At 40.9% G+C, this 144,179-nt stretch overlaps 3 protein-coding genes, 1 long non-coding RNA gene and 2 pseudogenes across 8 annotated transcripts; 2 read left to right on the top strand and 4 right to left on the bottom strand.

The window, feature by feature from the left end:
- Positions 1-1,398: 1,398 nt before the first annotated feature.
- On the bottom strand, positions 1,399-2,903 carry LOC123456681 (ribosome biogenesis protein WDR12-like). The gene has a single exon (XM_045140654.1). The coding sequence runs from the start codon at positions 2,883-2,885 to the stop codon at positions 1,617-1,619; it is 1,269 nt and encodes a 422-aa protein (XP_044996589.1). The 5' UTR covers positions 2,886-2,903; the 3' UTR covers positions 1,399-1,616.
- A 22,391-nt stretch (positions 2,904-25,294) lies between these two features.
- Positions 25,295-71,435, bottom strand: Cltrn (collectrin, amino acid transport regulator). Of its 2 annotated transcripts, XM_004671467.2 has the most exons (6): positions 71,301-71,435; positions 70,911-70,969; positions 64,231-64,316; positions 47,769-47,882; positions 38,743-38,937; positions 25,295-26,050 (listed from the first exon to the last, which is right to left on the bottom strand). In XM_004671467.2, exons 1-6 carry the CDS (start codon positions 71,356-71,358, stop codon positions 25,894-25,896), a joined length of 669 nt encoding a protein of 222 aa, XP_004671524.2. In that variant the 5' UTR covers positions 71,359-71,435; the 3' UTR covers positions 25,295-25,893. The 2 variants fall into 2 exon arrangements, with proteins under 2 accessions (XP_004671524.2, XP_044996808.1); XM_045140873.1 differs by lacking the exon at positions 47,769-47,882.
- A 4,597-nt stretch (positions 71,436-76,032) lies between these two features.
- On the bottom strand, positions 76,033-76,617 carry LOC101598057 (annotated as a pseudogene).
- Positions 76,618-82,480: 5,863 nt separating this feature from the next.
- LOC123456684 lies at positions 82,481-119,222 on the top strand. 4 transcript variants are annotated; one of them, XR_006634618.1, is made up of 8 exons: positions 82,481-82,597; positions 83,319-83,465; positions 85,766-85,938; positions 88,045-88,236; positions 95,899-95,943; positions 96,525-96,721; positions 100,117-100,264; positions 117,290-119,222. It is a non-coding gene; the product is annotated as an uncharacterized LOC123456684 (long non-coding RNA). The 4 variants fall into 4 exon arrangements; XR_006634619.1 differs by having other exon boundaries at positions 82,507-82,593; XR_006634617.1 differs by having other exon boundaries at positions 82,513-82,657; positions 88,082-88,236.
- Positions 101,249-101,390, bottom strand: LOC123456998 (annotated as a pseudogene).
- An 18,298-nt stretch (positions 119,223-137,520) lies between the features above and the next one.
- LOC123456674 (cyclin-H-like) lies at positions 137,521-139,254 on the top strand. The gene is made up of 2 exons (XM_045140614.1): positions 137,521-137,674; positions 137,805-139,254. The coding sequence occupies exons 1-2, from the start codon at positions 137,558-137,560 to the stop codon at positions 138,657-138,659; spliced, it is 972 nt and encodes a 323-aa protein (XP_044996549.1). The 5' UTR covers positions 137,521-137,557; the 3' UTR covers positions 138,660-139,254.
- The last annotated feature ends 4,925 nt before the right edge of the window (positions 139,255-144,179 follow it).

The following is a 144,179-nucleotide window of genomic DNA, read 5'->3' as shown; positions in this document are numbered from 1 at the left end:
AAATAAGATAGCTTGGTTTTCTACTTTGTTTGTGGAATAATTCATTTTTAATGCAGTGTTTTTGTCTGTGGTCCTATCACAGAGTATGATAGATTAGTATCAACTGAAAAAGAGGGAAATGTTTTTACTGTGTAAGATGAGATTTGGGGCTATGATTTGAATAAATATTGAGAAAAACATGAGAGAAAAATAGCATGAATACTCTAAGCCAGACATTGGCTAGATGCTTTATACATGTTAAGTCACTGAATCTACCAAATGATCCTATAAAAAGATATTGTTACCACATTTTGTAGAAGAATAAAAGGAATCTTACCTTCATCAAGCTACTTCTTCCAAGATCAGGCTATTAAGTAAATAATAGCTATACAAGATTTGAATACTGGTCAGTCTTTCTCCTGATTCACATATCTCAGCCTACAATCAATGTATTAGGCAGCAAGAAAAGTGAGGACACTGTAACATTTTATGAGATGAGCCACCTTTGTCATAGTTACCATCATGACAAAGCTCACTGGCAACTTTGAAAGAAATGATATGACAGCAATGGAAATCTATAGTTCATTTCACTAATAAATTTGATTTTTGACACTTATTACATTTATTTATCTATGATCTTAAAATTCTAGAATATAAATATAGAATATTCTATAAAATAAATATTCTAAGTAGAGTCAGGAGTTATACACACTGTTTAAATTGAGTCATCAAAACATAAGGTTGACAATTATAGTTAAGTCTTTCCATAATCTGGGAGAGGATCTGAACTCAATAGGTTAGAATTCTATCAAGAGTTCATACCATGGGGGTCATTATATTAAGTGACATAAGCCAGACACAGAAAGACAAAAGCCACATACACTCCATCATTTGTCGTATGATGTCATTTGTAGGATTGACTAACAAGTCAATCATATAGATGTGTAGTATGAACTTACAGTCACTAGAGGTTAGGAAGAGCAGGGACGCCAAGGTCAAAAAGTTCAATGGGGATGCCAAAACACAGAATGGAGGAACTACTTCAAGTTTTTCTTTAGCATAGTAGGGTAGTTATTAGTTAAAGCAATCTATGATATATTTTTGAATGACCAGAAGAGTAAAAAAATTACAGCATATAAAAAGTATTAGGTAATATGATGGAGAATGGAATTTCAAAGGGGGAAAGTGTGGGGGTGGGGAGGGAGGGAATTACCATGGGATATATTTTATAATCATGAAAAATGTCAATAAAAATTAAAAAAAAAAAAAGAAATCCAGCTCTTGGGGGGAAGGAGGGTATTACCATGGGATGTTTTTTTTTTTTTAATTTTAAACCAGTTTAATTTTAAGTGTCTACATAAGGTAGAGAATACATGCCACATACTATAATTTCATAAACACAAAAGAAAGACACAATAATAGTAAAATGTTCCCTATTATGAAGGGTGAACCATTATGCAAACTTTAAAAGGGCGTTTTCCGCCTCTGTGTTAATGATGTAATCTGATGATTCTCTACCAGTTTAATTTATAAAGTGTCTATGGCATTACAGTGAGACTCTACCAATCTCAAAAACAAACAAAACAAAACAAAATCCCAACAAGAAAAAGCATCCGTGATGAAATTATCCGTGGTCATCACGCGCCCACGTGGGAAGTGGTAGGAGAGTATCTGTAGGAGGACAGCCTGTTGTCCGCTCCTCCACTCAGAAGCAGCCCCGTGTCTGTCCAGTCCACACTTAGGACTTTATCTTCATGAGCAGTCAAATCATAGAGAGGAGCCTTGCAACTTCTTGTGTCCCACAGCTTGACAATATTATCTAAAGAGCCTGAGATCAGCTGCTGTTCATGGGTAGGAGACCACTTCACCGATGTGACCCAGCCTGTATGTGAGGTCAGGGACAGTGACACCAAGGAACCATCTTTAGTTCGAGGGTCCCACAGTCTGATATGTCTATCTGCGCTTCCAGATGCCAGACGTTTACAAAGTGGAGAATAGGAAATACAATTAAACACTTTGTTTCCTGACAAAGTTGACTTAAGACCACCAGACTCAACATCCCACACTCTAATTGTGTGGTCCCAAGATGCACTGCAGATTTCTTCAGCATCTGACCACAGTACTGAGGAAATTGCTTCTGTGTGGCCAGAGAGGGTCAGTATGGGAGTCCTTGTCAGCCCCAACTGCTCTGTTTTTTGTTTTTTTCTTGGACGATCTGTAGACTCCTCCATTTCATCTTCTTCATCTGTCGGGACTGTAGACCAGATCTTTAGCATCTTATCCCAGGAACCACTGCAAAATTTAGTCCTGGAGCTATCGACAGCTATGGAGTCCACACTTCGGGCATGACCCCTGCGGCAGTGCAGGGCTTTCACCTTGTTCCTCTCCACATTCCACTCCCACAGGAGGATCGTCTGATCCATGCAGGCACTCAGGAGCCAGCAAGACAAACTATCTTTTTTTACCCAAGCCACATCTTTCACAACATCTGTATGTCCCGCAATTGTCATTATTGACTTTCCTTCCAAGGACCAGATTCGAGAAGTCTTATCATAAGAACCAGTTAAGATCCATTCCTCTGCCCCTTCAATTGAACTGATCCAGTCCTCATGGAACATGCACTGCTCTGGCTGGGGTGCGGTGTATTTCTCCACATATTCTAACTCCACAACCTCTTCCGATGAAATGTTCTCTAGTTCCATGTGCTTGACCAAGGGCATTCGCAGAAACTGGCCCTTGATAAGGAAATCAAACTCCACATGCTTGTGCAACTCATTTTTGGCCTGAAGTAGTTTATTAATGCTACTGAGGTCAGCAATTTCCGAAGTGGCAGGAATTGAGAAGGGGACATCATCGACTGTGTATTTCTTGTTTTCAGTGTAAAAGCGTGCCTGGAGCTGAGCCATGGCGATCAGGACACACGAGATTTATCCTCAAAAATGCACGGGTTGGTAGCTCAAAAATTACACGGCGGCCCGGGGAGAGCGAGCCCCGAGGACGACGCGTGCCGACAGCTTTCTTCCTCAGGGTTTTTTACCATGGGATGTTTTTTATAATCATGGAAGTTGTTAATAATAAAAAAAAAAATTGAAGAAAAAAAAGTCAGAAAAATAAAGAAATCCAGTTTTGACTCAAAAAAAAAAAAAAGTATTAATGAGGGCTGGAGAGATGGCTTAGCAATTAAGGCACTTGCCTACAAATCCAAAGGACCCAGGTTCAACTCCCCAGGACCAATATAAGCCAAATGCACAAAGTGGCACATGCATCTGGAGTTAATTTGCAGTGGCTAGGTGGCTAGAGGCTCTGGCATGCACATTTTCTCTCTCTCTTAAATAAATGAATAAATAATGATAATTATTTTTAATTAATTATTAATGTTTGAGGAGATGGAAAGGTTAATTGCTGATTTTTTTTTTTTTTTTTTTTTTGGTTTTTCGAGGTAGGGTCTCACTCTGGTCCAGGCTGACCTAGAATTAACTCTGTAGTCTCAGGGTGGCCTTGAACTCACGGTGATCCTCCTACCTCTGCCTCCCGAGTGTTGGGATTAAAGGCGTGTGCCACCACGCCCGGCTCTAATTGCTATGATTTTATCCATGAACATTATATACATGTATTGAATTGCCACTAATATATCCAATAAAGATCTTAAAATATTATATCTAAATAAAATGAATTGTCCAGGGTTATGTGTATACACACACACACACACACACACACACACACACACACACACATATTTCAAATAAAACATTTTTTTTTTAAAAAAATGAAGAGTCCAGCTGGGCATGGTGGCACTCGCCTTTAATCCCAACACTCGGGAGGCAGAGGTAGGAGGATCGCCATGAGTTCAAGGCCACACTGAGACTCCATAGTGAATTCCAGGTCAGCCTAGGCTAGAGCTAGACCCTACCTCAAAAAAAAAAAAAAAAAAAAAAGAAGAAGAAGAAGAAGAAGAAGAGTCCACTGGGCATGGTGGCCCATGCTTTTAATCTCAGCACTTGGGAGGCAGAGGTAGGAGGATTGCTATGAGTTCAAGGCCACCCTGAGACTACATAGCTAATTCCAGGTCAGCCTGGGCCACAGTGAGACGTGAGACCCTACCTCAAAAAAAAAAAAAAAAAAAAACAACAACAAAAATAAAACCATGAAGAGTCCATGCCACTGTTATGGGAGTTCTGTTCCTTAAATATTGTCCTCATAGACAGCTGATAACTTCCACAAAGATGAGATAGTCAAATGACTACAGACATGCACAAAGAGGTGAGAATACCAGCTAAATGAAAAGCTGCTCTGGCAGCCATTTTAGATGCATTTGTTCCTACAGTGACAATATATTGAGAGAACAAGGATAAGATAATCATGATCTGCAGCTGTCAGGTATGCCACACCTGTTAACAATAATTCTAGTACTGGAATGGGTGTATTTACTTCACAATAAATTAGCAAACATCAATTATCGAATCATAGATAACCCAATGAATCGCAAAAATCTTTGGGATTCTCTGATATGTATAACCTAGAATTCTGCACATTCTTTGAAGTTACATTTTTATATTCTATGCGATAATTATGTCACTCCAGCTTTTTATATATCCCATGAGTGAGTAATCATTTCAAAGTAAAATATATGATTAATATGGTGAAAACTGAAAAATAAAGTCATGATACAATTTAGTATAACACAAAAATAATATTTCTAAAATTCTAAGACAGAAAAAAAATGATTATTGCAAAGTTAGAATGGCATATCAAGAGTATGTGATAATGGCTACGATGTATAGAATTATATTTTAAATTCATCCCCCTCTCACACACACAATGTACTAGAAAAGATAATGTATTGACACCAGTAGTTCTATAAGATTATAGGCTTCAAGGCTGAGGGTGTCTTCTTCCTTGGACACATCATATCTCTGGAAAGCTAGAAGAACCAGGGCGAGGTTCAGAGTAAAACTTGATGGTCTGGTCTGTAGTACCAGAGAAGGAAGCTTATTTGGAGTTCAATTTTTTTTTTCTTTTGGATGATCCTGCAAAACTGGTCCTGTGCCCAAAGATGCCAATGTTGATTAATTATAGATTTCTTTTGTTCTCTTTCTGGAACCTAAGGATGTAGGAGAGATGTGAGGTAAAAGTTGAGAGGTTATGGATTGATCTCCTTTCCCAAAATTATAGAAATGAGGAATGGAAAGAAATCACTTTGTAATTCTTCAGAATCTTAACATCATAAGTTCAAGGAATCTAGTCTGAAGGTCAAAAGTTGGCTTCAATCTCATGCCCACATGAATATGTGAACTTGGACTTATAAAAAGTTTCTGAGGGCTGGAGAGATGGCTTAATGGTTAAGCACTTGCCTGTGAAGCTTAAGGACCCTGGTTGGAGGCTCGATTCCCTAGGACCCACGTTAGCTAGGTGCGCAAGGGAGTGCGTTTGCAGTGGCTAGAGATCCTAGCGCACCCATTCTCTCTGTCTCTCTGTCTCTCTCTCTCTCTCTCTCTCTCCCTCCCTCCCTCCCTCCCTCTTTCTCTCTCTGTCTGTCGCTCTCAAATAAATAAATAATTTTTTAAAAAAAAATTAAAAAGTTTCTGAGGCCTCAGTGTCTAGTATATTTTAAATAAAAAATCTCTTGGCTTTTACAATGGAGGAGGAGATAGGATGTCACTATGAATATACACAAACTAGAAGTAAGTTTGGTAAAATCATTACTATTTATTGTTTTAAACTAAATACCCTCTAGTTATTAGATATTCCAGCTGTTTTTCCTCTCACCAGGAATTTGACTAAGAAATACAGTCAATGCTTAGAAATTACACAACATAAATTCCAAGACTGCAGTCTATGTTTTCTGGACACAGTCAAAATATGATAGGTCTTAATAATATTAATTTGGATCCTATTCAGAAAGGAATCAGCCCTATTGTCTGGAATTTAGAAAATCATTCTACATTTCCACATTCCTTGAAAAGCAAACAAGGTGCCTGTAGCCTTTACAAAGATGAAGTAAGTAAGCAATTGTGAAAATTCAAACTTTTAGAACACAGTTAAAAGAACCATTATACTGAGTATCTTTCTCTGCTCAACCTTTTCACTGGATTTGGAAGTTGGTATTATCTGAAGCTTTCTTGTCTCTTTTAGATCAACCCTGGAATCTCCTTAAAAATTAGTGGATGTAACTGGAGAGATGGCTCCTAGGTTAAAGGCATTTCTTAGAAAAGCCTGACAGCCAAGGTTTGATTTCCAAGTACCCATGTAAAGGAAGGTGCACAAAGAGGCACATGCGTCTGGAGTTCACTTGTTGTGGCAGAAAGACCTGGCTCATTCTCTCTGTGTCTTCCTGTTTCTTTCTAGCTCACTCCTCTCGCTCTCTCTCACTCTCTTGCTCTCTCTCTCTCTCTCTCTCTCTCTCTCTCAAATAAATAAATTAAAATAACATAGCTTAGGAATGGGAATAATTGGACAGTTTCATCACCATTGGAAAATGACTCACAATCCTATCTGATTATTTGCTCAAGGTGTATATGTCCAAATTCCATACAAATTTATTATCAACCTAAAATTCACTGATTATCTCCATGTTTCTGAGTAGTCCATGATGTTTGAAAACATAAGGTCATCTAGACATATTATAGATACCTAAGAGAAACATACTTGCAGAATTGTAGAAACAGGGAGGTAGGTAAAATGATCTATTAGCCATTTGAGATTTCAACCATGGGAGTCTTCTGAAGAGAAAGTTGCTGGTGATCAAAAACAGAGGTAGGCCCATCATGGTGGCATATACCTACAATCTCAGCACTCAGAAGGCTGAGGCAGGAAGATTATTAATTACAGTCAAGCCTGGCCTCCATAGAAATAAAATGTACCAAAACAATTCAGGTGGCTTAGTACACGGTTAAATGAATAAAGTACTTTCCACTCAAGTCTGAGGGCCTGAATTCAGTCCCACTCAGTACCCATGTAAAATGTCTAGCATGGTGGTGAGTGTCTGTAATCTCAGGACTGTGGACTTTCTGTGGCTTTCTGGATAGCTCTAATTAGCTGTAGGTTTGACTAAAGAAGACACGTGATATCAACCTCTGGCCTCTACACATGCACTCACACATATGCATACACCCCCATGTGCATGAACACCCACACACCCACAAACCCACAAACACATATGTAAGTACACACACACACAAAAGTAAAAGAATAAAGGCATGGTAACAAGGCTCAGGACAAGGCCCCATCCCTGGAAACGCATCGGAGAACGCTAAAACATTGGCAAACCAGCACCCTGGAGAGCTCCACTGGGGGTCACAGGACCTCTGACAGGTAGGGCATTCTGCACAAGCTGTACACTAATGTAGAAGAGAGGTGGGAAGGGGAATTTGTTGCAGAATGGATAAGAAGTCACATAGATTTTATTTAATAAAGGGGACGTGAATGAGTAGGCAAGAGAGTAAAGAGAGAAAATTAACTAGAATACCAGCCTGTCTCTGTAAGTTATAAATAATGGTGAGCATTTAGAAGTTAGACTCCATATGAAGCATTTTACAATTATTATTCATTTTGAATCCTCACAATCAATTTATGAGTTAGAACCTATTATTGTTTCCATTTAGTTGGTGTATAAATGAAAGCTTAAATAGCTTAAAGAGCCCAAGTCCAATTAACAAATAGAAGTACACAGATTTTTAGCCTGTGTATTTATCATTATGTTCGCCTGATGAGGGAGAGGGCTTCACAAGTATTCACTATGAAGTATCTGCATCACATTATGAAACTTTCTTTATTACTGCCTGTATTCACATCCTCTGTCTGCAGCATGACTTTGTAGTCTCTCCCATCAACAAGGTACAGTCTCTTCCCCCTTCTTGAATCTTCTTTGGCCAACAGAATGTGGCAAAAGTGCTGGTTTGTCAGTCTTTCCCTTAAGAAGTACCTCTCTCTCTCTCTCCCATACACACACTTTCTCACCCTTCTCTCTTTCCTTCTTCCTACCACTCCCTCTCTGTTTCACATGTCTAGCTAGCTAGCTTCTGCCTACCTGCCTAGTCACCAAGACAGAACTGAACTCCAGAAGGGTCATAGTCTATTGAAGCATAGAAGAGGCAGTCAAACTGAGTTCATCCTGGACCAGCCACCCCCTTACTCTTCTTCTACAGATGCCTGAAATAAACCAGCTGAGACCAAAAGAACTTCTCAGTTAATTTCTGACCAAATTGTCAATGCATAGAATTATGAACTAAATAAATGACTGTCTGTTGTTTCAAGAGTTTGGGGATGGCTTGCTATTAAAAAAAGTTAACTGGTAATATGTGAATAACTTCACCATGTTCTTTCCAATTTATTGAGCTAGCATGTTTTTGAGATGCAAGTAAGGAAACATTCTTACTCAACTGAATTAAACTATAAAACATACCTATCTGGGCTGGAGAGATGGCTCAGCAATTAAGGCACTTATCTGCAAAGCCTAATGACCCATGTTCTATTCCCCAGTACCCACATGAAGCCAGATTCACAAAGTGTCACATGCATTTAGAATTTGTCTGTAGTGGCTAGAGGCCCTAGAGAACCCATTCTCTTTCTCTCCATCAGGTATGATGGATCACACCTTTAATCCCAACACTCAGGAGGCTGAGGTAGGAGGATTGCTGTGAGTTTTAGGCTAGCCTGAGACTACATAGTGAATTCCAATTCAGCCTGGGCTACAGGGAGACCCTACCTTGAAAAGCACCCCCCAAGATACCTATCAGTTCTTATAAATAAAAGGACATGGTAAATGAAATCAAAAGCTAGTTAATTTGTGGCTGTGTGATATCCAGTTTTCTCCCATTTTTCTACTATGCCACCTTTAGCATGTTGACTTCTGTCTGCTGAAAGTTCCTTTCATTGTCACAAAATGGCTGCATTGAGGTATCACATCCACCAATGATAATTTCAAAAGAACAGAAATCAGCCCGGTGTGGTGGCACACGCCTTTAATCCCAGCACTCGGGAGGCAGAGGTAGGAGGATCACTATGAGTTCGAAGCCAGCCCGATACTACATAACGAATTCCAGGTCAACCTGGACTAGAGTGAGACCTTACCTCAAAAAAAAAAAAAAGAAGAAGAAGAAGAAGAAGAAGAAGAAGAAGAAGAAGAAGAAGAAGAAGAAGAAGAAGAAGAAGAAGAAGAAGGAGAAGAAGAAGGAGAAGAAGAAGGAGAAGAAGGAGAAGAAGGAGAAGAAGGAGAAGAAGGAGAAGAAGGAGAAGAAGAAGAATCATTCCGCCCCATGAATCTTCCTCTTTTTTAATGAATTTTTACGAGCAGGGGATGCATTTTCAGGGGACCAAAATAATCGACTTAAACTAACTAGCATTTATATCTGATTCATGATGGAGTATGGTAGACATCCAACCCAAGTTACTTCTGCCTTAAGGAAGTAGGAAAAGATGTTTTTTTCATATAGACACTAGGTAATCTACTTGTTGCACCCAACAGACAAAATGAATACTTTGAATAATTTCTATAGAGACTTCATCCCAACTTTGAGGGTTGCATCCTTAAGAACTTCAGACACAGAAGACAACTTTGCAAGATCAGCTTTGTGATTTGTGCTTCAGCCTGGGAGATCTTTCTTCCTAATATCAATAACAGGTTAAGGTGTCCACACTAATTCTAGGTGATATAACAAGAGAAGAATGGATAAAAAAAAAAAAGCTGAAAGCTCTGATTAGAAAAGAGAGACATGCTTGGGAGATAGCTCTGTTGGTAAAGCATTTGTTTCAAAGGCATGAGAACCTAAATTCAAGCCCCAGAATCCACTTTAAAATAAAAAAAAGGACTGGCCATGGCCTCAGGTGCTTGTACTCTTAGTATTAGGGTGTGTGCAAATAGGTGGATGCCTGGCGCTTTCTGCCCAGCAAGTATAGCCAAATTTGTGAGCTCCAAGCCAATGAGAGACCATGTCCCAAAAACAGAAGAACAATGTCCCTCAGGAATGACACCCAAGGTTGTCCTCTAGCCTACACACACACCACACAAACACACACGTGCATGTCCACTTGCATAGACATGAGCATGCACATACAACGTACACATACCCTCAAAAGAAAAACAAAAAGAACAGTTTCTCAAACCACTATAAAATTGTTTTCCAGGTGTAAAACACCACAATGGTGCTAACAAATGCTAATACATGGAGTAGGTGAGAGAATGGAAAATGCATAACACACAGGTTTGCCCCAATGCACCCTATGTTGTTGTGTTGGGAAATCTGACTCAGATAGCACAGATAAAATATGATGTGGATGAGTTCAGTGCTGTGAGATGATGAACTGTGTCATGATTTCAGAGAAATAAGATGTCACAGTGAAACCAAGTAGTCAGGCAGGTTTAGTGAAGGAGACAAGAGTTGAATGACACAGACTAGTAATGCTGCTGACAATAGCAATATCCAAACGTGTTGGGTGCTGGCTGTGTGCCCAACATTTAAATATGCTCCTCATCTATTCCTGCTCCCTGCTTTCTTTTTCTTTTTTTAAATTTTTTTGTGTGTGTAGGCATGTATGCACTTGTCATAGTGTGTGTGTGTGTGTGTGTGTGTGTGTGTGTGTGTGTGTGTGTAAATTATGCAGGTCTTGTTTAGGTAGTGTTAGCCACCATGAGATCATAAATGCCATGGCCACTTTGTGTCTGGTGAACAGTATTCAAAAGCACTCCCCCCCCCCACTTCCTTTGGCTCTTAAAATTCTGTCAACTTCCTCTTATGCAATGGTCCTTGAGCCTTGGTGGGTATGAAGGAGATGTCTCACTTAATGCTCAACACTCCACTGTCACTTCTCAGCACTACTCCACTGTCACTTCTCAGCACTGAGTTTTGAGTTTCCCCAGTGAAGAGACACTTCTCAGAATAAACATAAATGTTCAGAAGGAAATTTAGTAGAAATAATGTATTCATTTAGATAAACAATAGTGGTAGCTTTCCTCCTACCCACTGCTTTTTTTGGGGGGTTTTTTGAGGTAGGGTCTCACTCTGGTCCAGGCTGACCTGGAATTAACTCTGTCATCTCAGGGTGGCCTTGAACTCATGGCAATCCTCCTACCTCTGCCTCCTGAGTGCTGGGATTAAAGGCGTGTGCTACCACTCCCGGCTAAAAAAGTTTTATTTTTATATATTTATTTATTTGAGAGAGAGAAAGAGTGAGAGAGAGAATGGGTACCCTAGGGCCCCTAGCCACTGAAAAAGAACTCCATGCACCTGCTGCTTTTGAGACAAGGTTTCCCTCAATCCTGATCTGCTCTTGCTCTTAGCTGAATTTGCCTTGAACTGCCAGGAAATGTCTCCGCCTCCCATCTCATTGTCACAGTGCTTGGGTTAAAGAAAACCACTAAAGCATCTGACAATTTTACATGTGGTCTGAGGCTCAAACTTAGATACATGCTTAAGCAGCAAATATTTTATCCACTGAAGCCATCATCCCCCAGCCCCTCCTTCCCATTTTCCACATAGGGATAATAAAGCACAGATTCAAGATCACAACTCTAGAAAGTAATAAAACTGGGGTTTGGCCCCACCTTGTTGAGATATATGGGTCATGCATTGTGGCCAATGCCAAAAAAAAAAAAAAAAAGAAAGAAAGAAACTGGGGTTTGAACCTCAGCCATCTTGCTTGAAGTCTAGACTTTGTATTTAGGGGGGAATAGGGAGATGGTTCAATGGATAAGAATGCCTGCTACATCAGCATGAGAAACCGAGTTCAATCCCCAGCACCCACACAAAATGTCAGGCATGTGAGAACCTCCTCTGCGAGATGGCAGCAGAAGCTGAGGAGACTCAAAACTCATCAAAGCAGAAAATCAAGGAGGCTTATAACATGCCCCCAAGGCTCATGAAACATTGCAGATAGGGTCGGTAGAAAGAATGTAAGAGCTACAGGATGGGAAGGTATATTCTGAGACACTGTCCCCCACAATGCCCCACCCCACAGAGACTGATAGTACTTTCATGACTCCACGGTGAATGCGAATAACCACGCAGAGGGCCCTTAGTGGAATAGAGGATGAGAGAGAGTGGACAAATGATGGGAATATGACCAAAATGCAGTATGTTCACACAGTCAAGTATTCAGTTAATAAAAATAATTTTAAGGGCTGGAGGGATGGCTTAGTGGTTAATTCACTTGCCTGCAAAGCCAAAGGACCCAGGTTCAATTCCTCAGGAGGGGGGCATACATGTCTGGAGTTCATTTGCAGTGGCTTAATGCCTTGACATGCGCTCACGCTCACTCCCTCTCTCTCTCTCTCTCTCTCTCTCTCTCCCTCTAATAAATAAATAAATAATTTAAAAAATTAAAAAGCTAGGTATGATCCCACATGCTTGTAACCCTATAGAAGAGCACATAGGTATCTTCCTTTCTCCTGAATGTACAGAAGCTATGCACATCAACACACACACACACACACACACACACACACACACACCAAAAATGTCTTTTTGAGAGTATTATCACTAGGATATTTCAGTCTTTATGAAGAACCAGAAAAATAATAGTCTACAGTGACATCAAACTTACATGAGTTATAAAAATAATTTCCCCCTAGGGCTGGAGAGATGGCTTAGCAGTTAAGGCATTTGCCTGCAAGGACAAAAGATTCTGCTTTGATTCTCCAGGACCCATGTAAGCCAGATGCACAAGGGCACAAGGGGGCACATGCATCTGAAATTCGTTTGCAGTGGCTGGAGGCCCTGGCAGTCCCATTCTCTCTCTCTCTCTCTTTCTCTCTCTCTCTCATAAATAAATAAATAAAATATATTTTTTCAAATTTAAAAATAATAATAATTTCCCCTGTACTTCTTTTTAAAAATCTTTTATTATTTTTATTTATTTTTAATTAGCATACAAAGTAATGATTTAATGTCATTTCTATACATAGTTTTTGTTGATCCTCCTCTTTCCCATCTCTCTGGACCCCTGCTGGTAGCATTCCTCCTCTCAGTAGTCCCCTTTCCACTTTCATATCCCACGTATTCTATTGCATTGTTTTTTATCCGCCCCCCACTTCCTTAAGACCTCTTTACCCCATGTCATGGTCCCCTTCTAATCTAACAACATTTACATACATGCACACATACATAAAAATTAAAATTCCCAGGCATAGTAGCCCACCCCTTTAATCCCAGGCCTCAGGAGGTAGAGGTAGATAGATCACTGAGTTGAAGGCCAGCCTGGGACTGTAGAGTGAGTTCCAGGTCAGCATGGGCTAAAGTGAGACTCTACCTTGAAAAAACAGGAAGAAAAAGAAAATCTATGATCCATATATAAGACAATATACAACATTTGTCTTTCTGAATCTGAGTTACTCACTTTTCTTCATTTGTCTTCATGATTTTCATCTAAGGATATTCAGGAATAAAGAGTAACTGGATGTCACAGGTTCACTGATCTTTACAAGTGTGACATGGCAGCAATTTGGTTCCCTTTAACTAGTGTTTATATGAGTGATATTTTATTAGTTACTTTTCTCATTACTATGACTAAATACTGACACAATCAACTTAAAGAAAGGACTTATTTTGGCTCACAGTTTTGGGAAATATCAGTCTATGAAGACAGGAGCAGCTCATCACAGTCTGACCAGGCAGCAGAGAGCTTCACTTGAACCAGAGACTGGTCTAACCTTTAAGGCCTCCCCCAAGTGTCCTACAGCTACTATGTATGCCCCAAGCTGCAATGGTTCTATAATTTTCCAGAATAATGCTACTACCTGGCAGCCAAATGTTCAAACAGATATAAAGCAACTGGGGATATAGCCAAGTGGTAGGGCATTGATATAGAGGTGTGGTTCTCAACTAGAGCAGTTTTGCATCCTAGGAGACATGTTTGGTTATCACACTGAAGGGGAGAATATTACTACATGTGGTTGTACTACATGTGGTTGGAAGAGACCATGGATACTTGTAAATATTGTATCATACACATGACAACCCCTACACCCAAGAATTTTTTGGCCCGAAATGTTGAATACCATTGTCATGGAACTCTAATGTACATAATGCTATGAAGATATCACTCTCAAGAACTGACATGTGTGTGATTCCACCTCCTCAGAGCTTGACCAAATGCAGAAAATGAGTAACCCAGGCCTATGTACCCATGTTCAACTCCCCAGATCCCACGTAAGCCAGACACACAAGATGACGCATGCACAAGGTGGCACATACACACAAGGTGGAGTTTGATTACAGTGGCTGGAGGCCCTGGCATGCCAGTTCTCTTTCTCTCTTGTGTGCGCTTTCTCATTTAAAACAAAACAAAACAAAAAGCCAGGCTATTGGGCTTACCTCAAAAAAGGGAGGGGGAGCATGAGATGGGGAAAAGAGGGTTTTTGGGGGTTTTTTGGTTTTTGTTTTTTTTGGGTTTTTTTGTTTTTTTTTAAAGAGCAGTTTTAACTCCTGCTTGCTTTGTCTCATTATTTCAAATATTTTTTGTTTGGTTGGTTTTTCTTTTTTTGTTGTTGTTCATTATTTATTTATTTATTTGAGAGTGACAGAGAGAAAGAGACAGAGAGAGAGAAATTGAGAACTGGCGGCCAGGGCCTCCAGCCACTGCAAACGAACTCCAGATGCGTGTGCCCCCTTGTGCATCTGGCTAACGTGGGACCTGGGGAACCGAGCCTCGAACCGGGGTCCTTAGGCTTCACAGGCAAGCGCTTAACCGCTAAGCCATCTCTCCAGCCCTTTCTGAATCTCTTTGATATCTATTGTATTGGTGCATTTTTCTTTTTTTTTAAATTTATTTATTTGAGAGGGACAGACACAGAGAGAAAGACAGATAGAGGGAGGGAGAGAGAATGGGCGCGCCAGGGCTTCCAGCCTCTGCAAACGAACTCCAGACGCGTGCGCCCCCTTGTGCATCTGGCTAATGTGGGACCTGGGGAACCGAGCCTCCAACCCGGGTCCTTAGGCTTCACAGGCAAGGGCTTAACCGCTAAGCCATCTCTCCAGCCCAAAAAGAGGTTTTAAGGAAGTGGGTGAGGGTAACAGAATGCATGTGATATGAAAGTGGAAAGGAGACTCCTGGAAGAATGAAGGATACAAAGAGTGGGGACAAGCAGAACTATAAGTCAGCTTCTGTCAGTAGCAAAACACAAAGTGCTTAATCCTAATACGTACAGCATTTACTGTGTACAGGACACCAACGTATGTTACCTCCTGACTGCTCTAAACCACCCTTGTTAGATATTCATCTAGGTTAATATCTGGTCTGTGTCACCCAGTAAGAGAAGTGGACCCAGGAGAGTGTTTTCCAATGTAACCACTGCCTCTGTCCATGGGGCATGGTAAGAGGTTCAGGAGAACAAATATGAATGTTGAAGAAGAAAATAACCATGATTTTTAAAAATAGATAAAATTGACAGAGTACTTCTGCCTTGAAGTTTGTTGACATAAATACTTAAAAGACATTGCCCAGATAGCACTGCCTCTCCCAAAAAAGGAACAGGAGGAAATAACTAAGAGGACACTGCACAAGCTCATGTTTAGTCCTAAGGGAGAGTTGCTTTACAGCTGTGAACACTGACATAGATTGAAGGCTGTTGTGTAATCTGCATCTCTGAGAGGTTCCATAAAATGGCTCCTTGGCTGGGGAGGGTTTAAGTGAAGCCCTGACTGGAGGTGGGAGTCTTGGACACCCGGAGTTCTAGGTAAATGCTGCTCTGATAATGAACCCTGACTGCAGACCAGCTGTGGCCTCTTTCCTCCTCCACTCCTTTCCTACTGAAAGGACTTTGGTTCATGAGAGCAAGATTCTGATTCTGCTCTCTATTACTCCCCATAGTGCTGTGCTGTGGCTACAGTCAACCTGGAAACTGCCCTGCATATTATCCAGTCATGGAGTTTCAGACAGCACAGTCCCAGTTCCTACCCTCCCTGGAGTGCACACCTGGCATGGCAAAGATGATATGATCAAGTTATCCCCAGAAGAGGAGTTGATGACAAAATATTTCTTAGTGGGAAAAAGATAAAGGGAGAAGACAAGTAATTAAAATAGAGATGAGCCCAGGCATGGTAATACAAGGCTATAACCTCAGTATATGAAAGGTGGAGGCAAGAGAGTCAAGAGTTCCAGGCCATGGACTATGGCGATGGCTCAATGGATAAAGCACTTGCCACTTCAGCACCTGAGTTCAAATCCCCAGACCCCATGTAAAAGCTAGAAACTGTGGCAGGTTTCTGTAATCCAAGAATGACTACAACAATATGGAAGGTGGAGACAGGAGAATTTCCCAGAAGATTAAGGACCAGCCCATCAGGGAACAACAAGAAGAACAAGACATCTTGCCTCAAACAAGGAGGAAGGTGAGGGCTGACCCTGAGAAGTTGTCCATGGAACTCTAGATGGGCACCTAAGCACACAAACACCTGTACTCATGCTTGTGAACACACACACACCTTATACATGCACAATTATTTTCTTAATTTATAAAAAAGAATTCCAGGCTAGCCTCAGCTACAATGCAAGTTTGAGAATCTGTGTCAAATAAACCAAAACCTGAAACAGAAAGAATCAATCAGAGCTGGGGAGATGGCTCAGCAGTTAAAGGCACTTGTTTGCAAAACCTGCTAGCCTGGATTTGATTCCCCAGGAACCCACATAAGGTTAGATGCACAAAGTGGTGAATGTATCTGGAGTTTGCAGCAACATAGGCTCTGGCTCTTTATCTATCTATCTACTATCTATCTATGTATCTATCTATCTATGTGTCTGTCTCCCTCCCCCTCTTTCTCTCTCCTTGAACATAATAAATAAAAATATTTTCTTAAATCAGTCACTGTGAATTCAGCCTAGGAATATTTTTGAATGTTGTGTGATCTGGGGCAGGATACTTAAGTTGACCTCCATTTCTTCTGTTGCTAAGCCAAATTGGTAATACTTGCCTGTTCACTCAAAGGATTATTTTGTGAATTGAATGAAAGAAATGATAAACAAAGAAGTAATTAAAAATGGATGAATGAGGTCGGGTGTGGTGATGTACATCTTTAATCCCAGCACTCAAAGAGCAGAGGTAGAGGGATCACTGTGAGTTTGAGACCACCCTGAGACTACATAGTTTGAGAGTACATGAATTCCAGGTCAGTTTGGGCTAGAAGGAAACCCTATCTCAAAAAAAAAAGAAAAAGAAAAGAAAGAAAAAAGAAGACTTTGAATAAAATTTCCTAAATGGAAATTTATAAATTAAATTTTATACTACTTCTAAAAGTTACATTGAAACTGCTCAACTTGAATCCATAAAGTGAAGAAAATGAGATTTATTTATTATTATGTATATAAGTATTCATATCCACAAAAACTAAATCTTAGGAGTAGGAAAACTTCTCCATCTAGAAAGATGCCAAGATCTATCAGAGAGGAAAGAGAACTATGAGACGCTAAGAAAAACTGCCAAGTCCACTGATTTCTAGGCCTCATAACACCCTTAATCCTCCCCTACCCCACAAAGAAAGAACTCCGGTTGTTTGGCATATTATGGTCTTGTCTTGTTTTGAGTCTTTGTAATAGGTGAAGAAATAGGACATGTGACTCACCCCAACATGCCTAAAAGCCAAGTCAGAGGCTCCAGTACTCAATCTAAATGTCATATAGTTATATACCCTCTGAACAGATCATAATATAGCAAGAAAACATAATATGTGATAGGAATTATAAAAGTACCAATTACTCAAAATGATGTCAAAGATACTAACATTGGCAAACTTTTGCCACATTTGAACCAACAGACTACAGGTCCTCCATTCATTGGCTTAAACTTTCTTTGGCTCTTAAGAGAGCAAGTTAAGTTAGGTCATCTGGAATTGTCCCAAATGGAAGCCAAAAGGTTTATCACATGAATGAACTCCACTGTTGGCTTATGGCCCTGTCTAGTTTTGAGTCTTTGCTTTCAGGAAATGCAAACAATGAAGAAATAGGACAGGTGATTCATCCTGACATACCTGAAAGGCAAGTCAGAGTCTCCAATACTCAATGTAAGAGTCTAAGTGTCATGAGAATGTATACCATGTTGACTACTTAATTTAATGAAATAGTTTATCCATCCATCAGATAAAATTTTCAAACTGATTGGCTGGGAGGTCAACTTACTCAATAAATTTTAAATTGGAATGGTAGTTATTAGAAGCTAGCATTTTGAGGGCAGTGGAAAGGGAGAGAAGAAATTTTGGGAAGTAAATAAATAAATGCCAACTTAGCTAGGGGTGGTAGTGGAAGCCCGCAGTCTTAGCTACTTGGGAGACTGAGGCAAAAGAATTAAAGTTCCAGGTCAAAAGCCAGGCGTGGTGGTACATGTCTCTAATCCCATCACTTGGGAAGCAGAGGTAGGAGGATCACCATGAGTTCAAGGCTACTCTGAGACTACATAGTATATTCCAGGTCAGCCTGGGCTACAGTGAGACCTACCTCAAAAAAAAAAAAAAAGTACCAGGTCTTCCTGAGATACAGAGTAAGTTCAAGGAAAACCTGGGCAATTTATTATTTATTATTATACTTTTAAATATATTTTTTATCTCACAATAAAAAGTAAAAAGAGGGCTATGGACATAGCTCAAGGCTGGGGATGTAGCTCAGTGATAGAGAGCTTGCTTAGCACATGTGGGGTCCTGATTTCAATCCCCACTACCAAAAAAAAAAAAAAAAAGAAGAAGAAGAAGAAGAAAAATGCTGCTTTGTTCAGTTCAACAGTGGGATATGTTGGGGGAAAGAAGAAGTTCAGCAGGAGTGGTAAAGGGACAAGATATGTATATATGCATAAAATTGTCAAAAAACAAAAAAAAAACTAAATAAAAAAATGAACTAGTGGGCTGGAGGGATAGCTTAGCAGTTAAGGCACTTACCTGTAAAGCCAAAGGACGCAGGTTTGATTCCCCAGGACCCACATTAGCCAGATGCACAAGGGGACACACACATCTGGTGTTCATTTGCAGAGGAAAATAAAATATTTTAAAAAACGAACTAGTAATAATTTTCAAACATAATCATCATTTTCTGGTCCAGTGGGAGTTAATTCTGAAATAATTCCCATCTATCAGCTATATCTATCTATCTATCTATCTATCTATCTATCTATCTATTTATCTATCAAACTCTTTATCATTCCTCTAACACTATCTTTTTTAAATTTTTTTTGTTGACAACTTCCATAATTGTTGACAATATCACATGGTAATTCCCTCCCTCCCCCCCCACTTTTCCCTTTCCTCTCACACTTTCCTCTGCAACTATAATAGCAGAATTTTTATAAAGTTTTCTTTAATTTCCTGCTAATGAAAATTCAAGTAGATACTTTATTGTGTGTTCCCTACCAGTACCTCTCTACCAGTCTACCAGATCTGTGTATGATTATGTCTTTCCAAATGATGGGTTATCTTATTTCTGGAATTCAGCCATCATACATCTGAATATATAGATATAGATATAGATAATATAGATATAGATAAATATATATAGATATATTAATATAGCAAAACATTTCCTTTAAATAATCCCTTCTACTACTTCTGTATATCCTAAGTTGAAAATTTTCAATATCAATCTTAATAAATATAATTTTCATTTGCAGAGGTATGTCTTATTAACTGACTTTTCTATTTTCCATTACTTCCTTATATCCTTGCTATAATCCTTTGGGTATATAAAATAAATATTAGTACCTTCTCAAAGATAGTATGTTTAGGGATGAGGAGGTGGTTTTAGTAGTTAAAGGTGGCTGCTTGCAAAGGCTACTGGCCTAGGTTACCCTGCACCCACATAAAGCTGGATGCAAAGTGGCACATGCATCTGTGATGCCAATGTACCTATGACAATGGAAGGCAGAGCCAGGAGAATCCAAAGCTTGCAGTCTGGCAAGTCATTGGCAGTGGCAAGAGACCCTGTCTCAAAGAAGGTGGAGCATAGACACCTCAAAATTGTCCTCTGACCTGACCTCCACATGCGTGCTGCAGCATATACATACATACATATATACATACATACATACATACATACATACATACATACATACATACATACACACATACATTTTTAAAATAGATGAAATTTTCGAGTTTTTTTTTTCAATTATAGACTCTTGTCACTTCTTATGTAACCATTTACCTAGTGGGTTCCCATTAGAAAATGATTGTGTTAGAGATAGAATTGAAGCAAGTAAGACTGAATATATACTATAGATTCATTCACTCCCAAAAGGATCTGGGGCAACATCCAAACATTAGACATTCAAATATCTTTGCATTCAGTAAGATGATGATCTCATTAAGTAAAATGAATAAAAGTCAAAAAATATAATTAATGAAAACATGGCATTATATCCATTTTGGGCATGTGTCATTGCCAAATAGTTTTTTAAGGTGGTTTGATTTTTATGTTTTGGATAAGAAGTGAGAGGATGTGTTCCTGTGGCCCTGGTGCTATCCTCTACAAAGTAAACAATCATTTAATATGCAGTGACTAGTTTGCATTTTTTTTCTTACTCCAAGGCTTTTATGGGTAACAAATAAACTGTGGCCAGAAGACAGAACATTAACCTTAAAATTTTTTCTATTGCCTTCATTATACATACACGAGACACAATATTTTTTTTTTCCTTTCACTATAGAGCACTCAACTATACTTTCTACATGATCACTCAAATAATGTTCACCTGCTCTTTTCTTTCACTTTTTCTCTGGAAAAGAAGTGAAAATATGAGGCCATATCATAGACTCCAAGAGGGAGAAATGTGTCAAAGAGGGAGACAGGCTCAATGCTGTAAAATGCTTCACAATGATTCAGGAAGGTGAGGATGAAGAAGCCATGACCTTGATGACCAGAACTTCAGTGACCTTTGAGGGAGTAATTTCCTCACCATATGGAATGGAAGTCAACATGCAGAGTTGAGGAGCAAGTGGATGGTAATGAAAATAAATATAGACCTGATCTTTATATTAACAGTCTCACTATATTGCCTGATCTTGAACTCCTGAGTTCAAACAATTCTCCCATCTCAGCCTCCTGAGTGGCTGAGGCTATAGACACCTACCACTGACACTGGTTTATAGACCTACTTTGCATTTTTCCAGGGCCATTGTCTATTAAAGATCTTCATGCATTTCTCTGTTCACATTTTTTGAATTGACCAGAATATTGTGAATAGAGTGATAGGCAATCAATAAATTATTAAGGAAGGGAAGAAAGGATAAAGAAAAGAGAAATGAAAGAAAGAGGAAAACATCTATGTATGTGCTCATGTAAGCGAGGTAGACATAAAATTTTTAATAAAGAAATAAAATATTATGTTAAGGAGCCTTGTGAATTTTTAAAAAAAAATATTTTTATTTATTTGCAAGCAGAGAGAGATAGAGAGGAGAAACAGAGATAGAGAATAGGCTTACCATGGCCTTCAGCAGTTGAAAACAAACTCCAAATGTTTGTGCCACTGTGCATCTGATTTTACATGGTACTAGGGAATTGAATTCATGTCATTAGGCTTTGCAGGCAAGCACCTTAGCCACTGAGCCATGCCTCCAACCCAAGCCTTGTGAATTTTAAAGAAAGCCTGGTAATTTCTTCTGATTTAATTTTTATTCTTTTTGGTTCCAAACCTGTGTTTGCTCCTATTCCTTCTTCCTTACCCAGGAATGACAATAAATGTGAATATTTCAATTTACTCATCTCTGAAAAGTAATTATTATTATTCCAAATGCATGAATTAATTGCTTTCTTTTTATATATATAGTTTGTGGGGTATGAGAGTAGAACCCAAAGCCTCACACGTGGTAGATGAACACTGAGCTACACTATTTACTTTTTGGATGGCTTGCATTGGTTAGTATAAAACTGTGGTGTAGCCACTGGTAAGTTGTACATTTCACAATAAATAACCTTCCATCCATGATCATGCAAGCAACCCTAATTTAACTCAATGAATTTTTTTAAAGACATGAAAAGAAGACGGGGCTGGGCAGATTGCTCAGCAGTTAAAGGTACTTGCTTGCAAAGCCTGCCAGCCAGAATTTGAATCTCCAGTACCACATAAAGCCAGATGCATAATGTGGTGCATGCATTTAAAATTTGCTTGCAGCAGCAAGAGGCCCTGGAGTGCCCACTTTTTCTCCCTCTTTCTAATAAATAAAAATATTAAAAAGGGTGTTAATGGGAGGAGAGGGGATAAGAGAGAATAATTAAGGGAATAAGATCAAAATACATTACACAACCCGGTGTGGTGGTATACACCTTTAATCCCAGCACTTGGGAGACTAAGGTAGGAGGATTGCTATGAATTCAAGGCCATCTTGAGACTACATAGTGAATCCCAGGTCAGCCTGGGCTAGAGCAAGACACTACCTTGAAAGAAAAAGAGCAAAACACTACTTTGAAATAAAATAAACAAAGGAAGTATTTACATGTATGAATATGTCAAAATGGAAAATATCAAAATTTTTAACTATACCAAAAACAAGTTGTTGGTATTTATAGTTCTTCTTTGAGTCCAGTCTAGATATCACCATGATAGCTATGTTTTGTTGTGCTTTTTTTTTTTTTCTGTATTGGCTTGATTTTCAGAGTCTCTGCTTTTTCAGTTTCATTGAGGAGTTTTTGCTAAGGACTTAGAAAATGGAATGATAGCTGTATTTCCACTACCTTTACAACATTTTGTTTCCAGTACATATCACCTGACAATGTGTTCCCTCATGGCACATTACATGATCATTAAATTAAAAATGAGACGAGTAGTTGATGATTGACTGCTCTCTAATTACTCACAGTGTTTGTCAAAGGCAGGAGGCAGGAGATATACACTCAATTTTGCTGTAATAGTGATTGTCAAGGCTATAGCACATCTCTGCTAATGTGAAAAAAAAAAACTTCTCAAACAAGGATGTTTAATGGAACAGCACTCTCTTGGTGGAAAAAAATTCCTCCCTGTCAGAATAAACAGTGAAGAAAATGAGCTAATGACCAAAATAGATTCAACCCATGCCATGAAAATAAGAACCATAACTAGTACTGTTGTTGTTTAACCATCTCCGTAACTGAAGTATTTTAGACCTTTACCCTAGTAGTTCTCCCATAAACTTTTAATATTTGATATATAGTGTTTGGCTATTGATGTTCTATAATTCTTTGGATAGCCACAAACTATTGTAATATCTCAAATTTTGCATCCCTACTAAGGACAATATATATGCCTTGTTGAGAGTGGAGGTCTTAGATTCTGGGTACATTTAGTGCACATTGGGCAAGTTCAGATGACGTTTCACCAAAATACCTCATATTTACAGCCACTTCATTTTTCTAGACTATACAGGAGATGGTGTCAGTCAGAAAACTGTTCTTCAATAAGTCATACTTTGGTAACCAGAAGATCAAATTTTATTCCTCTCCTAAAATTAAAGAAGTCCTAGCAATATTAAAGAATTTATGGTTATTAAGACAAAAATAGTGTCCAAGTGGTCAGATTTTGCTTCCATAAAGGGGAATACTGTGAAATTTTGACAGCTCACTTCATTTTCTGATTTACTAGCACACATTTACTGAGTCCTGACAGTGTAGACTTTCACTTCTGTAATGGCAGAGACTGTCTTTGGTTTTTCTCACCACGGAAGAAAAGGAAAGAAATAAAAAGAACGCTAAAAGGAGGCAGGGCACTATACTAAATGGCACAAACATTGATTCTTATGTAGTGTGAAGAAACATACATACAACAAATAAATGAATAAAAGGAGTTATAAACATTATAAATAAAAACATATATTAGGTATGATGAGATTACACAGCAATGGTTAACTCTCTCTGGTTGCAGGTTAGGGAGAAGACAAAGTGAAATAGGTTACAAAAACGTTGATGGAGACAAGGGTGCTCAGATAGTTAATCTCTGATCATAAATTTGACAGGATTCAGAATCACCATGGTAACAAATCCCTTGGCATGTCTAACAGGGATTTTCTAGATGAGATTAATTGAACTGGGAAGACCCACCCTAACTGTTGATGGCACCATTCCAAGGCCGGAGGGTCCTGGAATGTATAAAAAGGAGAGAACTGGTTAAGCACCAGCATTCAGCACTCTGTGCTGCTTTAGCGTGGAGCTGCATCAGGCTCCTGCCACCATGCCCTCCCCACCATGATGAACTAACTGTAACCTAGAACTGTAAACTGAACTAAACCCTTCCTCTCCTAAACTAGTTTTTGTCAGGTATTTTGTCCCAGCAACAGATGTGGACTAATACATTTGCAATAAGACATTTTTTTCTTGTGTTCATTACAGCATTAATCACTATAGCCATGCTGTAGACACACCTAAGTCTTCATCGGCTGTTGAATAATAAATAAAATTAATATACAGACACAATGGAATAGTATTCAAGTACAGAATGTGAAATCTTGTCATTTGTGACAACATGGATGGAATGAAAGATTGTTAAATGAAATGAGCCGAACACAAGCAAGAATCATATGATATCATTCATAAGTAAGTTGATCTCATAGAAATTGTGAGTAGAGGTTGAGGATATAACTCAGTGGTATAATGCTTGACTGGCATATGCAAGAAGATGAGTTCAATTCCCAGCAACAAAGAGAGAGAGAGAGAGAGATTGTGTTGAGAGTAGAATAGTGAATAGTGGTTTTACAGAGTAGAAGAAAGAGGAAGGAAAAAGTTTAATACATGGGAAGTAATAGTTGGATAGGACCAAGAAGTTCTAGAGTGCTATTGTATAATAGAGTGACTATAGTGGTAATAGATAGTATATTTTTAAAAGCTACAAGATTTTGAATGTTTTTGCCATAAATAAAATTTTTTTTTGGCTTTTTGAGATAGGGTTTCACTGTAGTCCAGGCTGACCTGCAATTCACTATGTAGTCTCAGGGTGGCCTCAAGCTCACCGTTATCCTCCTACCTCTGCCTCCTGAGTGCTGGAATTAAAGGCATGTGCCACCATGCCCAGCAAATGATAAATATTTAAGGAGATAGATAAGTATAACCTGATTTCAACATTACATAGTAATACAAATATGAAAGCAACAAATACTATACGTAGTGCATTATTATGAATATATTATGTATACATGTTATACATATAATGTACATACAAAAATACATATAATTTTATGTTTCACATATCAGTCAGTTTAAAAGTTAGTTTAAATTAAAAAACAAGTCTGAAAACTACAAAGTATTTGCAAACAAGGATACATATGATTTTTTAAAAGCACATATTTCCAGAACTATAAATCAGATTAAACATAACTAGTAAAATTAGACTCATTATGTTTTCCTATGTAAACATAAATTTAAACCACAATCAGTCACACAATCAAAAGAAGGTGATCAACACTTTATTAAATTAGCATAGATAGGGCTTGTACAAATTGAAATTAGTCAACAAATAGATTTGTTCTCTTATTAGAGACTTAAATTCAAAAAATATACAAACAAGTGTTGATATAACAGAATAAAATTCCACCTTGTAATACACTTGTTGATACACACCCAGCTTTTTCATTCCAATCTTACTGTCTCTAACTTAGTCATATGCAGAGTAATATAAACAATATTCAAAAAACATACATTTTCAATGATTGCTATACATGTTATAGATATTATCCACTGGAAAATTTATTTTTCCTTAGGCCTTCAAAGTGTGAAATATATATATCTGACTTTCTCTCTAGTAAAGCTTAAATCAGTAACCACAAACATCACAATTATACTTATACATTCTGTTTCCTGAAAAATATTCTAAAATATTTTGAGTAATCTCACACCTTATGATTTTAGTGGTCTTTTGGGTATAATTCATTGCCTATCACTTTAAAGCACATTGAAAATATCTCACAAAAAAGCGTGGTGAAATAAAATATAGAATCTGCCCTTGGTATTTTAGGATGCTTAGTAGATGCATAGAAAGAACTGTTACCCTCAGAGAGGGGTGAGACGCTCTTCCTCTGTCAAGAAGACTTCGTTAATGTGCCCTCCCTTTGTATCCAGGGGATCACAGGGGATGCCATTTTCAACTGTAATTGTGTTTTCACACTTGTCTTCTGTATCATCCACTCCAGATGGTCCTTTGGTATTCCTAAAAGCATATAAAAAAGAGTGATAGGAATGAAGGAGGCAAAACCATGACTGAATATGGCCTTCTGTACAAAGAGAAAACAGAAAGAGTGCTTGGTGTGGTAGAACATGCCTTTAATCCCAGCACTCTGGAAAAAGAGGTAGGAGGAGCACTGAGTATTCAAGGCCAGTCTGGGACTACAGAGTGAGTTCCAGGTCACCTGACCTACTGTTAGACCCTATCTCAAGAAGAAAACAGACAAAAAGAAAAAAAAAACAGAAAGAGTAATAGAAACCTTAAAATGATGAAATAATTGAAATAATTGCTGATGTACATTTTCAAATTTCAGTAGGTGAAGTGAAATATGCTGTCAAAATAAGAATTCTGCATCAATGATACATATATATTGATGAAAACAAGTGATCTTATTTGAAAACTAACAGAAATATACATATTTATATGAATATATGTATATGCATATGTGTACATATATATATTCACACAAATAAATTGCATAAAGAATTTGAGGAAAATGTATGATACATTGGCAAGTTAAAAAATTAGCTCCACGTGAAATAACATTGAATTTAAAAAGCAATAAATTTCTCTCGGAATTTGACAAATTAGTGTTCCACAAATAATGAGTAAAAATTAAATTCAAATAACATTTCAGAAAGTAAATTCATGTATCTTTGTAGAAAGTAAGTAATTGTTATAAACTGCACATATCACTGACTGGCTCTACTCATTACAAACTAGTTGTGTTAATTTGTAAATCAGTATTTGTGAACATATAACACATTTCCTAATTCCATTACATCTCATGGCTGCAATTACAGTCATTCCAAAAAATAATCTAAGTGGATAATGAAGATGTGGCACATTTATACAATGGAGTTCTACTCAGCGGTAAAGAAAAATGAAATTATGAAATTTCCAAAAAAATAATCTATAAGTCAGAACAAGTTTTTGATGCTTTGATCCTCTGTAGACCCTGTTATCCTACCCAGATCCTTGATATTTCCTTGGGGTACAGAATGCTGTAACAAGGTTTTTCCAGTCTTTTATGAAAGACTGAAACTCATAGCCAATTCTGCTTGATATTTTGAAGTAAGGAAAAGAAGAGAAGTGCGTGCCTCTATGTAACAAGAAGGGAAAGAAATTTTCCTGATACTTCTCACATGTTGGACACTAAGACACCATTCTTGGTGGCACTGTGGAAGGATTATGTTAGGAATGATATGCCCAGAATTACCAAAAATTATTTTGTACCAGGAATCTGTGGGACTCAAAGAAGTAGATCTATAAGAATTGCCTGGCTATGATGTTGAAAATCGCAATGATTTTCATGGGAGCCTCCACACTACTGTGGAAGTAACTTAGATCCTTGGTGGGTCTCTGACAGATAAGGAAGTGGTAAAGATGTCCTGATGATGATCAAGATGGAATTTCCTCTAAGTCATATCTATGAGGCAACATTAACTTTAAGGAATCAGGTAGACAAAGTAGAGGTGAAGAGAAAACATTTTTTTTCTTTTTTTTTTACAGAAGAATTCCAACTAATAAAGAAAGGATAATAGAAAGGTACTGCTGCAGTAAGAATTTATTCTGATGAGGCTCATCACTGGCTACTAAAATTTGAGTAAGAAATGGTCAGGAAACACAGTATCACTCCCATAATTAATGTAGTAATTTAAAAAGACATTTGTATTTTTTCAAAGATGAACAGCCACCAGTAATTGGACAAATTGATAACTGTCTCCAGATAAATACCAAGAAGATCCCAGATATACATTTTTGGGTGTATTCTGGTCCCCTCAATTTTTTGAGCCAAACTTCATAATAATAAAGAGAGAAGAGATTTTATAAAACAACTATAATAAGACCTAATTCTTTGTATGCTAATATAATCTTATAAAAACTGACTTGGGGGCTGGAAGGATGACTTAGCAGTTAAGGTGTTTGCCTACAAAGTCAAAGGACCCAGGTTTGATTCCCCAGGACCCACATAAGCCAGATGTACAAGGGGGCCCATGCGTGTGGAGTTCATTTGCAATGGCTGGAGGCCCTGACATACCCATTCTCTCTCTCTCTCTCTCTCTCTCTCTCTCTCTCTCTCTCTCTCTCTCCTTCTTTCTCTGTCAAATAAATAAATAAAAATAAAATATTTTTTTTTAAATGGCAAGCGTCCTTAAAGAAAAACTGACTTGGGTTCATCCCACAGTAGGCATCCAACTAAGTGGATAGATGAATCAATGAATGCAAAATAATGGCTAGCTGGCTGGATAATGGATGGATGGATGGATGGATGGATGGATGGATGGATGGATGGATGGATTAATGTTGTAGGCAACATTACTCAACCAACGTAGACCTTGAATGAGACCCACCATAAGTTAAAGGAAGGAAGAGAAGGGGATGGGAAGAAGGAAAAAGGAAGAACATATGGGCATATACATTTATGAAACTTCTTGCATCTCTTTTTGTTCTTTTTTCCTCTTTTTCATTATTTTCATTTAGACAGAAATTGGTGGGCATAATATGTCCATTAAGACACACAACTTCCTGCCCCCACCTAGAGCATATGACCTTCTAAGCCATTTGAATCTCTTATATTTTTAATGGATAAAGGAAAATATTTATGTTCCTACTTTATGAATTAGAAATTAGTATTGATTTTACTAGGTGTGTTGAAAGTTTATTAAATAATTTTAAATAGTTTAAGTTCATAAAAATTAAAGCATCATTCCGATATTGTAGATCCCAATGTCATCATTTCAAAGTACTTTGTCATCATATATGCAATACAAATATTATATATGACACTAAGGCAAACATTAAATTGGGGTCATTGGATTTTAAATATTAATTCAAAAACCTTTTGGCTTAATGCTGAATTGGAAATGGAGGATTATATTCTCACATAGGTTGCTGTTTATTTTTCTCTCACTCTTAGGGTGAAGACACTTCACTAGATATTCCAAACATCAACAGTGATCAGTACATTACATTTTAATGTGATCAGAGGATCCTCCTACCAGGTTAATTCACCCACTAAAAGATTAGAACACTTAAGCCCTTCCTTCTATAGATAGGAATGCTATCACTTAGTGTGTCCTCCAGAAAGTGAAAGCAATTGACATTCTATAACCATCTATCACATCATTTCCTTTCAGAGTATCCAGCATTAGCAACTATGTCATGAGTGTGGAAGAAATAGTCCTTCACCTAAAGGAAAAAGGATTCCATAAAAGGCAACTTCCAGACTCATGCATCCTCCCTATCCTCATTTTAAAAAATATTTTGTTTTTATTTATTTATTTATTTGACAGAGAAAGAGGGAGAGAGAAAGAGAGAGAGAGAAAGGTCACGCCAGGGCCTCCAGCTACTGCAAATGAACTTCAGACGCATGCACCCTCTTGTGCATCTGGCTAACATTGGTCCTGGGGAATTGAACCTGGGTCCTTTGGCTTTGCAGGCAAACGCTTTAACTGCTAAGCCATCCCTCCAGGCCCCTGTCCTCATTTTTAATAATTTATAAAGGAAAAGAGTGGTTTGTCCTAGGGATGAAACTCTTTTAGGAAATGGAAATTCACATTTTTAGTAAATCATTAAAAACGATCTACTTTGGGGATGGGGAGATGGCTCAGCAGGTAATAGTGCTTGCTCTGCAAACATGAAGGTCTGAAAGGGCCTGAGTCCCATCTCCAGACTAACATAAAAAGCCTTGTATGGCCATACATGCCTGTAGCCCAAGTCCTACAGGAGGCAGAGACTAGAAAATAACTGGAACTCGCTGGTTAGACAGTCTGACTGAACACAGTAGCTCCAGGTTCAGTGAGAGTCTCCATGTCAAGGAAATCATGTGGAAGAGCCATAGAGGAAGACACCCTATGTTCTCCTCTGGCCTTCATCACACACACACACACACAAAACACAACACACATGCATGTACCAAAAGAAAGCTGTCTCATAAAAATTCCCCCCCCCAAATCATTTCACATTTGACTTGGAGTGAATAACAAATTTCTATAACACTTGATTTCAAATAGCCAAATCCTAGATTTCAAATAATCAAGTTTTACCCTGAATTTTATGTATGAAACTCACATTACAAAACTCTTGGAGGTAGTTTGAGAAGTTATGGATTAACAGTGTCTAGATCTTAGTTCTTCAATAAAAACAATGTTTTGTGGAGTAAGAGTAATAATGGTAGAGAACTGGACATGTGCAGATCAATGCTAGGATCTTACATTACCCTCTCTGGCCATAAAGAAAAAGTAACATATTAAGCATCATAATGAACCTTGAAAAATGAAAAAGAAGGTATGAACATATGAAGGCATGTTTTTCTTCTTTCAAAGGATAACTTTTGAACCAAATTTTCTACAAGAAATCAGTGGAAATGTATCACATTGAGCTGTGTCAGTGACAAATTTGGTACACTTTTTTTTCGACCTTAGATCCAGTTGTTCAAAGTCTTGGCACTGTAGGGCTTCTCAAACTGCAATGTCAGTATCTTAACTTGCTAACTGGTAGATATGATAAGCAGCTCAAAGGTTATCTAACAGTAATATAGCACTTGGTCACATGGCATGGTACGTGCTGTAATAAACTGGTTCACTGCCTGTGCATTGCTCCTTACTAAGGATAATAAAACTTAACTGTCTTTCTGGATCATTCTGATTTGATGTCCTGCTAAAAAGATGAGATTTTTTTCCAGAAAAATAAAATTGAGCACTAATGATGTCTACCATCCCTGCAGTGTCAGGTGGTTTGGGAAGGAGATGTGAAAAAACTGACTAAACTAGTTCCTGGGAGTCTTAAAAGTGGATATTTCCCATAATTTCAGAGAGAAGAGGAGCAAGAGGGGTCCTAAGAAATCTGAGGTGACCCTCAAGGCTGCAGCATTTACAGGACTTTCTCTGTTCTAAAATAAAGAAGTCATGACTAACGGCAGAAAGAGTATTTCAGGCTCTTTTCAAAGAAAATAGTTTTTAAAACAGAACATAGGGAAATATCCATGTTACTGGAATTATTAAGTGGGTATCACAGCCTTATGGAATGGGCAGGCTGTGAGATCAAGTCTACCTACTTTTAAATCTTGGCAACTTTCTAACCATGTGATAGTAGGTAAGTTGACTTATATCTGTAATATAATACGGCTAATATTGGTAATAAGTTGGGAAGACAGTTCAGTGACTGAGGTCACTTGCCTGCAAAGTTTGAAGGCCTGGTTTTAATTCCCTAGTGCCCATGTAAAGCCAGATGCAAAAGTGGAGCACACATCTGGAGTTTGTTTGCAAAAGTAAGAGGTCCTGGCACATGTGCATGCATGTGCATGCACACGAACATACGCATGAGCAAGCACATGCAAATAAAATTGAATTTTAAAAATTGAATAATATTGGTGATAAGTATCTCTTAAATGACAGGGAGCAGATTAGGTACTTGTTATTTATTATCTACAATATTCTATAGATTATATTATTATTCCTGTTTTTCAGATGGCCACTTTCAAATGTATAGCAACTTGTCTTTTGTGGTAGAATATGATTAGTGAAAGGAGTTGGCCTAGAACTCTTTTAGTCTCCTTTGGCTCCACTCAAAACATATACTGGTTTCCTATTGACGATGTTTATTTAAACACGGGGAAAAAAACAATTAGCATTCAAATTTCTGACTTCATTTACACTTACATTTTATACAACTTAGTCACTTAAGATTTCATAAGGATATGAAGTTGTTATATGTAAAAGAGTTGATTAAACCGCATCTCTTTATATGAAAAGCAAGATTTGTGGAAACCCAAACACATTGTATTTACTATTCACCTTACAAGAAAAAAGAATAACTAGAAACAGCCTAATCAAATTTACTAATAACTGCTCAGATATGAACTTTAGCTAGGGTTCTATGTCTGAAGTCCTTGACCTGGCTGTTACCAAGAACAAGATTATACTCTCCTTGTATGCAAGGCCATCCATGTTATCTGTTTGTCTTATAGGATCTATACTATAGCGCCTCTTGCAGATAGATGAATAATATAGAAATAAAGTATTTTTACCTCCCTGGGTTTCAGTTTCTGGGGAGTTGGATTCAGATAACTGGTAGCAAATCCTCTCCTAAGAGTTAGTTGCAACCTTAGATCTAATTAAAATGTAAAAATGCAATAGACTTTAAGTACTAGATTCATAAGTCCATCCCACTATTTATATGTAAATCTGAAAGTACTGTAAGTACTGTGTCTGTGACTCTCCTATGTACCACAAATTCCCAAGTTATATAAATGATCACTTTGTGCTTGATTTCATGGTTATGGAGATAAATTACATTGATATAGTACTTTCCAGTGTGTAAAGCACCACTGTATATTGTCTGATTTTTTAAATACATATAAGTATAACTATCCAAGAGTATATTATTGTCATTTTCTGAATATAATCTTCTCAAAGTCACTCAATTAATCAATGACAGCCTAATATTGGAATCTAAGGCCAAGTGTCTTGGACAACGGCTCTGTCTACTAAAACAATACATCACATCATTAACTTCACTACTACCACCATCTTAACAATCATCCCAAGATGTCTACTTCTGGGATGGGGCTAAACAAAGATCTTAGCACAGGCATTATTGTGATGTTTATGCAGTTAATCCTGGGGGAGTTCCCAGCTGTCAGCTCCCTACTTGTTGCCAAAGAGTAAAGAGGGAAAAAAAGCACTTTTTCAATTTGTTTTTCTCAAGACAAACATCTTCTTTCCACAAACTGCTATTCTCAACTACATAGTAATAGAGAAACAACCTCCTCACATTATTTTCAAAGGAGTTGTCAGATGTAATGGTGTGCTAGTGCTGACTTGTACAGGCTTCTAAGGACTGTCTGTCAAATATTTGAAATGTTTCAGGCTTGAAAGGAAATTAGCAAATGCTACAAATCAGAGAACATTTTAGAGAATGGGAATAAAGAGAGTTAAGAAATAATATGGGATGAGAGAAAATATCCACAAACCATACATCTGCTAGGGATTAATATCCAACAATGTCCAAAAATGAACTCATCAACTAAATAGCAAGAAAACCCAATTAAAAATGAAAAAAAAAAACAATAGGCAATTTTCTAAAGAAGACATACAAATGTCTTCTATGCATATGACAATGTTGAGCTTTTGATCAAAGAAACCTACAAGGTTTTCTAAAAGAATGACAGATTTCTGTCAGAGAACTTGATGACCCACCAAAGGTTAGTAGTAAGACCCTATTGCTGAAGACACCATATGCAGCTGATACGTAAAATGGAATGGCATGGCTGGAAGCCTGGAGAGAGTCAGTCCCCAGTCAGCACGTCTAGTGCCAGAAGGTGCTACATGGGCGACTGGGGGAAACGACCAATATCTGTCCAAGCAACTCATGGTCCAACCTACTTAGCAGCAAATAACCTGGTGTGATGCCCACACAAGTGCAATAGTGGCACACAGCCATGGTGGGGAACCAACTGCTCTTGATTCAGCTAACTGATCCCCTCAGTGGTAAGAGACTCATAACTGGAGCTGGGAAACAAGTCAGAACCATATCCAAACATAAGACCACCCTCCAATATCAAGCTACCATCAGTCATGGGCTACAAGAGGGCCTACACCTATTAAATTCTCTATAAAAAAAAAAGTAAGGGCTATCTCATTTGTCCTGGTGCTAACTTACTCTCCATTGGAGAATCTGCTTCTCTTTTTCAGATAGATGCTGATCCTAAGGAGAGAGCCACCCCATCATACCTCAAAAGGGCCCCAGCTGAAACTAAGGAAAATTGGTGAAACAAGCAAGGGTGCTGTTTTCCTGATGAACCGAATACCAGCACAAAGGGGAAGGAGACCAACACAGAAAAAAATCAACGCCTACCAAATCAGAGAGCCAGAGCCCCAGAGGCCCCCAACACCTCATCACTGAAGCAGACCAAAAATGAACCCAACATGGCTCAGGGAAATTTTGTGGAAGAGAGGGCGGAAAGAATGTCAGAGCCACATGTTGGGTCATGATATACAGAGACATTTATTGTACCAATAACTGTGGGCTAACTCCACAATGCACGACCCATATACCTCAACAAGGAGGGGCCAATGGGGAGGGGGTAGGTCACGGATGAGCCTAATAATGGTACCAAACTGCCTGTACTTGCAGAATAGAAAACTAATTTTATATATATATATATATATATATATATATATATATATATATATATTCATATTCACTAGGACTGGATAGATTGCTAAGCGGCTAAAGCATTTGCTTGTGACACTTGATGGCCTGGGTTTAATTTTGCAGTGCCCATGTAAAGGCAGACACACAAAGTGGCATATGTCCTCAATGGGGATGGAGTGTCTGACATGAATAAATGGACAAATACTAATACAAAAAAATATCTGATGTAAAACTTATACTACTACAATGCTTATTATCACTTGGACTATTTTTTGAGGCTTTAATAAACTGAATTTTTTCTATGTGCTGAAATTTGACAAGCAAAATAAAATTTATTTCATTCTTTAAAAAAAAATGTTCAGGGACTGGAGATATGGCTTAGGGGTTAAGCCCTTACCTATGAAGCCTAAGGACCCCGGTTCGAGGCTCGATTCCCCAGGACCCACGTTAGCCAGATGCAAAAGGGGGCGCACTCATCTGGAGTTCGTTTGCAGTGGCTGGAGGCCCTGGCGCGCCCATTCTCTCTCTCTCTCTCTCTCTCTCTCTCTCTCTCTCTCTCTCTGCCTCTTTCTCTCTCTGTCACTCTCAAATAAATAAAAACAAACAAAAATATTTAAAAAAAAATGTTCAGATATGTTATAGACTACAAATAAAACCCCAATGAGGAACCACTTGTATTAGAATGACTATTACCTGAAAGAAGAAAGATAGCAAGTTTTGGCCAGGATATAGAGAAAAGAAAATATTCATACATTGTTGATCAGGTTGTGAATTAGTATAGTCATTATGGAAAATATCATGAAAGTTCATCAAAAGATTAAAAAGAATACTATGATCCAGCAGCCCCACTTCTAGGCATATATAGGAATTAAGACCAGTATGCTGGTCAACACTCCTGATTCAATGCAGCATTGTTCACAAAGTATGCAATCAAACTAACTTTCAGTGTATGAGTAAAACAAGACTATAGCTAATAATGATGTGTACTTGAAATTTTTCTAAGACAGTACACCTAATGGTTTTCACCGCAGAAAGCAATATTTGAGATGTTATATATGTTCATTACCTTGATTTGACCACGTCAGAATGTGTACATATTAAAACATTATCTTGTATACCACAAATATGCATTATTTTATCTGTCAACTATACCATAAGAAAATAAAATAGATGCTTATTAACTAATAAAATCCTGAGCAATGAGGGCTGAAGTGATGGCTCCACAGTTAAGGCACTTGCCTGCAAAGCCAAAGGGCCCAGGTTTGATTTCCCAGGACCCACATAAGCCAGATGCACAAGGTGGTACATGATCTGGAATTTCTTTGCAGTGACTAGAGGTCCTGCCATTGCCCCATTCTCTCTTTCCTTTCTCTCTCTCTCTCTCTCTCTCTCTCTCTCTCTCTCTCTCTCTCTCTGTCTGTCTCTCTGTCTCTCTCTCTCAAATAAGTAATTAAAAATAATCCTGAGCAATGAGTCAGTGTACTGGAGATTTTCCCACAGAATGATGGTAGTAGTTAGATGGGGGAAAACATGTCCTTTTCTAGCGCCTTGTAGTCACAGCAATTAGTTAAGTTTATTTGAATAATAATAATAGCTACCTTACCATCTTAAGTACTGCATGTTCATTTTTGTCATGAAGACCCTGTACAATATTACTTCCTTACTGATGGGAATACTGAGAGCCATGGAAACCAGATGACTTAATGAAGTTCATGTATGTAAGTGGTACAGTTGGTATTTGAGCTTATCAAATTTGGACTCCAGTCTACCCCATCCAACTACTCTGAATAATTGGCATAATACTGCTATTGACAAAACTAAGAGAACTGTTAAGCTTTGCATTTCCTCAATAGTAAGTTTACTATGTACCCATTTAGATGACTCTAGCCCTCTTCTCCAAAGAAGAATAGTGACTTGATGAACAGATAGTCCCTCTAGGCCTAGTTATGTTCATTAATATCTATTTATAGATGGATTATTAAATATTTCTTCAACATGTATTCCTCAAAACTGAAGGTGATATAAAAACTAAAGTTTCTCTGTGATTAACAAAGGGTTTTCAGGATAGGTATGATGTTACATACATGGGAGGCTGAGGCAGGAAGATCATGAGTTCAAGGCACCCTGGGCTATATGAGCCCTGTCTTTAAAAAAATGCAAATATATAAAGGGTTTTTAAAATACATAAAGGGTTTTTTTTAATACATAAAGGGTTTTCAAAAAGCATTTATCAAAATTCTCCTCACTTTAAACTGTACCCTCTCTCTTCATCTCTGAAGCAATAATTTGCCCATGAAAAATTTACCACAGGTTGTATTGAACTTAAAACACAACAAATAATTTATCTCCAGGAGGTTATCATAATTATTGTGACTGTATTTGCTAATTATTGATGCTTTCCAGCTTTACACAAAAGATTTGTCCATCTGCTTTCCTAGTTTGGATGTGAAATGAAATTGTGAAGGCAGCATTGTAACAACAGCCTTGCATCTCCTAGGCAACAGATTATGATGCTATGCAGCCAATTATTATATTACTGCAGAATCTATTTAGAGGGAGATAGCTGATCCCATCACAAACTAGCTTAAAGACCAGCAAATGGCAACATGCACATTCACTATATGCCAGTTGGACTCTAAGCACTCTCCTGTACACACCCTTTTACCCTATCAAGTTAAGTATTCCTAGTATACTTTCCTATCACTTGAGAAAAGTTATCTATGCACAAATAGTAAATGTAAATTTAGCCAGCTTGCATCTAGGACTGCTAGACATATTCTCTCCAACTCTGTTTCCCTGGCTCAGTGTTTACACTTGCAAACAGCTAATGGGTTATATACAAGTGCAGAATCTAAAAGATCAATACTTTGAATCTAAGCAGTTTATCTCCAGAATCCATTCTTTTAACTTCTACATAATATTGTACAAGTGAGGAAATTTAGAGTCAAGAAGATGAAACCACAGCATCATGACATCTCTAAATGAAAATAAAACTTTGAAATATTAAACATAGGTATTCCAGTATTGCAAGAGAATGTGTTTTACTATTGTAAAAAAAAAAAAAAAAAAAAAAAAACACCTTGTAACAAATTTCTTGCCATTATATGCCATGTAAGGTGGTCAGGAAAATCAAGGAAGTACAATTTAATCCAATCTTTGGGTTTCATTTGAGGCATAAAGATGTACATCACATAGCCAGGTGTGGTGGCACACGCCTTTAATCCCAGTGCTCGGGAGGCAGAGGTAGAAGGATCACCATGAGTTCGAGTCCACCCTAAGACTACATAGTGAATTCCAGGTCAGCCTGGACTCGAGTGAAACCCTACCTCAAAAAAGAAAAAAGAAGATGTATGTCACATTTATTTCATAGCATTTCTCTCATCATTTGTAAAAATATACAATTACAATGCTTAATGTTTCAAATGCTTACTGTCTGTTAGGAACTAGTGTACAACAGTTGAAGAGTGGTAAGCATCAGGAGAAGCATTTAATTCAACACAGACTTAGTCAGGCGGGTACTGACCCTGTCTAAAACTATGTACCTGTGATTTGGGAAAGCATGTACCTCTGAGTCCTACCTACCAGAATTTCTTTTTCTCAGTATCAAGAAGGCAGGTTAGAAGCACTAAAGTGTTTCATGAAAAATTAACAAATTCCCCTTTAGACACAAAAGTGTTTTCCTTTCATACAACTACAAAATTCTGCCTCCTCTCCTTCCTGCAACCTCAGTACCTCTCTCACTGGTCTGAAATTCCCCTTTGAAACAATATCAATAACTTAGTCATCAAGGTTTGCAAGATCCAGAGTCCAAGGAAATGAACTCAAGAAATGCGTCCCTACATGTATGTTGTTAAATTGAAAGCTCTCAAACTTAAAGAATTAGAACAGCCTGGGTAACATTAAAATGCACCCCCTTTGGTGGTTCTAATTTTGTGAGTTTGGGAGGTGGCCAATGAAACTGCACTTTAAACTAGTTGTCCAGTTTATTCTGTTGCAGAAAGTTGACTCAATAGGATACAAGGAACTTATATTCTTCACATTATAGGCACTAGAAGGATAAACATCTATTAATGGGAGGCAAGACTGACACATCTCAAACAAGAAGGCCCTGGACCAAGAAAAGACAAGCAAAAATAAGGGTGGGCATTGAAAGATCTGTAGAACTATTAGCATCTGGACATAGATTACTACCTAAGAATATCTCTGTCTACCCATAACATCTGCTCTAGCTCTGTGTATCCAGCTTGCAAAGATATAACACAGATATCAAATTGGTCTGGGTATGACACATTTGTATAGTAGAGTAGAGGAAGACAAAAATGATAGGGATTTCATTAAGTAAGAGACAATGGACTCTAAAATGTCCAAAAAAGGACAGAATCCTAAGAGTTATTTTGAAAATATCAAATTTATCAAGTTTAAGGCATTACCTTGAGATAGAGGAAAACCATCTCGCATTTTTCAAAATCATGAGAAAACAGGCAATGTTCCTTAAATCATTCCCTTAAATATCTTACCTTCTATGTTGCCGAATCCCTGATAAAATCAGTAGTGTAACTGCAACTATGACGATGCAAAATATCACACCAAATATAATAATCCAGATAGGCACAGATGGTTCCATGGGTGGTGCAAAAGTGGAAGGAATTTTTAAAAATTCCAGAGTATGGTCATTCAAAGAGAATGCATTATTGATCCGGTTCCTATTCATTCTAGAAGACAATGAAAATTAAAACACAAATGAAATAAGATAGAAAATAAAAACATTAGAAACAAAGTATAAAGCTGTTTCTCTATGATTATAAATCCTGAACTTTGAACCCTGCCCTCTCTGAATTATTTCTTTTTTAAAGGAATTTTATTATCACCTAGGTTTATAATATTTTGTGGATTTATTTATTTACTTAGAGAGAGAGCAAGAAGAGTAGGCACCCCAAGGTCTCCTGCCACTGCAAACAAACTACAGACACATGTGCTACTTTCTGCATCTGGCTTAATGAAAAAATAGGGTCCTTAGGCTTTGCAGGCAATCACCTTAATCCCTGAGCCATCTCTCCAGTCCCCATATTGTTTCTTTTTATAAAAATTTTTTGTTCATTTTTATTTATTTATTTGAGAGCAACAAACAGAGAGAGACAGAGGCAAAGAGAGGGAGAGAATGGGAGCGCCAGGGCCTCCAGCCACTGCAAATGAACTCCATATGCGTGCACCCCCTTGTGCATCTGGCTAACATGGGTCCTGGGGAATTGAGCCTCGAATCAGGGTCCTTAGGCTTCACAGACAAGTGCTTAACTGCTAAGCCATCTCTCCAGCCCCCCATATTGTTTCTTAAGAGGCATCTTTTACATTAGAATGACAGAACTCTATATAGTGGTTTGCATAAATACCAACAGCCTCTTAAAACAAAACCATAAGTAAAGTAAGAGATATAGATGGAAATAAAGAAAACTGGTAATGAAAAGAAATCATGAAATAAGAGTAACTTTGAATCCAACAACTTGGTTAACTCAATAAACATTTACCAAAACTTTGACCAAAACTTTACCAAGTATCAGATGCTGCACTTGATGCTACCTAGAGATACAAAGGCAATAAAAATACCCAGATGTTCACATTCTAGAAAGTGGCAGGTTAGTATATCCACAACCCTTGTAAGGTATAAAATGTTCTGTGGAAGAGCAAATATGGTGGTTTGATTCAGGTGTCCCCCATAAACTTAGGTGTTCTGAATGCTAGGTTCCCAGCTGATGCATATTTGGGAATTAATGCCTCCTGGAGGGAGTGTATTATGGGGGGTGGGCTTATGGGTATTATAGCCAGCTCCTCCTTGCTAGTGTTTGGCACACTCTTCTGTTGCTATTGTCCACTTTGTGTGTGATGTCCACCCTCTGCTCATTCTGTCATTTTCCCTGCCATCATGGAGCTCCCCCCCGCCAAGCCTGTAAGCCTAAATAAATCTCTTTTTTTCCCTCAAGCTGCTCTTGGTTGGGTGATTTCTACCAGCAATGTGAACTTGACTGCAACAGATGTCCACAATGGAGGTAAGGAAGAGTATGTCTGGAGTGCAGGAGATCCTTTAGGGCATCTCTTAGTGTTACTATGCCCTGTTATCAAAGTCAATGCACAACTGCAACAACCCAATAGAGGTAGTGTGATAGATGGCCCAGATCCTTCAGGATTGAAGGTATGGGTCACCCCCCACCCCAGGTAAAGAACCAAGACCTGCTGAGGTGCTTGATGAAGGTGGAGGAAATACAGAATGGGTAGTAGAAGAAAGTAGTTACAAATACTAGCAAAGGCCATGTGACCACTTACAGAAACAAGGACTGTAATTGCAGTGTTTCTGTCCTACCTTGATACAGAGTGTTTGTACATATCTACACCAATATTAAAATTATATCATTAGCTAACTGTTAAATTTATATTAGACCTAATATTATATTAGAGATTAAGCATTCCTCAAGGAACCTTGCTTTGTGTTGGGGGAAGATTTTGCATTTCTGGTTGTATGTGGGACAGTTATACCATGTTAGGTAGAATTATGAGCTTGTTACTATTTCCATTTGGAAATTAAGTATGATATAAGGAGATATGGTTTTGTGTCAAGTTGACAAGGGATTGACTTGTGATGGTAAAGGTGTTGTCAATTTGATCTGTTTAGTAATCTCAGAAATCCCTTTCAGGTGGGTCCCTGGGATTGCTTTCAGGAGGGATTAATTGAAGGAGGAAGTACTTCCCCCAGAGGGAGCTCTCCCCCCACAGCAGGCAGCCCCTCTTAGAGGGGGACTTTATATAAGGAAGCTCTAAAGAACCTGACTAATACAATAACTAATAAAGAAAAAAATGGTATAAAAAAATCAAATGACTGGCTGGAGAGATAGTTTAGCAGTTAAGGTGCTTGCCTGTGAAGCCTAAGGACATAGGTTCAACTTTCCAGGTCCCACATAAGCCAGATGCACAAGGTGGCATCTGTGTCTGGAATTTGTTTGCAGAAGCCAGAGGCCCTAGCATGCCCCTATCTCATCTCTCTCTTTGTCTCTCTATCTCAGATAAAAATAAATTTAATTTTTTAATCAAATGACAACAAATACTACTGAGGGTGTGGATAAAGAGGAACCTTTATTCACTGTACTATTGATGGGAGTGTAAACTAGTACAACCACTATGGAAACCAGTATGGAGGTTTCTCAAAAACCTAAAAATAGTTCTACCATCTAATCCAGCTATACCATTCTTGCCCATGTGCCCTAAAGACTCTACACTTTGCTATAGAGATACTTGCTCAGCCATTCAGCTCTATTCACAATAGCTAGGAAATTGAATCAGTCCAAATGATCATCAACAGATGAATGGATAATGAAGATGTGGTACATATAGACAATATAATTCTATTCACTAATATAGAAAAAAATTATGAAATTCACAGGAAAATAGATGAATCTGGAAAAAATAAACCAAGTGCAATAACTCAGAAAGGCCCAGAAAGACAAGCACCACATGACTCTCCTATGCAGATCCTAGCTTGGAATAGTTACATTACTTTTTTTTAAAGTTGTAGTAAGAGTCAGTAATAGTGGCCAGGAAGCTAGAACAAAGCTCAGAATGAGAAGAAGTGGGGAGGGATTTGGGAAGGGAAAGTAGACAGGCAAGCAGAAGGAACAAGGGAAAGGGAAGGAGGGGAGGGGAAGAGACACCTGAAACTAAAGATGGTACAAATAAGTGCTATAGAAACCTACTTCTCCATTGGCTAAGTAAGTAACTATTTTTTTTTTCAAGGTAGGGTCTTACTATAGACCAGGCTGGCCTAAAATGTACTATGTAGTCTCAGGGTGGCCTTGAACTCACAGTGATCTTCCTACCTCTGCCTCCCTAGTGCTGGGATTAAAGGAATGCACCACCATGCCCAGCTAACATTATTTTTTAAAGGGAGATAGTTTGGGCTGGAGAGATGGCTTGGCAGGTAAGGCATTTGCCTGCAAAGCCTAAGAACCCAGGTTTGATCCCCCAGTACTCACATACAGCCAGATGTACAAAGTGGCACATGCATCTGGATTTTGTTTGAAGTGGCTGGAGGCCCTGGCATACCCATTCTCTTTCTCTCTCTCTCACATACATACATACACACATAAAATATTTTTAAAAGTAGATAGTTTGAGCAGAAGTACTTTCCTGAGGTGGAGAAAGCTTTACCCTGAAGCCATACATTGTTGCAGGTAAATCCCAGTTCCAGAGATGGGATATCCCTACCAATCCAGAGTAAGCTGTTGGTCAGGGCAGCCCAAGAGGCCCCCAAAACAATACAGATAATTATCAAAACATTTGGTTAACTGCCAAAATGAGATGGTAACACTCTTGCTGAAGGCACTATAAGCTGCAGTCCCAAGATACTGAGAAATCAAACAGGGAACTGAGATGGAAGCCATTTCCCTACCAGCTAGCTGCCACAGTGCTAGAATGAGCTATGTGAACTACTGGGGGAGGAAAGTCATGGATAGTCTTAATAACCAGTGGATTCTTAAAGGTGTAGACTTAACCAGCCAGGCAGGAAGATATACCCATGAGTGCAATAGTGGCACATAAGTTATGGGAGGTAATCAACTGCTCTCTGATTGGATGTGAGGCCTGCTCATTGGAAGGGAATTAATGTCTGGAACTGAGAACAGAGTAAAGGCCTAGGGCTTGGAAGGGTTTAGGCACTAGAGGGAAGCTAACACTTTTTCTTTGGTTACATGGCGATGTTAATGTATTGCTTATTCCCTTTGATTAATGTAATTTTTAAAATTTTATTTTTTAAAAGAGAGAAAGAATTGGCATGCTAGGGCCTCTAGTCAATGCAATCAATCTCCAGACATATCTGCCACCTTGTGTGCATGTGTCACCTTGTACAACTGGCTTACATGGTATTGCAGTCCGGTTCGCATTGCTGGTAGAAACCACCTAACCAAGAGCAGCTTCTGGGAAAAAGAGTTTTATTTTGGCTTACAGGCTCAATGGGAAGCTCCACGATAGCAGGGGAAAATGATGGCATGAGCAGAAGGTGGACATCACCCCCTGGCCAACATAAGATGGACCACAGCAACAGGAGGGTGTGCCAAACACTGGCATGGGAAAACTGGCTATAAAGCCCATAAGCCCGCCCCCAACAATACACTCCCTCCAGGAGGCGTTAATTCCCAAATCTCCATCAGCTGGGAACCTAGCATTCAGAACACCTAAGTTTATGGGGGACACCTGAATCAACCCACCACATTCCGCCCCTGGCCCCCATAAACTGATAATCACACATGATGTAAAATACAATGCATTCAGTCTGACTTTAAAAGTCCCCATAGTTTTTATCAATCACAATGATGTTCATACATTCCCATAGTCCAAGGTCTTTTAACTGAGCCATAATACCAAAACAACCTCAAAAAACCCATAATGGCACAGAATAAATATTCATACTGCAATAGATGGCATTGGGCATAGCAAAGAAACATTCAACCAATACAAGATTTAAAACACCCAGGGCAAACATCAAACTCTGTAGTTTCAAGTCCAGCAACTCTAGCCAGTGACAAATCTTCAAGTCTGATAATTCTAACCAGCAACAAGTCTCTGGCATTCCAATTCCGCCCCTCCAGCTAGGCTACTCACAGTCCTGGGAAACTTCATCGGGCCCGGCAGCTCCTTGGCAGCCATCTCATGGTCCAGGCATCTCCACTGGGTCTCCACTGCAAGCCACGGTTCATCCTCATGGCCCCATGGGGTCTCTATGCAGGCAACCAGCAAACCTGCTTCACACTGCCCATGACCATTTCCAAAACCCAAGACCATGTTGCAAACTCAATGACCCTCTTTCCAGCATTTCTTATACTCCACGATACCAGGTAGGGTGCCAATTTGTTAATCCAGGGGGGAATAAAGCAGACTTTGAAGAACAGGACACTCCTTGAGCACTCAGGCCCCTTCAAAAGAGTCTACATTCTTCTTGTCCCAGCGCAGGTCAGCTAGCCCAGTCTCAAAGGTTGTAATCTCTCAGTTGCAGCTGAACAGGAAACAGTTCACCCAAAGATTTTTCTTTCTGTGCCATATCCCTCTGCACACACCAGTTCATTTCTACGCAAAGCAACCCTGCACAACTGCTCAGGACACGGGCATAAGAGCAAGCTTTTCACACAAACTGCTAGCCCAGTCCAGGCAAAGCTCTTTCTCACCCTCATAAGCCAAACAGTCCATGGTTCTTATTGCAATCAGGTCTTGCAGCTCAGACCAGAATAGTCTATCAAGCTGTACTTACAGCACTGCAAGGCATCTCTTAGGCCAAGGTTTCAAATCCTGCCACATTCCTCTTGAAAATCAGCTCCAAAAGGCCAAAGCCACACAGTCAGGTGTCTAGAAGCAACCCCACTCCTTGGTACCACTTTACTATTGCAGTCCGGTTCGCATTGCTGGTAGAAATCACCTAACCAAGAGCAGCTTCTGGGAAAAAGAGTTTTATTTTGGCTTACAGGCTCAATGGGAAGCTCCATGATGGCAGGGGAAAATGATGGCATGGGCAGAAGGTGGACATCACCCCCTGGCCAACATAAGATGGACCACAGCAACAGAAGGGTGTGCCAAACACTGGCATGGGAAAACTGGCTATAAAGCCCATAAGCCTGCCCCCAACAATACACTCCCTCCAGGAGGCATTAATTCCCAAATCTCCATCAGCTGGGAACGTAGCATTCAGAACACCTAAGTTTATGGGTGACACCTGAATCAAACCACCACACATGGGTTCTGGGGAATCAAACCTGGGTCCTTAGGCTTCGCAGGGGAGTGCCTTAACTGCAAGCCACCTCTCCAGCCATGATTAATGTTGTTTTTATTTTTGGTTAGAGACCTTTCTTTTTACACATGGTGATGAATACCAGAGAAACCCAAGACTCATCAAGATGATGAAAAGAAAAGAAAGCCCATTGCTCAGCACTGGATAAGTCATCTCCATTACACTCACCAGGGATTAGGAAACACTGCAAGAGGAAGTGTGGAAAGAAATGAGTGCCACTCTCAATGCTAACCAGAGAAGTTTCTCTACAGAGATGGTGGTAGACACTGAAGAGACTCAAAACTCATCAAAGCAGAAAATAATAGGCTGCAAAGAGCTCAGCACTAAATGAGATTTCTTTTTGGGGGGTGTTCGAATTAGACTCTCACTCTAGCCAAGGCTGACCTGGAATTCACTATGTAGTCTCAGAATGGCCTCAAACTCATGGCAATCCTCCTACCTCTGTCTTTCAAATTCCAGGATTAAAGGCATGCTCCATGACACCCAGCTCTAAACAAGATTTCTATCATCCCTTCCAAGTTTCAAGGAACACTGGGGAGAAGGGGGGAGGGAATATAAGTGCCACAGAGTAGAAATGTGTACTTTGGGACACTGTCCTTTCAACATAAACTAACTGGTGCATGCATGACCCCACAGTGGGTCAGAACTTGACTGTTCTGATCCCATCATATTTTGACATGAAGTATAGAGAAGGCCAAGAAGAATGAAACATCAAAATAGAGGACCAACTACCTAGAAAGAGGAGATTCCTCAGTGTCATGGAGGAAAGGGAACAAAAGAGGATAACAGGATGAGAATACTATCCAATACAGTATGTCCATATTAAGTTAGCCAGATGCACAAGGGGTACACATGTCTGGAGTTCATTTGCAGTGGCTGGGGCCCTGGTGCACCCATTCTCTGTCTGTCTGTCTGTCTGTCTCTCTCTCTCTCTCTCTCTCTGCCTCTTTCTCCCTCTGTCTGTTGCTCTCAAATAAATAAATAAATAATAAACAAAATTAAAAAACAATAGAAATGTGTGACCCAGGCATGGTGGTGCATGCCTTTAATCCCAGCACTCAGGAAGCAGAGGTAGGAGGATCGCCATGAGTTTGAGGCTACCCTGAGACTATATAGGGATTTCCAGGTCAGCATGAGCTAGACTGAAACCCTGCCTCAAAAGAACAAAACATTAATAATAAAAGAAATGTGTGTGTGTGTGTAGGTGTGTATATTTTTTAAGGTAAAAGAGTACATATTGACTGAAACATAAGTTTTTTGAGACCCGAGAAATTAGGGCCTGGGGCATGGCTCAGTATTTTATTTTATTTTAGTTTTTTGAGATAGAGGCTCACTGTAGCTCAGACTGACCTGGAATTCACTACGTAGACTCAGGGTGGCCTCAAGCTCACAGCGATCCTCCTACCTCTGCCTCCTGAGTGCTGGGATTACAGGCATGCACCACCACACCAGGCTGGCTCAGTATTTTAAAGCACTTGCTTGCAAAGTCTGAAGGCCTGGGTTCAATTCCCCAGTGCCTTCATAAAGCCAGAAGAATAAAAGTGGTGAATGCATCAGTGGCAAGAGACCCCACAAAATTAGAAGACTTTTCTTGGTTTTAAAATAAAACCACAGCCGGGTGTGGTGGCGCATGTCTTTATTCCAAGCACTTGGGAGGCAGAGGTAGGGGGATCGCCGGATGTTAGAGGCCACCCTGAGTCTACGTAGTGAATTCCAGGTCAGCCTGGGCTAGAGTGAGACTCTTCCTTGAGAAACCAAAAATTAAAAATAAAAAACTTGTTTGATATGACTTATCCCTCCAAACTGCTTATGCTTATTAACTCATTTAATTTCTCTTTAATTAACTCTGAGAGATCTACACTACAATTACTCACATTTAAAGATGATGTGAATAACAATAATAATAATAAAGATGTGGAAGGCAAAAAGAGGGTGAATCACTTGTCTGTTTTCAAATAGAAAAAGAGATTGCTCAGTGGTTAAAGTGCTTGCTTGAGAAGCCTACCAGAGGAGGATCGCCGTGAGTTCGAGGCCACCCTGAGAATACACAGTGAATTCCAGGTCAGCCTGGCCTAGAGTGAGACAGCACCTTGAAAAAAAAAAGAAAAAAGAAAAAGCCTACCAGCCCAGATTCCATTCCCAAACCAGGCACGAAAAGTGACACAAGTCTCTGGCATTCGTTTGCAGGGGCAAAAGACCCCGCCATGCCCATACATACATACATACATTCACATGCAAATAAATAAGAATTTTTTAGAAATCAAATAGCAAAGGTGAAACCTAGGCATTCTGGCTCCAGAGTGCATGTAATGAAGCATCACATGGCAGTGTCATACATGATTTTTGCCAAATGACAATATGAAATATTCTTGGTCAGTATTTAAAAGTGATTCTGAACCACAACACAATTGACATTTGGGGTGAAATAATGCTTTATGTGGAGAGCTATTGTGTACATAGTAGGATGTTCAACTAAATCAGTGTGGGTAGCCCTTCTCCCTGTAGCTGAAACAAGAAAAATGTGTCCAAACATTGCTAAATGTTTCCTTGAAGGCAACTTGCTCCTGGATGAAAAGTATTCATCTCTAATAGAAATAACCTAAAGGAAATAGTTGACAATTTAATCAGTAAGTCATGTGTGGAGCAGAATGCTTCAGTACCTATGAAAAGAGATATATTCATCACTGAATGGATTGACCAGTAGAAAGTATATGTAGGGATGGTTACCTTATGGCTGACTGTACTTCAACAGCAGGAAGAGTATGATTTTTTGAAGGGTCTGTAACCACAAACCAGAATGACACCCTCTGGGTTACATTGCAAAGTAGGACATGGGAAATTCTGCAGAGTATAGGAAAAAAAATACATTATATGAATATCATCACAATTGGCATAGAGCTGTTCATTCAGATGTGATTACCATCTTGTAAGCCATCGTAATTTCTACCACTGGAAAGAATGTTTTAGTAGGGCGTGGTGGTGCACACCTTTAATCCCAACACTCAGGAGGCAGAGGTAGGAGGATCACCCAGAGTTTGAGGCCACTCTGAGACTACATAATGAATTCCAGGTCAGCCTGGGTTAAAGTGGGACTGTGCCTCAAAAAATCAAAACAAAATCCTATTATTTCAGGCTGGAGTGATGGCTCAGTAGTTAAGGTTCAATTTCCCAGTACCCATGTAAAGCCAGATGCACAAAGTGGTGCAAGTATGGCTGGAGGCCCTGGGTGCCTATTCTCTCTCTCTCTCTCCTCGCAAAGAAGAAAGAAGAAGGAAGAAAGAAAGGAAGGAAGGAAGGAAGGAAGGAAGGAAGGAAGGAAGGAAGGAAGGAAGGAAGGAAAAAAGAAGAGGAAGGGGAGGGGAGAAGAGAAGAGAATCTCATTTCAAAATCGTATGCTCAAGGATCATTCCTTAAGGGATCTTGGCAGGGGTGGGGGGAAGCAGGAATGAGGCATTCTTCACCACATCATGGCTGACTGTTTCCCGAACATGTTGTCCCTATGGACAAAATTCATTGGTATTTTCTTTTTTTTCTTTCTTTTCTCTTTGTTTGGTTCTGTTTTGTTTTCAAGGTAGGGTCTCACTGTAGCTCAGGCTGACCTGGAATTCATTATGTAGTCTCAGTCATTGGTATTTTCTTTTCAGGTTTGCTGGTATCCTTCCAACTGAATCAATCACTTGCTCTTTTTCTTAATTTTTTATGAATTAGTTTTGTATTCAGCAAATACAATCAGTTTGGTACCATTATTAGGCTCATCCGTGACCTACCCCCTCCCCTTGGCCCCTTCTTGTTGAGGTATATGTGTCATGCATTGTGGAGTTAGCCCACAGTTATGGGTAAGATAAATGTCTCTGCATATCATGACCCAACATGTAGCTCTGACATTCTTTCTGCCCCTCTTCCACAAAATTTCCCTGAGCCATGTTGGGTTCATTTTTGGTCTGCTTCAGTGATGAAGTGTTGGGGGCCTCTGGGTCTCTGGCTCTCTGATTTGGTAGGAGTTGATTTTTCTCTGTGTTGATCTCCTTCACCCTTGTGCTGGTATCCAGTTCACCAGGAAAACAGCAAATAACCTGTTGTGATGCCCACACAGGTGCAATAGTGGCACACAGCCATGGTAGGGAACCAACTGCTCTTGATTTGGCTAACTGATCACTTACTCTTGATTCAGTCAATACATATTCTGCCTACCTCTACTTTTGTTCCTCTCCACCCCAGCACTGGGACAAGAGATGCCTTCTGCATCTACTTTTGAGATGAAAATTCTTAAGAACAGTTGCCTTTATATCACTTTGAACAGACCTACAAACGAGCTATCATCACCAGCAGCCACTGACATTGCAGTTTGTAGTAATGGTGCTTTCCAACACACTCTATTCTTCTTAGGTGAATTACCAATAAAAATTTAAAGAGAGGGCTTAGTGGTTAAGCCATTTGTCTGTGAAGCCAAAGGACCCAGGTTCCATTCTCCAGGACCCACATAAGCCAGATGCACAAGGTGGCGCATGCATCTGGAGTTCATTTACAGTGGCTGAAGGCCCTGGTGCACCCATTCTCTCCTCTCACTCTCTTTCTCTCTTTCTTTATCTTCCTCTTTCTATTTCTCTCTCAAATAAAGAAAAGAAAAGAAAATTTTAAAAAATGTTAAGAGAAAATGACATTAGAATTCAGAGAAAATATGATATATACCAGAATGTGTGAAAGCTAAAAATTATAGGAGCAGCCACATAAAATCAATCACACCAATGCTATAAATGATAAATTCTGAATGGCTTTAGCCATTTCATTAAGAGGTAAATTGCAAAAACAAAAAGGGGGGCATGCATATCCACCCCTGAAGAATGAAACATCAATCATCTTTACTGAAAAGAGTAAAGTAGATGTTTTCCATAAAAGATCATCAGAGGGCTGGAGAGATGGCTTAGCAGTTAAGCGCTTGCCTGTGAAGCCTAAGGACCCCGGTTCGAGGCTCGGTTCCCCAGGTCCCACGTTAGCCAGATGCACAAGGGGGCGCACGCATCTGGAGTTCGTTTGCAGAGGCTGGAAGCCCTGGCGCGCTCATTCTCTCTCTCTCCCTCTATCTGTCTTTCTCTCTGTGTCTGTCACTCTCAAATAAATAAATAAATAAATAAATAAAAGATCTTCAGAGCCTATAATGATGAAAGCTAGTGCCTGTCTACAACTAGCTGAAAACTCTATTTTCTCAGTCTCTGTAACAGATAGGCCCTTCTTCCCAGAGCTAAGTGTATGGGATCAACAATGGGAAGGACAGACGGGCTACCCTTGTTATCCATGCAACATCAGGTTACCAGCTGCTGCACCCCATGACAGCTTCAGGGCAGTAGGTGTTGGAATGGCCCATCCACTCCCCAAAGGCAGAAGGTTGAGTGTGCCCCTTGTCATTCAGAGAACAGGTCACTCCTATGGTTGCCACTTCACCCTGTCATGGCATCCAGTCAGCAGACACAAGGTTGTCCTGTGGAGTCTCAAGGAACAAGGAACAAGGTCGCGTGTGTGCCTTGTCATTCAGAAACCATGATGATCTCACGTCAGTAGGCATGAGCCTGGTCCATACAGATCAGTGGTCAGAGGTTGGGCTCAACAATGGTCTTTCACTGGAAACCTCTGTGCAGAGCTGAGAAAGGAGATCCCCACTCAAAGGCTCCTATCTCATGTTCTACCCAGTTACTATGGGCAAGACGTTAAGTAGGTACATAGTCAGGCACCTGGACACGTGTCTGGGTGGGTGAAGGATCTTTCTGTGACCCTTTACCATAATAAACCAGCTGTCTGTTAGGCCCAGGCCTGCCTTCCACCACTAGGACCCAAGACTTGGGGTTTGTCTCCCATTTTAACCCCATCTCAGTGGTGCAGCCTCTCCTGGACTTCTCCAGAGTCCTCCTATCTCACCCCACACTGCAGCCTCCCTGTGGGCTTCTCAAAAGTCCTGAGGAAACTTGCTTCCCAGATTTAGAGGAGCCATGCAGAGGCTTGCATGGTGCCAGTGCTACCTACGGTTTGATCATTCTTGCCCCATGAGAAGTAAGCAGAATCCAGAGTCACCTGTCAACAGAAATGGAGTGGCCTGACTTCAAGCCCAGGCAGTGGCTGCTAAAGGGAAAATCCCACTCCAGGGCTTCCACCTCTCAGAGAAGGAGACTTATCTAGGATCCACCATCCAGACTTCCTTCATCCCTCTCACACTGCTGCCAGTCCTGCTATAGGCTCGATATACCATCTCTTCAGAGACTAGAAGATCCTCAAAGCCAGGAAGCTGAATCATTGCTTCTCAAAGCCTTGGACATTTCTTCCTTCCCTTGCATCCCCCTGCTGGCCTCCTTGCCTCCTGAGAGTGAAGGCCCTCACACTCAAGCCTCAGCCCTGCATCCTACTGACTCTCTAGCTCCAAAGGACTAATGGGATACCAGGTCACTTCCCACCTCCTGGGCTGGCAGGCCTGCTGTCTTCCCAGACAACTCCTTACCCTGTGGAGCCCACGCTAAAGAGATCTTGCTGGAATCTAAACCCTGGCTTTTCCCTGCCAGCCCACTCCTGCCTTCTTCCTGGGATCACACTCCCAATGTACGCAGTTCATGTAATTAAACGTTTGTGCTTATAGAGTAATGGTAGTAAGAAATTTGATTACTCTGGAGATTTTTGTGTCTGTGTATGTGGTATAGTATGTATGGTGTATTCACGTTTGTGTACAGAACTTCTTCTGTATTGCTCACCCACATATTTCTCTGCAACAGGGTCTCTTCCTCAACCCAGAGCTGCCAATGCTAGTCAACTAGTCCCTGAGATTCTCCAGTGTCTGCTAGCCCCACCTACACTTCTGGAGGACTGGGGTTACAGACTGATTACCTGATTACCTGATTGCCTGATTACACCCAGATGGTTTTTTGTTGTTGTTGTTTTTTTTTTTTTTTTTTTTTGAGGCAAGCCCAACAGACTGGCCCTCATGTTTAAGCAACAAGTGCTCTTAACCACTTATCCCTCACCCTAGTCCTAGCCCTATATTGTCATCTTTTAAATTTTATTTTTATATATTGTGGGGGGTTATCATATTCTTTCAAAGATTAGACACCATATTTTGTCGAATTGACACTGTTCACACTAGGGACCAGATCATGCTTTGTGGTTGGGGGCTATCTTATACTTTAGGCAGTTGAATCAGCATCCTCAGCCTCTGAGAAGCAGTCACCAGTAACATAACCACCTCTGTTGTAATAACCAACAATGTCTTCAGGCATTGCCAAATCAAAGACATCAGCAATAGTGGGTAACCAACTGCTGTTGGTTTGGCTAATTGATCCACTCAGTGGAATAGAACCCATAACTGGAGCTGGGAAACAAGTCAGAACCATATCAAAAAATGAGCCCCCTCTCCACTATCAAGTTCCCACCAATCATGGGCTACAAGAGGGCCTACACCTATTAAATTTTCTCTAAAATAATAAAGGTTATCCCATCTATCTGGTGCTGACTTCAATCTCCATTGGAGAATTTGCTTCTCTTTTTCACATGGATGCAGATCCTGACAAGAGAATCAGCCCATTGCACCTCAACAGGGCTCCAACTGAAACCAAGAGTAATTGGGGAAATAAGCAAGAGTGCTATTTTCTTGGTGAACCTGGTACCAGTACAAGGGTAAAGGAGATAGATATGGTGAACACTCAACTCCTACCAAACCAGATATCCAGAGACACAGAGGCTCCCAAGACCTCATCACTGAAGTAGACTTAAAATGAACCCAACATGACTCAGGGAAATTCATGGAAGGGGGGCGGAAAGATTGTTAGAGCCACAGGTTGGGTCATTATGCACAGGGACATTGCCTGTTACCCATAAGTGATGGCTAACCCCACAAAACACGACCCATATTCCCCAACAAGGAGGGTCCTTTCAGAGGGGAGAGGACAGGGAAGAGGCTAACAATGGTACCAATATAACTGTATGCACACTGTGTACATAACTAATAAAAAATTTTTATTGTGTATAAAAAAGAAATTACATTGGCGAGGAACAGCAATGCAACTCTGACCTCTACTGGCAAGAAACAGTCAGGCTTAGTCTCCTAAAATGTGTGTCTTTGTAACAAAGATGTAACTATGAACAAAAGGAAATGCTTGCCAAAAAATATTCCACCTTAGGAGTTGGAGGGGTATAAAAATAGTTTTCTAAAACTTTCTGTAGACTAGGGTTGTGTATATTCCCTGTTACCTGTCCCTACTAATAACCAAAATGATATCAGAAAGCACAAAATTGTCTTAAAATGAGCTAGACTTTTCAAATTGGCAAAAAGTTAAGCTTAACTAATACCAAGTGCTGACAAGATGCATATAACTGGAATCCCAGGCAATAATTTGGGATACAGTGGGTCAAGCCACTCTGGAGCAGAATTTGAAGTATTTTCTAGGAGAGAGTACAGCTACCAAAAACTGCACAGACACACAAATAGAGATACTGGTGAGGATGTCCTTTGTTGCACTGTTCATCATAGCAGAGAATTAGACCAACATAAATATCTACTAATAAGTGGGGAAATTATAAAGTAAATATGACATATACTACTGGGAAATACTATTCCATAGATTAATGAGAAGAAATAACTCAGTATAATCAGGGCAGCTAGTTCTGTTGTGGGGTTAGAACAATTCACAGGGGTCCTGGCCTATTCAGTGGATGATGCTTAATAGCAAACTTGGTCTCTACTCACTATCATTAGCACTGCCTCCAGTTGTGACAATTAAAAATATACTCTTGGGCTGGAGAGATGGCTTAGCAGTTAAGACACTTGCCTGCAAAGCCAAAGGACCTCAGTTCAATTCCCCAGGACCCACGTAAGCCAGATGCACAAGTTGGCACATGAATCTGGAGTTTGCTGGCAGTGGCTGGAAGCCCTCGTGCGCCCATTCTCTCTCTCTCTCTCTCTCTTTTTCTCTCTTTCTCTCTCACTCTGCCTCTTTCCCTCTCTCAGGTAAATAAAAATAAAATATTTTTTTAAAAAATATCCTCTGAATGACAAATTAATGTTGATGGAAATCTTGGAACTAGGACTACATTATTTTTTAATAAAAGATTACCCATCCAAGAGTCCAAAGCAAACTCCCTTTTCTTATGGAGCTTGTTTTCTGGGGCTATGGAAGCAGAATATAAACATGTTTATTTACATGTGCTTGGGAGAAATGCTACAAAGAAGACAGTGGAGGGGCGTAGACAATTCCATCTATACTTCTGGCCCCAAATATGCTTCTCTGTTTCCACTACCATGAAATTATACTATTGCCCCTCATTAATTCAAGTTCTTTTAACTCATTCAATGTTTCCATTGGGTAGAAAATCATACTTTAACACAGTATCTCTGCAAATAAAATGAAAATATTTCAGCTATTTAATAATAAAGATTTCCAAAGATTTCAATTGTTACTGAAAATATTAGCCTTACATTTTCAGTGGAGACAATCAGTATTAGATAAAAAAAAAAAAGTCTCTAGACTAAAACTAAAAATTTAACTTTTACTTTGAAACTTACTAACTAGCAATTTCTAGAGTTGAGATGTTATTTCAGTATAGATGTGTTACTGGGGCTGCTGGGCATGGATTGAGCTCTTAATGTGTCTATGGAGATGTCTTGTTGGAATTTTGGCTGAGACATTACTATCCTGAATCTAGCACATTGATTATTTTTCAGTCCTACCCTCTAAATACCACAGCACTTGCCAATCTTAGATGTAATCCCAAAATACACCCATTGCCATATGCTCTATGGTTTGGGTTGCTACCATACTTAAATAAGAACAACTTCTAAATTTCTTCTACAGTTTCAAGGTCATGAAAAACAAAAAAGACAGACACTGACAGAGTAAGGATAAGAATAAGGAGTATATTCTGGAGTAGAAAAAGGTCATTGGTGAAAAAAATTTGGGGACATACTAAACATGTCCTAGGTAAAATAAAAATACTGAGGTACATTAATTTTTTTTGGTAAGTCTATCATGGTTATTTAGCATGATAATATAGAACAATAGAGGTAGGGTCTAGCACAGGGTTTCTCAACCCCAGTATCATTAATATTTTGGCCTAAACAATAATCATTCACTGTAGAGGCTGCTTATTGTTTCATAGACAGCAGCATCTCTAGCCTTTAAGCATTAGATACCAGTAGCACATCCAATTGTGAACACCTTAAGGCATTGGTAGTTAAGAGGTTAGCACAACTGCCTTCCAATTGTGAACACCAAATACCTTTGAAAGCATCATGGGTGGAGGGGAAAGTAGCAAATTGAAAACTATTGGTTTACAAGACCTGTTCATATTATATTTATAGAATTTTTCTTTGTATTATATTTACAACATTTTTATAAATCTAAAAATTTTCCAAATTAAACACATGGATACATTCAAATGTAGGTATAAAGCAATTATTGAAAACAATGCCTGGAAACAAAAGTAATATGTACATAAAAGCTATTTAATGTTTTGTTTGGGTTTTTTGTTTGTTTGTTTTGTTTTGTTTTTTGAGGTAGGGTCTCACTCTATCCCAGGCAGACCTGGAACTCTGTAGTCCCAGATTGGCCTCAAACTCATGGTGATTCTCTACCTATGCCTCTAGTGCTGGGATTAAAGGTATGAACCACCACACCTGGCTGTATTTAACGTTTTACTAAACAGTTCTTACTATTTTCACTTAAAAAGATAACAGGTATATCTTTTGAATATGAGAGCTATGTTCAAATGCAAAATACTGATACCTATTACTATAAGGATGGTTTTAATAGTTATCTAAAAAATTTTTAAATCTGTTATGTATGAATATTTAATAAAAATAACTCCCACCATTCTAATGTCTTAAAAGCATCATATCCATTATTTCTTCAAGATTGATATTAAGAAGTTTGTCCTCCCTGAAACTATTGTTAAAATTTTAACCCCAATGTGGGATCTAAAGAGAGTGGAAGCTTCACCTGACCATGGGTGAGTGGGATTATACCACTAGGGGGAGTTCCTTTAATTAAAATTGGTGACTTTATAAGGAGAGGGAAAAGACCAAAGGCAACATGCATATATGTTCCCCATCTATTGCCATGTGATGTCCTGCGCCAATTCAGGATACTTCCAGCAAGAAGGCTACCAATAGATGTTGGCCCTAAACCTTAGACCTCCAGACTCATTATCTAAAACACACCGATCTTTATTATAAGATGGCCTGCCTCGTCCTCTGATATTACATTATAGTAACAAGAAAACAGATTAATACAAAGATGAAAATTTTAGCTTCATGGACTAATCTTAGGCATAAGAATATTAACACCCCCTTTTTTTGGTTTTTTGAGGCAGGATCTCACTCTAGCTCAGGCTGGCCTGGAATTCACTATGTAGTCTCAGAGTGGCCTTAAACTCATGGCGATCCTCCTACCTCTGCCTCCTAAATGCAGGGATTAAAGACATGTGCCACCACACCCGACTCTATACACCCTTTTTATATGATGGTTCTGCTCAAAGTGGTGACTTCTTTAAGATCTAAGCAAACAAAGACAATACAGTGCTCTACAAAGGTTAATGATATAATTATATGGATAGACTTGTATTTTTATTGATCATAGGCAGTTAAATTAAGAATGAATAAGTCGGGCTAAAGAGATGGCTTAGTGGTTAAGGAACTTGTCTACAAAGCCAAAGGATCCAGGTTCAATTCCCCAGGACCCACATAAGCCAGATGCACAAAGTGGCACATGCATCTGGAGTTCATTTGCAGAGGCTGGAGGGCCTGGTATGCCCATTCTCTCTATCTCCCCCTCTATCTCTCTCAACTAAATAAATAAAAATAAAAAATGTTTTTAAAATAATGAATAAGTCTTCTGGACATGGTGGCACATGCTTTTAATCCCAGCATTTAGGATGCAGAGGTAGGAGGATTGCTGTTATTTTAAGGCCAACCTGGAACTACATAGTAAATTCCAAATTCCAGGTCAGCCTGGGCTAGAGTGAAACCCTACCTTAAAAAAAAAAAAGAGGGCTGGAAAGATTGCTTAATGGTTAAGGCATTTGCCTGCAAAGCCAAAGGACCCAGGTTCGATTCTCCAGGACCCACATAAGCCAGATGCACAAGGTGGCACATGCATCTGGAGTTTGTTTGCAGTGGCTGGAGGCCCTAGCTTGCCCATTCTCTCTTGCTCACAAATAAATCAATTAAAAATATTTTAAAGAAAAAGAATGAGTAAGACCATTTGCTTAAGTACCCAGATTGTCAGAAATAGGCTAGGGTAAAAGCACACACCTGATCTGATGATAGACTCACAGCAAAGATTGCATATGAAAATGGAGATAAATTAATGGGCTGAAGAATCTTATTTGCTTTACAGCTGCTTTTGATACGAGAAGTTGGGGCATCTGAGAGTGATAGACTATTCTCAGATCTTGGTTGGGTTTGGTTTTAATATATTTCAAAAATATTTTTATTTATTTATTTGAGAAAGAGAGAGAGGAAGAGACACATAGAGAATGGGTGCCCGGGCCTTCAACCACTGCAAACAAACTCCAGACGCATGCACCACCTTGTGCATCTGGCTTGCATGGGTAGTGGGGAATTGAACCTGGGTCCTTAGGTTCCACAAGCAAGTGCCTTAACTGCTAAGCCATCTCTCCAGCCCTTGGTTGGGGATTAACTCAGGAGTTAGGGTGCCAGGTACTCATGGTCACACCAAACTTCTACTGAGTGGGCCCCAGGTTCTTGTCATGTGAATTCAAAGGATGAAATCCACAGACCATAGAGGGTGAGATTTAGAAGGATTAGATTATTGTACTTAAGATATAAAGAAAGAGGGGTCCATAGCAGGTAATTTACCTGGTGACTCTTAGGGCTTTTTATAACCATTTACTGGATGGGGGTGAACTGGTCAGTCTAGTTCCTATGCCAGTTATCTTGGCATCTTGAAATTGAATTTGCATCTTTATGTCAGGTTACAAGGGAAAAGCGGACTCCTTTGGGGAAAAGGACATGAGGAAAAAACAGATCCCCCCTTATGGGATCAAGGACATTTACCACTTTAGCCAAGAAAAAAAAAAATCTCTTCACTTTGGGGACCCTATTCACCTAGACTTCCTAGTCAATTTCTATCTCACTTCTACTATGACCACTGAATGTCATATCTACCATGGGAACACCCTCCCACACTACAAAGGTAAAAGAAGAAATGTTTGAGTGGTGCACAATTTTCTTGTGGCCACGATACATAGCTCCCTGGTTTGATAACCAAAAATTTGAGCACACTTCATTCACTCATAAATATTTACTAAGAGCTTAGCTTGATTAGCCAATATGTTAGGGGAGGTTAGGGACAGGTCTTACTAAAAGGCCTTTAATATTCAATGAACCTCCCCATAGTGTCAAGCACAGGAGTTTAGTGATGTTGAGACCCTCAAAAACCAAGGCCAATATCTCAAACCCACAAGAATATTAAACTCCAAAGTGGAAGCCCATGGTTCCCAAGATGCCAGAATTCACACAGAATTCCATATCCTATGTAAGAATAGACCTGAACATAGGGAAGGCAAATGGTTTCTAGGTTTCATGTGGCTTGTACAAAGTATTTTTGAGAAGAGTCTCAAATCCCTTCCCTTCCTGATTGGAACTTTGTGGACTGTGAAGCAAGAATATTTTATCAGCCACAAAGTCATCTGGAGAACCTTCAAATAGCCATCTGTGGCACATGAGGACAAGATGTCAGTCTGTCCTGTGCTGCAAGCTCCTGTAAACATGAAGAGTAGCCCATCTGGGTGCTCAGCAATTGTGAAATGCATGGACGAATGGATGGAAAAATGAATGGATGGATGGATGAAATAAGGTTAATAGCTCTTTGTTTCTGTAATTTTTCTCTGCAAGACTCTGTAGAGAATAAATTGATTAGAGACTAAAATAAGAAATAAAGGAAGAAGGAAGGAAGGAGGGAGGGAGGAGAGAGATTACTCTGAAACAAATATTAAGAGACATAACACAAAAAGGAAGCATAAATGTAAGGAAAGAATGTCAGTGCTAAAGAGAAAGTAACATGAATGACTGTAGAAATTCGGTAGTTCATTTATTTAAAAAATGAAAAATTGTTATTTCTTTTAAATATATAACTAATATGATTGTTTTCATAGTCTTTCTTCCAAATGTTACCACACTGAAAATTCTCCAGAATTTGAACTGAATCAAACTAATCAACAATCACTTACTGAGCATTGGTATTAGATATTTTGATTTGGTTTGGTATGCTTTTGAGAGACAGGGTCTCACACTGTAGTCCCAGGCTGGCCTGAAATTTACTATGTAGTTCAGGTGGGCTTCAAATTTATAGCAATTTTTCCTCAATCTCCCAAATGCTGGGGTTACAGGTATGAGCCACCACACCCGGCTTCTAAACATTTCTTAAAAGTATGTATTGGGTACAGGATGTATCTCTGAGATAGAATACTCACTTAACCTGCACAAGATATTAGGCTCAATCCCTAGCACACACACACACACCAAAAAAAAATGTGTGTGTTTGTAAGATATTCTAAAAAGAGGCACTTGTGCCCCTCCCTTTGACTATCAGACTCTTGAAACAATGGACTCCAAGGAATTGGAATTTCCCCAGGAATCTCATGCTGGGAGAAGAAACCTGAAGCCTCATGTTAGCCAGAGAAGGAACTTGTCTCACAGGAAGAGGTTTCACACAGTGCTGACAACATGCCAGACCACTTGCAGGACTGACTGGAGCTGAGACAATGATGCATGAGTGATGAGCAAGATCACACCGTGACCAGGACTGCTTAGGCATGCATACCTCTTGCCCTCTATTTGAAATTGAACTTTATTGTAAGGACCCTGAAGTTAGATTTGGAGGTCACTAAATCTCTAATTGTTCCTTTTCCCCATATGGCCACGTTGAATAAATCTCCTCTTTCTGCTTTTCATTATTACTTATCTCTTTAATTGGCCCAGCGTAGCTTGTTAGGGCTTTGACTCTAACAACTCCAGAACACTATGAGGTAATAAACTGAAATACCATTAGCACAACTAAATATAAACTCTGTTTAAAAATTTTTTAATATGGATTGATCTAATGGAACCATGTGAGTTCACTTTAACCATCATCTTGACCAATCATTTTTTACGTACCAATCATATTAACACATACATAAGTGGATTCTTTAAGCAAACCACTAAAAGGAAGTAAAAATGTTCCACCTTTTCAAATGTAGGAAGCCCTGGTGTGAAGGTAATTTTCTGTGAATTGGCTCCACTGCCAGTTTCATCAGTGAGGCCAGCTAAAGTGAACAGGTGGTAAGAATTTGGCTCTTGTTTCTGGAAATCAGTACTAAATAATAGCTGGGCTGTGAGCACAAGACTGTTAATCCCCTTACCTTTCCATGGATACAAGAGCACATTGTTCCTTTGTAGGTCACAAGACTTGCTCTTAAAGAATTAAGTAGAGCAAGAAATCCATTACATGTTGGGCACTCTTCTACTCAGAAATAAAAGGTGATAGCTACAATAGACTCTGCTTGTCTTATTAAAAGTAACAAATTATCTAAAAAGCCAAAAATCAGTTATCAATAAAAAGCTTTTATTAAAAAGCCAAAAATTATTTCACTACTTGCCATATTCAGTCTAGCCCTCAAGAAAAACTTAAGTAATCTTTCTCTTAATTTTTCCAATAATTTTCCATTCTGCCTCTATGAAAATCCAACAAATAGTAATAAAACCATTTGTCAAAATTTGCACACACGGGCTGGAGAGATGGCTTAGCGGCTAAGCGCTTGCCTGTGAAGCCTAAGGACTCCGGTTCAAGGCTCGGTTCCCCAGGTCCCACGTTAGCCAGATGCACAAGGGGGCACACGCGTCTGGAGTTCATTTGCAGAGGCTGGAAGCCCTGGCGCGCCCATTCTCTCTCTCCCTCTATCTGTCTTTCTCTTTGTGTCGGTTGCTCTCAAATAAATAAATAAAAAATATTTTTAAAAATTTTTTTTAAAAACTTGCACACACATAACAAGTTTGCAAGAATTTCCTTCTTTCTGTCACATACTCCTATAATGACTACCACAGCTAGGATCACAGGTGTGCGCCCAAGACAGTCCAGGACTGACTTATCCATCATTTTAATTAATCTTAGTGCTTAGCACACAGCAGGATTTCAGGACAGATTATCTACAACTGTCTTGGTTCCCACAACTGTAGCAGAGTTCCACAGGCTGATCCCCTGGGCCACAATGAAAGAAGATGTTACGTTTCTCACACCATCCATCACCTTTGGTCTTTACAGAAAAATATTTACTGAAATCTGATCTAGTTTTGTACTTTTTGAAATTTACAAGCAAGAGCCTTTAACTGCTGAGCCACCTCTCCAGCCCTTTTTTGTATTTACAATTAGCAAAACATCTTTCCTACATCCTAATTGTCTAATTCCAAGTAAAAGACTTTTCAAATAAATTAGATCTGATATTCCTAAACTACCACAATGTCCCAGGTTCTGAAGAAAAGCATTCCAAAGGTGAATTCCTCAAATCATAAAATGTTACATAGTAAATTTTTTTCTAAGAAGGGGAACATTTGCTTTAAGAAAATCATGCACAGGGCTGGAGAGATGGCTCTTTCTCTTGACTGCAAAGCCTAACTACCCAAGTTCAATTCTCTAGTACCCACATAAAGCCAGATGCTTGGAGTTTGTTTGCAGGGGCTAGAGGTCCTAGCATGCCCATTCTTTCTTTCTCTCTCCCTTTCTCTCCTTGCAAATAAATAAAATATTTTTTAAAAAAGAAAGTCATGTACCATTTGACATGTGGATACTGAGAGAAAGAACACAACAATGTACAAAACTTATAATGTCTAGAAAACAGGAAGAGCTACTGAAAGGGTTAGCATGTAAGATAACAAGAGCTATTTTTTCATTTCCATTTTTTGATAAGGTAATCACCTCATTAATAGGAGAGTCATACTTGAGGAGCAATCAGTCCTCCTGGCTTACAAAAGAAGGGAAAACTACTTGGCCAGCATGGCCCTGACTCATCCCAACAGACAGAAAACACAAGTAAGCTATAGAGCTATTCCTAGGTCCTTAAAGTCTCCTTTGGAGAGCAGATAATTACCTCCAAAATTAATCCTCAATTAAATTTTGGCTATTTGCTTGTTCTTAAACACTCAGAGAGAAATGAATAACCAAAGATAAAGGGATACCTCAAATATATGAATGGTGAGACTCCATAGTGAATTCCAGGTCAGCCTGGGCTAGAGTGAGACCCTACCTCGACAAAAAAGAAAAAAATATATATATACGAATGGCCTATTACGTAATACAACAGGAGCTTTCCAAGAGGGGAAACAAGCAGAACCTTAAGACATGTTGTCCCCAGTTCTAGTAGTTCTAATTCTATAATAAGGAAAAACAACCATAGATGTCAAAAGGGTTATTTTCAAATGTGAGACAGATAGGTAGGCAGATAGATAGATAGAAAGATAGATAGATAGATAGATAGATAGATAGATAGATAGATAGATAGATAGATTAAATAGATAGATGGTAGATAGATAGATAGTAGATAGATGACTCTGACCAAAGGTCGCTTAATTCAAAAGATTTTCTTATAAATATTTATATTTATAAGAATTTATATTTATATATTTTAGGACATCCTTAAACAAGTCTTGAGACTAAAAATGCATTTGTACAACCTTTAATGGCACCCAATGGCTCTATAGTAGCGACTGTTGGCCCTGGCTACCTTCAGGACAAATTTTAAAAGGTACACTCTGGGAGGCCATAATATAAAAATATATAATATTTATTAATATAAAATATGGTATCAAGGTTAAATGTCGTGTATATGTTTCTGTTAACTCTGCTAATATCTCGTCTGTTTTATAAGCCATACAGAAACAGATTCAGACAATGTCAGATACTACTGTGTCCTTCGATGAATAGTTCTGGAAGAAAATCTGAGCCAGCTCATGCTCAGATGGTCCTGAAACAATACAACTCTGCCTACCTGGGTTCTCTCAAATGCTCCCCATGGCCTAGAAGTTCATAAGAAGGATAACCCTGAAGGCGACCAGATTGCTGTGTGCTCACTTCTCATTAACTCCTTACTGTTATTCTTTCTTCCCAACATTCTCTTCCAAGACTATCTTCCTGCATTCCATCAATACACTTCCTGGGTCCCATAAGTGTCTTTGGTAGAACTGAACTGAGGTAAATATCACCATATGCCAGAATAATATGCAAGATATTTGACAGCCTGCATATATGCCACCTATGTCTCAATGCTCCTTAACTGCAATCAGCAAGTACAGCTTGACAGTGCAGCTAAGGAATACTCCCAAGAATGGCTGGTGGGAGAAGGAAAGGCAAGCTTGCTCCTGAAGAGAAAGCAACCCACACTCAGATCCTTCTTGCCCACCAGTCATCAGTTCACCTGTCAAGGGAAGGGGCTAGAGAGGGAGTAGAAAGCTTCCAGGAGTGCTAACACAATCACAAACATATGAGTATAGTTCTTAGCATCAATATGGCCCTGTGCATGCACTAAAAATATAGGAAACTTAGATTTGGAGGTCATTTAATCTTCAGATTAAACAAAAGGGACATGATAGAAGCAGTAAGTTTTTTTTTAATTTTTTTATTTATTTGAGAGCGACAGACACAGAGAGAAAGACAGATAGAGGGAGAGAGAGAATGGGCGCACCAGGGCTTCCAGCCTCTGCAAATGAACTCCAGACACGTGCGCCCCCCTGTGCATCTGGCTAACGTGGGACCTGGGGAACCGAGCCTCGAACCAGGGTCCTTAGGCTTCACAGGCAAGCGCTTAACTGCTAAGCCATCTCTCCAGCCCAGAAGCAGTAAGTTTTTAAACACGATAAAAGGGAAGGTTGTAAGCTTTTAAATGTTCCATAAAACTGTAGGTCCCTTAACATTTTTGTCTAGTAAATTATTTTCAAGGCTTGAAATAATTCATTGTCTCAAATAATACTGCAGCTGCACATGGTAGCACATGCCTTTAATCCCAGCACTCGGGAGGCTGAGGAGGGTAGCAGTGAGTTGGAGGTCATCCTAGGGCTACAGAGTGAGTTCCAGGTCAGGCTGGGCTTAGGGTGAGACCCTACTTTGGTAAAACAAATAACAATAATAATATTGCAGCAATCAGTTAAGACTTTGTACTGTTAGCTTACTCTGTTGCTCCTCTGTTGGGAACTTTTCTCATGGAGAAAGCCACCATTGCTCTAAAAAGATATTCTTCATTTGTATCCCAGACATACTGAAAGAAAAGATAAAGATAAGTGAATTGGGATGAAAAAGAGTCAGTTTGGAGACATGTTCCATCATCTTCCCTGCTATTCTCCTTATCCCCTCTGTTTATTTCTTTCTTATATACTTGAGATCATGTAATTCATGTCCCATAAGGCCCAGGATGACTTTTATGAATATTCCATAATTTCAAGTTTGGTGAATTTTGTGTTGCACACTACACACCTAGAACCCCAGTGACTACTCAACAAGCTCCATATTTAGACAATTCATCCTGACCATGTATGATCCATTCCCTTCTTCCCTTTCTCTATCCCCTCACAAACTAACCCTCTCTCTGTTACCTTTGCTTTATTAACATGGTACAATTTGTCTTTTTAATTCCCTTGACCTGAAACACGAGTGTGTCTGCATTTTATGGGCTGAACTGTATCTCTCTCCTAAGGGGGAAAAATCCACAAGGAAGTCTTAAACTTCAGCATCTCAGAGTATAACCACATGTGGTAGAGTGTATTTACAGAGTTATTAAGTTAAATGAGGTTATTAGGGTGAGCCCTAATCCAATATGATTTAAGGGGCTGGAGAGATGGCTCATTGGTTAAGGCACTTGCCTCCAATATGATTTATTTTTATTTACTTATTAGAGATAGACAGAGAGAGAGAGAATGGGTGCACCAGGGCCTCTAGACACTACAAATGAACTCCAGATGCATGTGCTACCATGTACATCTGGCTTACATGGGTACTGGGGAATCGAACCTGGTTCCATAGGCTTCCTCTCCAGCCCTTGCCTCCAATATGAATTGATGTTCATATTGGAGAAGAATAAATTTGGACACAGATACATAGAGAGGGAAGATGAGAGAAGGTGGACACCTATAAGCCAAGGAGAAATGCCTAGAATAGATTGTTCCTTCATGACCCTTAGGGAAAAAAAAAACTGTACTGACACCATAATATTGGACTTTCATTCTCTAGAACTGAAAGAAAATCTATTTCTGTAGGTTAAGCCCCTTTATCTCTGACATTTGGTTATATCAACCCTAGCAAACTAATCCAGTCTATTTCACTTATTCTACTCTTTCAGGTAGCAAATATAAAAACCCAATGCAAAAGGAGGCTGGCATACTTAAAGACCACCAAGGAAACTAGCACAATCAAAGCAGAAAAAGATAGGGGGAATTGTGAAGGTTAGGGGAGAGGAGATGCTGGGTAAAGGAGGAGTTGCATCTCATGGGAACATAGCCAGGATTTGGGTTTCACTCTGGGATTGAAAAATGTGCATATACTGCTGTTTTCCTTTTCTGGTGGGGGTGATATTGGTGCTGGAATATTTTTAATTTTTTTAAATACATTTTATTGGGCTAGAGATATGGCTTAGCAGTTAAGCACTTGCCTGTGAAGTCTAAGGACCCCCGTTCAATGCTCAACTCCCCAGGACCCACATTAGCAAGCTGCACTAGGACACGCACACATCTGGAGTTCGTTTGCAGTGGCTGGAGGATCTGGCGTGCCCATTCTCTCTCTCTACCTGTCTCTTTCTCTCTTTGTCTGTCTGTCACTCTCAAATAAATAAGTAATTTTAAAAAAATTTAAATACATTTTATTTATTTATTGGAGAGAAATAGAGGGAGGAAGAGAGAAAGAGAAAGAGAGAGAGAGAGAGAATGGGCACACTAGGGCCTTCAGCCACTGCAAAGGAATTTTTGACGCATGTGCCACATTGTGCATCTGGCTTTACGTGGGTAATCAAACCTGGGTCCTTTGGTTTTGCTGTCAAGTGGCTTAACTGCTAAGCCATCTCTCCAGCCCTATTTTTCAAATTTTATTCATTTGTTTATTTCCAAGGAGAGAGAGGGGGAAAGGAGAGAGAGAATGGGTGCACCAGTTCCTCTACTGCTGCAAGTGGAAACTCCAGATGCATGAGCCACTTTCTGTATGTTTTTTTTTAATTTTAATTAATTTATTTATTTTATTGGAGAGAGAAAGAGGCAGAGAGAGAGAATGGGCACACCAGGGCCTTCAGCCACTACAAATGAAATGTTGTTGTTGTTCATTTTTTAATTTACTTACTTGAGAGCAATAGACAGAGAAAGAGGTAGGTAGAGAAAGAGAGAGAGAGAGAGAGAGAGAGAGAGAATGGGCACGCCAGGGCTTCCAGCCACTGCAAACGAACTCCAGATGCATGTGCCCCCTTGTGCATCTGGCTAATGTGGGTCCTGGGGAACCGAGCCTTGAACTGGGGTCCTTGGGCTTCACAGGCAAGTGCTTAACCACTAAGCCGTCTCTCCAGCCCATAAATGTTGTGTTTTAATTCCAATTTGAGATATTATCTGAAGCATTCCTTCAATCTTTTGTTTTATTTTTCTGAAAGAAGATTCACTATGCTACTCAGGCTGGCCCTGGACTCCCAGACTTAAGAAGTCCTTCCACCTCAGGCTCTCAAGTAATGGAACTACAGGTGTGTACCACCATGCCCATCTACTTTCCTCCAACCTTTTAAAATAACATCTTCACATTTTAGTATGCTATAAGCTATAAAAGTTTAAAAATAATTAACTAGTTCATGGCATAGCCACTAGATTTTAATAATACATGTTTCCAAAATTAGATTAATTCAAAATCAGAGAGCCTATAAATAAGCACAAAACATAAAGAAATAGAACATAAATACTCTGGGCTCTAGGTGAAGCACAATTTGTAGGGTGCTTGCATTGCATGCATGAGGCCCTGGATTCAATTTCCAGCATTACATGACATGGTGGTACAGACTATTATCCCAGCACACCAGCACTCTGGGGGCAAAGCCAGGAGGATCGCCATAAGTTTGAAGTTGGTCTGATCTACATTGGGAGTTCCAGGCCAACCAAAAGGTACATATTGAAACTTGCCCCCAAAATATATAACTTAATCAGACAAAAAAGGCGTGTTGTCAAAATGTGAGTATAGATAAGAATAAGATGGGCTGGAGAGATGGCTTAGTGGTGAAGCGCTTGCCTGTGAAGCCTAAGGACCCCAGTTCGAGGCTCGATTCTCCAGGATCCACGTTAGCCAGATGTACAAGGGGGCACACGCATTTGGAGTTTGTTTGCGGTGGGTGGAAGCCCTGGAGCGCCCATTCCCTTTCTATTTGTCTCTGTCTCTCCCTCTATCTCTCTGTCACTCTCAAATAAAGAAATAAAAATGACAAAAAATATTTTTTAAAAAAAGAATAAGAATGTGAGTGTGGCAAAGCGTGGCAAATGAAGATGCTGGCCAGAACTTGCCAGAGCATGAATTTAAATTGCTTCTAGAATCTTGGAGATAATTTGGCTTGATCTCTTGTCCTTCTGATGGTGCCTCTTAAAAATATGGACATGAGTCAGGCGTGGTAGCTCATGCCTTTAATCCCAGCACTCTGGAGGCAGAAGTAGGAGGATTGCCATGAGTACGAGGTCACCCTGAGATTACATAGTGAATTCCAGGTCAGCCTGGGCTAGAGTGAAACCCTAAATTAATTAAATAAAAATAAATAAATAAATAATAAAACAAGGGCATGAACTGGCTCAGCAGGTGCATAGTTTAGGTCACAGAGCAAAGCTCACAGCTTTTGAGATCAGTGAAGGACTGAACTGTCTCATACTGAGCTGGGTATTGTGCCAATGGGACCAAACTATCTTGTGTAAGTGTGAAAGACTGAAAGCTTGTGTAGTGGTCATGTCACATGTCTACTAGGGCACTCAAAATGTTTCAAAGAGAATCTCTAGGCATAATAGGAATCAAACATGAGTGGTAATGGGAAATGTGCAGCTGAAAAGAAGATAAGAAATTCTAAGTGTTGAGATTAAAGGCATGTGCTACCACAGCCAGCTTTGATTTTTCATTTTGATAGCACTACACCAAGGCCTTAAGTGCCCTAGTTCACCTTCCTTTGGGCCTACATCGAAACACACTGAAATTCCACATTTTAGTTGAATAATCAAATGTAAGTAGAAAGGCACAAAACAGGGCTGGTTGTTTAATTCTAATTCATGATGCCCTGTCCCCAAATTGCCTTGTGATCCCTTAGGTTTCTCCATAAGTTGTCTGTATCAAGATAGTTGTCTATCACAGGATGATTTCAAAACACCTACAATTCCCCAAAGTTTCAAAGCTTTCCCTCCCACCTCACTTTTGCTAGATTCTCTTACTTATCATTTATAGATGCATCTCAAGTTATTAAACCCTCCCATCCTCAGGACCCTGAGAAAGGAAACTTCCCCAAAGATAAGCATTCTATTTGCTTCATCCCTGAGGTGCCGGACATACTGTTTCCCTCCTGTTAATGGCTAATCCTTGCACTACATTAGGAATGTTTCTCCTCTGCCTCTCTCAGGCTCTACGCAGCATCACTTTCACCTATCTTATGTGTATTCAAATCTACCTGGAGGCTGTCTACTGACTTTTAACCATGCTCAAGTTTTATCCATCAATAATAAAAACATACAGACTTTACTCCTTTCATCTACCTACCACTGTCTCTCTCCTACTTTTCCCTGCCAAAATCCTTATGAGAATTATCCATACTTCTATTTTCACAGGTTTGTCACCTAATATTTTATTTTTACTTATTTATTTAAGAGAAGAAAACAGGCAGAGTGAGAGAGAGAAAGAGAGAGAGAATGGGTGCACCAGGGCTTCCAGACACTGCAGACGAACTCCAGATGTATGTGCCAACTTGTGTATCAGGCTTACATGGTACTGGGGAATCGAATTGAGGTCCTTTGGCTTTGCAGTCAAGCACCTTAACTGCTAAGCCATCCCTCCAGCCCACACTCACTTATTTTTTAACTCCCTCCAGTATCTGCCTTTCAGGTCTGCCACTGCACAAAATAACTCTCTAAATTTGCCACCCACTTTCACATTGCTTCACATAATAATATCTATCTTCAGGCTGGGGAGATTACTCAGTGGCTAAAGGTACTTGCTTGTAAATCCTGATGGCCTGGGTTTGATTCCTCAGTAACCATGGAAAACCAGATGCACAAAGGGTCCCATGTGTCTGGAGTTTGTTTGCACTGACACTATACCCTGGCTTGCCCATTTTTATTCTCTCTCTCTTTTCCTCTCTCTGTCTGTCTCTCTCCTTGCAAATTAACTAATTAACTAATTTAAAAAAATCTGTATTCATCTTGCTTGTCCTCTCAACAACATTTGATACTGCTAAATATTTCCTTTGTCTTGAAACAAAAGTCCCTAACACAGCACATATTCTGTCTAGTCCCTTTCTCTTTAAGCTTATTTAGTAACATGTTCTTCCACACTGCACCAATTCCAGACACCCTGGCCTTCTACCTTTTCCTCAAGCCAAGCTTCTGTCTGTGATAAGCATTTGCATAAGCTTGCATGTGTAATCCCTCTGTCTTTCTTTCTCTCTCCTGGTTCACTTCTACTCGTGGTTTAGACATTATAGAAGTGCCAGATACTGAGGCTTTTGGCAAGGCCATAGCCCCTGTGTACTTTTCTTACCTGTAATATTTGTCAACATTATGCATTTGCATTTGGTTTGTTTAGTATTTAATGGACAAATGGATATGTAATGGACTACAACTATTCCACTGGGCAGGGACAAGCCTGATGTTAGCTGCCATTGTATCACTAGCATCCAACCTCCTCTGAGAATCCTGGAATGAGAGACCCTATACGCTGTTAAAGAGCATGAACTCTGCAGTCACACTGCCTGGGTTCAAAGCTTACCCATGCACCTTGCTGACTTGAAATCTTGAAAGTATCATTTAATGTCTTCCCACCTTGATTTTCTCACCCATCCAATGGAAATGGGCATACTCAAAGGGTTGTTTCAAGAGCTCAACGGAAATCATATACTTAGAAAAGTACTCATTAGAAAGTAAACTAAGTTCTTAATAAATGCTGCCTGTTGTAACAACTGTTCTTATCAAATAAGAACTAAAATATGATACTGGCTAACTGGCCAGCAAATGGATTACCTCTGAATTCCTTTAGCACTCTGAGTTTTGTTGTTTGTTTCTAGTGTGAGGCATTAATATCACCTACTGGGAAAAAATGCAGACCACACTGGGAAACTGAAACCAAAATTAGACAACATCCGCTGATTAATTCAATAGTCCTTACTGTTCCTGCATCCACATGGGATCCATATTTTTAACTTATCTTTCATAAGCATATATTCCATATTGTCACTTTTGTAATTAGGAAGAATTGAAACTGGTTATATGGGTAGCATCATCCTTTTTTTCTTTCTTTTTTTTTTTTTCTGATGACTAGAAAGCAGGCTGACAAAGTTCAAGTACTTATGGCAGTGAGCGGTAGACCCAACCCAGACCTATACACTAATGTCAGGCCCCTTTGTTCCACAATGCTGCATTAAAAGGCTCCCATTTTCTAAACTGTTTAGTGTACCACAGGCTTCACATAAGTATTTTTAATCACACACGGCTGATCAAGTACTTTAGGCAAGTCTGTTCTATCAATAATTCCAAGTTTACTATAATTATCTTTAATACTGGAAACCTTTAGGAATAATGTACTCAAAGGAAGCCCTTCTTTAGAGTAATCACAGTGTTATTAGCAAAATTTAAGAGGAACATGCAGGTGCTCCACTTACTGCTTTATCTCCGAGAGCCGTTCTGATGCTAAGTCTCACTTTAAAGGCATTTTCTGCATCTACCAGAAAGAAAAGGGAAAGAGCCATAAAACCTGTACAAACAGAGCCTGGTAAATCCTAGTATTTAATACAACTGAAATTCACAGAACAGCAACAACAACAACAAAAAAAAAAACTACAATTAAACTGCCCCCAAACAGCCCTGAAAGTTTGATGGAAATCATATTAGTTGGTTTAAATTTTTCTTTCAAACTCACAAAAGAGACTTAGGTTCAGCTTTCAAGCCACATGTATAATGCAGACTTATAAAAATAAAGACTTTTTTCACTCAATGATTTGTCAATCATTTAGAAAACTGTTAATCTATTTTTAAATTTCAAGGTGACATACCTGGTTGACAGAGTTCAGCATGAATAGCAGTCATCAGAAAAAAGAGTGGCCACAACATTCTTTCAGAGTCGAAAACAGAAGACAAACTGAGAAAAAAAAAATCCACCCTCCACTTAAAGCTGCCTTAGCCATTCTGTGACCCGGATTAGAATATCGGAGAAATCAGCGAGCCACCATCTAAAAGGTTTAATAATTAACACCCATCACTTGGGTTAATACTTCCATAGAAGCAGACCATCTCCTGTCAGTTATTTACGAAAAGCTGCATGGGAAACAGATTAGTTGTTTTTTTTCCAAACTCTACCTCAAAAGAATGTTTCCTTTGCTGACATAATCAGAAACCTCCCCCCGTGCCTCCTGTAGTCCTCTAGTTAAGCACATGGTAGAGAGAACTGGGTTCTCTCTGGAGGTATTCCTTGACATAAACTTTCCGCCTTAGAAAGCTAAACTATCTGGTTCATAGATAAGCTATCATATTTGGGAAGCTGTTGAGGAAGGAACACACTTCCCAGAATGTCTTCACCAAAGTCTCACCTTGGCAGGCAAACATCTTAGGATAGCTTCCACTTTAGGCAAACGAGATGGTTTTGTTTATCTCTAACATCTGGAAGTTGTCTATAATCAACATTAAAGATACAGAGCCAAAGGGCCCAATAGGACGTTCTGTGATAATGACAGGGCTCTGTAATGATGGCACCCAACATGGTGACCATTAGAGATAGGTGACTATTGAGAGCTTGAAAAGGGGCTAGTGCTGCTACAAACCTGAATTTCCTGAACTGTAATTTAATTTAGTCCAAGTAGCCATTTGTGGCTACTGACTGCATCAACCAGTGCAGCTATATAACAGGGACTGTGAACTACGTTCACTAGATTGTTTCTCTAATCCTCAAAACAATGCTACACTGCTACTTCTAATTATCTCACATATGAGAAAACCAAAGATCCATTAAAGTCATTGGCAGCAGTGGCCTGAGTGAAGTACCTGCTGGAATGATTTAAACTGGAACCTTATGGCCACCACACTGAGCCACAGACAGAGTCTGGTCCTCATAGGTTACAAGTGAAAGTGTAACCAAGGCCAGAGATGCTCCGTAGATTAAAATAGTGAGGTAAAAGACTTTTCCCTAGTGGGCATCCCACTAACAATACTAATAGCAGCTCCCTGGGGTCCAAGTAAGAACTTTCTTCTTTCTGCTGCTGCCTCTTCATGAATTCAGTCCCCAAATTCCACCTCCTTCCTGGAAAATCCTTAATGAAAAGATTAGATTGGAGGACCCTGGTGTTAAATGGGGAGTTTGGATTTTTAAAATTACCAACAATGACATATCTGCAGCACTTTGAGAGACCCTTTATTTCCCTCTCCTAGTAAGAGTGGGATGTTATTGCAGATGGTCCAGTTCTGCTAGCCAAATCCACCCAAAGAAGCCTTGTCTTGTCTTTTCCATGCTCATTCCAGGGACACTGAGTCAGGAAAAGCTGTCTCCGAGGAAGAGACAGCCAAGTCAGCCAGTCATTGTAGCTGTGTCACTGATAGGTACAATGGAAATTTCCCAAAAGAGAGAGTTTGCTTAACTACTGCCATCCTGAAACCGGAAATCAGATGAAGTTATCTTGGGAAGGAAAAGTCAATATGCATAGAGATAGAGACTTAAAATGTTTTATTTACATCAAAGAACAAAGCTGTGTTAGAGACACAGGCATCTGATTCAATCTACATTTAGTCCTGTATTTCATACAAGTGATAAATTTCTCCATATGCTTTTACATAACCATCTATGTAACTAGGATTTGAAAACAGTAAAATACTGAGTCTTAGCCAATTGTAAGACATTCATTTCAAAGAAAAAAATTCTTTTCCAATTATGATTTTTCTGTCTTTTTTCTTTCTTCTTTCTTTCTTTCTTTCATGTAAAAAAAAATGATGGGGGGAAAAAGGGAACCACCATCTTGATAGAAAATATAATTACTGCAGATAACTGGATTAGAGACTATGGTTCACTTGGTAGAGTACTTGCCTAGCATACATGATTAGATCCCCACTGCCACATAAAACAGGCTGTGATAGCTCATGCCTGTAATCTTAGCACTCAGGAAGTAGAAGCAAGAGGATTAGAAGTTCAAAGTCATCTTCAGGTACATGGCAAGAAAGAAAAACAACAACAAAAAGTACAGAGAAGCAAAAACAAAGAAGTAGAAAACACACAGAATATCACCAGTATGGATGACTAATGTTAATGTATTTTAAGAGTTGGAACACATTTTCCTTAGCTTTGTGACATCTTGTGTGTTCTTTCTTTTTCTTTTATTGAGCACTTTAATATATGAATATATTGTAAATTGGTCATAGTCCCATCTGGTTATACTCTTATGTTTCCTCTCCTTTGCTCTCATTCCACTGAGGGCCCTCTTCCATGCAGTTATAGGTAATCACTGTGGGGTGATAAATGCACCAATTAGTCTGTCGGGGGGAGGGGGGGACACAATGCTTCAACATGTATATCTCCACCCTGTGGTTCTTACATTCTTTCTACCCTGTCTTCAGCAATGTTGGAGGGCATGTCTCCTTCAGTGTTATTCTTTTTTGCAGGGTTGCACTCTAGCCCAGGCTAACTAGGAACTCACTTAGGCTGGCCTTAATCGTAAGGCAATCCTACTTCAGCCTCTCAAGTGATGGGACTAAAAGCATGTGCCACCATGCCTGCCTTCCATTAGTGTTGTTCTTAAGTAATGTTGCTGTTCTGTCGCTTTATAGTAGCATGCTAGGTAAATACTATATTCCATTTTCTTTTCACATGATATTTTGAAACAGGGTCTCACTAAACTGCCCAGAAAGATCCTGAACTTTGTTCCTCTTGCCTCAGGCTCCAGAGCAGCTAGTGTTACAGGCCTGTGCTACCAGACTCAATTTGAAGTTCAGATTTCCAGAGGATTCATATCTGTTGGTCTCACTTCATGAACTACTAAGTTTGATAGTTTCTTACCTAGGGGCTCAATAACTTTTCAGTAGCTACAGTCGTGATGATAAATAAAACAATTCCAATCATTGTATGTTACTATTTACTTCCAAACGTTCAGACTTTAGAGAGTATAAATAAAAATTTGAAAATACTGTCACCATGAACAGTCAAAAGTATACCAATGTCCTGAGACAGGAAAAAGAAATTGATATTTCCATGCTTTGATACTCCACAACACTACTGAAAAGCAGTTTCTGGGCACATAGCTATTGATCTCCTGCTCTGGGGTAAGGAAAATAAGAGACCACATAAAACAAAATGTGTGTGTTGTTCTTTTGATTCATCATATGATTTTAAAGCTCACAGAAATTGTGACGTGCACATGGAGAGGTAGACTCCACTTACCTGCAGTAAAGCAAAAGGTAGGAAGGACTGATATCCGTTGTAAATTTGATCCTGGATACTCTGCTTTTTTGTTACAAACTGGAATGATTTTATTCTCTTTAAATTGACACTTGGTATTAAGATGCATGAGGACCTAAGATATTTCTGTACATTGTACAAAAATAATTCTATTTTAAGATGGCCATGGTGGTGCACGCCTTTAATCCCAGTACTCGTGAGGCAGAGGTAGGAGAATCGCCATGAGTTCAAGGCCACCCTGAGACTGCAGAATGAATTCCAGGTCAGCCTTGGCGAGAGTGAGATCCTACCTCAAAAAAAAGATAATAATAATAATAATAATTCTATTTTAATTCTGTAGTTTTTAATCCATGTAATTGTATCCTCTGGAGATCATTCACAATGTCTTGGAGGCATTGTAAAAATTTTTATTTATTTAAGAGAGAAAGAGAGGGGCAGACAGAGAGACAGTGAGTTTGGCCATGCCAAGGCCTCCTGCCACTGGAAACAAATTCCAGACACATCCTCCATTTTTTTATCTGGTTCTACATGGGTATAGGGGAATTGAATCCAGGCCATTAGGGTTTGCAAGCAAGTACATTTAACTGCTGAGCCATCTCTTCATCCACTTGGGGCATTTTTTTTTCGAGGTAGGGTCTCACTGTAGCCCAGGCTGACCTGGAATTCACTCTGTAGTCTCAGGATGGCCTTGAACTCATGGCGATCCTCCTACCTCTGTCTCTTGAGTACTGGGATTAAAGGTGTGAGCCACCATGCCCTGCTTTAAATTTCACTTTTTGAGGTAGGGTCTTGCTCTAGCCCAGGCTAACCTGGAATTCACTATGTAGTCTCAGGATGGTCTTGAACTCATGGTGATCCTCCTACCTCTGTCTCTCAAGTGCTAGGATTAAAGGCATGTACCACCATGGCCGGCTGTATCTAGTAACTTTTTTTGCTGTTGTTGTTGTTTTGTTTGTTTGTTTTTCTAGGTAGGGCCTTGCTCTGAAACAGACTGACCTGGAATTCACTATGTAGAGAACTTTTCTTTTGCTTTTATTACACAGATTTCTAATTGAGTTGTCTAATCCAGTAACTTCTTTTTTTTTCAATTTTTTAAAATTTTATTTATTTGAGAGAGAGAGAAAATGAGTATATGCACACCAAGGCCTCCAGCTATAGCAAACCAACTCCAGATGTATATCTGGCTTTATGAGGCTACTGGGAGATTGAACCGAGGTGGGTAGGCTCTGCAAGCAAGCACCTTTAATGGCTAAGTCATCTCTCCAGCACAAGTACATACTCATCTCTGAAAGGACATCATATATACAAAGAAGCACATCCACTAGACGGGAAACTGGAAGCCTTCTGATCTACACTTTCAGGTTCGTTCAATCATGATACTTCTGATAAGGATCATCAGCATTCCAGTTTCTTCTTTTCCAGAACGATGTTATGTTGTCATTTTGTCTAAGAGTTTCCTCTGGGTCTTATTGCAGAACACAAGTTCTCTCAAGCGTTACATATTTTTTTTTCTTGCAGGGGACTTTTTCCATAATTTTTTCTTATAGCCAGCCTTTCTTTGTAGCTAAAGGCCAGAATGAAGCCAAAGAAACCAATAGACAACAGCTTTTACAGTCTCCCTCTCGCCGTTTTGTGAGCTGAAATATGTTACAGTTCTGACAGGCAGCTTCAGGACACTGGGAACCAAAGGAGCCACTCACTCTATTAAGGATTGTTGCAGTATGGTGACATGTCAGGTTTCTGACAGAAGTGACAAGCCCGCAAGCAGAGGAAACAACTGGTGTCCGAATGTGACTAAAATGAACCGTAGCCAGTGCAGAATGGAAACAGGCATTCTTGGTGTAGTTCTGATAGGCTGAAGATGCCAAAATATTCAGGGGCTGTAAGATTCCTGAAGCCGCTCTCACAGCGCCCGCAAAAACGGAGGCCGCCATCTTGCCTCCACTAACTTCTTATTCTCCACTTTTGATAGCATTTTGTTCACATTTCTACATCCATTTATTGCGGACATTATTGACTTTTTAAAAAAAATTATTTGCAAGGGGAGAATGAGAGAATGGGCACACCACTTGCCATTGAAAACATAACCCATGTGCTGGATAGATGGCTTAGCGGTTAAGGCATTTTCCTACAAAGGCAAAGGACGCTGGTTCAATTTCCCAAGACCCACATTAGCCAGATGCATAAGGGGGTGCACATGTCTGGAGTTTGTTTGCTGTGGCTGGAGGCCCTGGTGTGCCCATTGTCTCTCTCCCTCTTTCTCTGTCAAATAAATTAATTAATTAAAATAAAATATTAAAAAAAACATAACCCAAATACATGTGGCACTTTGTACATCCAGATTTATATGGGTACTGGAGAATTGAAGTCAGGTGCTCCGTCTTTATAATCATGCACCTTAACTGTTGAGCCATCTCTCTAGTCCATGATTGACTTTTGTGTTGACCAAAATTTAAATATCTTGATGACAGAGACTATGATTGGCTCATTATTTCACTTATCATGGCCAGAAAATATTTCAGTTTCAGAAAACTTAATTCACTAATTTGAACCATAAACTGGAATTCACATAGTTTGAGATCTTGGAAATAAAACATGGTACTTTACATTGCAACTTTATTTTTTTTACATGTCAGGTAAAAAAAAATCAAATAACTTTCATAAGCAAGGAACAATAGAGTTTGGAAATTTGGTCTCCACCCCAACCCCCAACATCATACTTTTTTTTTTAAATGAAAAAATCATATGCAGGGATATTCAAAAGCTCATCAAGTTTTTTGGGTTAATCAACAGCCATAATCATTATGAACTTTGTCTCATTTTTCACAGGTTAACATTTTTGTTCTTCAGAGAAAGTTAATCACTACTGCTTGGAAATAAAAAATTAATTCAGATAAACCAGGTGAATGCTACTGTGCCAACTTTGTATTTTTAAGGTAGGATTCTATGAGAGTGTGTGTCTCATCATGGTCATGCAGACCAATTCTTCATGACGAATCTCATGTAATAAAAGCAAAACCGTATTGACATTGCTTCCCATATGTTTATCGGTTCCCACTGTGTATGAAACAAGATTATATGAGGCCATTGTCTTGGACTTGGCTCCTGCACTAGACCCAAGGAACCATACCATATCAAAATGAAGTGACTCATGATAAATACCACATGAGAAAACTGAAACTTTAAGGAGGCAGACAGATCTCACAACAGACTAACTTCTGAAAATCCAAGGTGCTATGTTACTTTACTCAGCATACATAATAAGGAAGGAATACATCCCTGATACTGAAAACTTAGAACAGGGGTAGTCAATGAGCCCTAGGGGTATAACGACTGCTGTCGTCTGGCTAAACGTATATATTATGCTTATCAAACTGCCCTCTAAGCACTTCTCTTAATGTTCATACCCTTATATTAATGCTACTCTCACTTTTGGTAGAAAATCTTCTCTTTTCAGATGGCAGTGACCTTGGGATGACTCAGAAGGCATCATGGTGCTGGAAAGAAGTGACAGGAGTGCTCAGTACTGCACTATCTCTATTGTGGAAGAGGAGGCAAAAAGAATGTAAGAGCCAAAGGAAGGGTAGGACTCCATACAAGGTGCTCCCCCCAGACACAAAATGGACTGGACATCCATGACCTCACAGTGCCTGACACTACCTACACAAGCCCAAGAGGAGGAAAAGATCATGGCATCAAAATAAAAGAGTGACTGATTGAGATGGGGAGGGGATATGATGGAGAATAGAGTTTCAAAGGGGAAAGTGAGGGGAGGGAGGATATTACCATGGAATACTTTTTTTTTTCATTTTTATTTATTTATTTATTTATTTGAGAGCGACAGAGAGAAAGAGGCAGATAGAGAGTGAGAGAGAGAATGGGCGCGCCAGGGCTTCCAGCCACTGCAAACGAACTCCAGACGCGTGCGTCCCCTTGTGCATCTGGCTAACGTGGGTCCTGGGGAATCGAGCCTCAAACCGGGGTCCTTAGGCTTCATAGGCAAGCGCTTAACCGCTACGCCCATGGAATACTTTTTATAATCATGGAAGTTGTTAATAAAAAAAATTGAAAAGCAAAAAAAAGGAAAATCCCTTTTGTTTAACCCGTGCAGAAAAGTAACCTAAAGGAACTTGATGTTACCAACTATTCTTCTGTTGCCCAATAGGAGTGTTTATGCTATTTTATACAAAGGTAGTTGCCCCAGTTCACTAATCACAAATAAAAGTCAATTAATTTATAACTATTTGTGGTAATTTGTATTTCTAGAGAGTTCTAAGAATTGTCTCATGGACTGGACAAGTCATGATTTTTTTTTTTAATTTTTTGAGGTAGGGTCTCACTCCAGCTCAGGCTGACCTGGAATTCTGTATGTAGCCTCAGAGTGGTCTCAAATTCACAGTGATCCTCCTACCTCTGTCTCCCAAGTGCTGGGATTAAAGGTGTGCATGACCACACCTGGCTTTAAGTCATGCTTTAATTATTATTTATTTATTTGAGAAGCAGATAGAGAGAAAGAGAATGGGGCACCAGAGCCTCCAGCCATGGCAAATGAACTCCAGACAGATACATCACCTTGTGTGTCTGGCTTATATAGGTCCTGGGGAATCAAACCTGGGTCCTTTGGCTTTGCAGGCAAGCACCTTAAATGCTAAGCCACCTCTCCAGCTCCAAGTCATGATATTTTTGCTAGGTTAAAATTATTGCAGCTGGCCGGGCATGGTGATGCACACCTTTAATCCCAGCACTCAGAAGGCAAAGGTAGGGGCTGGAGAGATGGCTTAGCGGTTAAGCACTTGCCTGTGAAGCCTAAGGACCCCAGTTCGAGGCTCGATTCCCCAGGACCCACGTTAGCCAGATGCACAAGGGGGTGCACGCGTCTGGAGTTCATTTGCAGTGGCCAGAGGCCCTGGCGCGCCCGTTCTCTCTGTCTCTATCTGCCTCTTTATCTCTCTGTCACTTTCAAATAAATAAATAAAAATAATTTAAAAAAAAAGAAGGCAGAGGTAGGAGGATCGCCATGAATTTGAGGCCCCCCTGAGACCACATAGTTAATTCCAGGTCAGCCTGGGCTACAATGAGACCCTACCTTGAGAGACCAAAACAAAAATATATCTATACATATATATTGCAGCTATGCTCTATGTTATAGTATTACCCATTCTTCATTTTTTATTTTGCTGCCAGATGAAGGTCATCTAGTCATGCTTAACTGTTTATATATACTTCCTTTGCCAACCTTTACAAAAGTAGGTGGGAGGTATCATACCAGGTAAATTTTAAACTGTTCTAATTTTCATAATGGAATCTTTTTTCAAATTTATTTATTTTCATACATGTATACTCACGTGTGTGTTTACACACCAGGGTCTCTGCAAACCATTGTCCACTGACTTTATATGGGTGGCTGGAGAATTGAAACCTGGCTGGCAGGCTTTACAAGCAAACACATTTAACTTCTGAGCCATCTCACCAACCTAAAGATTCTCAAACTATGCTCATTCATTTTAAACTAAAAGACATATGATTTAATCACACATCTCAGGCTCTCCAATGTAGAGTTTTGCCCCAAAACAATGAACTTGAGCCCTCTCTTGTCTGAATCTTATTGAAAGGCTAATAATAAATATTTTCAGACTACATTAAAGATGTGTACACGAGACCCCTATTGCTTCAAAGAAGGAATAGAAGATACAATGTCAGAAGAGACTCCCCCATTTTGTATCCTTGAGAGACATTATTAATCTACTGCAGATTTTTTCCTTCTGAACATGAAGGGAACATTACTTCCTATATTATTCAGTCAGCAAATATGAATGGACAGGAGTTGGTATATGAATGGAAACTTACTTGTCATCACAGGGAAAGGTAATCTAAATGCTGCCTTGAATTAAGCCAAACTATTGTGTGTCTAAGTACTTAGCTGAACCAGAAAATTTGGACAGCTCATACATTTCATGTAATGTGTTATGCTTTGTAATTGTGTTAGTAGTTTATATTAAGGGACTCCATATGACATTTCGCATTTAACTCACAGTGTCATCATGAGGAATCGGAATTTCCCACAGGACAAAAACAGACAAAAATCTCTCTTAAAAAATAAACATTAAAACCTTAAAATAATTGACATTTTCTCTGTTCCATGACCAGGTAGAAGCTTAGAATTAAATCTATTGCCCACTTGCAAGTACTATTCTGGATCTGATGATATACAATTGAGTGCCTTATTTCTTCTGCTCAATGAATTTCCCCTCTGATTCTTTCAAATATTTATTTTGTACAACATTGTGTACACATTTTCATAAGTTGCTTCAAACCAATGAATGAATTAATGACTAAATAGTGGTTAGAGTATGTCCTCTCTCCAGGACTGTCTGTTCAGAGCTTCTTGGAAGGGGCAGGCTCCAGTAATCATGTTTTTCTTGTGGGCCCAGAATTGTAAATGGAGAGAGTAAGAAAAAGCAGTCTTTGTGAAGCAAGAACAAGAAGGGGATAAGAGAGGGTAAGGGGGTGTAGAATATGATCAAAATACATTTTATATATGTATGAAAATATTGTAAATCCATTATATATAATCAACGTATACTAATATTTAAAAACAAACCTAAGAATATATAAAAGAAAAAGCAAAGGAGAAGGAAGGAAGGAAGGAAGGAAGGAAGGAAGGAAGGAAGGAAGGAAGGAAGGGACTAAAGAAGGAAGGACAATTTAGTAGCTGGGGTTGGATTCAAGAAGAGGTCTATCTGTAGTGTCTCAACAGGCCCTAGACCAAATTAGGTGAACCTGTCCCTAGAAAAAGCTCTCTGAAAGGTTGGAAGGAACACGTTCTACCCGGCCCCAGGCAGGCTTACATGAAAACTAGCTAACAAGTCAGAGTTCTGTTTTATATTAGGTTGCTGTTCATTGAGTACAGCTGTTTAGAGCTGGCACAAACATGAAGAAATTAATTTTTTTAGGAGAAGCATCTGGACATCGGTCTAATTTCTTCCTTCGTTGTTCTTCTTTTTTTTTTTTTTTTGGTTTTCTGAGGTAGGGTCTCACTCTAGCTTAAGCTGACCTTGAGTTCACTATGTAGTCTTAGGCTGGCTTCGAACTCAGGGTGATCCTCCTACCTCTGCCTCCCGGGATTCGCTGGGATTAAAGGCGTGCACCACCACGCCCGCCATTTCTTTTTCTTCCTTTTTTTTTTTTTCTAGAAAGAGGCAGAGAGACAGAGAGAGAGAGAGAGACAGACAGACAGACAGACAGACAGACAGACAGAGACAGAATGGGTCACTGTACACACATGTGCCACCTTGTGCATCTGTACACAGGGGAATTGAACCTGGGTTCTTTGGCTCTGCTTGCAAGCGTCTTAACCCTAAGCCATCCTGTAGCCCCATTAGGGCTGATTTCTATAGGAACTTGTGATTCTTTGGAGAGGAGAACTTGATCGTGGAAGACGACGTTGTGGCCAGAGTCCGGAAAGTGAAAGGACTGAAAACTTAGTGCTACGCGAATACAGGGAAAAATGCGCATGCGCAGGGTGAGCGTGACCATTACGATTTTGTGGTTTTTTGGCTCCTTGTTTGAGAAGACCTTTAGGCTACGACAGGATTGAAAGGGCAGGAGAGAGGGATATGGCGCACATTAAAAGGTCTGGCCACCGTGGGAACCGGTGGGTAGCCCTGAAGAGAGGTGACTTAGTCCGGCGGAAGAGGCGTGTCCCAGCCCGGAGGAAGAGGCGAGGCCTGGTGAGCGGAAGTGACGTAGTTAGCTCGTGGGGAAGAGGCGTGGTCTATGCGTCTGGCGGTTGACGAACTTAAGAGAAGCCGTACTCCGCGACTGACTGAAGTACGAAACGGTCGCGTTTCCAGGCGAAGCAACCCGGGCAAGCCGACTAGCGTCTCAGAACAAGAATGTGGTCTCGCCGAGTGGGTAGGGTTGACGTGGTCTGGGATTCGCGAGGCTGAAGCTTTAACCGGCCCGCTTGTAGAGGTGTGGCCTCGGGTGGCGGCCGGCTGCGGGTTAGCTTCGAGGCGGGAGGCCCCTGAGTGGGACATGGCGTGACCGGGGCGTAGCCTTGCCTATGAGCCTGCTCTGGTGCGCGTGTGTGGTTAAAAACTGAGACGCAGCCGGGCGTGGTGGCGCAGGCCTTTAATCCCAGCACTCGGGAGGCAGAGGTAGGAGAATCGCCGTGAATTCAAGGCCACCCTGAGACTATGTAGTGAATTGCGGGTCATCTTGAGCTAGAGCGAGACGCCTACCTCAGAAAACCAAAAAGAGAAAAAAAAAAAAAGAGACGCAAGCGGAGGACAGAAGCGCGGGCAAGATGGCGCTTAGCTGAGGCTGGAGTCGCGTCATGGCTGTACACGCGGCTGAGATGTAGGGCAGAGGCCAGCCGGCTCGGGCTCGGGCTCGGGCTCGGGCTCGGGCTCCGGCTCCGGCTCCGGCTCCGCTCGCACTACGTCTCGGGCTTGGGCTTGGGTTCCGGCTGGGTCTCGGGCCCTGGAGAGCCGGGTCAGGGCGGGACTTCCGGTTTCATGGCGGACAAAGGCCGGATGAGCCGGGGCGTGACCTAGTGTATCGACCTAACGAGCTTCTCGTGGGGGCGTGGCTAAGTTAAGTGGTGGTAAACAAAATGGCCGCGTATTTACAGGTCCTGGTTGCTTGCGCAGAGATTTGCCTCCAGTAGATGTGGGCAACGGCGTTACCGTTGCGTGCCCTGCCTGACAGAAAGTAGACTCAGTCGCACACACGACGACGTGCCATTATGGGTCCAGGAAACGTGGGAGGTGTACGTCCGGTGAGTTTTGACTGGGAGTGGGCACGGGAGGGCGTAGCCTTTCCTAGTATCTTCCTTTCACAGTATGAGGAGTTGCCAGGTACTCACAGGATTCTGTCCACTTAAAAATATAGCAATAGTTGGAGATGTGGCTAAGCGCTTAAGACTCTTGCCTGCGAAGCCCCACTACCCAGGTCGATTCCCCAAGGCCCACATAAGCCAGATGCACAAAGTGATACATGAATTTGGACGTTTGTAGTGGCTGGAGGCCCTGGGATGCCAATTCTCTCTATATATCTGCCTCTCCCCCCTCTCTTTCAAATAAATTATTTACCTTTTTTTAGAGGTAGGGTCTCACTATAGCTATGGCTGACCTGGAATTCAGTCTGTAGACTCATGGTGGCCTTGAACTCACGGCAATCCTCCTACCTCTGTCTCCCGAGTACAGGGATTAAAGGCATGCGCCACCACGCCTGGCTTTAAATAATTGTTTCCGAGGTAGGGGTCTCACTCTAGCCCAGGCTGACCTAGAATTCACTATGGAGTCTCAGGGTGGCCTTCGAACTCATGGCAATCCTCCTACCTCTGCCTCCCTAGTGCTGGGATTAAAGGCGCCACCACGGCCAGCCCTAAATAAAAAAATTTTAAATGAGTACATAACAGGTCTGGGAGCTGAGTGGTTAAAGTCGCTTTCTTGCAAGGCCTTCCGGCCAAGGTTCAATTCCCCAGTACCCATTAAAATCCAGATACCCAAAGTGGCACATGGGACTAGTTAGTATGTAGTGACAAAAAGGCCCTGTCACACCCATTTTCTCTCTCTTTCTTAGATAACTAATAATAAATGGTGTAAAAGTTGTGGCTAGAGTTAGGGGATAAGGAGATTGCAATTCTGGGAGCTCGGGCTCAAGAAACTCGAAAAACCAAATAAGTGAGGGAGAAAAACCTCAGATCTGCATTATTTATTTTCTGATGATTGACGAAGAGAACGGACAGACTCTGGGATAGAGGATTAACAATGCACCTATATCCTGGGCACAAAACTGAGTCTTATCTACTCACCAGTCTCCCCAAATTTGTGTGTGTGCGCACAGAAACACACATGCATTTATGGCTGTGATTCTCAAGGTATTCAGCATTAAATGCTGCTTAGGCAAAAGCTAATAGGGCTGGAGAGATGGCTTAGCTGTTAAGCGCTTGCCTGTGAAGCCTAAGGACCCTGGTTACAGGCTCCATTCCCTAGGACCACAGGCTCCATTCCCTAGGACCCACGATAGCCAAATGTACAAGAGGTGCACGTGTCTGGAGTTTGTTTGCAGTGGCTGGAGGTGCTGGCGCGGCCATTCTCTCCCTCTCCCTCCCTCCCCCCCCCCCCCCCCCCCCGCCTTTCTCTGCCTCTCAAACAAATAAAAATAAAAAAAAATTAAAAAGCTATTGGAAACTTGTTACTACACTTTTCAGGTTTTTTTTAAAATACATTTTATTTATTTGCAAGCCAATAGAGAATGGGTGGGTCAGGGTCTCCAGGCACTGCAAATGAACTCCAGACACACTACCACTATATGCAACAGGCTTTACATAAGTACTGAGGAATCAAGCCCCAGCAATGTAATTCTGCCTCACTTATTTTTGTTGGAAAAGCCTGAGAAATAATTGTAATATCAAAGATACATACTTAATTTGTATAGTTCTGTCAGCCACTGAAAACCACAGTGTATCTTATTTTTCTCTGCTGTCCTTAGTTTGAAGATGCTAGCTTTTTTTGTCGTTTTCTACAGATTTTTTTTTTTTTTTTTTTTTTTTGGTTTTTCAAGGTAGGGTCTCACTCTAGTCCAGGCTGACCTCGAATTCACTATGGCGTCTCAGGGTGGTCTCTAACTCACGGCGATCCACCTACCTCTGCCTCCCAAGTGCTGGGATTAAAGGCGTGCGCCACCACGCCCGTCTTCTACACATATTTTTAAATCAGAATTTTGTAGATCACCTGAAGTACAAAAGCAAAAAGGGTGTGGTTCTCTGTTCCTTTACATACCTTCACTGTTCTTCAAGCCAAGCAAAAAGTTTTTGTTGCTTACAGTCAGAATGCAATAAATGTTGAATGAACTGTGAGTTAAAAAATTGAGTGTTGGGAAATGATGGAAAGAGGAAAGGGTAGTGTATTTCACTTGCTTCACAGCTAACACTGCCACAAGCCAAAGAATCACCAGAAACAAAGATAGCGGGGTTGTCCATAGACCAATTAATGGGAATGTATTGTCTGGAGGTTTCCATATTATTTTCAGTTTCTGTTCAGTTTATTTATGCTCTGCCCTCTTTGTTTTCAGGTCCTTCCAAGATATGTGGCAACTGATGGGATATTTCAAGCTGAAAATAGTGAAGAGCCTGAGTATCATTCTTGAACCATCTCCCTGCAAATCACTGTGAAGATAGTTTCCAGTTCAGAGATTCATGCTAATGAGGCCCTGTACCAGAACTTACAGACTGCAACACTGACCCTGTGAGTACTGTACTTGCCCAAAGAAGGAAAAAGGTCCTGTTGGGGTTTATGCAATTGGTACATTAAGCATATGTTGATAATGGTGGCATAACATGAGCATGATTGTAAATGTAGAAAGGCTTTTCTTGAGAAGGTTTAGCATGCTAACTTATGCTATGTAGAAACTGGACAAGGCACATGACCAGTTTCATATATCTTTTAGATTTCTCTTTTTTTGAGGTAGGGTCTTGTTCAAGCCCTGGCTGACCTGGATGGAACTCTCTTTGTAGTTCCAGGCTTGCTTCATACTCATAGCAATCCTCCTACCTCTGCTTCCTGAGTGTTAGGATTAAAGATGTGTGCCACCACACCTGACTAGTTTGATATCTGTTTTCTTGATAGCAGTTAGCTTAGTAAGGCTGAACCACAGAGTACAAATTATTTCTGTGAATCTTACCCATCCTGAAGTTGTGTGTTAATGTTTCTAAGCAGCCATATACACACACGCGCGCGCGCATACTATATATATTCATATTCTGGAATAGTCTGTTCAGAGTTGTAAATACCAAAGTAGTTCTAGCTGATGGGTTTGCGTGTGCTGTATTATAAACACAGAAGATCAAGTGTCACAGGTAACGTGTTCTTTCTCCAGCCTCCCTTTCTTTTTTGGGGGGGGGGTTCAAGGTAGGGTTTCACTCTGGCCCAAGCTGACCTGAAATTCACTATGATATCAAGCTGTCCTTGAACTTAAGGCGATCTTCCTGCCTCTGCCGCCCAAGTGCTGGGATTAAAGGTGTGCACTACCACGCCTGGCTCAAATAAAAAATATTTAGTAAAAATGTCTCAATAGTTCCAAATCTCTGATCAGGAGGGTACAATGACCATTGTGAAGAAGCCCTGGGATAAGAGAGAATGATATATATATAGTTATATATCAATCATGAGTTTAATGATGCAGCTAAATATATCTTTAAAATAATTTCTATTTAATAATTTCCACTATTTATAATAAATTAACATTGTTTTCAATATTCCTTTGCTTTAAGAATCCAGGTTTTCCATTATCCACTTATAATAAAGCATGTTTACAGTCCAAAAATAAAGAATCCATGTTTCTTAACTTTCTCTTTGTAATTTAAGCTTTCACATGAGAAAAGCAATTTTTTGCCAATGATAATCGGCTAGACCTGTTTCCTTTAAACTACAGTATAAATATATTGTTACTGTAAAGTTTTCTTTTCTCCAACATTACTGTGTTCTTGTTGAAGTGAATGATCATAATTTTTTTTTTCCAAGGTAGGGTCTCATTCTCGTCCAGGCTGACCTGGAATTCACTATGTAGTCTCAGGGTGGCCTTGAACTCACAGTGATCCTCCTTCATCTGCCTCCCAAGTGCTGGGATTAAAGGTGTGTGCCACCATGCCTGGCTAATAATCTTTATTTTAAAAAAATTATTTTTACTTATTTATTTATCTGACAAAGAGAATGGGTGCGCCAGGGCTCCAGCCACTGCAGACAAACTCCAGGTTCATGCTCTCCCTTGTGCATCTGGCTTTCGTGGGTCCTGGGGAATCGAACCTGCGTCCTTTGGCTTTGCAGACAAATGCCTTAACTGCTAAGCCATCCCTCCAACCCCATAATAATCTTCTGCTTGCTAGTTATGCCCACATTCTACCTAGGTGATTATTCAGAACTGTGGCACTTTTTGTGGTCTTGGTTTTAAAATGGAAAAAGTCATGTTTATCTAGTTACTAATGTTTTATGTAACATCATTTACAAAACATCATGACATTGACAAGTTAGGATGTTAAAGGCCTAGTCAATATGCTTATTGGGTTAGCTTGCTGGATTTTCTCCTGACTTTAAAAAAGACAGAGTAGCGTTGGGTTCAGTGGTTAAAGATAATTGCTTGCAAAGCTTGATGACCTGGTTTCAGTTCCCTAGCACCCATTTATAGCCAAATAGACAAAGTAGCACATGTGTCTGGAGTTTCCAGTGGCAAAGGGCCATAGTGTACCCATTACTACACACACACACACATTTTCTCTCCTCTTGCTCACTGTCTTTGAAAAAGTTTTTTGGTTTTTTTTTTTTTTTTTTTTTTTTTTTTTTGGTTTTTCGAGGTAGGTTTTCACAGTAATGGAAGAAGGCTTATTTATTGAAGCTTACAGATCCAGGGGAAATTCATAATGGCAGAAGAAGCTGGCCTGCTTTCACAGCTTTAAGCAGACAGAAGAGGAGGCACAAGCGAAGAAAACCTAAAGCTACACCACAAACACACTTCAGGAACTCCAGACCCTTTGGAAGATAGCTTAGCAGGTAAGAATGCGTGCTGCACAAGCATGAGAACCTGAGTTTCATCCCAACAACCATGTAAAAAGTAAGACATGGTCATTTATACCTATAACCCTAGTGTTGCAGTCTGGTTCACATTGCTGGTAGAAATCACCCAACAAGCTTGTGGGAAAAAGAGGTTTATTTAGGCTTATAGGCTCAAGGGGAAGCTCCACGAGGCAGGGGGAAACAATGGCATGAGCAGAGGGTGGACATCACCCCCTGGCCAACATAGGTAGACCATAGCAACAGGAGAGTGTGCCAAACACTGGCATGGGGAAACTGGCTGCAACACCCATAAGCCCGTCCACAACATTATCCAGGAGGCTTTAATTTCCAATTGCCATTAGCTGGGAACCTAGCATTCAGAACACCTAAATTTATGGGGCAACACCTGAATCAAACCACACCTAGTGCTGACAGGTGTGGAGACAGGAGGATTGCTGGGGCACCCTGGTCAGTGAATCTAACTAAAAAATCACGAAGCTTCAGGTTCAGTGAGGGATTGTCTCAGGAAATACAAAAGGATAGTAATGTGGAGTGCACTTAGTATCTTCTCTGGCCTCCGCACGTGCACACAGGACACATGAACCTGCACACACAAATGTACATCCCCACACACTCTAAAATGTAGCACCAAGTCATTTGTGGTTACTTACATGTAGATTTCATTTCCTTCCAACTTTTTTGGCCATATGTACCTGCCCCTTGCTATATTACACATTTTCACCTTCAGATAAAGTTGTATATGATGGCACTACTAAATTCTCTTCCCCCCTTTTTTTTTTGGCTTTTGTTTTTCGAGGTAGAGTCTCACTCTGGCCTAGGCTGACCCGGGACTAACTATGTAGTCTTAGGGTGGCCTCAAACTCACAGTGATCATCCTACCTCTGCCTCCCATTTGGACTTAATTGTTGTGCATGGAGAGAGATAAGGATCTATTTTTAATCCTTCTACAGATATATATCCAGTTTTCCTAGCTGAAGAGGCTGTCTTTTCGCCAATGAGTAATTTTGGCATTTTTGTCAAAGATCAGGAAGCTATAGCTACTCAGTCTTAACAGTGTCCTGTATTCTGTTCCGTTGATCTACATGTCTTTTTGTGCCAGTACCATGCCGTTTTTGTTACTATGGCTCTGTAATACAGGTTAGAATTAAATCTAATATAGTCCAACAAAGAGAAAGACAAACTAATAGGAAGTATGGATCTAATGAGATGATCATGTGATTTTTGTCCTTCAGTCCTTTTATACGTTGTATTACATTTATCAATTTGTGTATGTTGAACGGTCCCTGCATCTCTGGGTTAAAGCCTACTTGGTCAGGGTGAATGATCTTTCTGATATATTCTTGTATTCTGTTTGCTAACTTTTGTGGACAATTACTGTATCTATGTTCATGAGGGAAATTGGTCTGTAATTTTCTTTTTTTTTTTGGTTCTATCTTTGCCTGGTTTGGGGATCAGGGTGATACTGGCTTTGTAGTAGGAGTTTGGTAGGATTCCTTCTTTTCCTATTTTGTGGAAAAGTTTTAAGAAGCATTGGTGTTTCTTCCATTAAGATCTGTTAAAATTCACCAGTGAATCCATCTGGGCCTGGACTTTTTATAGTTGGGTGATTTTTGTTTTTCAAGGTAGGGTCTCACTCTGGCATCTCTTTCCCAATTTGGGGGAAGTTTTCTTCTATGATTTTGTTGAGAATGCCTACTATGCCTTTGGAGTGAAATTCTTTTCCTACTATACCCTGAATTCTTATGTTTGATCTTTTCACAGTGTCCTGAATATCTTGAAGTTCCTATTCATACTTCGTATTTGTCCTTCTTTCTCTTTGTTGGACTATACTAGGTCTGCCACTTGGTCTTCTAATTTAGATCTTTTGTTCTCTCCTTAATACATTCTACTGGTGAGATTTTCTGCAGAGCTTTTTATTTCACTGATTATGTTCTTCATTCCCAATACTTATGACTGGTTTTTCTTTATTATTTCTATTTCCTTATCTATGTCTAATATTGACCTCCTTTTATCATTAAATTTGATTCCTGTGTCGTATTTGTTTTCTTTGATTTCAGGGTAGGAGCTTAAGGTGCTAGGTGTGGCTCTTAATCAGAGTAACCACAAAGGTGACCTTAGTTATTTGCCTGCTGTGAGAGTATTTACATAGGCCGAGTGAAACAAAATACATGCAGTTTCTAAAATTTAACTACAGTGTACACATTCAATGAAAAACAGCAGAGTATTTGTGTAAGAGTAGGTATTATGGCAAGCAGATCTTCTAACAAAGTCACAGTCCCTAAAGATGTGTGTTAGCCCCACACCCTTAGTCTTGTCAAATTGGAGGCTAAGATTTCTGGTCTGTAGAGGGTTCTAAGTCACCTTGTAACCAAGTGAGACAACGAAGGACAGAAGAGGAAACAGAGGCACTATAAATCAGGAAGCAACCAATGACAAACCCAAAGTACAATTTATTTAAGAATGACAAATTGGCCAGGCGTGGTGGCGCACACCTTTAATCCCAGCACTTGGGAGGCAGAGGTAGTAGGATCACCGTGAGTTCAAGGCCACCCTGAGACTTCATAGTGAATTCCAGGTCAGCCTGGGCTAGAGTGAGACCCTACCTCAAAAAAAAAATTAAAAAAAAAAAATGAATGACAAATCGACCATCCATCAGATTTAACATACAATTTTCCCTGACATGGAAGTTGCAATTAGTACTTCGATTCAAGCCTATATGCCAGGCTTATTTGATGGGTACTGACTTGGTGTAATCCCAGTTACCTTTTGGGATGGCTTTGGTCTCAATTATGCTGTGTGCCCGCTTGGGTCCCTCTTTGCTGTGCTGTTGGCTCAGGTAGGCTGGTTGGGTCAGTGTGTTACTGCTCTGATCGCCTGTGCCAGGTGCTCTCTTCCCCAGGTCTTTGGTGATTGCTGTTGCTTGCACTGGTGTTTGGGAAAGGGAGGATGTGGATGGTGGCTGAAGTTCTCCCCCTGGTCCTGGTGATCCTCTTCCTTGTAATTCACTCTGTTGATCCCTGAGGCTCATAGTCATGGGCAAGGCAAAGAAGAGATGATTCTGAAAGATACTTAAGGAAGAAATAGTGTGATCAATGGGGCAATGAAAATATCTTTCTAGTGGTGCTCTTCATCTTACTCCATCCATAAGTATATAATTTTTGGAATAGAAAAAGATAAGCATATTGAGTGTACACTGCACAGTAGAAGTAGGATTTCAAATGTGAAATTTCCTGACCCACAAGTACATAATGGATACCATCTGACTAGCAAAGCAAGGAGATTAGCTGATCATTAAATATATTTGCACATAATTTATAACAACTTAGGTAATAAATATGAAGAAAAAAGTAGTGCTACACAAAAAAGATCATAATAAAAGGGAATGAATCATGTTATATATTAGAGAAAGTGAGGACATAAGGAGCCAGTAACAGGAGTGAGCAACAGAATGACGAAGTTGGAGCAAAATAGAAGAATTAGAAACTTAGAAGATAAGGTAAGAGTATGCTTTCCATCTTTAAAGCTAATATACATTGTATAAGCATAAAACAAATCAAACCCAGAACAAGTCATAAGAACCAAAACTATGGGGGGAGGGAGGGAATTATCATGAGATATTTTTTTATAATCATGGAAAATGCTAATAAAAGTTTTTTAAAAAAAAAAGAAAGAAAAGAGAGAAAAAGTCCAAGGAGCTCCAGTGATGTAGAGAGCTGGAGGGGATAAAGAACCCATGTAGTGAGGGGTTTTCCTGGCTGGGCGTAACCTGACTGGGCCCTAGCACAGGCCCAACTGAGGGGAAAACTTACCCACAGCTGGAAGTTTCCAAGTGGTCTGAGAGTCTGCCCTATCCTTGCAAAAGTATTTATAACCTTACAGTGGAGGACTATCTTCTGACTCAGGTAAATCAGGGGGTCCTCTGGTTGGTTAGGGCTAGGGGCTGTTCAGAAAGAGGCTAGCCTTGACATCAAGCTGCAGGGGCTGAACTTGATCAATCACAATGTTTAAATCCTATGAAAGACCTCTCTTCTAAGAGGGGTTCTGGTTGATTGTGGAAAAACAGGTCTAGGGAAGTAGGCAAGAGATAAGAAATCTTTGATTTCTAGCAAGTGTAGATTTTCTTGCCTTTTTCTTACTTCTAAGGGTCCAGTCACCCTAACTGTATCTCCCCCTCAAATGAACTATTTGATGACTTAAAGCATGAAGATAATTAAAAACTTTACTTCTGTTTAATAATATTTGTCACTTTGTAATTTTATAATTAAAATCTAAGAAATAAGTAAAATGTGTGTTCTATAAATTAAAAAAAAAAAAGAAAACTCTGCCATGTAATCAAAGGAGTTTGTTGCTCTTCAGTGACAGATCACTAATAGTTATCAACAATCATGTGCCTTTGCTCACTTACTCCATGATGGACGGAATCACCATCTCTGTTAATTTCCCTTCTATATGTAAACGTATGGGGGAAAAAACCCTACTTTGAAGAAAATTGTAATTAAGAATAACCTAGGTCATTATGATAGGACTTATATCACTATTCAATTTTAATTGCTACATAAGACCCTTGCCCCATTCATTGGCTTTGAGGGTGAATTGTGCATTTATCAGCAACAGTATGCCACAGGGGAAGGTGTATGGTCTCTCTACCACACATTTCAAAATTGGGCTGTATGTGGTGACACATGCCTGTAATCCCAGTACTAGAGCAGCTGAGTCAGGAGTCTCAAGAGAATGAAGCCAGCCTGGGTTCATTCTCTTGGCATGACCTTATTTCAAAAAAGTAATTGAATTAGAACTATTCAAAATATTTCTGCATTCTGATCAGATTATGATATTAAGATACTATGCCAGTTAAAATGCATTTACTAGTTGGTTTCTGAGTTTTCTAATGAGTTAGGTACTTTATACCAATAAAAATTTAAAAATGAGTCCATGTCTCTTAAAGCTATAGAAGGAGATTTAAAAGGGAGGAGGAAAGTTTTGTTATGGGTGCTAAGGGGCCAAGGAATCCTTGAACCCCAAGCCCTAGGTTCATTTCTAATTTTAACCAAAGAATTGACTAAAAAAGAAAACTGAGAAGGATAATTATGAAATTGTTACATTTATTGAGGGAAGTAGAGCCAAGGAAAGGCACCCACGTGGCTAGAGATCCCACGTAGGGTGCCTAGGGCAAAAAAGCGTAAAAAGAAATAAAGTTTAAGTAGCTCATGCCACGTGGGGAGCAGAAGGGGAATAAAGAACCCATGGGGAGAGTAAGGGCTAGGGGCCCCTTCACTGCTGGACCTGGGCAAGGCTGGTCTGGACCAGCCGAGGAAAAACCACCCACAACTGAAAGTTCCCAAGTGATCAGAGAACCAGCCCTCCATTTGAAAAGGTATTTATAACCTTTCAGTGGTGGGCTGTCTTCTGTCTCTCACGAGCCAGAGGGACAGCTGGTTCGTTCGTGATAGGGGCTGTTTCAGGAAGAGATTAGCTCTGAACTTGACCGACCACAATGTTTAAATTCTGTGAAAGACCTCTCTCCCAGGAGGAGTCCTGACTGTCGAAAAAGTAGGTCTGGGGCTGGAGAGATGGCGTAGCTGTTGAGCGCTTGCCTGTGAAGCCTAAGGACCCCGGTTCGAGGCTCAATTCCCCAGGACCCACGTGAGCCAGATGCACAAAGGGGCGCACACGTCTGGAGTTCGTTTGCAGTGGCTGGAGGCCCTGGCACGCCCATTCTCTGTTTCGCTCTCTATCTACCTCTTTCTCTTTCTCTCTAAAATAAATAAAAATCTTTTAAAAAAAAAAAAGAAAAAAAGTAGGTCTGGAGTCACTAGGCTACAAACAGCAATCTTCGATTTCTAACAAGTACAAACTTTCCTGTGCTTTCCACCTTCAGAGATCCAGTCATCCTAACTGTACCCCTCTCTCATTTCTCCTCATGAGAAGACACTCTTAACTGCTCTTAGAGAACAAGGGGGGGGGGTGATGTCAGATTGTTAACTACTTCCTGCTGAATGGGGCATGAAGTTGTGGCAGTTACAGTGTGTCTCCCAGAGAGGGGAACTATTTCAAAAGAACCCCAAAAGTGTACTGATGTAGTAGTGTAGGAAGTGTAGTCTTGGATGAGAATGTTGGGGAGAATGAATAAAAGTAGAGTAGCCAGGTACTTGGGAGGCAGAGGTAGGAGGATTGCTGTGAGTTTGAGGCCTCCCTGAGAATACAGAATGAATTCCAGATCAGGTTGTGCTAGAGACCCTACCTCGAAAAACAAAACAAGCAAGCAAGCAAGCAAAAAAAAAAAAAAAAAAAAAAAAAGGTAAGGAGTTAATGAGAAAGAAGTGAGCACACAGAAAACTGGTCACCTTCGTGTTTATCCTTTTTGTGGCCTTCTAGGCCTTGTGGAGCATTCAAGGGAATCCAGGTAGATGGAGTTGGATTGTAATGGGACCATCTGAGCATGAGGTGACTGAGATTTTCTTCCAGAACTGTTTATCAAATGACACAGTAGTGTTTGACATGATTTGGATCTGTTTCCATATGACTTATAAAACAGATATTAGCAGAAACATAAACAACATTTAACTTCGATATTAGCCTTCCAGAGTGTACCTTTTTTAATTCGTCCTGGGGTTAGCCAGGGCCAAAGGTTGGTACCATAGAGCCATTGGGTGCCATTAAAAGCTGTACATAGATATTTTTGGTCGCAGGACTTATTATTTAAAGATGTCCTGGCACAAGTTAGAAGAGATTTACCATTGTTCCCAGCATAAGGAAGTCTTGAATTAAGCAACCTTGGGTCAGATATATATATATTCCAAATTTGAAAATGACCCTTTTGACATCTTTTTTTGATATCTTGTTTTTCCTTGTTATAGAATTAGAACTGTTAGAGATGGGGACAACATATCTTATAGCCTTGTTTGTATTTGAGGTATCCCTAAAGCAAGTAGCCAAAATTTAATCAAGGACTAATTTTGGAGGTAACTAGTGGCTCGCCAAAGGAGACTTTAGGGACCCAGGAGTAGCTTCTTTGATATTGCTGTTTTTGGTCTGTTAGGATGAATCAGGACCATGGTGGCCAAGTAGTTTTCTTGATATCCTCAGATCAGGATTTCTCAGAACTTTGGCACTCAAAATTCTCAGCAAGTGTTGCTGAGTATAGTGACACACCCCATTAATCTCAGCATTCAGGAGGCACACGTAGGAGGAATGCCAAGAGTTCAAGGGTAGGGCTGGAGAGATGGCTTAGCGGTTAAGCGCTTGCCTGTGAAGCCTAAGGACCCCGGTTCGAGGCTCGGTTCCCCAGGTCCCACGTTAGCCAGATGCACGAGGGGGCGCACGCATCTGGAGTTCGTTTGCAGTGGCTGGAAGCCCTGGCGCGCCCATTCTCTCTCCCTCTATCTGTCTTTCTCTCTGTCTGTCGCTCTCAAATAAATAAATAAAAATTATTCAAAAAATTTTTAAAAAAAAAGAGTTCAAGGGTAGCTATAGAGTGAGTTCCAGGTCAGCCTGGGCTAAAGTGAGAACTAAGTTAAAAAAAAAAAAAAAAAAACTGGAGAACCACTAGTATAGACAACTCCAGCTAAGTTCAGTCTATACTTCTTCACCTCGTTTCCAAAGAAAACCAAGGTTATGATTCTGAATTTTTATCTTTAGGCAGCAGCTAAAGCAAGAGAGATCTCCTGTCAAGAGGAAACCAGAGTAAGCATGTTACTTTTTCTTTTTCTGAGGCAGGGTCTCTAACCTAGGCTAATCTGGAACTGACTCTAGCCTAGGCTAGTGCTAGAGATACAGGAATTGAGATTATTCTGCCAGTGCACCAGTGTACACAGATGCACTGATAAGATATGAGATTTTTGGTGTCTTCTCAGATTTTTGCCTTCTGAATTCAAAGAATTGACATGTACAGACTAAAGGGTAAAGTTTACAGATTTTCTTAGATTATACAGAGAACTTAAATGAAGGAAGGAAGACAGTTTATACTGAAGAGGCATGAGTAGGGTTCACAGAAATGGAGAAGTCTAGAACTTAAGGAAGGAGGAGAGAGTACAGAGTATTCTTGCCCATGAGAACACAGGAGTGGGGTAAAGTCCACCTAGAGAGCCAAATTGGAACCTTTTCTAGGTTCTAGATAGGGGCTTAATTGTTCAGGCTGACAGGCTCATTCCTAAGGCTGTAGCTGCCTTTGGCCTCTGGGTTTTCCCTCAGTGGAATTGTCTTATGTGTGATGCTAAGTAGTGGATAGTCTTGCTTGCTTATTGCCCTGCCTTGTTCTGTTCTAGTGACTTCATTCTGGAAGAATGTGGGCCTTGTTCCAGTGGAGTGTTAATGATCCTGGAATAAAACCAGTCACCACTGAAGCAGGAGTTTTGGGGTATCCTCTGCCAACACACAAATATATGCCAATGCACCAATAACTTCGGCATGTTCCTGGATTCTTGTCCTGTGAATTCAAAGAATGAAGTCCACAGACCAGAGGGTAAGGTTTAGAAAGATTTTATTATAGCTTAATGCTTTAAGGAGGGAGAGCTTTAAAAGAATTTTAAAGGAAAGATTGAAGACATAGTTCTTACCCAGGGAGGCAAAGTGGGGTATGAGAAGCCCAGAACTTCTAATAGAAGAGGTACTTACGAGAAGGAAGACATAGATAGTTGTTGCCATGGCAAAGGGGATTTGAGAAGCCTACCTCAAGGCCCAGGTTGCGGTTCTTTATTAGTCTCTTGGATGAGTGGCTGGTTTAGCCAATCTAGTCTCAATGTCTGGGGTTAGAATTTCTAGAAAAGGACAATATTCCCACAGATTGTAATTCCCTAGGAAAAACCTCCCTGGAAGGGGCCCCCTACCCCTTTTAAATATTTTATTAATTTATTTTAGAGAAAGAGAGGAAAGGAAGAGGCAGATAAGAGAAAATGGGCTCATCAGAGCTCCCCTGACGGAATGGCTCTTCCATTTTTTTTTTTTTAAAGCTCTTGATTTTGTTGTGTTGTACCAGAAAAGAATTAGGAATGTATACAAGGGATGAGCAAGCCAGAGTAGATTTATTAATTTTACAAATGTCCAATCTATTGGACTCTTAAAAGCTGTATAGCAGGAACTACAGAGACTTGAGGTAATCTTTGTCAGGATAAATTATCCTTCATACACATTGTGGGCAGAACCAATGAAAGGCGAACATACCCTTTGTTTGCTCCTTCTGCCCAACCAGGGAGTTGATCAGGTGTTGCTCATACAATCCGAAATCACACACTCTCCCTCCTGGTTTTACTAAATCTGAAGACTATTGATAGAGTTGTTTTCCTGTTTTGTTTTTGGGTTGCATAACTAGTGTGTAATTTGTCATGAATGTTTGCCCTTATGCCTATAGAAGGCTCCTATCTCAGTTAGTTGATTGAGATTCTGGGTTCCAGATTCTTGTGCCCTAGAACAAAGAATTTAGTATAGACACAGAGATAATATAGCAAGCAAAGTGAGAATTTAAGAAAGGATACACTTCAAAGGAGGAAGCACGCTGGAATAGGGAGAAAATTTAGAAGCTCAATGATTCCTCTGGAAAAAGAGTTGGCTTTTTTTAAAAGAAATACTTATTTTTCTTTATTTGACAGGGGGAGAGAGAGATAATGGGTGTGCTAGGGCCTCTCGCTACTGCAAACAAATTCCAGATGCATGCGCCCCCTCGTGTATCAGGCTAATGTGGGTCCTGTGGAATCAAACCTGGGTCCTTTGGCTTTGCAGGCAAATGCCTTAACTGCTAAGCCATCCCTCCATCCCAAGAGTTGGTTTTTTTTATGTTATGGTAATGGGACTTTTGCAAGTCATTTGCATAGCACAGGCTTTTCTGTAGTGCTGCTACATACAACTTCATTCATCACAATTGTCAGCATCTAAATCTTTTTTTTTAATTTTTAAAATTTTTTTACTTTTATTTACTTATTTATTTGACAGCGACAGAGAGAGAGAGAGAGAGAGAGAGAGAATGCACTCCAGGGCCTCCAGCCACTGCAAACGAACTCCAGATGTGTGCACCCCCTTGTGCATCTGGGTAATGTGGGTCCTGGGGAATTGAGCCTTGAACTGGGGTCCTTAGGCTTCACAGGCAAGCGCTTAACCGCTAAGCCATCTCTCCAGCCCAGCATCTTCATCTTAAATCGCCACCCATGCATCTGTGTATTAGTGTTACAGTTAGCATAGGTTACTGTTGAATGCTATGGAATGCCTTAGTTCTTGCCAAGATAGGAGGTAAGGAGATCTAGCCTTATTCTTTACCAACTTGTTCATATACTCACTTGCCATCACTGCTGCAATGCCCTGCTTGGGCTTACCTAAATTCAACCCTATTACATGGAGCAGGATAAGGAATAAGCCTGAAAATGAAGGTTCACTAACATGGACCCTAACTTCCTTTGCAAACAAGAGCCTTTAATGACAGAGCCATCTCCTAGCACCACTTACTTGTTTTGAAAAGTTATAGTGATTGTATTACTTGCTTTACTTATTGCTGTGAATAAATATTTGAAGATAACAATTTATTTTCAGCTTAAAATTTTGGAGGAGCTTCCATAGTGGAGATGGCATGGTAGGCTGGCCCACCACATTTCAGCCAGAGTCAGGAAGCAGTAGATGAACAAGAAGTAGGGCAAGGCTATAAAACCTCAATGACCACCCCCAGTAAGTTCCTCCAACAAGGCCGTACCTCAGGTTCCACAACCTTCCCAAACAGTGCCACCAGGTAGGGAGGGACCAACGTTGATCAAACACATGAGCCTGAGGTGGTCTTTAGAAGGTTATTTTTATTTGCATGGAGAGAGTGAGTGAGAATGGGCACAAGCCAGGATCTCTAGCCTCTGCAAACAAACTCCAGATGCATGTGCCATGTCATGCATCTGGATTTATGTGGATACTGCGAGTTGAACCCCAGTTGTTAAGCTTTGCAGGCAAATTCCCTAACCACTGAACCATCTCTCCAACCCCTAGGGAGACATTTTACATTTAAACTACAAGAGTGACCCTGAGTCCTAGTGCACATAACTAATTTTAAAACACTTGCATGGAGGAATGTACTTTAAAGGGGCTACATTAGCAGACCCAGTACCTCAGGATTTCTTCCTCCTCCTAACTTGCATTCATTGTCTGTCTATAAATGTTTAGTTGATGAAAGGAAAGATTTTTGGATGTTTAGGAAATGATGGGCTGCAGTCTGAAACCCAGGTTGTTGGGAGGGTGCTTATTTGGTTTTGTTTGGATGAGCTCTTACATGTTTGTATTTTTTTAAACAAGTTTTTCTTAAAACTTAAGAGAAAGCGAGAGAGACAAAAGGGCAGATAGAGAATGGGTGAACCAGGGCCTGGAGATGTGCAAGTTAACTGTAAACACATGTGTCACCTTATACATCTGGCTTTCATGGGTCCTGGGGAATTGAACTGAGTTCCTTTGGCTTTGCAGGCAAGTGCCTTAACAGCTAAGCCATCTCTCCAGCCTCTGGATATCTTCTTCTTTGACTGATTTCACATGGGTTTGTCATACAAGGATGCACACAAGGACCATTTATCTCCACAGTTGAAGCTTAAATAGCTATTTAAATCTGCCTTGTTTATGTCAGTTTGTTCTATTAGTTGGTACAAGGTAAACTATCTCCATATCTGAGGCTCACGCTGCTCTTCTAATTGTTTTTTTGTTTTGTTTTGTTTTTTTGGTTACTAGTTGGTTTGGGATGGGATTTAGAGGGCTAAAATTCCCAGGGAAATTGTTTATTGAAGCACATTTATTTTGGTTTGGGTTTTTTATTGAGCTTAACATTTTTTATTGAACACTTTTGTACATATGCACAGTGTATTTTGATCACTACTACTCACCTTCTTTTGTCCTATTCTTGTGTAGGTAACAACTTTTTGAGGTTATGAATGCATGGTCAGAAGACAGCGTTCCAAAGCACTACTCCTCATCCTAAGGCTCTATATTCTTTCTGCCCTCTCTTCTGCAGTGTTCCCTGAGCCTTGAAAGCATGGTAGAGATGTCTCATTTACAGGTGAGAACAGTCACTTAGTCTCAGCATTTGGATGGTTTTGAGTCTTCCTAGTAGTCACTGTCATCTGCATAAACAAACATTTATGACCAGAGGTGAGGACAGCACTAATCTATGGGCATAAACATAAATATATAAAGGGGAACTTGATGAGTACAACATACCCATTTAGCTAAATAAGACTATTAGCTTCCCCCCTAGGAGTAGAGAGTATTGATGAGGTTTTTAGTACCAGGAAATAATTCCTTCCCATGGAGTAGACCTCAAATCTAATCAGAGACGTGCCATATTCACCAATACACAATCTTGTGTGGCTATCAGTTTTGTAGCTCACACAGTCCACCGCTGGTTAACACTTTTGATGTCTTTTCTGCCCCAGGAGCCTACATAGTGCTATGGTTAGCCAGTAGAGTGGAAGCTTCTAGCTCAGATTCATCTTGATTTCCCAATATCCTACAACCAAAGAATTTGGAGTCAGCAATAAGATATTACTATATAGTTCTGGTGCGTACCCAATTGCACTGGCAATAGTTTATATTATTTTGGGATACTCAAAAGCCTCCCCATTGGCTTGGCTTTTGCCTTTTCATACAACTTTATATGTCTAGGATGAGTTGTATTAGTTTGGTGTGTGGGTATGTATGTATGCATGCATGCCAGCTGGTCATCTTCTGAACCACGTGCAGCTAAGATGACAGACTATAGCTATGGTTCTATAACTTAAGTGGTTGATAGTCCTATGTAGGCGGTGTATATGCTAGATTCTGATAAAAGGTAACCACCACTTGACTATTTTTGTTGTTGTTACTTTTGGTTTTTCAAGGTTGGGTCTGGTTCTATCCTGGGCTGACCTAGAATTCACTATGTAGTCTCAGGGTAGCCTCAAACTCCTAGTGATCCTCTTACCTCTGCCTCCTAAGTGTTGGGATTAAAGGAATGCGACACCACACCTGGATGTATTCTTTTCATTTTAATTTTTTATCCACTGGGGAGAGTGCAAATGCAGTCCCCCACTACCACAAATTATGCTGTTGAGTTTCCCACATTTTGGAAATCTCAGGGGTCAGCACATTCTGAGTGTGGGAAAACCACCTTTTTGATCATGGTATCTCCCCTGCCAGGTAAGTAATCTTTTCATTTTTAGTAAAGATCAGGTAAATAAACCTTTCCTCCCTAAAAGAATCAAGTGAATGAAAGGGCTGTTGCCAAATGAGAAATATTAAGAACGAGGGAATAAAAAGAGGAAAGAAGGCTTTTATTTGCCTCACAGAAAGAAAAATTCAGGAGAATATGGAAAATGGCCTTTTACCTCAGCAAACAAAGTTCAGTCCCAGAGACCACTTTGTACATCTGACTTTACCTGGGTACTGGGGAATTGAACCTGAGACAGCAGGCTTTGTTGACAATCACCTTTTACCATTAAGCCATTTTCCCATCTCTCTTAGTTCAGATAGCTTGTTGCTTCCTAGGTGAGTTCTCTCATGTAGTTGCTTAGCCAGTATTCATCGTAGAGTTTGGGGCAACAACAGTCTTCCGTTCTCCAGTTGATATCATCCTTGTGCAGTCTGTTCCTTTGTCAGATGAGAAGTGAGCTGTAATTACTATCCCATGTATGTTCATCACTCAGGAAGAGTGTGTGCCGGGAGGGTGACCAGATGATCTGCTGGATGCTGAGAGACAGCACATTTTGCTGCAAGGTCTGCCAATCTGTTCCCTCTTGTTTTTGTGTTCTCCCCCTTTTGATGACCCGGACAGTGGCTTGTAGCCACTTTAGCAGGCACCCAAATGGCAGCCTATAAGTCCAGAATTTCAATTTTTATTTTTAATGTCTTTACCTTCTGGTGTTAATAGTCCTTGCTCCTGGTAGATGGCCCCATGGACATGAGCCGGGACAAAGGCATAATGGCTGTCTGTCTTGTCTTTTCCCAATAATACAGCCTTGGTCAGGGCTATTTGGCCTTGTGAGCTGAAGTACCCTGGGGTGAGGTCTCAGAGCACAGGGTTTCTTCCATGGTCATCACAGCTGCCCCTGCATAACCTCATTCCATTCAGGACAAAACTGCTGCCATCAGAATACATCACCAGATCAGGGTCTGGGTAGAGTCCTTGGAAGGCGGAGGTAATTTCCAGGCAGTTATGCACAATAGCTAAACCTTCATCAGTTTCTGGCAGCAGGGTGCCTGGGTTCAAAGTCTCGGTCTGGTAAAATTTTATTCTCAGCTGATATAAGAGCAAATCCTGATAGTGGATTATGCGAGAGTTGGAGAGCCATCGGTTAGGGGGCTTTAAAAAGAGTCTCTTGCATGTGAGACTGTAATCAATAAAGTCTTGCCCAAAGTTAATTTGTCGGCATCCTTGATCAGAATGGCAGCAGCTACAACAGCCCATAGACAAGGGGGGGGGGCAACTAGCAGCTACTGGGTCCACCTTCTTAGACAAGTAGGTCACTGGGCATTGCCATGCCACCAGTCTTTGGGTAAGATGCTGCTGGCTATCCCTTTCTTTTCATCCATGTATAAGTGGAAGGATTTGGTTAGGTCCAGGCGTGCCAGGGCAGGGGCTGATGTCAGGACTGACTTTCAGTCCAATTATTTTTTTTTCCTTGCACACTTATGGCCTCATAGAGGCTTGGCCAATTCAGCAATCCTTGGGATCTAAATTCTGCAGTACCCCACAGCTCTCAGAAATTCTTGTATTTGTCTCTTAGTCTGAGGTGTAAGGATTTGTGTGATGGTACTTTCTTGATATCTCAAAGATCTTGCATTTTCTTTGAGTATACCAACTGCTCTTTCTTGTCTTCCATCCTTGATACTCTGTTCTCCCATGATCCACACTGTTGATGGGGCTTTCCATTGGAGTTTTTTTGAGTTAAGCCTGACAGACTGGCCTGACCTTTTTTATTTTGTTTTGTTTTGTTTTGGTTTTTTTTGAGGTAGGGTCTCACTCTGGCCCAGGCTGACTTGGAATTCACTATGTAGTCTCAGGGTGGCCTCGAACTCTCAGTGATCCTCCTACCTCTGTCTCCCGAGTGCTGGTATTAAAAGCATGCGCCACCACGCCCTGCTTACCTTTTTTTATTTTTAATGAGAGAGAATTGGCACGCTAACGCTTCCAGCCATTGCAGTCGAACTCCAGGCATATGTGCCACTTCATGCATTTATGCAACTTTGCACATGCATCTCTTTGTATGTCTCGCTTATGCGGGTACTAGGGAGTCAAGTATGGGTCCTTAGGCTTTTCAGGCAAACATTTTAAACCACTAAGCCATCTCTCCAGCCCTCCCTTGGACTTTTATGTGATTCACTATATTTTTCTCTCTTTTCAAGTTTTTATTAACAACTTCCATGTTTATAAAAAGTATCCCATGGTAATACCCTCTCTCCCCACACTTTCTACTTTTAAACTCCATTCACCATCATATCCCCTCCCCATCTCAATCAGTCTCTCTCTTATTTTGATGTCATGATCTTTTCCTCCTCTTATGATGGTCTTGTGTAGGTGGTGTCAGGCACTGTGAGGTCATGGATATCCAGGCCATTTTTTGTCTGGACAGAGCACATGGTAAGGAGTCCTACCATTCCTTTGGCTCTTACATTCTTTCCACCACCTCTTCTGCATTAGACCCTGATCCTTGGAAGGAGTGATAGATTTATTACAGTACTGAGCACTCTGGTCACTTCATTCCAACACCATGATATATATATATATATTTTACCATGATACTTTTGACTCATCCCAAGGTGCCTTCTGAAAAGAGAAGATTCTTACCAAAAGTGAGAGTGGCATTATTATAAGGGTATGGACATTATGAGAAGTGCTTACTGGGCAGTTTCTTTTTTTATTATTTTTTAAATTTATTTAATTATTTATTTGAGAGTGACAGAGAGAGAAAGAGGCAGAGAGAGAGACAGAGAATGGGCACTCCAGGGCCTCCAGCCACTGCAAATGAACTCCAGATGTGTACACCCCTTGTGCACCTGGCTAACGTGGGTCCTGGGGAATTGAGCCTCGAACTAGGGTACTGGGCAGTTTCTTAAGCATAGTATATACATTTAGCCAGACAGCCTCGGGTGTTACACCCCTTTGGCTCATGACTACCCCTGTTTTAAGTTTTCAGTATCAAGGATGTATTCCCTCCCATGGAGTGGGCCTCCAGTCCAATTAGAAGGCAGGTGGTTTCCACCATGACAGATGTGCCACTATCGCACCGGTTAGCTCATTTGGCCTGCCTCGCCGAATATAAGGCTTGCAGTGTCCACTGCTGACTATATCTTCACTGGTGATTTCTCTTTCTCCCATTGAACTGCTTGCAGAATGGCTTCTTCCAGCTTTCTGTCAGCTGGTCTACATGGAGGAGGTTATGAACTCAGTTCCAGCAGGATTTCTTGGCCTTGTGGCCCAAGTATGTGGAGTCTTCAGCAATAGGGTCTTACCATCTATTCCTGGTGTCAATGTTTTGGGGGTATCAGGGACGTCCCTGGCCAACAACTCACTGGACGGTTTCCCATCCCTGGCACTGAAAATTTTCTAGCAACAATCTACACCTCCTTAGTGTTCCATTGTCCTGAAAAGCAGGTTTCCATATGATTTATTTATATTTTCTTAAATATTGATTAGCCCTCCCTCCACCTTTCCTTTACTGGATCATCTCTTCCCCTGACCTCACGTTGGGCCTTGTCACCCCCATTAATCTATTCTTCTACTTATATATATACACAATACTATGCTATTAAGTGTCCCTCCCTTTCTCCAGATGCATGTTCCACCTTGCGCATCTGTGTTACATGGGTTCTGGAGAAATGAACTCTGCTCCGTAGTCTTTGTAGGCAAGTGCCTTAACCACTGAGCCATCTCTTCAATCCTGGTTGGCAAGAATTTTATTGAAAATTTTTGTATCTCAAGTTCATGAAGCATAACAGTTTAATTTTCTTGTTGGGTCTCCGTCTGGTTTACATATTAGGAGTCTGAGAGTGTTTCCTTCTTTCCAATTGTATGAAGTAACAAATAATGGTTTCAGTTCTTAATGAAGATTTGGTAGACTTCAGCTGTGAAATCATCTGGGACTGGAGTTTATTTTTTTGTTGTTGTTGGGAGGTTTTTCATTTTCAGTCTTGTTTGTTGTTATAGCTTTATTTGGATAACTGATATTTTCTGGGTTTAATTTGGGTAGGTGGTAAGAGTGAAGGAAATGGGGCTGCAAAAATAGGTTAGTGGTTAAGGCACTTGCCTGCAAAACCTAAGGACCCAAGTTTTATATCCCCGGATCCCATTTAAGCTAGATGCACGAGGTAGTACATGCTTCTGGAGCTTGTTTGCAGTTGCTGGAGTCCTTGGCGTGCCCATTCGTTCCTTTCCTCCCCTCTTTCCCTTTCTCTTTTCTCTCTTTCTCATATAAATAAAGTCAAGGAAATGATATGTTTCTTTCAGGTTTTATGGTTTTATGCAATATAGGATTTAAAGTACATCCTGAAGATCCCAATTTCTTTTGTTCTTGTAACATCTCCATTTTTATTTTTAGTCTTGTTGATGTTTTTCTTTTGATCACTTTGGCTAGGAGTTTGTCAGTCTTACTTATTTTAAAATTGTTTTCTTAATTTCAATTTGCTGGTTTCTGTTCTGATTTTGATTATTTCTTTCTGTCTGATACATTGGATTTTACTTATTCTTTTATTTTCCCAATGCCTTCAGGTGAATGGTTAAGTCATTGACTTGAGCTCTCTCTAACTTTGCAGGATAGGCATTTTCTGCTATAAATTTCCCATAAGTTTTGGTATTTTTTTTTTCTTTAACTTTATTTATTATTTGGGGAATTGCACACTGGTCCCTAGTATTAGAAGGCAAGTTTCTTAACTGCTGAGCCATCTCTCTAGACTCTGGTATGTTGTGGGGTTTTTTTGTGGTAGGGTCTCACTTTGGTCCAGGCAGACCTGGAATTAACTATGTAATCTCAGGGTGGCCTCGAACTCACGTTGATCCTCCTGCCTCTGCCTCCTGAGTGCTGGAATTAAAAGCAGGCGCCACTATGTCTGGCTGTATGTTGTATTTTTATTATCATTCAGTTCTATAAGTTTACAGATTTCACTTTTGGTTTCTGTGATGACCCATTCATTGTAACAGCAAATTACTCAGTCTCCAGGAGTAGGTGTCTTTTGTTGTTATTGTTGTTTCTCTTGTTGAGTTCTAAAATTATTGTATTGTGGTGAGATAAAATGATTGTGGAGACATGCTTTATGCTCGAATATGTGATCTGTTTTAGTGAAGGTTCCATAAATTGCTGAAAAGAATATGTATTCTGTGGAGTTAGGAAAACATGTTCTATAGATGTCTTTTAAGTCCAATTGATCTGTGGTATTGTTTAGCCCCATTGTTTCTCTGTTAGTTTTCTGATTTGGTTGTATATTGATGAGAGCAGGATATTAAAGGCTCTTACTATTACTTGGGATTTATTTCTACTTTATTGTCTGGTAGAGTTTGCTTTATAAGAAAATTGGTGAACCTATATTTGGTTATGATTATATCTTCATGTTGGATTGTTCCGTTAGTGAATAAGAAGTGGCCTTCTGCCAGGCATGGTGGTGCACACCTTTAATCCAAGTACTTGGGAGGCAGAGGTAGGAGAATTGCCATGAGTTGGAGGCCAGTCTGAGACTACAGAGTAAATTCCATGTCAGCCTGGGCTATAGTGAGATCCTGCCTCCAGTAAAGGCAAAATAAATAAATAAATAAGAAGTAGCTTTGCCTCTTGTCTCTTTTTATTACTGACATAGCTAAACCTGCTTGTGTCTTACTTCCATTGGCGTGGAAAACCATCTTCCAACCTTTCCCTACAAGTGATGCCTGTCTTTGATGGTGAGTTTCTTTTTTTCTCAATTTTTATTAACATTTTCCATGATTATAAAAAAAAATCTCATGGTAATACCCCCTCCCCCCCTCTTTGATGATGAGTTTCTGGTAGACTGTAAATGGAAGGATCTTTTTTGTGATCCAATCTGTCTTTTGATTGGGGAGTTAAGTCCACTAATGTTCAGTGTTATGAATGTTAGGTTCAAGTTAATTCTGATCACCTTGTAAGTTTTGTGGATTTTCTTGTTTATATGGTTTTGTGTCTGTTGTAGATTTGGTTGTTATTTTTTCCCTCTTGTGACCTCTTGAGCATATTTACACATCTCTTTTGTTTGGAGTATTATCCAAAATACTCTCTGTAGAATTGGTTTCATTCTCATGTATTCATAAAAGTGGCTTTTATCATGGGAAGATTGCACCTTGTATTAAGATGGATAATTTTAGCTGGGCATGGTGGCTCATACCTTTAATCCCACCACTTGGGAGGCAGAGGTAGGATCATCAAGGCCACCCTGAGAAGACTACATAGTCAGTTCCAGGTCAGCCTGTGCTAGAGTGAGACCCTGCCTCGAAAACAACAACAAAAAAGATGGATAACTTTACTGGGCTAGCATCCTTGTTCCCTTTTATAGTTGAAATACTCCATTCCAAGTCTTTCTGGCTTTAGAGTTTCCAATAAGAAATCAGAGGTAATTGTAATTGCCTTACCTTTGTAATGAGCTTTTAGCAATCTATCTTTGTCTTCAGTGTATACAGTTTTAACTAAAATGTGTTGTGGAGAGTTTCTTCTCTGACCCTGTCTGTTTGGTGTTCTGCAATCTTCCTGTATTTGAATGGGTTTCTCTCTTTTGTGGGATTAGAAAATTTTTCTTTAATAATTTTGTTGATGTTATTCTTCATACCTTTGGCCTGTATTTCTTCCTCTTGTATGCCCTTCATCCAGATACTTGGGTCTGTTTGTTTGTTTGTTTGTTTGTTTGTTTGTTTGTTTGTTTGTTTTTAATGTGTCCCACATCTTCCTCATTCTCTACGCTTTTTTTGTGTGTGTGTTTGAACTTTATGTCTGGTCTCCTTCCCTGTTTCCTCCGTCTTGTCCTCGAGTTCTGATACTCTGTCCTGCATGCTTTCATCGCTTTAATGAATTCCCTTCTTACAGCCTGGTTTGACTTTTTTCTCTTGGATTTCATTCCTGCATATGATCGTGTCCTTGTTGACCATTGAGTTCAGTGTTTTTTGTTGTCTTCCATTTCATTTATCTGTCTGCTATGTTCATTTTGATTCTCTATAGTCATATTGAGGCGTCTATTGAGAATACTTGGTTGGTTCTCTTCCAATTCTTTCAGGCGTCTATTAAATAATTTTCATTGATTTGATTACATTTCCTTCAACTAGACTTTACATTCTCTTTCCAGATTCTTTCCAATTCATCTACCTATTGTTGATAGCCTCATTAAATTTGTTTCATTATTGGAATCTATGTCTCTAGTTTACTCTTCAATTTCATTGGAGGTTTACTTTCTGCGATTAGTCATTCTTGGTGTGGAATCTCTTGGCTTAATGTTTTATGCTATTTGTTTTGCATTGGGGTTTGCCTGTCTCCAGATTGTCCCCTTGTTTGGCTAACAGTGCAGCAGTTTTATCTCCATTTTATTTATTTGAGAGAAGGGGGATGGGTGTGCCAGAGCCTTCAGCCCCTGCATATGAACTCCAGATGCATGTGCCATCTTGTGCATCTGGCTTATGTGGGTACCAGGAAATCAAACTAGGGTCCTTTGGCTTTACAGGTAAGTACCTTAACAACTAAGCCAACTCTCCAGCCCCAAGCAATTGTATCTCTTATGGTACCTGTTCAGTAACCTGGACAGCTTTGGTCTAGGTTAGAGTGGTCTATATATCTATCTGTTTGGGCTAGGTGTATTTGAGTCTGAGCAGGGTCCTAGGCTGCTAGACATGTTTGGGAGTGGCCCTGGGCGGCCTGATGTTAGCTACTGGGTTGGTCAAGAGTTCTTGGAGTTGCAGGATGAGGATTCATTGCTAGTGTGGCTGCTTACTACTACCCAACAGCAATTACCCTGCCAAGTATTTGTGGAGGAATTTGCCTGGAGTGGGTTTAGTTTTACCCACCCACTTACTGTTATTTGCGTGCTAGGTCCCAGGACTCTGGGCCATAGTGCTAGAGCAAGAGGAGTCAGTGACAGAAGGATTTGCAATGTGGGAAGGTAATTCCTGCTAGTGTGGTGACTGCTTAGTCAGTCATTGCAAATGTAGACCCAGTTTGCAAGGGAGGAGGAGAGGGAGCTTTCCTGGGCTGGGATGTCAGGCATTACCCTCTGCCCAGCCTTTGGCTTGTGATTGGCCCAAGAGCCTTGTTGACCACAGTGCTGGTGCCTCTGGAAAGTGTGTAGTTTGCTGTGTGGGTCAGGAATTCAGCTCTAGTGTGGCAGAACCCTATCCACTTACCACTTCCATGACCTGGAACACACAAGGAAGAGTTAAGAATCCCCCTTGGACAGGAGTGCCCACCAATACCCACCCTCCTCCTGCCCTTTTGTGTGTAGTCAGCCCAAGGAACACTGGCGGGGAGTCATATGCCATCCTAACAACTAGTGCCTTTTAAGTAAGTAGAGAGCACCCATTCCCTGACACAGGTGAAAGTTGGAAGGAACTGTAATTTCTGCATACCAGAAGATTAAAAGGAGAAATGTAGCCTAGCAATAGAGAACTTGCCTAGCATGTGTTTGGCCCTAGGTTCAATTGCCAGCACCCTGAGAGGAAAAACAAAATGAAAGGAACAAAATTAGAACAGAGTGTTAGAGGGCCTGCTCCAACATGTTCAGGGCTAAGCTCAGACCATAAGCAACTACAGATTCAGGAATCATGGAAGAGGAAGAGAGAGGCTCAAAATATGCACTGCATTTCAGCTATAAATAGGTAGAGTCTGTTTTTAGTTAATTTATTTGTAAGCAGAGACAGAGAGAATGGGCATGCCAGGGCCTCCAGCTGTAGCAGAAAATCCCCAGATGTATGTGCCACTTTGTGCATCTGACTTTATGTGGGTACTGGGGAATCAGTTCCAGGTCATCAGGCTTTTCAAGCAAGCTGAGCCATCAGATGCATGAGTATTGTATCATGAGGACCCTAAGGGTTAGATGCTTAAAGAAATAACAGGAAATATGTGAAGTGAGGAGAAATGTACAGAAGAGATAAGTTTATTTAGAGGAAAAAACAAACAGTAAGAGCATTAGACAGGATGTGGAATGTGATGGAGGTTAAAGAATGACAAAATGTGTAGAGGCCAATAACTGAAAATCACACTGGAAAAACTGAGGTATATGTATGGATATCTGGGGCCATAGAGGAGATCTGGACAGAGATAAAGCAGATAAAGTAGCAAGGGAGACAGCATTGGTAAAAACCATATACCTTTTACTTCAGATAAACAGATCAAGAAGAAGCAGGAAAGGAGAAGTAAGGCAACACATATACAATTGGAGTGAGCAATTTTCCTTCTACCTCCAGTAGGAAGAAAGGGTAAGGGCGATTTGCCTCAATCATCCATCCCTATTTCTCAAAGGTATCAGTAAATGAGGTATCATTAATCCTTAGGAATATGGTCAAGAGCATGACCAATACACACTATGAGGAGGGTCTGCTTAGAGGAATAAGGTGTCAAGTATGGTTGTGACCCCTGCATTCCCATCGGAGACACTGGTGATCTGTGTAGCTACTGGTCAAACATGTAGACCTGGATACCAGACTTGGGAGTAAATGAATCCTTTTAAAAGTCCTAGAAACTAGCATTTCTACTTCATAGGTACGGGGTACTGTGATATAGAGAGAAAATTGGGTGATTTGCCCTAATTTCAAATGGACCTGTGAATTGAACCAACACAGGTTATGATACTCTTATTCATAATTTCTCACCTATCATGTGTAAAGCCTTTGCTAGAAATCAGATATGACTGAGCTCATACCAGATGCAAGGGGAAGAGAAATCAAGTTACTTGTTTGAAGAAGTGGGACAAAAACACATGTTTGCAAAAGGCACTGGCATAAATAATCCCAGCTTTGGAGGCCTGTGTCAGCTACATTGACTGGAAGAAGCTATGTCAGCAGCCCACAGTACATGACCTATTTCCAAGAGATGTTTCTGCCAAACAGATGCAGGGGGTAGTAACACAGCAAGTGCTGGATATTGTCAGCATCCTGGGTGTACCAGTGCTGATAAGTCACACGGTCAACCTAGGTCTGTGGTCTTTGTAGCACTAGGTAGCCTCCAGAATTTCCAAAGCTGAGTCCCTTTTGTCACAGTGTCTGCTTACTAAACTAGGAGTCCTTGTTAGGAATTCAAGGAAGTAAAGGGCAAGATTATTCAACAAGCCCAAAAGTAGGGTTCAGAGCGAGCATATATTTTCCATTTCCCACCCCCTTATTAGGGAATGAGACTCAAATATTCATGTATTGATCCAAAAAGTGTGCCTGGTCCTGAGTGGTCAGTAGAGTAGAAAACATGAGTGAGACCTTCAAACTCACTTCCTTTGAAGTGCACGGTGGCGCACACCTTTAATCCCAGCACACAAGAGGCAGAGGTACAAGGATGGCTGTGAGTTCAAAGCCACCCTGAGATTTCTTACTGAGTTCCATGTCAGCCTGGGTTAGAGTGAGACCCTCCCTTGGAAAACAAAAAAGAATTTTCTGGGGTTAGATGGTTCAGCAGTTAAGGCGTTTGCCCATGAAGCCTAACATCCTAGGTTTGATTCCCCACTACTCATGTAATACCAGATGCACAGAGTGGCACATGCATCTGGAGTTCATTTGCAGTGGCTGAAGCCCTGGGTTACACATTCTCTCTCTCTCTCTCTCTCTCCCTCTCCCTCTCCCTCTCCCTCTCCCCCTCCCCCCCCCCCTCTCTCTGTCTGTCCGTCTGTCTTTTCTAGCTTGCTCTGCTTGCAGATAAGTAAAGAAAAATATTTTAAAATAATTGAAAAAATGTTTATTTTTTTCCTTCTCTTTTTTTTTTTAAAAATTAACACTTCACTTGGCTTTTCCTGTGGCTCAAGCCGAGCCTGGCAGCTGTGGCCTCGTGGACCTGGTGCCACCACTGCTGGAGCCGCATCTGCCTGCCTATGTGGGCTCTAGAAGCTCTGAAACTCTCCTACTTGTCTGCTGCTGTTGGTAATTTCTTACATATCTCACTTTTAAGTAGAAGAGTGTATTTTGATGGGTGGTGTTTTTGGTTTTTTTTTTTCCTTTTCCTCCCCTAGGCTGCTTTGGCGTGGTTCCTACGCCGCCATCTTAACCGGAAGTCCAATTCAAGAGTTTATTCTTAATGGTCTCTCTTTCTTAGCTTTTCTTTTTGTTTTTTTGAGGTAGGGTCTCACTCTAGCCCAGGCTGGCCTTGAACTCATGGCAATCCTCCTACCTCTGCCTCCCAAGTGCTGGGATTAAAGGTGTGTGCCACCATGTCCGGCTCCTTGGCTTTTCTTAATGCTGAAGAGCCAAGGCGGGGGGGGGGGGGAGGGATGACTGCTGTGACAAGTCAAGAGGTATATCCGTTAGTTTTTTGGTCCCATTCATGAAAAATAAATTATCCATTAGAAAAGATGATGTATTTTCTTTATCTATTTTTTATTAACAGTGTTCATGATTGTAAACAATATCCCGTGGTAATGCCCTCCCTCCCCCCACTTTCCCCTTTGAAAATCCATTCTCCATCGTATCCCCTTCCTTCTCAATCAGAAAAGTGTTTTCTTTATCAAAATATATTGGGGCAGTTTATTTCATGTTCCCTTTGTTCCTCGGTCTTTATTCTTTCAGATGCTCTGCTCCCTAGTTTATTGAGAGACATGGAATTAGTTTGTCAGAAATAATATCTTTGATGAGATTACTATTATCCTGTTTATGTGTTTTAGAAGACTGAAAAATGGCCTTAATTTCAGTCTCAGGACAATGGTGTGGTAAAAGGGAAGACTGCAGATTTTGATTCAGTTTTCTGTGAGCGAGAAATAGAAATGTTGCCAAAGGAAGCTGTTCACAGAAGGCTCCCCCCGCCCACTCTGTCTTAAAAGAGGATAGACTTAGGCTCAAACCCAAGTGACTTCACAGTAGAGGTAGCTCCAAACACAGATGATACTCTAGTATCAGTTCTTCTTGGGGAGGAGTCTTTGAAGTAGAATCTTCCCAATTATATTATATAGATGTGAAGTTATCTTTGGATAGCTGAAACATGGCTTCCAAGACTTCCCATGGGGGACATGGACATTCCTCGGGATAACACTGTTCTGTTGCTGTATCTCACTTACGTGGGTCCTGGGGAATTGCACCATGGTCCTTTTGCTTTGCAGGCAAGTGCCTTAAATGCTAAGCCATCTCTTCAGCCCTATTTACAGGTTTTTAGCACTTCTTTTCCAGAGCCCTATCTAAATTACACAAGCTTGTAAGTTTTTCTGACTAGTGTAAAGAATGGTTGGTTACCCCATTGACAGTCATGCCACCATTATGTCATTACATCCTTACATCATGCCTGGCTGGTCAATTGTGTAGTTCACAGGTTCTGTTGCTAGGAAAGACTGTAGATGACTTCCTCAGAAGACTGCATAGCATGTTGCAGTACTTCAATAGCTAATCAGAAGGTGAGGCTTTCAGCTCTGCTCTCACTCATTTTCACTCAGTCCTGCAGCCGAAGCATATGGTGTTTTCACTAGTACTGTCTAGTTCTGGTGTATGAGTAACCAACAGTAGTGGCAGTAGCCTTTTATTGTTTTGGGAGCCTCATATGCCTCCGTGACCAGCAAGTAACTGGGAGGTATCCCATTCTGGCACTGGGATTTTTCTGTATTACTTTTTAATGGCTTTAGTTTGGTTACCTTTCCCTCCCTACCCCTCCCTTCCTTAAGCCTCCCACCCCATTTGTTCTTAAACCTTTCCACTCAAAGTCTTCAATCCCCTTGCCTTAAGCTCCCCCACCCCTCAATTTCCCTATTCTCATGGTCCCTTTTTAGCTGTCTGGCTTCTACAACTATTACTCCAACTTACATATAAATCTAAAAACTCAAAGGTAAACTCTATATGTGAGAGACTATGCAACATTTGTCTTGCTGAACCTGGATTACTTCATAGTATATTTTTTCTGTGATTTTCCTTTTCTCTACATCTGAATAAAACTCCATTGTGTTTATATACTACATCTTTATAATTCATCCAGCAGTTAACAACATAGTCTGATACCATTTCTTAGCTATTGTGTATAGCATGGCTAAGCAAGGGTCTGTGTAGTATAAAGTCCTTAGGATGTATGCCTAGGAGTAGTATTGCTGAATCATGTGGTAGATCTACTTTTAGGTTTTTGAGAAACATCCACACTGATTCCCACATGACTATAACAGTTTAGACTCTCACCAACAGTGATTAAGAATTCTACTTTCCACACCCTCTAAGTCTTTAAAAAATATTTTTTTATGTATTAGAGAGAATGGACATACATGAGTCTCCAGTCTCTGCCAACGAACTTGACACATGTGCCACCTTGTGCATCTGGATTATGTGGGTTGGGGAAATTGAACCCAGGCCCATTGGCTTCTCAGGCAAGCACTTTAACCGCTAAGCCATCTCTCCAGCCTGACCAGAATTAGATGGAATCTAATAAAGGGTTCATCTGCTGTGGCTGGAGGTTCTGTTACACCCTTTATATATATATATATATATATATATATATATATATATATATATATATATATATATATATATCTGCCTTTTTCTGTCTCATAAATAAGTAATAAAATAAAATACTTGAAAGGCCACAGTAATAGGCTTGGTTGAGAAAATGACTGAACCAACCCCAAATCTCAATTTACAAACAAAAACAAAACTATCTTGGAATACATATATTAGAGTGGAGATTAAATAGAATAAGCACTAAAAGACTAAAAAAATCAGTGACAAAAGTAAATCCTAACATACAAAAGATTAAAATAGAACAGTATTCTAATCTTACATGCATGAAATCTAAAAAGTCAGTGTTTGCTGCCTTGGTTGGATCGTTTTTAATGTTTACTGACAACTTCCATAATTATAGAGAATAAATTGTGATAATTCCCTCCCCACACTCTGCCCTTTGCAACTCCACTCCATCATATCATCATTAAAGAGAAGTTTCTCTAACAAAAAATGAGAGTAACATTAATATATGTGAATGAACATTAAGAGAAATGATTACTGGGCAGTTTAGTGAGCATAATATATGTATTTTTCCAGACAGTAGTAGGTATTATACCCTTAGAGCTCATGACTTCTACTGTCTTACGTTTTCATTATCAGGCATTCCATCCCATGGAGTGGGCCTCCAGTCCAATTAGAGAGCAGTTATTTCCCCCATAGCAGACATGCCACTATTGCACCTGTTGGCTCATTTGGCATGGCTGGCCCAAATTAAGTCTTGGAGTATTGTTGCAGTTTGGTTCACATTGCTGGTAGAAATCACCTAACCAAGACTTGGTGCTTCTTGGAAAAAGAGATTTGTTTTGGCTTAAAGGTTCGAAGGGAAGTTCCATGATGGCAGGGGAAAACAGTAGCATGAGCAGAGGGTGGACATCACTTCCTGGTCAACATGATGTGGACAATAGCAACAGGAGAATGTGCCAAACACTGGTATGGGGAAACTGGTTTTAACACCCATAAGCCTGCTCCCAACAATACACTCCCTCCAGGAGGCATTAATTCCCAAATATCCATCAGCTGGGAACCTAGCATTCAGAACACCTAAGTTTATGGGGGACACCTGAATCAAACCACCACAAGTATCCACTGTTATTTGCTGATGACTTCTTTCTCTTTCAGAGCTGCATGCAGCACAGCTTTTTGCAGCTTTCTGTCAGCTGGTCTACAATATAGGTGTGTGAGAATGCATACAACTCCAGCAACATTTCTCAGTTACCTTATAGCCCAAGCATGTGGAGTCTTCAACAATATGGTCTTATCATCTATTCCCAATGGGAAACCAAGAGCCTTGGCATCAGGGACCTCTCTGGGCAACAACACACTGAAAGATGTGCCATTGTCAAAAATGCAGGTTTCCATATGGCTTATTCATCCCCCTTTATATTATGATTAATCCTCCCCCACCTTTCCTTTAACCAGTCTCTTCCCCTGACCTCACTTAGGCCTTTGTATCCCCAGTAATCTGTTCATTTACTAACATATATACAATATCATCCCCTTAAGGCCCTTCTTTATAGCCCCTTTCTAGCTTACTGGCCTCTGCTACCAAGTTTTATTCCAACTCACATACAGGTCTAAACATTTGTAGCCAGGATCCACATATGAGAATAGAACATGCAGTGCTTTACTGTGGGCTTGTTTAGGCTGTTTGTGTCGCTAAATCTGGTATTCTGTTGGGCTGAGCTGCATGCCATGTGACCAGGGGTGGATGAGTTCTCCGGTGGTTCTTGGCACTTTTGTTTGGGGGAAGGGAGGCTGTGCAGAATGCCTGCAATTGTATCACAGCTGCCCAGCAGGGCCTGTTTGTGATCTCCTTCAATAGCTGCTCGGCTGGTCCCTGTTGTCTTCCCCTTCAGGATCTTTGACGTTGTAAGGATTCTGGTGTATGTGGAAGATCCCTTCACATGGTTTCTGCTCTGCATTGGGTGGGCACCCATATTGGCACCTCAGTGGGATTCTGGCCAGTTTCCTGCTCTTACCTCCTCCTTCCTTATGCACTTTCACTTTTAGGTAGAAGTCTATTGCTGTTTTTCTGCTTATTTCCCTCTCTAGGCTGCTTTGCCACCACCTTACCCAGAAGTCCCTCCATGGATGGGTTTCAATGCTTTCACTCCCCGTGGGGTTTCTTTTATCAACCTACCCTGATACAGGAGGTATAATTAGCATTTTTAGACCAAACCTAAAGAACCAGATTTAGGTATGTATTGTCCCAGCAGAGATTAGACCAGTTAGAACTTTGGGTGCATTCTCACACACCTATATTGAGTTGTGAAGGTGGTTCCCTTCTTGTTGCTGCAGTTGGGTGTGGTTTCTGCTAAGCTGGATTTGGAGCTCTGAAGAGTAGGGACTAGTTTGAACCTTTGGTGTCCTGCAATCTCCATGTTACAGCTTCTGCTGTATAGGTGGTTATGAAATGTTGCCTGATGGTATTCTTGTGGAGTTCAACTGGTGCTCTGTTATCTCTTTCAGCTTCTTCTGATGTAAGGCTGTTGTGGGTAGGCAAAAGCCCTTCCCCACCATTTCCATACCTCTCACTGGTATCAGCAAAGCTGGGTGAAGAACTTCGGAAAGGGTGGAGAAACACTTTGGTGAGAGGAACATCATTTCTGTGAGTGAGAAGCACTTCCGAGAGAAGCCTGCCCCAGCTGATCAACACAGCGATCTCTTGTGACCTAATAAGTTTATTGATCTTTTCTCTTGCTGTGAAGCACAATATCGTATATTATGTTTCCTCTTTGATTCCCAAGTACCCTCTGTGAGGCTCATGCTCTACCATCTTACTCAAAAGTACAAATTTTATTTGTTATAACTGTTAACAAACTAAGCTTTTAAAGTTATAAATGAAATGATTTGAAAAAACTTGAGCTGCTAGTATAAAGTCAAGAGAAGAGGTTTTGGCAAGACCACATTATAAACTGGAATTTGTACCCCACATGGAAGGCAAGCCTTTACCAGCTGTCAACCCTTCCACCTCCCTTTCCCAAGGATACGCACCTACAGATGTAGTCCATGGTGGCATTGTGGATGTTCTTTAGGGTGTAGCTTGGGATGGACTTCTCAAGCAGGCTTTGACTAAAATTCTAAGACTGTACAAAAGTGAATAGCAACCTAGCCTGTTGCCCTTGATGTCCAGTGTATCTGATACTAGCAGGGGCTTAGTATAGCATTAATTGTAGTGTTCAATGTACAAGACATTGGGAAGGTAAAGGGAAAAATGTTTTGATAGCAAGAAGCACATTAGGATTTGACAAGAAGACCAATAACTCCCTAATGTAGCCTAACTTTGAAGTCCAGACAACTCTGCCCTTCTCCTTACCCACCTCCAAACTCATGTGCATAGGCCATACCCATGATTTGGAAGAAATCATCATTCTGTTTTTGGGTCCATCTGGTAGGTAAACACCCAGATGTGCAGATTTATTTGATGTCTCAGATTCTAGTCTCTGGTTGGGAGTAGATAGATCAAAGCTATTTCCCATGCATTTACCCAGAAAATCTGCACGAACTATCCTGAGGACAGAGCTACTTAATGGAGACAAAACAAGGCTCCACGTTTAGCAGAAGACCTGGTTTATGACAATGTCAATTGGTCGAGGCTATGACAGATAGGGGAAAGTGTAAGTAGAAAAGAAACAAGGGAATTCAAATATGAAGTGATCAGACTGAATTTAAACGAGCTACTATTTGTTTCAGTTAATGGGACCTAAATCTGGGGAAGACTCATTCATATAAAACCTAGGTGCGAGGTTGGGGACATGGCTTAATGGGTAACATGTTTGCAGTATCAGAATGAAGACCTAATATGGAATTCCCAGCACTCAGTGTAAAAGCTAGACATGTTTGTATGTGCTTGTAAGCCCAGCCATGAGGAGGTAGAGACTGAACAATCCCTAGGGCTTGCCAACAAGCTAGGCTGACAAAATTGGTGAACTTTAGCTTAATTTAGATCCTGTTTCAAAAGAGTGACTAAGTGGCCCTGACACTTTTTCCTTCCACATGCATATACATGCATCCATACTCACGTATGCACACAACTGCACACTATACACATATTCATATACACACACAAAATCAATGAAGTGTTAGTGTGAGTATAAACAGGATCCAGTAAAGTCATGATCCAGTTTGCAAAAGCCTTCATTGGCTTATCTTTCATTTGGGATGGAAGGTGTAGCTTCATCCTCCTGACCTCATGTCTCTACTTATATACCACACAACATATTTAGTCAAAGATCTTTGCTCAGGCTATTCACCATGATTCCCTTCCCTTTCCCTTTTTCCCATCACAAATCCACCAGCCATCGTATTCCCTCCCCCTCTCCGTTATTTTATTTTTTTAAATAATTTATTTTTACTTATTTGCAAGCAGGGAGAGAGAGAAGAAAGAGAGAGAGTGTGCACGTCAGGCCTATATCCACTGCAAGTGAACTCCAGATGCATGTGCTCCTGTGCATCTGGCTACATGGGTCCTGGGGAATCAAACCTGGGTCCTTTGTCTTCGCAGGCAAACACCTAAACTGCTAAGTCATCTCTCCAGCCCTATTTCTTATTTTGATGTCATCATCTTTTCTTGCTATTATGAGGATTACATTTGTTATGGACTGATGTGGTTGGCTAGAGATAATTGGACTGAGAGATTTATTATGTGTAGATAGTACAAAGCACTGTGAGATCATGGATATCCAAACCATTTTGTGTCTGGAAGATTGAACTGTAAGCAGTTCTACCATTCCTTTGGCTCTCACATTCTTTTTGTCACCTCTTCCAAAGTGGACTCCTGTGATGGTTTGATTTAAGTGTCCCCCCATAACTTTTGTATACTGAATGGTAGTTCCTCAGCAAGTGGCAGTTTGGGAATTGACGCCTCTTGGAGGCAGTGTATTGTTGGAGGTGTGCTTATGGATGTTGTGGTGGTTTGAATAGGTGGTCCCCAACATACTCAGTTTTCTTACTTGTTTGTAGTTTGCATATGCAGCCACCTGGTTGGAGGCAGTGTCACTGGGTGGATCTTAAGGTGTGGTGGGTTTCCTATTTAAATCTAAAGATATGCAAAGTGTGCCTAGCTGGAGTTCCTGAAGTATGCTGTGCTATGTGACCTTGGGCTTGTACTTCTCTCTCTGCTTGGTTCTGTGAAGGCAGGCCAGCTTCTTCTGCCATTTATGGAACTTCCCCTGGATCTGTAGGCTTCAATAAGTATTCCTTCCTCCATAACTGTGCCTTGTCTGGATGTTCATCTTAGTGAATCCAAAGCTGTGTGCTACAGAACTTGGTACCAAGTAGTGGGCTAAGATGGACCTGGCCATGTGGATGTTGGTCTTTTGGAACCTTTGTTTTAGAGGAAAGGCATGGATTTGGTGCTTGCAATTGAAAATGCCTTCTGGAGTGGTAAGCCAAGTTTTATGGACAATTCTGATGAGAGTTTGAGAATGCTGAGTGCAGACAGTATTGCATTTTCTAAGGGGAAGAAAAGACTACAGAGGACTTTGTTGGAATGGGGCTACTGTCATAAGGGCTGTCTGCATTCTGCTGCTGAGGCCCAGAGAGTTTGATCAAGGTTACATTTGTTATGGACTGATGTGGTTGGGTAGAGATAATTGGACTGAGAGATTTAAGATTTGTAAGTTGGAAAAACTTTAAGCAAGTTAAATTTACTGGCACAGAGACTGATTTTAGGTTACTAAAGCAGCTATTGTTAGCATATTAGCGATCTTGAGGAAGATGGTCCAATTGCTTTACATTAAAACAATGGAAAGGATGCCTGAGGAAAGAGGATCATAGAAAATCAAGCTCTTCTAGAAAGAGTTGGCTGAAGAAGGAACCTGCTTTTCAAAGCTACGATTTGTTTCAGCCCTGAATTAAGAATATGGCTGTGTCCTGCACACCTGGTATTGGTTTCAGACACATGAAAGATGTGAGGAGTGCTCATGAATTGCACATGGTACTAGGAGCTGCTGCTGAGGTGTGGCATGAGGCAGTGTGTGATTCCCTGATAGGCTGAAAGAGCCTTTGGAAGATAGACTGTGGTTTGCATGGTGACCTGAAGACATTTTTGGATATACCAGGACTATGCAAGGGCTACCATAGAGCTCATTGTTGGCCTGGGATGGAAGTATTCCCTGTCTACTCTCCCTAGCTATGGTTGGGGGGACGGAATTGGGAAATCTGAAGACTGTCAGTCTCTGATTATCTTGAACTTAAACTGCAGAAGTTTGATGTTTGTTACATGGTAGTTGAGTTTGCATTGTTTCAGTCTCTCCTTGCTATGCATTATACCAGTTGTTTGAAATTGAACTGAGTACAATTTACAATATATGATGGTTATAGATCTATTGCACCAGGGGTGGAATGTAGTGGTTTGAATAGATATTCCCCAATATATTCAGTTTTTTATTTGTTTGGGTGGTGGGTTTCAGATTTCAATCTAAAGTTATGCAAAGTGTGCCTAGCTGGAGTTCCTGAAGTGTGCTGTGCTATGTGGCCTTGGGCTTGTAATTCTCTCTCTCTCTCTCTCTCTCTCTCTCTCTGCTTGGTTCTGTGAAGGCAGGCCAGCTTCTTCTGCCATTTATGGAACTTCCCCTGGGTCTGTAAGCTTCAATAAATATCCCTTCCTCCATAACTGTGACTGGTCTGGAAGTTCACCTCAGTAAACCTGAAGCTCTCTGCTACAGGGGTTATAGGCAGCTTCCTCTTGGCAGTGTTTGGCACAGTTTCCTGTTGTTGTTGTCCACCTGACGCTGATCAATGATGTCCACCCTCTCTGCTCATGCCATCATTTCCCCCTGCCATCATGAAGCTTCCCCTCAATTATTTAAGCCAAACCTTTCTTTCACACAAACTGCTCTTGGTTGGGTGTTTTCTGCCAGCAATGTGAACCTGACTGTAACAATTTGTCAAAAACTTGGGATCCTTACTGCTAGATGCCTAATTCAGTAAGCTTGAAATCTTGGCCAAAGAGACACCTTGCAGTGCTGTACGTACAGCTTGATGGACTATTCTGCTCAGAGTTTAATGACCTTAATGCAGTAAATCTATGGACTGTGATGTTTGGCTTATGAGGGTGAGCAATAGCTTTGCCTGGACTGGGCTAGAAGCAGTTTGTGTGATATGATAGGCTTGCTGTTATGCACATGTCTGAGAACTTGTGCAGGGTTGCATTGCATAGAAACAGACTTGTGTGGGTAGAGGATATAGCACAGAAATGACCTGCATTGGGACAACAGGAAGGATGCACACTCTTTGGAAGGGTGTGAATGCTAAAAGAGTGTTCTGATCTTCAAAGTGTGCTTTATTCCCACCTAGGTTAGCAAGCTTGTAGCCTACCTGGTATTATGGAGTAGAACAAATGCAGGAAAGGGGGTCACTGGATTTGCAACTTGGTTTTGTATTGAAATGGCTATGGACTGCGTGAAACAGGCCTGTTGGGTCATTGCATGTAGGCCCGATGGAGGCATGTGGATGGACTATGGGTTGCAGTGGAGAAACCCAATGGAGATGCCAGGACTATGGTATGGCTCCCTAGGAGAGCTGGCAGCCCTGGCAGAAGTTTTCTGGAACTGTGAGTAGCCTAGCTCAAGGGGTGCAATTGGAATTACAGAGACATGTCACTGGTTAGAGTTGTCAGACTTGGAGCTATAGAATGTGATTTTTGCCCTGTTTAAATCTTGTACTGGTTTTGTATTGGCCACCTTATGTAACAGGGACTTTTGTCGGTGCCTTTATGACTTCTCTGGAGCCTTGGACTATGGGAATGTTTGAACAACATTGGGGGTGATAAAACTATGGGGACTTTTAAAAGTTGGAAAGAATGCATTGCATTTTACATTACAAATCAGTTTATGGGGACCAGGAGCAGAATGTGGTGGTTTGATTCAGGTGTCCTCCATAAATTTCTCTGTTCTGAATGCTAGGCCCTTAGCTGGTGGCAGTTTGGGAATTGAAGCTTCCTGGAGGCTGGGTTTTGTGTCCTTGGAATAAGGCAGAACTTTAAGCGAAAGCTTGGAAAAGAAAATTAGAATCTACATCTATTCAGAGACTGTTAGTTTGATTCATGTGTCCCCCATAAACTTATGTGTTCTGAATGTTAGGTTCCCAGCTGATGGAGATTTGGGAATTGATGCCTCCTGGAGGCAGTGTATTGTTGGGGGTGGGCTTATGGGTTTCCTCATGCCAGTGTTGGGTACACACTCCTGTTCCTATTTTCTACCTTATGTGGGCCAGGTGATGATGTCCACCTTCTGCTTATGCCATTGTGGAGCTTCCCCTCGAGCTTGTAAGCCAAAATAAACTTCTTTTTCCCACAAGATGCTCTTGTTGACTGCAACAATAAAGTCATACTAAGTGGTGGGATTGCTGCTAGACACCTAACCGTGTGGCTTTGGCCTTTTGGAGTTGATTTTCAAGAGGAATGTGGAAGGATTTGAAACCTTGGCCTAAGAGATGCTTTGCAGTGCTGTAAGTACAGCTTGATGGAATATTCTGGTCAGAGTTGAAAGACCTGAATGCCGTAAGAACTATCAATTATGAGGTTTGGCTTATGAGGGTGAGAAAGAGCTTTGTTTGGACTGGCTAGCAGTTTGTTTGAGAAGCTTGCTGTTATGCCCCGGTCCTGAGAATTTTTGCAGGGTTGCTTTGCATAAAAATGAAATGGTATGAGCAGAGGGATATGGCACAGAAAGAAATCTTTGGGTGAACTGCTGTCCATTCAGCTGCAATTGGAGAGATTAAAACCTTTGAGATTGGGGTAGCTGACCTGCACTGGGGCAACAGGAACAATGTAGACTCTTGGAGGGGCCTGAGTGTTCAAGAAGTTTTCTGTTCTTCAATGTCTGCTTTGTCCCCGCCCCCCAATCAACAAATTTTGGCACTCTACCTGGTATTGTGGAGTATAAGAAATGCAGGAAAGAGAGGGTCATTGAATTTGCAACACTGTCTTATGTTTTGGAAATGGCCATGGGTAGTGTGAAGCAGGTTTGATGGTTGCCTGCATGGAGATCCCATAGGGCCATGAGAATGAACTGTGGATTGCAGTGGAGACCCAATGGAGATGCCAGGGCCACGAGATGGCTGCTAAGGAAACTTGCCAGCCCCAATGAAGTTTTCCAGGACTATGAGATAGCCTACATGGAGGGGTGGAATTGGAATGCCAGAGACTTGTTGTTGGTTATAATTATCAGACTTGGAGATTTGTCACCAGCTAGAGTTGTTGGACTTGAAGCTACAGAGTTTGATGTGTGCGCTGGTTGTTTTAAATCTTGTATTGGTTGAATATTTCTTTGCTATGCCCAATGCCATCTATTGCAGTGTGAATGTTTATTCCGTGCTATTATGGGTCTTGGGGGGATTTTTCTGTGCTGCTGGGAAGACAGGTTTGCGGATGGGGATGTTGGTGCCTCTGTGAGATTCTGGCCAGTTTCCTACCTTCTGGTTTCTCCTGCTTCTGCTGTGATTGATAATAACTTTTCAGGAATTGTGTATTTTGTTACTATTTATTTCCTTCCATAGGCTGCTTTGGTGTGGGCTAGTATGCCAGCATCTTCCCCAGAAGACTGGAATTTTAAGTTTTTGTCCCACAAGAAGCCTTGATAGGAACCTAGGTCTTCATATGGCAAGCCTGTGGAGGTTTGGCTGTCTTCACTAGATTGACTTTTCCCTTAGTAGATTTAGACTTAACAATTAATATTTACTTCCATTAGGTGTAGACAAAATGTTGGCTCAGGGTGGTGAGGCAGGAAAATGGCAGCCCCCGATTTGTCAAGGAGATAGTACCCTAATAATGGGAAGATTTTGCGTAATTACAATAGCATGGGGGGGCTGGAGAAATTTCTTAGTGGTGAAGGTGCTTCCCTATGAAGTGTAAAGACCCAGATAAGCCAGATTCACAAGGTGACGCATGTATCTGCAGTGACTAGAGGCCCTGGTGTGCCCTTTTTTTTTTTTTTTTTTATTTCTCTACCTGTTACTCTATCTCTTGCACACTTGCTGTGCGTGCTCGCTCACTCACTCACTCTCTCCCCCTCTCTAGTAAATAAAAATAAAAAAAATAGCTGGGAAAAAAAGTATGGGAGAAAAGTAATACCTTAGTTACAGGAAAGAAGAGGCTTTGCTAGTAGTAATGCCTGCCACAGTCACTGTTTGGGATGAAAGGTAGCCAGGGTTAAAGATTTAAGAAAGATACTGAACCTCTAGTGCCTGGGAGGAGATGACAGGAATCTCTCGTCTATTGTTGGAATTACCCAGGGCTCCTGGAAGGTGATGAACGTTGGAGTTTTGGGAGCTTGATAGGGGCAGCCTTGGCCCCTGGGGTAGTTTGAATAGATGGCCCTCATTCATTCAAATGCATGGAGTGGTCATGAAATGCTCATGGTTTCAGGAGCTGCTGCTGATAGTGCCATGTAGGTAGGGCATGATAACCCCCATGAATAGCCTGGAAGAGCCTTTGGAAGATTGACTATGGTTTGTCGTGTAGACCCAAGGATCTTTTGGATAATACCAGGACTATGCAAGGTCTACCATGCAACACACTGTTGGCCTGAGATGGAAGTTTTCCCTGGCTACTCAGACCAGCTAGAGGGGCAAATTTGGAAAATTGGGAGACTGTCAGTCACTGGTTATATCAGAATTGAACTGCAGAAGTTGATGTTTGATCGATGGTTGTTGAGTTTGCATTCTTCTAATCTCTTCTTGCTATGCCTTATAGCAGTTGAAACTGTTTTACTCTGTGCCGTTATATGTTGGAAGTATATGACTTGTTTGATTGATTTTTCTAGTACTCACAGTTAAGAGAGAATCTTAAATCTCAGGAGACTTGGGGCTTTGAGACTATCCAATGTTGGTAAAGGCTGGAAACCTTTGAAATTGACATGTGTGTTGTTTATAAATCTATTGGGGCACAGGGGTGTAATGTTGCCATTTGAATGGTTGGCCCCCCAATATAATCAGGAGTTTATTTAACTTTGTAATTTAGATCTGTAGCTACCTGGGTGGAGTTGGTGTCACTGGGTGGATCTTAGGGTCCTGCCCTAAAGTGTGGTGGTGGTTTGTCTAATTTCAGTCTGAAGGTATGCAAAATGCCTGGAGTTCCTGAAGTGTGATTGTGTGTGGTGTGGCTTTTGAGCTTTCTGGCTTGTGGTGTCTCTCTCTCTCTCTCTCTCTCTCCTTGCACCTGTGAAAGCAAGCCAGCTTCTTCTGCCATTATTGTAACTTCCCCTGGATTTGTAAGTGTCAATAAATTCCTTCCTCCCTGTGTCTGGTCAAGAAGTTCATCTAACTGACTTGAGGCTGTCTACTACAGAAATTGGTACTGAGAGTGGGATAGAGTGGTGAGATAAATCTGGCCTTGTGGATTTTGAGGTTTTGTTTTGGAACATGTGTGCTGGATGAATGGGAAACTTGGTGCTTACAACTGAAAACACCTTCTGGAGCTGTGAGCCAAGTATTATGGACTATTATGATGAGAGTTTGAGAATGCTAAGTGCAGAGAGAATTGAACTTGGGTGCTTTCCAGGGGGAAGGAAAAATGGCAGAAAACCTTGCTGGAACTGGACTAATGGTATAAGGGCTGACTACATTCTTCTGTTCATGCCCAGAGAGTTTGATCAAGGTTAAATATGTTATGGACTGATGTATGATTTTAAGTTGGAAAAACTCAAGCAAGTTAAAATTAGAGGCACTGAGACTGGTTTTAGATTGCTGAAGCTACTATTTTCAAACACATTAACAGTATGAAGGAAGATGGCCCAACTTCTTTATTGGAGAAACTGGAGATGATGCCTGAGAAAAGATAGAAATGCAAACTCTTTTGGAAAAGACTGGAGAAGGAAACTGCTTTTCAAGGTTACAATTTATTTCATCCTTGAATTAATAATATGGCTGTGGGCTGGAGAGATGGCTTAGCTGTTAAGGCCCTTGCCTCCAAAGCCTCAGAACTCAGGTTTAACTCTCCTGGCTTCAGACACACAGTGGCACATGTGCCTTGAGTTCTGTTTTCGTGGCTGGAGGCCCTGGCTTAACAACTCTCCCTCCTCCTCCTCCCTTCATATCTGCTTTCTCTTGCATTACAAAAAGGTAGTCTGTTGGGCTTGCTTCATAAAAATAAAGATAATGGCTGTGTCTTGCGCATCTTGTATTAGTTTCAGAAGCATGAAAAATGCATGGTGATCATGACATCAACATGTTCCCAGCAGCATCTGGATTGGGTTCCAAGAGCTATCACTTGTCTCTTCTACCTCATTCTCCAGCTTCTGTTGTATGTCTGAACAAAATGATGGCCACTTGCTCATCATTAATTATGCTGGTCCTGGCTCATGTGACATGAGACCAGGTAGAGAGGAGGTTGTCTAGAAATGTTTCCAGTGAAGCTCTACTAGGTCCCATTTATATACTGGTAGATATTTGTCTTTCATGTAGGTCACTTTGTGCTGTGGTAGACACTCAAGAGAATCAAAGCACTGCCACTGCCTGATGGACATAAACTTCCCAGAACACACCTGGGGAAAGAAGGCTGTTAGCTCTCAAATGAGTCCTTACACAGAAGAGATTGGGCACATTCAGGGTGATATGGCTATAGACTGAGAACTCACACAGATTGAAAGCCAGTCATGGAATCAGGCAGGCACCTGAATCAGACTAAATCACATGTTGCTGTGTGGGTTTCTGGGTTCTTGCTATGGGCCAGCCATGGTTCCCCAGAAGGCGTCCCAGGAAACCATGGAGACCAAGGCTGACAAGAGACAAGACAAACAAATGACAAGAGAAACAATCACTCCAGGAAGGCAGTTCCCGTGAACAGTTCTCTGTTTATTGTCAGGGATAATGGATTTATAAGCATCAGAGGGCAGGAAAAGAACCCTAAGGGGATTGGTGGATTTAAAGATTGCTAGTCTATGGGGACATTGCTTCCAGTGGCTAGGCAATGGTGGGTCAGGTGATCTAGGGTCTCGGGGATGGGCTGTGTGAATGTGTCTGCTGATTAGCAGTTTCCTAAGCTACTGGCCAAAGGCCACAGTTATGAGCAAAGCCTAAGTCTTACCTGAAAGTCCAAGTATCCTGTGCTTAGCGAGGGAGTGGCCTTACTTCCTGCTGATCAGTGGACACCCTTGTCTTGTTCCTGATTTTAGTGGAAAGCCTTCAGGTTTTCCCCCATTTTGTAATATGTTGGTTGTAGGCTTGTCATAAATAGCCTTTATTATGTTGATATGTTCCTTCTATTCCCAGTCTCTGTAGGACTTTTATCATAAAGGGATGTTGGATTTTGTCAAATGTTTTATCTGCATCTTATGAGATGATTATGTGATTTTTATCCCTCAGTCCAAACAGTTTACACATTCAGTGAAAAACAGTATGGAGTATTTATGCAAGAGTCGTCATTGTGACAGCCAGATCCTCTAACAAAGTCACAGTCCCTTAGGATTTTGTTGTCCTACACGCTTAATCCTGTCAACTAGGAGGCTAAGATTTCTGGTCTGTTGAGGGTTCCAAGTCAGCTTGTGACCAGGTGAGACACTTCCCCAATGAAGGACAGACGAGGAAAATGAAGCCCCTACATATAAATCAGGATGTAACAAATGACAAGCCCAAAATAAAGCTTATCTAAGAATGCAAATCTGACCATCCATCAGATTTAACATATAATTTATCCTGACTTGGAAGGTGCATTTAGCACTTCCAATTCAAGTCTATATACCAGGTTTATTTGGGATGATTTTGGTCTCAGTTGTGCTGCGCTCCTGCTTAGGTCCCTCTTTGCTGTGCAGTGGGTTCAGGTAGGCTGGCTGTTGCTGGTAGCTCTAGTTCTCCTGCTGGTCCACGTGATCCTCTGCCTCACGAGCTGCTCCGCCGTTGGTCTCTTCAGTCCTTCCTTCACTTTTCTCGAGTTTGGGAGGAGTTCCCATGTGAGTGGATAATCCTCTCACCTGGCTTCCTTCAGCTCCAACCACGTTGACCTGGTGCCGCTGCTGCTGGATCCGCTTTCCCTGCCTGTGTGGGCTCTAGATGCTCTGGATCTCTGCTGCTATTGGTATTTCTTACACACCTCACTGTTTAGTAGACAAGTGTATTTTGCTTGCTTTTTTTTTTTTTTGGAGAGGTGGCTTTTTCTCCCCTTGGCTGCTTTGGCAGGATTCCTATGCTACCATTCAGGAATCCATTTTTCATTAGGGTAGTGGTTATCAATTTGACCTTGGAAACCTATTAGGCTGATGGCAAATTGGGAGTGGTTCCTAAATAGCCATTGTATGTCAGCAAGGGAGAAGGGGGGTTGTGATAGTGTCAGGTTCTTTGCCCAAGGTTTGCAGATCCCAATCTCATCCTATCATGGCCGTGAGGGTGTCAGTCCATATGCGTGGGGCATTGCCAATGGAGGTGTAAAGCCATTTCAGGACTCCTTGGGGTTGGTATTGTGCTCCCATGACAGTTGGGGAGGAGTTAAATATCATAAGCTGAACGGGCTTGTCTGATGTGTTCTGGGCGAGTACCATATCAGAAAATATGTTACTAATCTTAAGTTAATGTCTGGGTCTCTGGTGCTAGCTGGCAGTGGGGGAGGGGCGACTGTGGATGGTGGCTCTAGTTCTCCTGTTGGTCCACGTGAACCTCTTCCTCATGAGCAGCTCCATTGGTCCCTGCATCCCTCCCTTCATGTTTCTTGAGTTTGGGAGGAGCTCCAGTGTGAGTGGAGAATCCCCCAGGTGGCTTTTAGTTAATGTCTGTTTTGCCTCTGGGCTTAGGAGGTGAGGAAGGTTGGGTTTTTGCAATCTTTTTTTGGTTTTTTGAGGTATGGTTTCACTCTAGCCCAGGCTGACCTGGAATTCACTATGGAGTCTCAGGGTGGCCTCGAACTCACAGCAATCCTCCTACCTCTGCCTCCCAAGTGCTGGGATTAAAGGCGTGCGCCACCACGCCCGGCTTAGTTTTTGCAATCTTTTAACGTATTAAATAAGGGATGCAAATCACTACTTGGGATTGGAAGCCATGGCCAGAGCCAATTGAGGTTTCCCAGAAAGCTTTGAAATGAAGCCAATGTGTGGGGAAAGGAGTGTGGGTTTAAGAGGCTGGGCAGAGGTAAGGGAGAGTCTTGGCCCTAGGAGAGCTATGGGTGGGATAAGTTGGACTTTATTTTGGGCAATTTTGAAGCCTGCTTCAGTGAGGGAAGGTATTGATCCCTTAGCTCAGTCGGTGAGTGGGAGGTGTCTTATCATACTAGGATGTCATCCATGTAAGGCCTTGATCTAAATGTGGCCTTAATGCCATAGCAAATGCTTCTTGACATATAGGAGGACTACTGGCCATACCTTGGGCCAGTCAAAGCATTTGGCAGGTCCTGCATTGTTGATAGAGGGAACCCAGAGCACAAAGCGTTGTCGGTCTGGGGCTCCAGGGGTATAGAAAAGAAACAATCCTTAATATCAATAGGAAGGAGGGGGTTATTGGCTAGAATGGCCAACACAAGGGGCAGTCCCATCTGAAGTGCTCCCCAAATGAGCATGGCTTTATTATGGGCCCTTAATAAAGATCTTGTTGTAACTTCCATCCTCCCGAACCCTTTCGGATTACTAACACAGGAGTGTTCCACGGGCTCCACCAGGGGTAGGTGTGATTAAGTTGGAGTTCTTCTGTTACTGATTGATATAGGATGTTTCTCCCTTGGCAGAGGCCACTGTTCAACCCAAGTTTGCTCATCAGAGAGCAACCATTCTAGGCAGGGAATTTCATACTTCACAGTGGCCTTTAGGATTGGGGTTGACATCAGTGAAGGTATCTCTCATATAGTCTTCTATCTCAATGCATTCTCTTTCTATATTACTGGCGATAACTACATCTAGGACCTCAAGGATGTCTCTCCCTACCAGGTTAGTTGTTAGCTCTGCCACTAGGGGTGGGATGAGACCTGTAGTTCCATCAAAAGCCTTCTTTGGTAGCATATGCTTGTGAAGAACTGCCCATCCACATAAATTGGGGCCTGGGAATTAATTGCCAGTATTGCGGAACTTCAGATCAGTTTAGGATAGTTTTATCTGCCCCGCTATCAATTAGACATGGGACAATTTTTCCTCCAACCTCTAAGGCTAGCTTTGGGTGGGCCCCCTATAGGATGCTTGTTACCTATTGTATATTATGAGTTTTTCCTCTTGTTGGCAGGGCTGAGGGTTGCTCCTTTTGGAGTTTACCGGCTCAAAGGGCTTGCCATCTTTGTCGTAAATAGAGCAGCAGTCTTTTTTCCAATGATACCCCTATCATTTTCAGTAGCAGTATTTGATGCAGAATATTCAGAGTTCAAGGCTAGCCAAGGCAACACAGTACCCATTCCCCCCAATCCCCCTCCCTCCCGTGTGTGTGTGTGTGTGTGTGTGTGTGTGTGTGTGTGTGTGTGTGCGCGCGCGCGCGCGCTTATACTCTGTTATCCCCTTCTCCCATTTACTTGGGTTCCCTCCTCAGTGGGGTTATGAAGGTCTCAGGCTTTCCCTGTGGGGTAGCAGCAGGACAGTGCCTCAGGGCATTCACTCATTTTATTCAATATTCCTAGGCCTGTTGGCAGTCAAATTTAGCATTGAGTTCTCTGTAGCCTCTGGGTTTCTGTCTTGATGGGTTTTGATTGATGACTGTGTCTGTCACTATCGACTTGGAGCTGGTTGCCAGGCTAGCAGTAAGAGCACAATTCATGTTACCACTTCTGAAACTTCTCCTAGGTCCCTGTGTATGTGGTAGAGGTGGCATGTCTCATGGTAATTTGCCAATTGTCTTACTAATGGATCTTGACTCGCCTTCATTTTTTCTGCCATCTGTAAAATAAAGCAAATTCTCTGACCCAGAGTGATAGCAACTTGGGTTAAAGAGGGCATGCAAAGTTATTTGAGAAGGTTTTGTTGTGTGTGTGTGTGTGTGTGTGTGTGTGTGTGTGTGTGTGTGCGCGCGCGCGCGCGCGCGCGCGAGCTTCCTCTCCTCCAGAGCAGTGGGGGCTTCTTTCTGAGGTCTAAGTTTTCTTTCTGTGGGATTCTGACTTGGTTTTCAGTGCCAGGCATGAGTTATCTTCCACAGAGTGGCTCTCATGTCCAATCAGTGAATAGTTAATTGCCTGCAAAAGCTGGGTGCTTGCTTGTTTGGCTGGTTCATTTTGTAGTCTGCATGGTCTCCTGCTTATTCACTCTGTTGTTGACTGTTGTCCTTCAGCTCTTCTCATAGGGCATTCCAGCATCATGAGGGCTAGTCCCTCCTCTATCTTTTAAGACAGGACATGGCTACACACCCAATTCATGTCATTCATCCTGCCCCCAGCCTTTGGTTTGCAGTAGCAAGAGGCTCTGGCATGCCCATTCTCTCTCACACACACTCAAACCATTATTTAAAAAAAAAAATAAATAAATAAATAAAGAGGGCCCAACAGAAGAATCTTACTCTGCCCTGGAGAACCTGGCTTCTTCCCTCTCAGTTTTGACTTATGGGACTCTTCTTGGTACAATTCTGTGGGAAAGCAATGAATATTCAGCTAAGAACCAGTGAATGCTTCCTAAGGGAGAGGTCAATTTGTCCAAACTGAGCATCCCTTATCTACTAAAACGTAGAGCAAATTTCAAGATATGTTTCTTCTTTATTGCAGGAAAATGCCACATTTCACCTCAATACTCTGAGTTCTAGTAATTGTCTATCTCTAGTCCAAACTCGGGTCACTGGAAGGACAGCAGACATCAGAAACATCACTCTAAATTCCCATTCCATTCTCTAATCTTAGATCAGACCCAAGATATTTAAATGACACCATTTCAGACACAGCAACAAGCAGTACAAAGTTGTGAATCCTGAGAGGTGATAAACACATGAGTGCAATGGTAAACAACACACACAAAAAAAAGAAAGAAAAGGGAAAAAATAGTGCAGGATAGCACCCCACCCCCAGGGCATTGCCAAAGCATGAAAGAGAAGAGGAGATAAACTTCAGAAGACTGCCTAGACTGAAACAGACATGGGAGTTCAAAGAGACTAGAATAGCTAAAATTCATAGGATATAACACCAGATAAGAAAAGCTTTAGAAAGCATTGGAGATTTGCTGCCAGTCTCTCAAGCATTTAGCAGAGAACTGTCCAAAACATACAAGGAAACTACTCAAGGCCAGGAAAAGTCGTCAAACCAAAGAGCAGAGCATCCATTGGTAATTGTTTTGCAGGGGAAAGATACCAAAATCCCCATGGAAAACCAAGATGTGCCAGGAGTAGAGTCTCCTATGTAAAATGACATAGAAATTGACAAGATGGGTGTGTTCAGGATGGTAGACTGGTTTGATATAAGCAGTAAGCACACTTGTGTTAACTGTAATGCTGTGAAAATGCAATACAAACTTTTGTTACTCTGTAAATTGTAAAGAATGATGTAATAAATATATAAACAGTTGTGCGTTTGTTTTCATCTGGGGTTAGTGGTGTATAGAACTCACATAACTTAATCTTGGTGTCTAGCTCTGTAGCCAAGACTGTCCTTGAACACCTGATCCTCCTACTAGCATTTAAGGCATGTATCACCAAACCTGGCTGTAATGCAATTTTTCTTTCTTTCAAATATTTTTTAATTTGTCAGCCAGCCCAGGCTTACCTGAAACTCAGTGATCCTCCTACCTCTGCTGAGATTAAAGGTGTGCATCACTATACCCAGCTTTTCCTAACACATAGGCTACTCATATTGACTACTCGGAAGTCTTGGTAATAGCATATCAGTCCAAACTAAATATGAAAGAATGGATGTTACCAAGTGTGCTGCAGTCAGTTCCAGTCCAACCTGGTTTACAACAAGATGTCTCAGAGAAAAAAAGCTTGAGACCTAAAGATAGCTAGATAATTCCTATAGTAAAAAGGGTCAATAGACATGAAAAATAAGTCACACATTAAATATATCATATTTGCAAACAGGTGGCATCGGTCAAATTAAAAATTCACACATGGGGCTGGAGAGATGGCTCCATGGTTAAGCCAATTGCTTGCAAAGCCAAATGACCTTGGTTTGACTCCCTCCTACTAACCATGTAAAGCCAAATGTACAAAGTGGCTCATACATTTGGAGTTCGTTGGCAGGAGCTATAGGCCCTGGAATGCCTGTTCTGTCTGCCTCCTTGCAAATAAGAATATTTTTAAAATAATTCATATATGGCTGATCTCATTCTCTGTTGGAGAGCCTGTTTCCATTTTTCAGAAATCAGTGAAAGCTGAGGACAACCAAAATTTTATCAAGACAAGGATTGTTGACTCCCTGGAAGGAGATGAACCATCCTTCACATAGCAGCTGGGGCTCAGTTGAAAGCACAGAAAAGAACTGATGAGATGAGCAAGAGGCTTCCATGGCGAGCCTGGGCCAGGGTGATGGAAACAGACACTGAATATACTCAAAACAAACCAAAGCAGAAATCCAGAAGCTGCTCGGGAAATTGGTGGAAGAGGAAGTAGATAGAATGTAAGAGCCACATGATAGGGAGGAATATCTAGAGGCATTATCCCCACCCCCAGCAATGAATTCACAACTCCATGGTGAATACCAGAAATCCCACTAAGGAGGGCCCTCAGTGGAATAGGGACAGGGAAGAAGGAAATGATGGTCCATTTGGAGTTTCTACTTAATAAAAATGTAATTTACAAAAATACATTTTTTGGATATTTTTTTTTTTCAATGTAGAGTCTCATTCTAGCTCAGGCTAACCTGGAATTCACTATGTAGTCTCAGGGTAGCCTCGAACTCTTGGCAATCCTACCTCTGCTTCCCAAGTGCTGAGATTAAAGGTGTTTACCACCACCTCTGGTGCAGCCTCAGGTTTTTTTTTTTTTTTAATTATTTATTTGAGAGCGACAGACAGAGAGAAAGACAGATAGAGAGAGAGAATGGGCGCGCCAGGGCTTCCAGCCTCTGCAAACGAACTCCAGATGCGTGCGCCCCCTTGTGCCATCTGGCTAACGTGGGACCTGGGGAACCGAGCCTCGAACCGGGGTCCTTAGGCTTCACAGGCAAGCGCTTAACCGCTAAGCCATCTCTACAGCCTGCAGCCTCAGTTTTTAAAGATAACTATTGGGCTGGGGAGATGGGTCAGTAGTTAAAGGCACTTTCTTGCAATGTCTGACAGCCTAGGTTCTTTTCCCTAGTATCCACATAAAAGCTAGAAGCATAAAGTGGTGCATGCATCTGGAATTCATTTGCAGCGACAGGACTCCCTGGCACATGCATACTTCCTAGCTCAAAAATGATTTTGAAAAGAATTACTGGTGCTGGGGAGATGGCTCAGTGGTTAAAGGCATGCACAACCTGACAGTCTGGGTTTGACTCTTAAGTACCCACATATAGCCAGATACACAAAGTAACACATGTGTCTGGCATTCATTTGCAGAGGCAGGGGACCCTTACCGCTGTTCCCTTATCTCTGTTCACAAACAACAAAACCTTTTAAAATAATTATGGACCTGAGGAATTTCTAGCAGTTAAAGGTGCTTGCCCGGAAGCCCTAAAGACCCAGGTTCTATTCTCCAGTACCCACCTAAGCCAGATACAAACTGGCATGTTTCTGGAGTTTGTTTGCAGTGGCTAGAGGCTCTGGCACACCCTTTTTTGGGTTTTTGATTTTTTCAAGGTAGGGTCTCACTGTAGCCCAGGCTAACCTGGATTTCACTATGAAGTCTCAGGGTGTCATCGAACTCTTAGCAATCCTCCTACCTCTGCCGGGCACTTTAATCCCAGCACTCAGGAGGCAGAGGTAGAAGAATCACTGTCAGTTCGATGCCACCCTGAGACTCCATAGTGAATTCCAGGTCAGCCTGGGCTAGAGTGAGACCCTGCCTCGAAAAACCAAAACAAACAAACAAATATAGATTTACATCCAGGCGTGGTGGTCACAGCACTGGAGACTGAGGCAGATTTTCCCACAAGTTTGAGGCCAGCCTGAAGTACATAGAAAGACTTTGGCAGAGAGATCTTGAGCTATCTTCAGGGTATGTCAGCAGATAGGAAGACTAGTTAACCAGTTGCTGCCTATGAGATCTTCTGAGGCTGGCTTTCTTACTTTAGTGATCATAGATAATTCTTTTCTTTGGGGTGGGGAGTGGATGGACTTAGGTGTGGGTTTCATTTATGTGTGTGTGTGTGTGTGTGTGTGTGTGCATATATATATAAATGAAACCCACAATGAGTACCTCAGGGCCTCTTGCCACTGCAATGAACTCTGGACATATGGGGCTCTGCTTTTTGTGGTAGTGGAGAATCAAACCTGGGCCATCAGGCTTTGCAGACAAGTGCTTTTAACTGCTGAGCCATCCCTCCAGCCCTGAATTTGATTTTTATCCTTGAAGACAGGATGTCACTCTAGCTAAAGCTGGCCTGGAACTCATTTTGAAGCCCAGGCTGGCTTGAACTTTTGGCCATCTTGACTTAACCTCCTGAGTGCTGGGAATATAGGCATCAACTGTCATACTTAGCTAATCAATTTTAATTTTTTGAAGCCCATCTTGTATTCCATAATGGCTATGCTAATTTACATTCCCACCAGCAGTGTACAAAGGATTCCTTTACTCACATTCTCATTTGTTACCTTTAAGTCATTTTAAATATTGCTCATTATTCAGGTGAGGTGATACCAAAAGTGTTCTATGAAGGAAAATGAAGCATGATTAGATCCCACAAGATTACAAAGCCATAGCAATTAGATAGTATGGTACTGGCACCAGAATAAAAAGAAAAGGGAGGCCAGGTGGTGGTACACACCTTTAATTCAGCACTCAGGAAGCAGAGGCAGGAGGATTGCCATGAGTTTGAGGCCAGCCTGAGACTACACAGTGAATTCCAGGTCAGCCTGGGCTAGAGTGAGACCCTACCTAGAAAAGAAAAAAAAGTAGGGACTGGGGACATGGTGGTTAAGGCACTTGCTTGTGAAGCCTGAAGACCCAGGTTCGATTCTCCAAGACCTACATAAGCCAGGGGCACAAGGTGGTACATGCATCTGGAGTTCATTTGGCACACTCATTTCTTCTCTCAAATATTTCGTTTTAAAGAGGGCAGAAAATTGTAAGCTCAGACACATAAGTCCAAAATACATGAATATTCAGTTTATGATAATACTTCAGTCTGTTGGAGAAGATAAATTTAGGAAAAGATATTGGGGGACAGTTGAGCCAACATTCAGAAGAGAAAGCTTAGCACATGCATCTGGAGTTCATCTGCAGTGACTAGAGGCCCGGGTGTTCTCTCTGCCTCTCAAAATATTTTGAACTTTTTTTTTCCTTTTGGTGAAACTAAAGGCAAAACGTTGTGTCAAAAATCAAGATAAGCGCGCTGGAGAGATGGCTTAGCGGTTAAGCGCTTGCCTGTGAAGCCTAAGGACCCCGGTTCGAGGCTCGGTTCCCCAGGTCCCACGTTAGCCAGATGCACAAGGGGGCGCACGCGTCTGGAGTTCGTTTGCAGAGGCTGGAAGCCCTGACGCACCCGTTCTCTCTCTCCCTCTATCTGTCTTTCTGTCTGTCGCTCTCAAATAAATAAATAAAAATTTTAAAAAAATCAAGCATAGAAAGATTTCTCCATAATTCCAAATAGAGGAAGCTTTTCTAACTAAGAAAACTCATAAACCGTGAAGAATACAGGTAGCAAATTAGAGTACATGCAATTTCTTTTGATCACCCATGATAAAAATTGCCATAAACCGGCGCCCGCCTTCGCGCTGGGCCGGGGCGGCTGCGGGCGCCGCGTGCTCAGTTAAGGTTGTCACCGGCGCCCGTGCCCGGCCCACCATGTTCCACAACAGCAGCCAGCGGCGCCACTGGACCTTCGCCAGCGACGAGCAGCTGGCGCGGCTGCGGGCCGATGCGAACCGCAAGTTCAAGTGCAAGGCGGCGGCCTCCGGGAAGGTGAGGGCCCGGGGCTGGGCGACCCGGCTCAGCCGGCCTCGGCCTCCGCCTCCTCCCCAGCAGGGCGCGGCAGGGCCAGCTGATTCCGCTTACGGGTGCCCGGAGGGCGCCGGCATCGGGGTCGGCGCAGGTTCTTCCAAATGATCCCATCTTTCTTGAGCCTCAGGAAGAAGCGATACTATGCAAATACTATGAAAAAAGATTATTGGAATTCTGTTCAGTATTTAAGCCAGCAATGCCACGGTCTGTTGTGGGTACAGCTTGTATGTATTTCAAACGTTTTTATCTTAATAATTCAGTGATGGAATACCACCCCCGGATAATAATGCTCACATGTGCATTTTTGGCCTGCAAAGTGGATGAATTCAACGTGTCTAGTCCTCAATTTGTTGGGAACCTTCGTGAGAGTCCCCTTGGGCAGGAGAAGGCACTGGAACAGATTTTGGAATATGAACTACTGCTCATAAAACAATTAAACTTTCACCTCATTGTCCACAACCCATATAGACCATTTGAAGGCTTCCTCATTGATATAAAGACTCGCTATCCCATGTTGGAGAATCCAGAGATTTTGAGGAAAACAGCTGATGACTTTCTTAATAGAATTGCATTGACGGATGCTTACCTGTTATATACACCTTCTCAAATTGCCCTAACTGCCATTTTATCTAGCGCTTCCAGGGCTGGAATTACCATGGAAAGTTATTTGTCCGAGAATCTAATGCTGAAAGAAAACAGAACTTGTTTGTCACAGTTACTAGATATAATGAAAAGCATGAGAAACCTAGTAAAAAAGTATGAGCCGCCCAGATCTGAAGAAGTTGTTCTTCTGAAACAGAAGCTAGAACGATGTCACTCTGCAGACCTGGCACTTAATGTAATTACGAAGAAGAGGAAGGGCTATGAAGATGACCACTACGTATCCAAGAAACCCAGACTGGAGGAGGAAGAGTGGACTGACGACGATCTGGTAGATTCTCTGTAATCACGTGAAGCTGATGTGGCTGTGCTAACTACCCAACAGGAAGAGAAAGCCTATGTGGCATTTAACTTTATTAAAAAATACATTGTGTAGCTGGGTGTGGTGGCGCATGCCTTTAATCCCAGCACTCGGGAGACAGAGGTAGGAGGATTGCCATGAGTTCAAGGCCACCCTGAGACTACAGAGTGAATTCCAGGTCAGCCTGGGCTACAGTGAGACCCTACCTCAAAAAAAAAAAAAAAAGTGAAAATATCAAAATATATTAAACTTCTATTTGTTATTTAACTTTCCTTTTATGGTTGTATTATGCAAAACTTCAAAGAACTAGAATGGCACCTAATTTGGGTATTCCTGTCCCTCCTTGACTGGCTCGAACTGTCCTCCAGGAAAACTAGTGCAGTTGTCCACAGAATGTGAGGAGCAAACTAAGAAAGAGAAAAACTAAAATGCTAAGGAACAGTATTTTGTTCTTAACCTTTATAAATTACTTTTCAGTAGTTACCCTGATATATTCAGCAATTTGTTCATTATTACTGAGCTAAAAATACACTGAGTAGTTACCGTACCTGAGTAAATAATTTGTCTTTGTTTATTAGAAAAATAAAGTGGATTTAAAAAAGTTTAAAAAAAAAATTGCCATAAACCAAAGATAGGATGAACAAAGAAAATCATTTGCAACTGTGTTGCTTATTCATTGACTAATATTGGGTGCCTTCAGTATGCCACCTATTCTGTGACACTATAGGGAAAAAAAAAATCACTACATCCTTGACTAGAACCCCAAATTGAAGCACCAAAGTCCATTTCTCTGGAACCTGAGGGTGCTGTTTTTGAAGTCCAATGTTTTCAAGTATCAGTGGAAAATGTGCTTCATTCTATCCCCGGATAATCAGTAAAAATGAGAAAAGATGACATTTGTGTTGAGAGGAAACCATCTATATATGATTGTATACAGGCTGAAAACTATAAAAGAACCTGTAAACTCAATTGCACTACTAAATTGTAAGTCCCAGGTGATTTCTCATTTCCTTAAGACTAAATTGCAGCCAGTGGCATTAACATTCATCCCACAAGAATTAGATATATCGATCACCTTTGCTGAAAAGAGTAAATGAGTTATTTGTTTTTCCATAAAAATCCTTCCAAGTGTGTGATGTTCTTTTGTAATCAACAGAAACTTTTCAGTTTTCTTTAAGTGTCTAGTGCAAATATATTCTATAGGTGCTAGGTTCTGAAACAGGATACTTAGGAAATAGAGGGGACCATAAGAAGGGAAGGGACTCCCTCAGTCTCCTGGTTCTGATCTCTATTTCTTGCTGGCTGACACTCAAGAATTTTGACATAACTGACAAAAAGCACCTATGAAAAACTCCTTTCTGAGAAACTTTAAGGTGGAGCTTGTTAAAAATGGCTAATTAATGAGCTCTGTCTTAAGGCCAATGTCCTTGTGAGGATCCCTTTCATGAACGTTTTCTCTACTAACATTCCCTTCTTCAGCTGCAAGCCTATGTAATATATCTAAAAATGTTTTCAAGAACAGTTTTGTGGGGAGGAGGGGAGAATACTAGCACATAGTTTCCTTAATAGATAAATTTAGTTGGCTAAATATCTTCAAAGTCCAAAAATCACCTATCTAGCCACTTCTGATGCATATACTGTGTTCCTCTAGCAATGCCTGCACACTCCCCAAATGGGTCTTGTCTTGCTTCTTCATCTTGAAACTGTTCTGTTGTGGTCATCAAGGATCCAAGTATGCCTGAAGAGAGGCCCACGAGGTGCTGAAGGGGACTTCCCGGGCTGCACTGTGCTCAGGATTGACTTGTATTTCCTGCAGCTCCTCTGCCCAGAGCTAAGTGTGTGGAACCAGCAATGGAAGGACAGTAGATGTGCTTCTCTTATCCAAATAATGTGGGGCTCCTGGAGCTTCACCAGAGCCTCTGAGGGTGTTGGTGTTCCCAGATGTGAGGCTCTGTCCCCAGAGGTTACCCATCCAAGTATTCCTGAAGCCAGATCTTGCTTGCTGTGTGAGAGGCCATCTGCCTTCAAGATGGTCACCAGAAATGCAGTGGCCCGGTCCTTTGTTCCCAGGCTAGCAACTGCTTAGTGCCCACTTTAACGCATCCACCTCTGTGAGGAAGAGATTAAGCTGCAACCTGGCTTCCAGCCTTCCCAGTTTGCTATAACACTTCCCATCTCCTCAGAGCCTCTGCTCCACAGCTGGAAGCAGATGTAGTGATGCCTGGGCCTTCCCTCCCTGAGACTCCATAGGGCCTGTTGGCCCCTGAGAATACAAAGAAGGAAAATAAAATAGGATAGTAGAGTGCTTGCCTAACATTACATGAGGCCCTGGGTTCCATTCCAACTACCAGACAAAGTCCTGGATTAAAACTCTGAAACTGTTTTGCAATCTACTCATCTGTCTCTGTGACAGACAGGACATTGTAGTATAAATGTACAAGAAGGAGCTTGGGGGCTGGAGAGATGGAATAGCGATTAAGGTGCTTGCCTGCAAAGCCTAAGAACTGTTAGAATCCTCCAAATCCCACAGACAGCCAGACACAAGTTGTGAAATGTCAGGCATGCTCACAAGGAGGCAGATGCGTCTGGAGTTCATTCATAGCAGCTGAAAGGCCCAGGAGTGCCCATTCTCTGTCTCAAGCTTGGAACAGGCCTGTAATCCCAGCTACTTGGGAGGGTGAGGCAGAAGGATCACAAATACAAGACATGTCTGAGGTACAGAGTGGGTTCAAGGCCAGCCTGGGCAACTTAATGAGACCCTATGTTAAAAATGACAAATAGTTTTTAAAAGACTGAGGATATAGGTGAGTGGTCGAGTGCTTCCCCTGTGTGTGTAAAGGCCCAAGTTCAATCCTTAGTACTACCAATAAATAAATAAAGAGGCTGGAGAGGTGGCTCAGCAGTTGAGTGCTTGTAAAGCCTGACAGCCTGGGTTTGATTCCCCAGTACCCATGTAAAACCAGATGCACAAAGGCACATGTGTATGGAGTTCGTTTGCACTGGCAGAAGACCCTGGCCCGCCTATTTATACATACTGCCTCTCTCAAATAAATAAAAATATATTTTTTAAAGTAGAGGCTTGGGATCTTGAGTGGAGATACTTTTGGCTTTTGGTATCGGAAATATGTAGTTATATGGGACTGTCCTGAGCTTTGAATCATATTGCCCAGCTTTCTATGTCAATTTTGAAGGGAAGGGTCTGAGACAGTCTCATGTAACCCAGGCTGGTTTCGAAATCAATATGTAGCCAAGCCTGGCTACAAAACAATTTTCTGAAACGCTGTCATGCTTATTCAATGTAAGCTTCTTGCCATATGATGTATTTCAGGTATCAAAATATAATGTTACATGTCATTGTACTTCTCTCTCAAGGGTTGAAAATTCCTTTCCCCTGAGTATAAGGGCTAGATTTTCTCTTCTCACTGATACCATTTGAAAAAGGAGATTTGAGCCGGGAGTGGTGACATGTTGGGCTCTGAAAGGCCCAGGCGTGAGGCCTAGTGGAACTTCCTGAGCCTAGCTAAAGTTTGGCCACCTGTCTCCGGCCAGCTAAGACTCAGCAAGAAGCCTAATGGCTTCTGGCCTGCCACTTCCACGTGGCAATTGTAATTACCATTTCAATAGTTAAAGTTTACTATTGGCCCTTACCTCTGCTGCCATCCCAAAATCCCCGCCTTCGTCCCCAACATGATATAGGCAACTGCTCAGAGTAATAAAGCAAGTTGTTTCTGCGAGTTCCTGCATTGAAAAGACTTCCGACTCAGTGTGGTTTTTCTCTGGTGGCCAGGAGAGGTCTGAGTCCTCTGACGTTCATCATCCTCCTTCAACCCCTAGGGAGGAACGAGCAGGCCTGGTCCTTCCCTTGGCACTACCTATCTGACCAGGAAGGAGCCCCACAGTGACACACACCTTTAATCCCAGCATTTGGGAGGCAGAGATAGGAGGATTGCCATGAGTTCAAGGAGACCCTAGGACTACATAGTGAATTCCAGGTCAGCCTGGGCTACAGTGAGACCCTACCTGTAAACAACAAAAGCAAAACAAAAAAAGAGACTTGGTAGATGCTAACTGGCCCAAAAACTTTCAGGCAGGGAAGATGACTCAGAATGCTTGTTGCTTAAACATGAGGGTCTCTTAGACCAGAGATCACTAAGTTTGACTTCCTATAACAACTTCCATGATTATAAAAAATATCCCATGGTAATGCCCTCCCTCCCCCTACTTTCCCCTTTGAAACTCCATTCACCATCATATCCCCTCCCCCTCTCAATCAGTCTCTTTTATTTTGATGTCATGATCTTTTCCTCCTATTATGATGGTCTTGTGTAGGTAGTGTCAGGCACTGTGAGGTCATGGATATCCAGGCCATTTTGTGTCTGGGGGGAGCACGTTGTAAGGGGTCCTACCCTTCCTTTGGCTCTTACATTCTTTCAGCCACCTCTTCTGCAATAGACCCTGAGCCTTGGAAGGTGTGATAGAGATATTGCAGTCCTGAGCACTCTGGTCACTTCTTTCCAGCACCATGATGCCTTCTGAGTCGTCCCAAAGTCACTGACATCTGAAAAGAGAAGATTCTCTACCAAAAGTGAGAGTAGCATTAATATAAGGGTATGGACATTAAGAAAAGTGCTTACTGGGCAGTTTGATAAGCATAGTATATACATTTAGGCAGACAGCAGCAGACGTTACACCCCTAGGGCTCATGACTACCCCTGTTTTAGTTTTAAGTTTTCAGTATCAGGGATGAATTCCCTCTCATGGAGCAGGCCTCCATTAGAGGGCACTTGGTTTCCACCATGACAGATGTGCCACTATTGCATCCGTTGGCTCATTTGGCCTGGCTGGCCAAATATAAGGCTTGCAGTGTCCACTGTTGACTACCTTCACTGGTGATTTCTCTTACTCCCATTGAACTGCATGCAGAATGGCTTCTTCCAGCTTTCTGTCAGCTGGTCTACATGGAGGAGGTTATCAGCTCAGTTCCAGAAGGATTTTTCAGTGGCCCTGCAGCCCAAGTATGTGGAGTCTTCAGTAATAGATAGGGTCTTGCCATCTATTCCTGGTGGGAAACCAAGACCTCAGCAATGGCCTATAATGTTTTAGGGAATCAGGGACCTCCCTGGCCAACAATTCACTGGAAGGTATCTCATCCCTGGCACTGAAAATTTTCTAGCAACAATCCATGGCTCCTGAGTGTTCCATTGTCCAAGAAAGTAAGTTTCCATATGATTTACTTATATTCTCTTAGATTTTGATTAGCCCTCCCTCCACCTTTCCTTTACTCACTCAATCACTTCCCCTGACCTCATGTCTGTGATCCTTCTGCTTCAGCCTCCCATGTGCTGAGTTTACAAGCATGGTCAACTTTCAGAAACTTTTTAAATAGCCATTCATTAGGGATCTGTTATCTGACCTAGCAGTTTAGGACTAGTAGATAAAACTTTTGAATGTATACTAAGCTGGACAGACCTCTGGCCTCTACCAGTGCTAAAGCGATGAATGCAG

The sequence above is a fragment of the Jaculus jaculus genome, chromosome X (genome assembly GCF_020740685.1).
Source record: "Jaculus jaculus isolate mJacJac1 chromosome X, mJacJac1.mat.Y.cur, whole genome shotgun sequence".
NCBI classification, from domain to species: Eukaryota; Metazoa; Chordata; class Mammalia; order Rodentia; family Dipodidae; genus Jaculus; species Jaculus jaculus.
Note: the sequence above shows the minus strand (reverse complement) of the source record. Positions and strands in the feature narration are given on the sequence as shown.

Excerpts from the sequence above, each read along its gene's own strand:
- LOC123456681 (XM_045140654.1), bottom strand. The coding sequence starts at position 2,885 with ATGGCTCAGCTCCAGGCACGCTTTTACACTGAAAACAAGAAATACACA.
- Cltrn (XM_004671467.2), bottom strand. The coding sequence starts at position 71,358 with ATGTTGTGGCCACTCTTTTTTCTGATGACTGCTATTCATGCTGAACTC. Across the intron at positions 70,970-71,300 it reads TGCTGAACTCTGTCAACCAG|ATGCAGAAAATGCCTTTAAA; the intron begins GTATGTCACCTT and ends TCTTTCTGGTAG. Across the intron at positions 47,883-64,230 it reads CCCAACAGAGGAGCAACAGA|AATTTCCCATGTCCTACTTT; the intron begins GTAAGCTAACAG and ends TATACTCTGCAG.
- LOC123456674 (XM_045140614.1), top strand. The coding sequence starts at position 137,558 with ATGTTCCACAACAGCAGCCAGCGGCGCCACTGGACCTTCGCCAGCGAC. Across the intron at positions 137,675-137,804 it reads AGGCGGCGGCCTCCGGGAAG|GTTCTTCCAAATGATCCCAT; the intron begins GTGAGGGCCCGG and ends GGGTCGGCGCAG.